We start from the raw sequence: 139047 nt of genomic DNA, 5'->3' as shown, positions 1-139047 counted from the left end.
CCACACATGGGTGCAGGTTTACAAACTGAAAATCCGTGGGGATTTCTGTGCGTTTCCACATGTTACTTGCAGGTTTTGTTGCGGATTTGATGTGGTTTTGCAGATATCATCCTTGAATTGCAAAGGATGAAATCCACTCCAGACATCGCACAAACTATTGACATGCTGCAGATTTCAAAATCCACACAGCAAGCGAATTTCTGCACAGAAGAAAAAAAGCAAAGATGGATTTTTATCAAAATTGGTACAAAGGAAAACTGGTTTAGTTGCCCATGGGAGCCAATCGGATTCCATCTTTCATTTTCCAGTGCCCCTTTGGAAAATGAAAGGATCAATTTGATTGGTTGCTATGAGCAACTAAACCAGTTTCCCTTGGCACCAGTTTTGATAAATCTCCTGCAAAGTTTACATGAGATTTGTCTAATCTCTTACACTTTGCTGGTACTGTATTACTCTGCAGTTTTTCTGCACAGGAAAAACGCGGGTAATCTGCAGGCAGTTGAGACATAAGGCCCCGTAGCAATGATCGAACCAGGCCCCCACACAGGATAGAAGGGTTTCCGACTAAACCCTTTTCAATGACCCTTGGGCCGTTTTTTTCCACTGCCTCATTTACAAAAAGTTGTTCCTTTTTAGATTTAGAGGGTAGAGTCCTGACCAAGTTTTTGCCTCCAGTAGAAGAGGGGATCATCCCAACTAAGACTGGGCCCCTTCTTGCCCTGGGCCCCATAACAGTTGCATGGTCTGCCACTATGGTAGTTATGCCCATGTCTGCAGGTAAGGTAGTTTTGCACTGCACAATCGTCTGGCAGATTATCAGTTACAAATGTTACTACAAACTGTCGTTCCTGATGATCTGCCCTTGTAAATGTGCTGCTGCCCACCCGATGAACATTTAAAATGCTTGTTCATCAGGTGAAATGATCTGTCATACTGGACATTAAATCATCATTTCTGGGCAGCAGATCATGCTGTGTGATGAGCACATGTCTTTTACCTGTTTGGGCAGCCATCTACCTTGACATTGAGAACTACACAACTGTGGAGGAGATGGAGGATGAAAGGTAAGAGCATGGGGACTGTCTTTCTAACAATAAGTCCTTATTCACACAGTCAGTGTTCGGTCAGTGATTTGCATCAGTGATTGTGATACAAAAGCAGGAGCAGATCTAAACACAGAACAGGTGCAGATCTTTTCCTTATACCTCACCTCTGTGTAGTCTCTTCTGGTTTTGGCTCACAATCGCTGATGGAAATCACTGTTCAAACACTGACTGTGTGAATAAGGCCTTATGCTGAACTTTGGGGTCTAAGGGTAATTGGGTGCCTTGAGCAACAAGCTTTTGCTGACCATGCAGTGACTCATGGATATCTAAGGGGTAAAAAGGCAGCCAGCTCACTGATACCTGTATATAAAAGTTTATCTCCTGACTTCAAAACTTTGGATGGCAGGTAACTCTTTATCAGCAATGGGATCCAGAAACTTATATCCACTGAAACATCATGGTTCCGTGGATATAATATTTAAGGGGTATCGCCATATTACCTTTTTTTTTCCAGACTGTAAGACGCACCTAGGATTTGGAGGAAGAAAATAAGAAAAAAAAAAAATTGCCATCAGATCTCAGAGCAGACTCCCAAATCAGATGCCCATTCTTCTTCAGATCTCAGATCAGACCCCTATTCTTCATCCGACCCCAAATCAAAGACCCAAGCTTCATCAGCCTCAAATCAGACCCCCAACCTCCATCTGCCTCAGATCAGACCCCCTCCCAACCTCCCATCAGCCTCAGATCAGATCCCCCCACCACCAACCATCATCAGCCTCAAAACAGCTCCCCATCAGACCCCTCATCCTCAGATCAGATGTTAAAAATAAATAAATAAACTTACCTGGCTTGCTCCGGATGGCGCTCGCCACACTGTTTCTGGTCCGCACTTCACTGTGATCTGACATCGCACAGCGTGCACTACGTCCTGAGGTGGTGCGCAGTCAGGACACATTGCACAGCAGGACGCGGAAGAAGACCAGGGAGGGTGAGTACAGCCAGCGCAGAGCTGCCCTCACTGCATGCCTCCCGCATGCTGATGACTGCTTCAATGATGAAAGCTGTACTTGGTAATGCAGCTTCAATAATGAGCTGTGATACCAAGCACAGCTGCTATACAATATACGGCACTGTGCTTGGTGAGCAGGGAGAAGGCAGCGGCGCTCACAGGAGCATCAGTGCCTTCTCAAACAGCTGATCAACATGGGTGTCGGATTATGTGATATTTTTATAGAGCCAGAATTTTTTTTTTTATTATTGAATATAGCTTAATGACAGGAAAGGGGCACTTGTTTTTACTTTAATCCTATTTATTTTTATGAAACACCTTTTTTTTTTTGTTGTTGTCTTGCTATGAGACCTTTTGAGAGTCAGATCCCTGTTTCAATGCAGTACAATTTGTGCTGTATTGTACTGCATTGAACTGTCAGTATTACACTAGCCTGGGGTCTCCTGGGCCTGCCCAATCAGCTCGCCTTACTATTAGGCTCCATTCACACGTCCGCAATGTGTTTTGCGGATACACGGAGACACGGATCCGCAAAACACGGAAAGCGGCAATGTGTGTTCCGCATTTTGCGGACCGCACATTGCCGACATAATAGAATATGCCTGTTCTTGTCCGCAATTGCGGACAAGAATAGGACATGTTCTATTTTTTTGCGGAAACGGAAGCACGGATGCGGAAGTGCGGATCCGCAAATGTGGATGCGGACAGCACATTCCGTCCCCATAGAGAATGAATGGGTCCGCACCCTTTCCGCAAAATTGCGGAAAGGATGTGGACACATTTTGCGGACGTGTGAATGGAGCCTTACTGCGGTTTTCTGGAAGTCACCTCCCGCTGTAAGAGTACAGTGCATGTTTAGAAGGGGTCATTCATGTGAACCACAGCTATGTGTCTATGCAAACAGGGATGAAACTAAGGAGATTACTGTCAATCATCTGGTGCTTGGTGTAGTTGCGGTATGACAGAGACAGGGGAGGCTGTGGGCGTGGCGGAGAGTCAAATGGGCAGGGGGATGGGAGACCATAGTTGCTTTTCAGGCCAATTGTCAAGTCAATGGGGAGTAGCAGAGCATAAGAGAATGAAGGTTGACGGAAAGGAGCTGGGAACAGTAGGTAACATTGGTCCGGGGTGGACCAGCAACGGGGGTGTTGAAGCAGTGCTGATGACGTTCCGTAAACCTCAGCACTGTGCATCTTACGGCCTGATGACGACTGTGCAGAAGATGTTATGGAGTGAAGCTGGCTGGTCCCTCACGTGACTACAATTCACAGAGAGCGAACGGGGCAAAATTGGAAATGCAAGTAAATTGCAATGTTGTTTGGGGGGCTACATTAAGGCTATCTTTGTTTTAGGTCTCGGATAACCCCTTAACATATACACATGACGTATAAGTTAATTGTATATCTCAGGCAGATGCCATAAAGTGGCATTTGTCACCATGTTACATTGTAAAAAAAAAAAAAATGCCTTTTAATGTATATGCTTTCTTGATACATTCTGCAGAGTGAAAAGTGTATCGTGCTATACTTTTGCATCCTATGTTTGCTCAACGTACTGTCAGGTCCATAAATATTGGGACATCGACACAATTCTAACATTTTTGGCTATATACACCACCACAAAGGATTTGAAATGAAACGAACAAGATGTGCTTTAACCACCTCAGCCCCCATAGCTTAAACACCCTTAATGACCAGGCCACTTTTTACACTTCTGCACTACACTACTTTCACGGTTTATTGCTCGGTCATACAACTTACCACCCAAATGAATTTTACCTCCTTTTCTTCTCACTAATAGAGCTTTCATTTGGTGGTATTTCATTGCTGCTGACATTTTTACTTTTTTTGTTATTAATCGAAATTTACAGATTTTTTTTTTTTTTTTTTTTTTTGTGGATCTACGGATCGGATCCGCAAAACACATACGGACGTCTGAATGGAGCCTTACAGGGGGGTGATCAGGGAGTCTATGTGGGGTGATCACCCCCCTGTCATTGATAACCCCCCTGTAAGGCTCCATTCAGACGTCCGTATGTGTTTTGCGGATCCGATCCATGGATCCGTAAAACACATACGGACGTCTGAATGGAGCCTTACAGGGGGGTGATCAATGACAGGGGGATGATCAGGGAGTCTATATGGGGTGATCAGGGGTTAATAAGGGGTTAATAAGTGACGGGGGGTAGTGTGGTGCTTGGTGCTACTTATTACAGAGCTGCCTGTGTCCTCTGGTGGTCGATCCAAGCAAAAGGGACCACCAGAGGACCAGGTAGCAGGTATATTAGACGTTGTTATCAAAACAGCGTCTAATATACCTGTTAGGGGTTAAAAAAATCGCATCTACAGCCTGCCAGCGAACGATCGCCGCTGGCAGGCTGTAGATCCACTCGTTTACCTGCAGTTCCTGTGAACGCGCGTTCACAGGAAGTCTCGCGAGATGACGCGTATATGCGTCTAGGAGGAATGAATCGACCGCCGCCAGGACGCATCCCTGCGTTAGGTGGTCGGGAAGCAGTTAACTGCAGACTGTCAGCTTTAATTTGAGGGTATTTACATCCAAATCAGGTGACCAGTGAAGGAATTACAACAGTTTGCATATGTGCCTCCCACTTGTTAAGGGACCAAAAGTAATCGGACAATTGACTTCTCAGCTGTTTCATGGCCAGGTGTGTGTTATTCCCTCATTATCCCAATTACAATGAGCAGATAAAAGGTCCAGTGTTCATTTCAAGTGTGCTGTTTGCATTTGGAATCTGTTGCTGTCAACAATCAAGATGAGATCCAAAGAGCTGTCACTATCAGTGAAGCAAGCCATCATTAGGCTGAAAAAAAACAAAACAAACCCATCAGAGAGATAGCAAAAACATTAGGCGTTGCCAAAACAACTGTTTGGAACGTTCTTAACCACTTACCGTCACACTAACGCCGAAAGGCGTCATCTCTGCGGCGCTCCCAGGTCACACTAACGCCGATTGGCGTCATCTCGCGTGAGCCGAGATTTCCTGTGAACGCGCGCACACAGGCGCGCGCGGTCACAGGATCGGAAGGTAAGCAAGTGGATCTCCAGCCTGCCAGCGGCGATCGTTCGCTGGCAGGCTGAAGATGTGATTTTTTTTTAACCCCTAACAGGTATATTAGACGCTGTTTTGATAACAGCGTCTAATTTACCTGCTACCTGGTCCTTTGGTGGTCCCTTTTGTTTGGATCGACCACCAGAGGACACAGGTAGCTCAGTAATAAGTAGCACCACACTACACTACACCCCCCCTGTCACTTATTAACCCCTGATCACCCCATATAGACTCCCTGATCACCCCCCTGTCATTGATCACCCCCCTGTAAGGCTCCATTCAGACGTCCGTATGATTTTTACGGATCCACGGATACATGGATCGGATCCGCAAAACACATACAGGCGTCTGAATGGAGCATTACAGGGGGGTGATCACCCCATATAGACTCATTGATCACCCCCTTGTAAGGCTCCATTCAGACGTCCGTATGATTTTTACGGATCCACTGATACATGGATCGGATCCGCAAAACACATACGGACGTCTGAATGGAGCCTTACAGGGGGGTGATCACCCCATATAGACTCCCTGATCACCCCCCTGTCATTGATCACCCCCCTGTCATTGATCACCCCCCTGTAAGGCTGCATTCAGATGTCCGTATGTTTTTTACGGATCCACGGATACATGGATCGGATCCGCAAAACACATACGGACATCTGGATGGAGCCTTATAGGGGGGTGATCAATGACAGGGGGGTGATCACCCCATATAGGCTCCCTGATCACCCCCCTGTAAGGCTGCATTCAGATGTCCGTATGTTTTTTACGGATACATGGATCGGATCCGCAAAAAAAACATACGGACATCTGAATGGAGCCTTATAGGGGGGTGATCAATGACAGGGGGGTGATCACCCCCCTGTCATTGATCACCCCCCTGTAAGGCTCCATTCAGACATTTTTTTTGGCCCAAGTTAGCGGAAATTATTATTTTTTTTCTTACAATGTCTCATATTCCACTAACTTGTGTCAAAAAATAAAATCTCACATGAACTCACTATACCCCTCACGGAATCCAAATGCGTAAACATTTTTAGACATTTATATTCCAGACTTCTTCTCACGCTTTAGGGCCCCTAGAATGCCAGGGCAGTATAAATACCCCACATGTGACCCCATTTCGGAAAGAAGACACCCCAAGGTTTTCGCTGAGGGGTATATTGAGTCCATGAAAGATTGAAATTTTTGTCCCAAGTTAGCGGAAAGGGAGACTTTGTGAGAAAAAAAAAAAATCAATTTCCGCTAACTTGTGCCAAAAAAAAAAAAATTCTATGAACTCGCCATGCCCCTCATTGAATACCTTGGGGTGTCTTCTTTCCAAAATGGGGTCACATGTGGGGTATTTATACTGCCCTGGCTTTTTAGGGGCCCTAAAGCGTGAGAAGAAGTCTGGGATCCAAATGTCTAAAAATGCCCTCATAAAAGGAATGTGGGCCCCTTTGCGCATCTAGGCTGCAAAAAAGTGTCACACATCTGGTATCGCCGTACTCAGGAGAAGTTGGGCAATGTGTTTTGGGGTGTCATTTTACATATAACCATGCTGGGTGAGATAAATATCTTGGTCAAATGCCAACTTTGTATAAAAAATGGGAAAAGTTGTCTTTTGCCGAGATATTTCTCTCACCCAGCATGAGTATATGTAAAAAGACACCCCAAAACACATTGCCCAACTTCTCCTGAATACGGCGATACCACATGTGTGACACTTTTTTGCAGCCTAGGTGGGCAAAGGGGCCCACATTCCAAAGAGCACCTTTCAGATTTCACAGGTCATTTACCTACTTACCACACATTAGGGCCCCTAGAATGCCAGGGCAGTATAACTACCCCACAAGTGACCCCATTTTGAAAAGAAGACACCCCAAGGTATTCCGTGAGGGGCATGGCGAGTTCCTAGAATTTTTTATCACAAGTTAGCGGAAAATGATGATTTTTTTTTTTTTCTTACAAAGTCTCATATTCCACTAACTTGTGACAAAAAATAAAAACTTCCATGAACTCACTATGCCCATCAGCGAATACCTTGGGGTGTCTTCTTTCCAAAATGGGGTCACTTGTGGGGTAGTTATACTGCCCTGGGATTCTAGGGGCCCTAATGTGTGGTAAGTAGTTTGAAATCAAAATCTGTAAAAAATGGCCGGTGAAATCTGAAAGGTGCTCTTTGGAATGTGGGCCCCTTTGCCCACCTAGGCTGCAAAAAAGTGTCACACATGTGGTATCTTCGTACTCAGTAGAAGTTGGGCAATGTGTATTGGGGTGTCATTTTACATATACCCATGCTGGGTGAGAGAAATATCTTGGCAAAAGACAACTTTTCCCATTTTTTTTATACAAAGTTGGCATTTGACCAAGATATTTATCTCACACAGCATGGGTATATGTAAAATGACACCCCAAAACACATTGCCCAACTTCTCCTGAGTACGGAGATACCACATGTGTGACACTTTTTTGCAGCCTAGGTGGGCAAAGGGGCCCACATTCCAAAGAGCACCTTTCGGATTTCACCGGCCATTTTTTACAGATTTTGATTTCAAACTACTTACCACACATTAGGGCCCCTAGAATCCCAGGGCAGTATAACTTCCCCACAAGTGACCCCATTTTGGAAAGAAGACACCCCAAGGTATTCGCTGATGGGCTTAGTGAGTTCATGGAAGTTTTTATTTTTTGTCACAAGTTAGTGGAATATGAGACTTTGTAAGAAAAAAAAAAATAATCATCATTTTCCGCTAACTTGTGACAAAAAATAAAAAGTTCTATGAACTCACTATGCCCATCAGCGAATACCTTAGGGTGTCTACTTTCCGAAATGGGGTCATTTGTGGGGTGTTTGTACTGTCTGGCCATTGTAGAACCTCAGGAAACATGACAGGTGCTCAGAAAGTCAGAGCTGCTTCAAAAAGCGGAAATTCACATTTTTGTACCATAGTTTGTAAACGCTATAACTTTTACCCAAACCATTTTTTTTTTACCAAAGACCTGTAGAACAATAAATTTAGAGAAAAATTTATATATGCAAAATTTTACAACTGAAAGTGAAAAATGTCTTTTTTGCAGAAAAATCGTTAAATTTCGATTAATAACAAAAAAAGTAAAAATGTCAGCAGCAATGAAATACCACCAAATGAAAGCTCTATTAGTGAGAAGAAAAGGAGGTAAAATTCATTTGGGTGGTAAGTTGCATGACCGAGCAATAAACCGTTAAAGTTGTGAAGTGCCGATTTGGAAAAAAGGGCCTGGTCACTGGGGGGGTATAAACCTGTGGTCCTTAAGTGGTTAAAAAGAAGGAACGCACCAGTGAGCTCAGCAACACCAAAAGATCCGGAAGACCACGGAAAACAACTGTGGTGGATGACCGAAGAATTATTTCCCTGGTGAAGAAAACACCCTATTCAACAGTTGGCCAGATCAAGAACACTCTCCAGGAGGTAGGTGTATGTGTGTCAAAGTCAACAATCAAGAGAATACTTCACCAGAGTGAATACAGAGGGTTCACCACAAGATGTAAACCATTGGTGAGCCTCAAAAACAAGGAAGGCCAGATTAGAGTTTGTCAAACGACATCTAAAAAAGCCTTCACAGTTCTGGAACAACATTCTATGGACAGATGAGACCAAGATCAACTTGTACCAGAGTGATAGGAAGAGAAGAGTATGGAGAAGGAAAGGAACTGCTCATGATCGTAAGCATACCACCTCATCAGTGAAGCATGGTGGTGGTAGTGTCATGGCGTGGGCATGTATGGCTGCCAATGGAACTGGTTCTCTTGTATTTATTGATGATGTGACTGCTGATAGCAGCAGGATGAATTCTGAAGTGTTTTGGGCAATATTTTCTGTTCATATTCAGCCAAATGCTTCAGAACTCATTGGACGCCGCTTCACAGTGCAGATGGACAATGACCCAAAGCATACTGCAAAAGCAACCAAAGAGTTTTTTAAGGGAAAGAAGTGGAATGTTATGCAATGGCCAAGTCAATCACCTGATCTGAATCCGATTGAACATGCATTTCACTTGCTGAAGACAAAACTGAAGGGAAAATGCCCCAAGAACAAGCAGGAACTGAAGACAGTTGCAGTAGAGGCCTGGCAGAGCATCACCAGGGATGAAACCCAGCGTCTGATGATGTCTATGCGTTCCAGACTCCAGGCTGTAATTGACTGCAAAGGATTTGCAACCAAGTATTAAAAAGTGAAAGTTTGATTTATGATTATTATTCTGTCCCATTACTTTTGGTCCCTTAACAAGTGGGAGGCACATATGCAAACTGTTGTAATTCCTACACCGTTCACCTGATTTGGATGTAAATACCCTCAAATTAAAGTTGACAGTCTGCAGTTAAAGCACATCTTGTTTGTTTCATTTCAAATCCATTGTGGTGGTGTATTGAGCGAAAAATGTTACAATTGTGTCAATGTCCCAATATTTATGGACCTGACTGTATATGTTAAACAGGGGACAAAAATTTTATATGAACACAGCCTAACATAACTGGTAAATAATGAGAATATTTTTATGTGAATTAAACGGTTTTAATATGTGAATTAAAAAGGTATTCCGGTTATATAAAGTTATCCCCTATCCACCGGATAGGGGATAACTATTTGATTGGTGCGGGTCCAACCGCTGGTCACAAGAATGGAAACCCCATAACTCATGGAGGGTCTTTCTGGCTTCTTTTCATAAACACAGAATGCTGTAACTCTTGACGTTTTTCCAGGCATTTTGATATCACCTTCTCTAGAAAACACCTTTAAAAAAAAACAAAAATTGCTAATGGTAAGACATTGTTTGGAAAAAAATGCCAGAAAAAAATCACCACAAAAAACATGGCAAAATCTGCAGCTGGCCAAAAAGACCATTGATATTTGTGATTTTCTTAAAAAACACCAGTGCCAAATTCAAGTGTGTAAGGACCCTAATGAAAGAAGCTTTCTGCTTCAGGCTACTCTTTTTGGTATCGCCTGTTATGAAACAAATGTCACTACGTTTCAAGGGACCATTTGAAATGTTCAGATGCAAGTGTGTCCCAGACATACGGTATATGAAACTGCATATCTAAACATTTGCATATGTTTGGCATTGACTCTGCCCTATTAAATAAAAGTATATTGTGCAGTTTTTGTCAGTTTGTGCAGACTATACAGAGAGTCATTCCCTGTACAGGCTAAGGTGGCTTATTACAACCACTGCCCGACATCTGCTCATAGTAAGACGCACCTGTGGATTCCCTGATGAGGTGAGAACCCAGGACCAGAGGTGCGCACCTCCACTTGGGGAGATGGTTCTGTCCAAGAGCATCACTTTTAGCATTTCCATAAGCTGAGCCTTCTATTTCATATTTTTAATAGGATATGGGTCCTTACAGGAGGAATATGGAAAACATGTGCAAACATTCCTTTTGGTAATGTTTTCCTTGTTCCTTCACCATGTGTTGTTCTTCTTTTTGATGGCAAAATGCGGAACAGAAATCTGACTTGTATTTTGCTTGCATAAGATCCTAATTAACCAACGCCAGCATCCCAAGAAAGCACACATACAGTTCAAGAACCACATGTGGGTTACAATGCAATTGTGTGCAGGAGTGCAATATACAGTAGAGGCATGTAATAACAATTCTGGAGCATCTATTCTTATGTCTCTATGTTGTGCCATTCCTTTATTATTTCTACTAGAAGTTATGAATGAATTGCTATTAGCCTTCAGTAAGGGTACAGAGGGGAGGTAACCAGTCGGGGTAGGGGTGTACCTGCACAGACTGACTTTATGCAATCAGTGCTGCCATTTTCAGACTGTGCAGTTACAACTCCCCCCCTTCCCCTCCCAACTGGTTACCTCCCCTCTATACCCTTACTGAAGGCCTGTAGCAATTCATTCATAACTTCTAGTGCAAATAATAAAGTAATGACACAACATAGAGACATAAGAATAGAACCCCCAGAATTGTTAGTACGTGGAGAATACATGTAGCTATTAAAACAGGCATGTCAGGAGTGGTGAAGGGTCCACTTTAACTATTGAAAAAAAATTTGGACATATTTGGTATCGCCTTGACTGTAACAACCTGCACTATAAAATTATCACATGATCTATCCCGTCAGCTGAAAGCTGTAAAAAAAAAAAAATCATAATATCCAGTTATCAAAGTCATATTTACCAGTAGAACCCACCTAACAATTTAGAGGGTGTGGTGGGAGTCTCAGACAGCACAACATATTGGGCACTGAAATGCTATATATGTGAAAAACTTGCAGTTTTCATTTTGCACGATCACCTACTCATTAATTTCTGCAAAATACCTGAGGTGTCAAAATGCTCTCTCAACCCCTTGATAAATATTTTGAGGGGCATGGTTTCCAAAATTGCCTCACTTATTGGGGGGTTTCCACTGTACAGGTACCTCAGAGTCTCTGCAAGTGAGATGTAGCCCCTAAAAAACCATTCCAGAAAATTCTGCCATTCCAAAAGCCAAATGGCACTCCTTCCCTTCTGAGCCCTTGCCATGTGCTCAAATAGCAGTTTAAGAACCCGCCTAACAATTTAAGGGGCATGGTGTGAGTGTCAGGTGTCATGAGTTGGGCACAACATATTGGGCACTGAAATGCAATCTGTTGAAAACATGCAATTTTCATTTAGCACGGTCTACTATACATTCATCTCTGCAAAGTACCTTTGGTGTCAAAATGCTCACTACACCCCTTAATAAATACATGGAGGGGCATAAAACACACTCCATGTGGAAGCATGATTTCCTGTTATGAACACTGCTCCTGTCACAGGATTCCTAATACTCTGTGTCTCTGGCTGACCTTGCATCTACTGAATTATAATGATGGTATTATGTCAGTACAGTCCAGGAGATGCAAGGTCCAGGCGTTCGTGATCACGTCAACATCCAAGACCTGGTCACTAATGGGGGCATTAATTCGGGGGGGGGGGGGGGGGGGCACTAATAGAGGCATTACTATTACCTAGGGCATTATCCATTCTGGGGGGCACTAATAAAGACATTAATATTACTGGGGGGCACTAAGGGGTGCACTATTAATACTGGGAGCCACATTATGACACAGCAACTTAACAACCCATGTTAAGCCATGCCCCCACAACCACACCCCTTTGGGGTGTGGCTTAACTTATTTCTTGTTGGGAAAGGTGGCAACCCTATAGAGGACCTATGGGGGCATTATTAATATTGGTGGTACTGTGGGGGCATTATTATTGGGGCATTATTATTGTTCTATAAGGAAAAAAATAGAACATATAAAAAACAAATAAAAGCGGCCAAACTAGAGACCGAGCGATTAATTGCCAAAGAGAGTAAAACTAACCCTAAAATGTTCTTCAATTATATAAATGTTAAAAAGTATAAATCTGAAGGGGTCGGCCCTTTACAGAATAATGAGGGGGGAGTCGCAGAGAGCGATGAGGAGGAAGCAAAGCTGTTAAATATTTTTTCTCCAATATATTCACTGAGGAAAATAAACTGTCAGATGAAATGCAGAATGTAAAAATAAATTCCCCATTAAAAGTGTCCTGTCTGACCCAGGAAGAAGTACAACAGCGACTTAAAAGATTAACCACCTCCGGACCGCCTAACGCAGGATCGCGTTCCGGAGGTGGCAGCGCTGCGCAGAGTCACGCATATACGCGTCATCTCGCGAGACGCGAGATTTCGCTCAAAGCCGGCCCGCGCATGCGCATCGCGGGCCGGCAAAAGTTAAAGAAGAAGTTCGTCACCAGCCTGCCAGCAACGATCATTGGCTGGCAGGCTGGCGATTTTTAAAAAATCCAATCACAAGCCATATAACAGATCATATTAGTAAATATGATCTGTTATATGGCTTCTCTGCTTCTCTGCTGGTCCTTTTCGTCGGTTGGATCCAGCAGAGAAGCAGACTGAACTGTGAGTAGCACCAAACACTTCACTGTAGTCCCTGATCACCCCCCTGCACCCCAATTAACCCTTTGATCACCCCTTTGATCGCCCCTGTCAATCACTAGTGAAAGACAAAAAGTGATCAGTGTAAACTGTCACTTTTTTTTTCCACTAGTATTGGCTGTTAGGTTTTAGGGATAGTTTAGGCCCCTTGGTTAGGTAGTTAGCGTCAGTTAGCGCCCACCGCACCGCACCGCAGTCACTTTTATTCGCTGATTAGCATATCGCTAATCAGCATTTGTACTTTTATAGTATCTGTAAGTGATCAAAACTAATCACGGTCAGATCTATAATAGTATTAGTGTCACTTTAGTTCGCCCTCCACTCAAAACGCAGTGTTTGCCCGATCATGCATGATCGGTCGCCCACACGTGCGTTCACCCACGCCCGCCCCACCGCAGTGACAAAAAAATATTTTTTTTTGATCACTGCACATTTACTTTACACGCACTGCGGCGATAAAAAAATCAGTTTTGATATTTTTTATCAACCGCAGCGGCCTCCGGTACTTCGCTAGCCTCCCCTTTGTAAGACAGGCTTGCTTTTTTTCTTGGGTAGTCTCAGGGAATACCCCTAAATTTAGTAGTCCAAAATGTCAAACAGGGGGTATTCTTCTGAAGAGGCCTACAGGATTCTGACCCAGTCGGATGAGGAGTGGGAACCCTCATCTGATGAATCTAGCGGGTCAGAATATGAACCTGTGGAAAGCAGTGGCTCTCTGACCCAAAGTTCGGACGAGGAGGTGGAGGTCCCTGGCAGCACCAGGCGTACCCGGCCCCGTGTCGCTAGACCACAGGTTATGCAGGATCCGCTTCAAGAGCAGCAGAGTGGGGCTGTCGCTGCCGGATCACGTGGTGAGGCATACACCAGCAGCGCAGCCCTTCCTGGACCTAGTACCAGCACTGCCGTACAACATGGTGAAGTAGCGAGCACCAGAAGGGCAGTTGAAGCTGGTACGGTGGCACGTGCAATAGTTACCCGTCGCAGCCACCGCACAGACAGGCCCGTAGAGCCCCTAGAATCCCTGAGGTGCTGGCAAACCCTGATTGGCAGTCACCAACTTCAGCCGCACCAGTAGTTCCCCCTTTCACCGCCCAGTCTGGAGTTCGGGTTGAGACGGCTCAAATCGGTTCGGCCCTGGGATTTTTTGAGCTGTTCTTGACTGCGGAGCTCTTGGACTTAGTCGTGGCAGAGACAAACCGGTATGCCACACAATTTATAACCGCAAACCCGGGAAGCTATTATGCCCAGCCTTTCCGGTGGAAACCAGTCCAAGTTTCCGAACTTAAAATTTTTCTGGGCCTTCTCCTCAACATGGGCCTGACAAAAAAGCATGAATTGCGGTCATATTGGTCCACGCACCCAATTCATCACATGCCCATGTTCTCTGCTGCTATGTCCAGGACACGATTTGAGACCATCCTGCGTTTTCTGCATTTTAGCAACAACACCACCTCCCGTCCCAGAGGCCACCCTGCTTTTGACCGGCTCCACAAAATTCGGCCCCTCATAGACCATTTCAACCAGAAATTTGCAGATTTGTATACCCCTGAGCAAAACATCTGCGTAGACGAGTCCCTAATACATTTTACCGGGCGCCTTGGCTTCAAACAATACATCCCAAGCAAGCGTGCCCGGTATGGGGTCAAATTGTATAAGCTCTGTGAAAGGGCCACAGGCTATACCCACAAATTTCGGATCTATGAGGGAAAAGATCAGACCCTGGAGCCGGTCGGTTGCCCTGACTACCTGGGGAGCAGTGGGAAGACAGTCTGGGACTTGGTGTCACCCTTATTCGGCAAGGGGTACCATCTTTATGTGGACAATTTCTACACAAGTGTGGCCCTCTTTAGGCATTTGTTTCTAGAACGGATTTGCGCCTGTGGCACCGCGCGAACTAGTCGCGTGGGCTTCCCCCAACGGCTTGTAACCACCCGTCTTGCAAGGGGGGAGAGGGCTGCCTTGTGTAACGAAGAACTGCTCGCGGTGAAATGGAGAGACAAGCGTGACGTTTACATGCTCTCCTCCATTCACGCAGACACGACAATCCAAATTGAGCGAGCAACCCGTGTCATTGAAAAGCCCCTCTGTGTCCACGACTATAATGCGCTCATGGGAGGGGTGGACTTCAATGACCAGATGTTGTCTCCGTATTTAGTTTCCCGCAGAACCAGACTCTGGTGTAAGAAGGTGTCTGTATATTTAATTCAATTGGCGCTGTATAATAGTTTTGTTCTCTACAGTAAGGCTGGGAGAACACGATCTTTCCTCAAATTCCAGGAAGAGATCATCGAGAACCTCCTTTACCCAGGAGGTTCCGTGGCCCCATCCACCAGTGTAGTTAGCCGTCTACACGAGCGACATTTCCCCAGTGTCGTTCCTGGTACCTCAACCCAACCGTCACCCCGAAAAAGATCTCGTGTCTGTAGCAGGAGTGGAATAAGGCGTGACACCCGCTATTTCTGTCCTGACTGTGCTGACCACCCTGCCCTATGCTATGGAGAGTGTTTCCGGAAGTACCACACACAGGTACACTTAGCATAGGGATTGCATCTCACAGGACAGGCACACAGGGCTATTAGGGCCCTTTTACTCTCAGCTGCTGCAAACCTCTCCTTTCACCTGGGATAAAGTGCATAACGTACTTTGCCACATCTTTGGGCGATTTGCGCTTTGCACATTGTCCCATGGGGAAGGAGAGGTTTGTTCTATAAAGGTAAAAAAAACTAAACAAAAAAAAAATTACCGGTAAGTAAAAAAGTTAAAAAAGTTTAAAAAAAAGTTAATATGTTCTGTTCTAAAGTTAATAAAGTTATTGCTTTGCGGCCTGGTTTTTTCTTTTTTGTTTTGTTTTTTTTACCTTCCAGGTGGACCAACCGATCGACTAGCTGCAGCACTGATGTGCATTCGGACAGAAGCATTGCGCTGCTGTCAGATTACACGCAAGTCGGTGTATGCGGCGCTGCAAGACGAGATTTCTCCTCTGCAGTAAAAGATACGTTTGCCGAGGCATATGAGCTGAGGAGGTGGCGGTGTTCATATACTTTGGCAAACACTTTGTATATATAAAAAAAAAAATCCCGGCAATGATTTATTCATCCACATCGATTGATGTGAATGGAGAAATCGGGTTTGCCAGGGCATACGAGCTAAGTGGGTATGGATGTTGGGCGGAGCTCCTATGTCCTGGCAGACGCCTTTCCCCTCCTTTTTCTTTTTTTGGCAGAGATTTTTTCATCCACATTGATCGATGCGAACGAAGAAATCTGTGCCGTTCATTTTTTTCTTTCAGCCCAGAGGCTGAACGGAAAAAAAAAATCTCATTACCTGTATGCTCAATATAAGGAGAATAGCAGAAACTCCTAATGCTGGGCATACATGTAATGATTGCGGAGACCCTCAAATGCCAGGGCAGTACAAACACCCCACAAATAGCACCATTTTGGAAAGAAGACACCCCAAGGTATTCGCTGAGGGGCATATTGAGTCCATGAAAGATTGAAATTTTTGTCCCAAGTTAGCGGAAAGGGAGACTTTGTGAGAACAAAATCAAAAAAATCAATTTCCGCTAACTTGTGCCAAATTTTTTTTTTTTCTATGAACTCGCCATGCCCCTCATTGAATACCTTGGGGTGTCTTCTTTCCAAAATGGGGTCACATGTGGGGTATTTATACTGCCCTGGCATTTTAGGGGCCCCAAAGCGTGAGAAGAAGTCTGGTATCCAAATGTCTAAAAATGCCCTCCTAAAAGGAATTTGGGCACCTTTGCCCACCTAGGCTGCAAAAAAGTGTCACACATGTGGTATCTCCGTATTCAGAAGAAGTTGGGGAATGTGTTTTGGGGTGTCATTTTACATATACCCATGCTGGGTGAGATAAATATCTTGGTCAAATGCCAACTTTGTATAAAAAAAATGGGAAAAGTTGTCTTTTGCCAAGATATTTCTCTCACCCAGCATGGGTATATGTAAAATGACACCACAAAACACATTCCCCAACTTCTCCTGAATACGGCGATACCACATGTGTGACACTTTTTTGCAGCCTAGGTGGGCAAAGGGGCCCACATTCCAAAGAGCACCTTTCGGATTTCACAGGTCATTTACCTACTTACCACACATTAGGGCCCCTGGAAAATGCCAGGGCAGTATAACTACCCCACAAGTGACCCCATTTTGGAAAGAAGACACCCCAAGGTATTCCGTGAGGGGCATGGCAAGTTCCTAGAATTTTTTATTTTTTGTCACAAGTTAGTGGAATATGAGACTTTGTATGAAAAAAATAAAATAAAATAAAATCATCATTTTCCACTAACTTGTGACAAAAAATAAAAATTTCTAGGAACTCGCCATGCCCCTCACGGAATACCTTGGGGTGTCTTCTTTCCAAAATGGGGTCACTTGTGGGGTAGTTATACTGCCCTGGCATTCTAGGGGCCCAAATGTGTGGTAAGGAGTTTGAAATCAAATTCTGTAAAAAATGACCTGTGAAATCCGAAAGGTGCTCTTTGGAATATGGGCCCCTTTGCCCACCTAGGCTGCAAAAAAGTGTCACACATCTGGTATCTCCGTACTCAGGAGAAGTTGGGGAATGTGTTTTGGGGTGTCATTTTACATATACCCATGCTGGGTGAGAGAAATATCTTGGCAAAAGACAACTTTTCCCATTTTTTTATACAAAGTTGGCATTTGACCAAGATATTTATCTCACCCAGCATGGGTATATGTAAAAAGACACCCCAAAACACATTCCTCAACTTCTCCTGAATACAGAGATACCAGATGTGTGACATTTTTTTGCAGCCTAGGTGGGCAAAGGGGCCCATATTCCAAAGAGCACCTTTCGGATTTCACTGGTCATTTTTTACAGAATTTGATTTCAAACTCCTTACCACACATTTGGGCCCCTAGAATGCCAGGACAGTATAACTACCCCACAAGGGACCCCATTTTGGAAAGTAGAGACCCCAAGATATTTTGTGATGGGCATAGTGAGTTCATAGAAGTTTTTATTTTTTGTCACAAGTTAGTGGAATATGAGACTTTGTAAGAAAAAAAAAATGATAAAAATCATCATTTTCCGCTAACTTGTGACAAAAAATAAAAAGTTCTATGAACTCACTATGCCCATCAGCGAATACCTTAGGGTGTGTACTTTCCGAAATGGGGTCATTTGTGGGGTGTTTGTACTGTCTGGGCATTGTAGAACCTCAGGAAACATGACAGGTGCTCAGAAAGTCAGAGCTGCTTCAAAAAGCGGAAATTCACATTTTTGTACCATAGTTTGTAAACGCTATAACTTTTACCCAAACCATTTTTTTTTTACCCAAACATTTTTTTTTTATCAAAGACATGTAGAACAATAAATTTAGAGCAAAATTTATATATGGATGTTGTTTTTTTTGCAAAATTTTACAACTGAAAGTGAAAAATGTCATTTTTTTGCAAAAAAATCGTTAAATTTCCATTAATAACAAAAAAAGTAAAAATGTCAGCAGCAATGAAATACCACCAAATGAAAGCTCTATTAGTGAGAAGAAAAGGAGGTAAAATTCATTTGGGTGGTAAGTTGCATGACCGAGCAATAAACGGTGAAAGTAGTGTAGGTCAGAAGTGTAAAAAGTGGCCTGGTCTTTCAGGGTGTTTAAGCACTGGGGGCTGAGGTGGTTAAAATAGCCAAATCGCCAGGACCGGAAGGCATACACCCCCCGTATCCTAAGGGAATTAAGTAATGTCATAGCCAGACCCTTATTTCTGTTATTTGCTGACTCTATACTGACACGGAGTGTCCCACAGGATTGGCGCATAGCAAATGTGGTGCCAATATTCATAAAGGGTCCAAAAACAGAGCCTGGAAACTATAGGCCGGTAAGTTTAACATCTGTTGTAGGTAAACTGTTTGAAGGTTTTCTGAGAGATGCTATCTTAGAGCATCTCAATGGAAATAAGCAAATAACGCCATATCAGCATGGCTTCATGAGGGATCGGTCATGCCAAACTAATTGAATCAGTTTCTATGAGGAGGTAAGTTCTAGACTTGACAGCGGCGAATCAATGGATGTCGTATATCTGGACTTCTCCAAAGCATTTGACACTGTACCACATAAAAGGTTAGTATATAAAATGAGGATGCTTGGACTGGAAGAAAATGTCTGTATGTGGGTAAGTAACTGGCTCAATGATGGAAAACAGAGGGTGGTTATTAACGGTACACACTCAGATTGGATCACTGTCACTAGTGGAGTACCTCAGGGGTCAGTATTGGGCCCTATTCTCTTCAATATATTTATTAATGATCTTGTAGAAGGCTTGCATAGTAAAATATCAATTTTTGCAGATGACACTAAACTGTGTAAAGTAATTTACACTGAAGAGGACAGTATACTACTACAGAGGGATCTGGATAGATTGGAGGCTTGGGCAGATAAGTGGCAGATGAGGTTTAACACTGACAAATGTAAGGTTATGCACATGGGAAAGAATAATACAAGTCACCTGTACATACTAAATGGTAAAACTTGGAATAGAAATTGGAGATTATCCAGCTCACCCGTATTCATCCTGTGAATCTGTGAGCGGAACAGACCAGACATCATATGTTATGTAGAAAAAGAAGGCTCCAGCACTCGTAGTAAAAGTTTTCCGGTCCCGGTCTTTATTCCACCAAACTTGTAATGTACAAACACAGTGGCACTCCTCCCCACTCCTCCCCAGATTTACGCGTTTCGAACACTTCTGTTCTTACTCATAATCTAATGTAGAACCAAAAAAGAAAGCCTCACTATTATGCTGTAGGGTAGGGCAAACGGAAAAACAACCGTATAAACCTAAAAAGTGTTGCTGAACAAACAACCATAGAATGCCCAATTTATTCAAAAATATATACTTTATTTTGTAATTAACAGATCATGATTACATAGATATAAAAGATAACACAAAAATTTTGAAAAAGTCATCAAAAAACCCGGATGCCGTAGTCCAGCGGCCGGTGTCTCGAGAGACATGATGATTCTTTTTTCTGTATCTCTTTTACATTGTTTTTATACATATATTTGTTCGTTTTTTATTATATGATTATGGATCTATGCGACCGAGTATTCATCACATCGCAGTAGCATGGAGAAATAAATAAGGGCTATATCTGTGCGACTGCATTTCTCTAAACCATGTTCCCACCATGCGATTTATCATGAATCCACATGGTAATGGTATCGTATTGGAGCAGGAAACTGAATGGAGATATACCTGCACAGGATAGCCCCTAGAATTATATTCTCATAATGCGATCTGTTATGGCATAGCATCTGCGAATTATATTATCACATGATGCAATCATGAGAGTTTTCATATGCGGATATAAATTACATGTTCTCACTTTTGATTAACATGTTTATTTCATCCTATATATTTTTATCTTTATTTTGTTTTACCATCTCTGTCATGGTGCTAACTCTCTCGCACAGAGCCATATGAATTATTTTAATTTAATTCAACTTATTTCACTTATCACGGGTGTACTTTGTACTGTGTTTGAACAGGTGTCTGACATGTTGTTAATGATGAGGTCTGGGCTCCCCTCCCCCCTTTTTCTTGGGCGGATGAGAGCACAGTCTATATAAACTCATGGAGGAACAGACACATTAGATTATGAGTAAGAACAGAAGTGTTCGAAACGCGTAAATCTGGGGGGAGTGGGGAGGAGTGCCACTGTGTTTGTACATTACAAGTTTGGTGGAATAAAGACCGGGACCGGAAAACTTTTACTACGAGTGCTGGAGCCTTCTTTTTCTACATAACATATGATGTCTGGACTGGCTTGGGTCTGTTCCGCTCACAGATTCACAGGATGAATACGGGTGAGCTGGATAATCTCCAATTTCTATTCCAAGTAACCAAGCTTCCGTGCTTACCTTTCCTGTTTGTGAATCCTTGTTATGTCTCGAGGATCTTCAGAGGGAGGGTTCTGAGTCTCCGAGAACAGCATACAAGCATGATTTTAATACAACTAATAAAAAAATGTTATCCCATAAAATTTCGCAAACCTGGTATGGATATATTCTAAGAAGTTATAGAAAAGGAAGATGTCTTCCAATTTTATATGAGGATGATACACTACGTGAAATCCTAAAAGACGGATGCCAGATGGTGTCCAGAAGACCAAATACTCTGGGCACTACGCTGTCACCATCCATGTATATTTCAGCACAAAAACAAACACCACCAACATGGCTGAAATATACAGGTTTTGCTGAATGTGGGAGTCATCCCTGTAAAACCTGTAATGTATCGTGCATGGCTAAAGACTTTCATGATTCAACACATTCAGAAATTTCTCCCATTAGAAGCTACATTAAAGGGCTTCTGGTTATTTATAATCCCTATACTGCGATTTATGCATACATACTGTAATTAATCATTTTGGTTCAGCAGATTATGTTAAAAACGTACTTTTAAAATATGCAAATTACCTTGCTACCAGCAAGTAGGGCAGCCTCTTGCTGGTAGCAGCCGCATCCTCCTATCCTAAAGACGCCCCCTCCGCATGTTGATTGACAGGGCCAGCGGACGGGATCTCTCTCTGCTGGCCCTGTTTGCATTCAAAATCTGGTGCCTGCGCTGTACCTGTCTTCAGTCAGCGCAGGCGCACTGAGAGGCGGACGCTCGCTCGGCCGCTCCATCCTCAATGCGCCTGCGCTGATGATGTCACATCTACACCCATCGCAGGCGCATTGAGAAGGGGGAAGCTCACTCTTCTTCATGCTCATCTACAGCCTGATCCAGAACTCTTCGCAGAGCACGCTCCAGAAAAAACGCATATGGGATGAGGTCGATGATGTTGCCTTGGGTTTGACTGACCAGGTTTGTCACCTCCGCAAAAGGACGCATGAGCCTACAGCCATTGTGCATGAGCGTTCAGTAACGCGGCCCAAAAATACCCAGCTCCGCAGAGGCTGTCCTCTTTTTTTTTTTTCATTAAAAAAAATCTGTGCTTACCAGTTTAATCTCTGTTTTGTCCCCTATCAGGGGCCGATGTATGGAATAGTAGGAACCGGGAGATGGAAAAAGATGCTTGGTCGGTCCTCTTACTTCCAATTTAGGGCACTGCGCATGCGCCGTGCAATGTACTGTGCCACCCTATTTGAGTGTTGTGTTAAGTAGTACTATTCTTATCAGTTTAATACCTGTTACGTCCCCTATCAGGGGACGTGTATGGAATAGATTTTAGACAACCGCAAAGAGTTGTCAATAGTTGACACACTCATGACATAAATTTTATTCCTCTATGCGTCAATCTTGGTGTAGTGATGACTGTGCTCGTGCGCACGTTTGGGAGATTGCAGGCGATGGCGGTTTTTCAAAGCCTATGGTCGTGCTGAGGTAGTTCAGTGACAGTTAAGTGACCCAGAAAACAATGATTCTGCAGTGTGGGCCCATTGTTGGCCTAGTAGGCTTTAATGATCACCTTAGATGATCACAAAGAAAAAAAAAAAAAAATTCTATGCAAAATTATCCAGCCGATCGCTTTTGGTCTGTTCACAATGAAGCAACGACCTTATCATCTGGGGTGTGCCAACATTGCCATTGCCAACACACTCATAGAGGTGATCGCTTCATTGTGATACGCAAGCCCCTTCACCACAACAAGGTAACGATCACGAAGGGGAATTGACACATGTATGTGCCTTTTTTTTTGTTTTGTTTTTGCAGCCACAGTGCAGCACCAGAGACCCGAAAAATTTGGCATGTACACATGCCTGAAAAAGTAGGCATTGTTGCAAATTGATGTTTTCCAGGCAGAAAGTGCACTAAAACATTGCGGCTTGAACCCTAGTTGGTGGCGGAGAAGTCACGCAAGTCATCCGGCATGCAGAGATTAAATACAGCAGCGTGGGGACCATTTTTAGCCCAAGGCATCTCATCAGGCCTTTTTTAGTGAAATGCATCCCCCACTGTCAGTCCCTTCGGGATCCATGCCTCATTCAACTTAATAAAGGTGAGGTAATCTAGACATTTTTGACCTAGGCGACTTCTCTTCTCTGCTGCGCTGAAGGTCCTTTCTGACAGGACACTTGAAGCGGGGCAGGCCAGAAGTTCTATCGCAAATTGGGATAGCTCAGGCCACAGGTCAAGCCTGCACACCCAGTAGTCAGGGGGTTCATCGCTCCTTAGTGTCGATATCTGCAGTTAAGGCGAGGTAGTCTGCTACCTGTCGGTCGAGTTGTTCTCTGAGGGTGGACCCCGAAGGGCTGTGGCAATGCGTAGGACTTAAAAAGCTCTGCATGTCCTCCATCAACAACACGTCTGTAAAGCGTCCTGTCCTTGCCGGCATGGTCGTGGTAGGAGGGGGATTACTTTCACCTCTTCCCCCGTTAGATTCCCGTTGTGCTGTGACATCACCCTTATACGCTGTGTAAAGCATACTTTTTAACTTGTTTTGGAACTGCTGCATCCTTTCCGACTTCCGGTAATTCGGTAACATTTCAGCCACTTTCTGCTTATACCGGGGGTGTAGTAGCGTGGCCACCCAGTACAGGTCGTTATCCTTCAGCCTTTTTATACGAGGGTCCCTCAACAGGCATGACAGCATGAAAGACCCCATTTGCACAAGGTTAGATGCCGAGCTACTCATGTCCCGTTCCTCGTCCTCACTGATCTAATTGAAGGTCTGTTCTTCCCCCCAGCCACGTACATCACCACGTGTACCAGATAGGTGACAACGAGCACCCTGGGATGCCTGCTGTGGTTGGTCTTCCTCCTCCTCAAAGCCACATTCCTCCTCTGACTCCTCTTCCTAAGACTCCTCTTCCAGCGTTGCCGCAGGTCCAGCAAGCGATGCTGATAAGGCTTATTCTGGTGGTGATGGTGACCACAACTTTTCCTCTTCACGCTCATCTACGGCCTGATCCAGCACTCTTCGCAGGGCACGCTCCAGGAAGAAAACAAATGGGATGATATCGCTGCCTTTGGTGCGACTGACTAGGTTTGTCACCTACTCAAAAGGACTCAAAAGGACGCATGAGCCTACAGGCATTGCGCATAAGCGTCCAGTAACGTGGCAAAAAAATACCCAGCTCTGCAGAGGCTGTCCTAGCACCCCGGTCATACAAATACTCGTTGACGGCTTTTTCTTGTTGGAGCAGGCGGTCGAACATTAGAGTCATATATAGAGATATAGTAGACTGAGTGTGCTGGTGCAGCTGTCATGTGTATTAGATGTAGCAGAGCTGGGTGTGCTGGGGAAGCTATCATATATATAGAGATATAGCAGGGCTGAGTGTGCTGGGACAGCTGTCATATAGAGATATAGCAGTGCTGGGTGTGTTAGGGCAGTCATGTGTATAGATGTACACTTAGCCAGCTATAACAGTAGAAGTTTTATATTTTTTCAGTCAGTGGCAATGCAGCTCTTATGGCTGTGTGGGTAAGTGCTTTGCCTCTAATACGGAAGATCGTGGGTTCGAATCCCAGCAGAAACTTTTCTGAAATACAGGCTAAATTAGAATACACAAGCACTGACTCCATATATGGACCTACAGGGTGGGACACAGGAAGAGGCTGCATCGCATCGCTGATATGGAGGTAAGTATAAGTTTATTTTTATTTTTATTAATACCCGACTGTTACTGCCATTGGGGGAGCGGGAGGCACTTGATACTGGCACATGGGGGGAGGGGGGTTGGCACCTGATACTGGCACATGGTGGGGGGGAGGGGGGTTGGCACCTGGAACTGGCACATGGGGGGGTTGGCACTATGATACTGGCACATGGGGAGGCACCTGATACTGGCACATGGGGTTGGCACTATGATACTGGCACATGGGGGGAAGGAGAGAGGCACTTGATACTGGCACATGGGGGGGGGGGGGGATAGAGGCACTTGATACTGGCACTTTTGGGGGGAGATGGCACTATGATACTGGGACATGGGGGGGGAGAGAGGCACTTGATACTGGCACTTTTTGGGGGGAAGATGGCACTATGATACTGGGACATGGGGGGGGAGAGGCTCTTGATACTGGCTCTTTTTTTTTGTTGGGGGGGGGGGGGGGTGGCACTATGATACTGGGACATGGGGGGGGAGAGAGGCACTTGATACTGGCACATGGGTGGGTTTGGCACTATGATACTGGCACATGGGGGGGAGAGGCACTTAATACTGGCACTTTTTTTGGGGAGGGGGGGGGAGATGGCACTATGATACTGGGACATGGGTGGGAGAGGGAGGCACTTGATACTGGCACATGGGGGGGTTTGGCACTATGATACTGGCACATGGGGGTGGGAAGGAGAGAGGCACTTTATACTGGCACATTGGGGGGGAGATGGCACTATGATACTGGGACATGGGGGGGGGGAGAGAGGCACTTGATACTGGCACTTTTTGGGGGGAAGATGGCACTATGATACTGGGACATGACGGGGAGAGGCTCTTGATACTGGCACTTTTTTTTGGGGGGGGGGGGGGGGGAGATGGCACTATGATACTGGGACATGGGGGGGAGGAGAGAGGCACTTGATACTGGCACATGGGTGGGTTTGGCACTATGATACTGGCACATAGGGGGGAGAGGCACTTGATACTGGCACTTTTTGGGGAGGGAGATGGCACTATGATACTGGGACATGGGTGGGAGAGAGAGGCACTTGATACTGGCACATGGGGGGGGGAAGGAGAGAGGCACTTGATACTGGCACATTGGGGGGGAGATGGCACTATGATACTGGGACATGTGGAGGGGAGGAGAGAGGCACTTGATACTGGCACATGGGGGGGGCGACATCTATGGGGACACTTACTGGCACATTATTGGGGGGCATTATGGGGGACACTAGGCCGGCAGCCTATCAGAGGCCGGACACTGAGGGCATCTACTGGGGCACTATATATGGGGCATTTTATACTGGTACATTATGGGGGGCACTAGCAGGAAGGGGGGAGAGGAGCACTATGGGGGAATTTACTGGGGGCACTATATAGGGGTATTTTATACTGGGACATTATGGGGCACTATGGGGACATTAGCTCAACTGGGGGCATTACAAGGGGGTATTTTTTACACTGTCACATTATAAGGAGAATTATTTCTACTGGGGGGGGGGGGGGGTGGAATTATGGTGGGCTTTATTACTCCCCTATGGTATGACCCCCTAGTAGCAGCACCAGCCTCTCCCTGCTCTGCTATCCCTCTGCCCCTTCTCCAAATCCTTATTATGAAATCTTTCTCATTAGGATAAAACACATCAGCTCCGCCGAGCCCCCGGCCAAATTGTGGAAGTGGTGTCCGAGATCCCCAAGGGCCAAGTAATTGTAAGTTTTCATGTGGAATATGTTTATGTTATACACATATAGCCTACACTGTGCCACACAATATACAGTATACCGCTACACTGTGCCACACAATATACAGTATACTGCTACACTGTGTCACACAATATACAGTATACCGCTACACTGTGCCACACAATATACAGTATACCGCTACACTGTGCCACACAATATACAGTATACCGCTACACTGTGCCACACAATATACAGTATACCTCTACACTGTGCCACACAATATACAATATACCTCTACACTGTGCCACACAATATACAGTATACCGCTACACTGTGTAGTCTGTTCTATAAGCACCATTGTTTTGTGGCGGCGGACAGAAAATAATCTGGAAGTGCCCCTCCCGAGACCAGGCTCTGACTGCTGGGGGGGGGGGGGTCTGCTGAGCTAACGGATGCCCCCTATGGCAGTAGCACCACCATAGCCCCCATATATGGCTAAAAAATTATTGCTTCGGGAAGGGGTGTCTATGGGGGGGGGAGGGGGTGACAGCATTTTCTACCGCACCGGGTGACACCAGCCCTAGCAACGCCACTGACGCCAGCCATCCATGCGGGGACCAGAAGTGCGGTGGGACCAATGCAGTCCAGAACCAAGCAGCAGGGTGCAGGAAGTCTGATTCACTTCATAGGTCGCATTGGGGGGGGGGGGGTGGAAAAGGAACATTTCTGAACAATCCCTTTAAGGCTGGGTTTACGCAGGACATTTTTGCTGCATTTTTAACCTGTTGGAAAAAACGCATCAGAAAAACGCATGCCAACTGACAAGATATAAGCATTATCACCATCGACACAGAAATGTGTGGTTTTATTGATTTTCACAATGCAACAAAACCACGGGAAAAAACCGTAGCCAGTCCTGGAACTGTCCCTCATGTCACCTCTCTGTCTGTGCGGACCGGCTGGAAGTATACTGAGGAGGAGCCATAGTGACTGACACGGTGTCCTCCTCCTCACATAGAGCGGGACCCTCTTACATCATGGTGGGGGGAGCAGGTCGTGCCTATTAGCTGGCGGCCAGCTCCTCCCCTCCATTCTCGGCTCGTCTGCATCCTGACAGGGATAGTGGCCGTCCTCATGATGGAGACCTGATCACACATAGCTTCCTGCCCGCCGGGCGTCACATTTGGGACAGTCAGGGGCCGCCGCCTGCCTGGTGAGTGCTGGCAGTCATGTCCTCTGTAACGGCTGTCTCGTCCTCTCTCACTGCTGTCTCTGCCGGTCCTCTCATGGCTGTCATGTCCTCTCTCATGGCTGTCTCTGCCGGTCCTCTCACGGCTGTCATGTCCTCTCTCACGGCTGTCTCGTCCTCTCTCACTGCTGTCTCTGCTCATGGCTGCGTCTTGTTTACTGTGACCACGCAGTTGCCATGCGGCCTCTGTTGTCTGGGTGGTCACCAGCTATCACTGGTGGGTTACCAAGGCGATGCCAGGCTCCTGCCCTGTCAGATGAGAGGTGCACTTCTGTAATCTTCCCTCATATTGTATGAGAAGGGTGGGCAGCTGGCAGTGCCAGGTCTGTGCAGTGTGTATAGGATCACCAATCGGAGTAAGCAGGTGGTAAGGGTATGTTCACATTACACACGTTTTTCCCCGTGCAGTTTATTACAGTACCAGCAAAGTGAAGGAGATTTTCCAGACCTCTTGTACACGTAGGCTCGCTCCGTGTAGTCCGATCTCAATAAATAGCGCAGATGTACGTGCGTTTTTCCGATGGTTTCCGGCAGGTTTCTTACATATAACATTAGGCTCACTGTTCATTTTTTTTTTTTTTTTTGTGCTGTAAAAACCTGATGTGGAATCTGCTTCAAAATGCGGATTTTGATCCTGGGAACTTTGGATTTGAATTTGCAGCAAGAAGGAGCACGCCGTGTTTTTTTAAAAACCTGTGGGCGGTAAAAAAAATTCCATATAAATTACCATGCGCTTTTCTCCGTGACAGCATTGAGCGGTGGATTACATGCATTGTCTGCGCGGATTTTAGGTGCAGAATCTGTCAGGAAAACCCAGTGTGAACTCAGCCTTAGGGCTCATGCCCACGAACGTAAGGGCTCCGTGCTGCGGACAGCATATGGCGGTTCCGCAATACATGGGTCACTTGAATGGGCCCGCAAATCCGGAGATTTCGCAAAAAAAAACAAAACGGAACAGACACGGAAAGAAAATACGGCCGTGTGCATGAGGCATTAGGCTGCTTTCACACAGTCCGTGTTTGGTCAGTGATTTCCATCAGTGATAGGCTACATGCACACGACCGTATATGTTTTGCGGTCCACAAATTGCAGATCCACAAAAAAAAAATGGATGACATCCTTATGCCATCTGTTTTTTTTTTGTTTTTTGCGGATCCATTGTAACAATGCCTAAAACGGACAAGAATAGGACATGTTCTATTTTTTTTTTTTTTGCGGGGCTACGGAACGGACATACTGATGCAAACACATTGAAATGAATGGGTCCGCATCCTATCCGCAAAAAAAACGGAACGGACACTGAAACAAACAACGTTCGTGTGCATGTAGCCATAGAGCATCAAAACCAGGTGTGGGCCAAAACCACGGAACAGGTGCAGATCTTTAGCTGCATTTAGGGCTCTTTCACACTTGCGTTGTTCTGTTCCGGCATAGAGTTCCGTCGTCGGGGCTCTATGCCGGAAGAATCCTGATCAGGATTATCCCCATGCATTCTGAATGGAGAGAAATCCGTTCAGGATGTCTTCAGTCCCGGACCGGAACGTTTTTTGGCCGGAGAAAATACCGCAGCATGCTGCGCTTTTTGCTCCGGTCAAAAATCCTGAACACTTGCCGCAAGGCCGGATCCGGAATTAATGCCCATTGGAAGGCATTAATCCGGATCCGGCCTTAAAGAGGACCTTTCACCTATTATTACACTGTGAACTAACTATACATACATGGAGAGCGGCGCCCGGGGATCTCACTGCACTTACTGTTATCCCCGGGCGCCGCTCCGTTCTCCCGCTATGCCCTCCGGTATCTCCGCTCACTAAGTTATGGTAGGCGGAGATTCCAGTCACTAAGTTATGGTAGGCGGAGTCTGCCCTTGTTCTGCTCTAGCGCTGGCCAATCGCAGCGCAGCGCTCACAGCCTGGGAGGTTATTTTCTGCAATTACGTACCTACTCGCGCGGGTTTGCCGCAGTGCACCGGGACGCATCTGGACCTAATCCGGACACGCTCGTGTGAAAGAGGCCTAAGGAGCTAAACTATCAGTGTTGCGTGAAGTTTTTCTTCCAGCGCTGGCCCACACCTCTAACTCCTACCAATGTCTATCTGTACATGTGCCAACCCTGCTTAGTCTCCATTGTGCCCCACACACAGTACATAGCTATGCCAGATCTGGGATAGCTGGGAGGTATGCATACACAGTCTATATAGACACTACACTCACATAATCACATATACAATATACACCATACAGTATATAAATGACCCCAGGCTACACTTACAGTAGATTTACCTACACCATATACATTTTATACCAGGGCTTGACAAATTTCCTTGGAATCTAGGAGCCAGCTAAAAAAGTTAGGAGCCAGGCGGAGCCGCATCATAAAGCCCCTAGTAGGTGCCCCCATAGTGCCCCCCCCCCCACTTCTCCATAGAGCCCCCCCAATAATGCTGTATACCATGTTACATATACTGCCGCTCCATCCCCGGACCCTATTGACTATAATGGGGACGGGGGTGCAGCTCCGGCGCAGCATGGCAGTTCGCGGTGAGAGGCCGCCGGACTAAAAAGTTGGACATGCAGGACTTTTAGTCCGGCGGCCTTTAACCATGCACTGCCGTGCTGCGCCAGAGCTCTGCCTCCATTATAGTCAATGGGGACAGAGCTGCGGTCCGGCGAAACATCGGAAGGACGGATCCGACAGGGTGAACAGCCTGCCGGATCCATCCTGCCGCAAGTGTGAAAGTACCCTTAGTTCTATAGCTACTGAATGAGACAGAAGAAGGGATGCCTTTAACATATAGATCTCCTTGAGAAGCCAATTTGATCCTAAAGGGTTAATTCAAACTGTAATCTAAACTGTGTCCTGTCACTTCTCTAATCTCTCTGCTCCTGTCCCTAATCTTATCACTACTGCAAAAGCATCAGCGACAGCCTCAGTGTAAGGGCTCTTTCACATCTGCGTTGTTGTGTTCCGGCATAGAGTTCCGTCATCGGGGCTCTATGCCGGAAGAATCCTGATCAGGATTATCCTAATGCATTCTGAATGGAGAGAAATCCGTTCAGGATGCATCAGGATGTCTTCAGTTCCGGAACGGAACGTTTTTTGGCCGGAGAAAATACCGCAGCATGCTGCGCTTTTTGCTCCGGCCAAAAATCCGGAACACTTGCCGCAAGGCCGGATCCGGAATTAATGCCCATTGAAAGGCATTGATCCGGATCCGGCCTTAAGCTAAACGTCGTTTCGGCGCATTGCCGCATCCGACATTTAGCTTTTTCAGAGTGGTTACCATGGCTGCCGGGACGCTAAAGTCCTGGCAGCCATGGTAAAGTGTAGCGGGGAGCGGGGGAGCAGTGTACTTACCGTCCGTGCGGCTCCCCGGGCGCTCCAGAGTGACGTCAGGGCGCCCCAAGCGCATGGATCATGTGATCACATGGATCACGTCATCCATGCGCATGGGGCGCTCTGACGTCATTCTGGAGCGCCCCGGGAGCCGCACGGACTGTAAGTATACTGCTCCCCCGCTCCCCACTACTACTATGGCAACCAGGACTTTAATAGCGTCCTGGGTGCCATAGTAACACTGAACGCATTTGGAAGACGGTTCCGTCTTCAAATGCTTTCAGTACACTTGCGTTTTTCCGGATCCGGAGTGTAATTCCGGCAAGTGGAGTACACGCCGGATCCGGACAACGCAAGTGTGAAAGAGGCCTAACCTGTTCTAGAGTCTGACTGACTGTTCTTTTAACTCAAAGAATCGAATGAGTCACTAACTGATCGGATCTTTAGATTCTTTTAACCTGTGACTCATTCGATTCTTTCTTACTTAGACTCCCTCCTGTACTTGTGTCAGTGACTCGGGCTCAGAGCTGCTAGTGCTTGCCTTGCCTCAGCTCTGATTGGTTGGTGGTCGGGGAAGGGAGGGGCTGGCAGAAGCAGCTTCCACTCTAGGATCAGATTACACTCCTCGAGCCCCTCCCCTCCCTGCTGCCAGCGTCTCTGCTATTGTGTGCTGTGACTGAGCTGTTTCACACGGTGCTGCCTCCGGACAGAACGGCAGCTCCGCACCCATCGCCCGGGCACCTTTGAAAACGGGCTGACAAATACCCAAGCGCCAGGACTAAATTCCTGGTCGCCATGGCGACCTGGCGCCTGGGATTTGTCGAGCCCTGTTTTATACACATTTGTACCTAGCAATAAAGACATATTTGCATACATATTATATTCTGTGCTATCCAGTAGATGCCCCCATAGTGTCCACATGTGCCAACATGTGCCAGCAATGTCCCCAGTAGATGCACCCATAGTGTCCACATGTGCCAAGATGTGCCAGCAATGCCCCCAGTAGATGCTCCCATAGTGTCCCCCATATGCCAGCAAAGCCCCCAGTAGATACCCCCATGTGTTAGCCATGCAGCCAGTAGATGCCCCCATAGTGTCCCCATGTGCCAGCAATGCCCCCATAGTGTCCACATGTGCCAGCAATGTCCCCAGTAGATGCCCCCATAGTGTCCCCTTTGTGCCAGCCATGCCCACAGTAGATGCTCCCATAGTGTCCCCCATATGCCAGCAATGCCAGATACACCCATGTGTTAGCCATGCAGCCAGTAGATACCCCCATAGTGTTGCAAAAACACTTACCTCCACCCTGTCAGGGCCTGTGTCCCGCGCTGTACGGCTCAGGCGGCGCGCGGCCTCTGATAGGCTGCTGGCCTTATGCCAGCAGCCTATCAGAGGAACAGGGAAGGGAGACGCCTCTCCCTTGCCCTGCTGCAGTGTTCATCTGCATCGCCATCCTGAGGACGGTGATACAGATGAATGTAGGGAGATGAGCGCTTCCACAATGCAAGCGCTCATCTCCCGCCGCACCGCATCGGGATTCAGCCGGTTCTCCGATCCGGCTGTAATTTTAACAACCGGATCTGTAGAACCGGAGCGAACCGGCTGAATCCCATGCCTGAGTGGAGGTGAAGCCCTACAGTTATGTGCAACGATCTCCTTCATAGTATGAGAGATGCTATTGCCATCCCCCATCCTCATAAAGCGGCACTCATTTATCAGGTGATCGGCGGCAACTTTAGATGGGCAGATTGGCGGGAACGGGCGTTTGCAGAAATGTTTCTCCCCGATAATCTGCCTGAGTATTGGGCCGTAAATCTTATTTCTGTGGAGGCTCCACTCGTGGCTTTCACCGGCCCCACACTGACCTCAGCCCTTGTTCACATTTCCATATCCGTGAAGGATCAGTGTTTGCTCAGTGTGTCTGTTTTTTGCCCTCTGTGTCATCCATGCTCCACAGACACTGCTCAGCTGAAAATGAAGTTCTATCCCAGGGATCAGCAACTCCAGCTGCTATGAAACTACAACTCCCAGCATGCACACGTACTTGGCTGTTCTTGTAACTCCTATAGAAGTGAAAGGAGGATTCTGAGAGTGCCGGAGGTTGCTGATTCCCGTTCTAGATCATCTCCTAACAAGTAGTCAGTGAAAAACAGGCCTAACAAGCATCCCTATTGTCAGTGTTTTTTCACGGATCCTTAGACTTCAAAGGACCGTTTAGCCAGCATCACGGACCAAAGTAGTTCATGTCTCCTGGATTTTTCCATTGACCCATGGTAAGTAGAAAACCACTGATGTGTGAACAAACACCTAAAAATCTATGGGTATGTGTGCTGGAAAATCCAGATAGCACACGTCCATAGAAAACAGAAATATGAACGAGGCATTCGAACAGGGATCAGTAACCTCCGACACTCCAGCTGTTCAGAAACTACAACTCCCAGAATCCTCATCTCACTTTTATGGGAGTTACAAGAACAGCCAAGTAAATGTTCATGCTGGGAGTTGTAGTTTCACAGCAGCTGGAGGTTGCTGATCCCCGCCTTAGGCCTCGTTCACATTTCTGTTTCTCCCCTTTTTCTGCAGACCGCACACGTACCTATTGATTTTAATGTGTCTATTCACACATCAGTGGAGACATGCACTGCTTTGGTCTGTGAAACGGACAAAAAGCGGCCATTCTAGTCTATGGGTCCGCGAAAAAACACAGAGGCATCCGTGTTTGGTCCACTGATAAGAGATGCTCTGGAAATGAATTTTCAGCTGAACAGCATCCATGGAATACGGATGACACATGGAAGGCAAAAAACGGACACAGGGACATCTTCACAGATGGAACATGGACTGATTTATTTATTTTTTTTCACAGACGACTAATGGCCACAGAAATGTTAACGGCGTCTTAGGGTCCATTCACACGTCCGTAAGTGTTCTGTGGATCCGCAAAAGACGGACACTGGCAATGTGCATTTTGCAATTTGTGGACCGCACATCGCAGGCACTGCCTAATCTTGTCCGCAATTGCGCACAAGAATAGGACATGTTCTATTTTTTTGCGGAAACGGAAGCACGGATGCGGAAGTGCGGATCCGCAAATGCGGATGCAGAAGCACATTCAGGCCCCATTGAAAAAGAATAGGTCTGCACCCGTTCCTCAAAATTGCGGACCCATTTAGCGGACGTGTGAATGGACCCTTAGAGCGTGTTCACATGCAGATTTGTGTCAGAAATTTCAGCAATTCTGCCATTTATTGACCGGGGCTTGAGGATATTCAGAAACAGTCCCATTCAGATGCAGAAATATCTGCTGTGTGTGAGTGTACCCTGAAGAGGTAGACGGGCTGGGCAGCAGAGAAGTAGTCAGTGTGTTCTTGGTACCTGGTACATGGTGGGCTCCTGTGCCAGTGCTTCTGATATTAAGGGCTTTTTTCTTTTTTTACCACCTCCCCTCGCTTCGTCATTTTACTTTTCAGTTGGACGTTCCCTTTAATTCTTATTTGCGTAGTTCTGAAGTACAAACAGTGCTTACCTGTGTCTACACGTTTATCTCTGAACCCAACCCATTGCACTGGATGCCTAGTATGTAAATGGTCTGTGACACGATAGCTTCCAGATTTGTGGAGTTATTTCAGTGCACAATGAGCTTTTTCCTTGTGACTATAGAACATTTACTTCTTAAAGGGGTTTTCCAGGATTATCCTCAGGATATTATAACCTCAGGACAGGATCCTGAGGGAAGGTCATCAGTATTAAAACCCCAGAAACCCCCTTTAAATTACCAGGGTTATGTCATGATTGATGGAAAAGATCACAAAGACGGGCGCTCCGTAGTGGAAGCCACCACTAACAAAAGGGAGCAGTGTTCTATGAAATGCGCTCACCAGATGAAAGGTCACCTAAAGCCAGATGATAAGGCCGAGAATGATTCACTTCTCAAAATGATCAGTTAGTCAATACCCATAGGGGATGGTTCGTCACCTTCGCTGGGCTCCTTTATGGAGGGCTGTGATCGGTGACTACATAGTGTGAGGTAGGGGGGGGGGGGATAATTTGTGATTGGTACAATGTTATATATGTCCTGCTAGGATCTAAGAGGGATTACATTTTTAGGGAGACTCCAGAAATACCAAGGAGGGTTGGCAAATAGGCAATAGATTGTCCCAGATATAGGGACAGCCATTTTGCCCCCATTTGGTCTCATGAAAACAACTCTATAGCAACATCTTAACATTATTTAGACCTATGTATTACATATATGAATTACATGCTCCTCCTCAAACATGGTATACGGAGTATTTTTAATCTTCTGGAAAAAATGTAGTGCGACCTCTGATAGCATGGCATGCTTACTAAAGGGAATCTGTCACCGGCAACCTCCCTATTCGTAACCACATCGCCGTAGTTCACCTTCAGTTTTTTTTTTTTTTATCTCATACTTTTTCTTAATATGCGAACTATGCCCTTGGTGCAATAAGGGCTTCACCATTGCTCCTGTTGCAGCCAGGCCCTTGCTGCTTGGATTGACAGGGCCAGGGCGGGTCTGGCCACAGAAAGGAGAAGATCCAACCAGTCCATATAGCCTTTTCTCTGGTAAAACACCTGTACTGGCTACCTAGTAGCTCTTCTTTACAGTACAATGAGGTAGGCCATGCCCTGTACTGCCCTCTGTCTGTGCCAGGATGAGCTCCTCCTTTAGAGGTCAGGTGAGGGTGGCACCATTTTATTTACTTTCCAGAACCCTGAAGAAGCTCCTGTTCTCATCATAGAAAGTTTCTCTTAAATCATCATTTTCTCTAATGACGTTTTGTGGCTTTGGAACCAATTCCATAGAGTTATGGACTCGAGTTACAATGGTTGTCCCAGAACCAACTAATATTGTAACTTTAGGACCACTGTATCAGGTAATTGCCACACGTACGCTGAGTAAGGGCTCATACACACAACCGTTGTGTTTTTTTGCGCTCCATAAAACACGGATACCAGCCGTGTGCGTTCTACATTTTGTGGAATGGAAAGTCCTTCCCTCTGTAGAACTGTCCTATCCTTGTCTGTAAAACAGACAGGAATAGGACATGTTCTATTTTTTTTGCAGGGGCCCGGAACGGACATATGGTGCGGACAGCACAGGGTTCGGGTGCTGTCTGCATCTTTTGCGTCCCCATTTAAGTGAATGGGTCCACATCCGACCCACAAAAAAATGCGGATTGGATGCAGACCAAAACTACTTTCGTGTGCATGAGCCCTAAAGCCCTAAGAAGTGATCCTGGAGAATGGCTTTAACAGGATTTTCCGGACGTAAACATTGATGACATCTCCTCATGATAGGACATCAGTGTCAGATCGGTGGGGGTCCAACACCAGCAGCCCTCTTCGAATAACCGCTGTGCTTGGCATTGCAGTTCAGTCCCGATCAAGCTGCCGAAAGGGCATGTGACTAATGGACGTGACGGCACAGGCTGAGGAATAGGCAGGGCGTATCGCCCCCTTCCAACAACTGATCGGTGGGTTTGTTGGGAGTTGGACCTCCACCGATCAGATACGGATGATCTATCCTGAGCATAGGACACCTTAATGGTGGCCAAAACCCATCTGCTGCAGGAGGAAAAGTCACTATTGTCCTTACTCCCTCCTTCCTTCTCCAGCTGGGTATCAAAATGGACTTTGAAGTCTTGTGTGAATTTATGCATGCACCCGTGGGTGTCTAGAATGTAGGTTTTAGTGTAAGCTGTACTCACCATGGATGGCTTTCTGTCTCTTCTTTTTTTATGGGTATGTCTTTAGGGTGCATTGTAACCACAATGTTTTATTGAGGTTGATGTCATTTTTACAGACTTTATCGATCTCATCTGGTTCCTGGAGATGGAGGAACAGTGCAATGAAATTAAGACAACAGGCCAAGACAAAGACCCTGCATCTGAAGGTCGGCCATGTACAAACTCCAATGCTGCAGAACAGCAGAATAAGGTAGCTATGGGCCATCACCGTTCTCGGTAGTCCAGGAGGATTGGTGTTGGTTGTGGAAGAGGAGTAGATATATTCATAGACTTGCGATACCCTCAGTCTGCATTGTACTGGTTGTGCATCTTCAGTTCTGCTCATTTCAAATTCATATATACAAAAAAATTGAATTCACCACAATTAAATGGACCTGAAATTGTGGTCAGTGTATTGATGGTCACAACTTCTTTTTTATTTGTCTTATTTCATAACTTATTATTTTAATTTCATAAAACTCATAAAACTATATATTTTACATATTTTATATATTAACACATCACAATACTTCTTCTATTTTTGGAAAGTGGGGGAATGGTGATGAATTACAAAGGTAATTATATGGCAACAGTATTTTCACATTTTAGAATAATTATGTGTATGTCGTGGTGGCAAACGGGTTAATGTCATGAGCATAAAGGGGTTGTATGGAGCGGGCTCACATGCTGAGCTTGCTTCATACGAGCCCGGTGCTGGCAGTATAATACAGAAGACACAGATCGGCAGTGAGCGGGATTAGAGATGACTGTGAACCCAGTCATTTAACCCCTCAGGCGTCATCTGTGGCCTTCAACAGAGGGAGGGGCCCCCCCTGCCTTCCGTTCTGTGCAAAATTGCAAGGCTCCAATTGGTTGCTATGACAGGCCTGTCATAGCAAGCTGCCTGTGAAGCTGGGCTCAAGGTACGGCTTGACAGGAAGCCTTTCAGAATCTCACACAGGACACATATAAGTAGTAATAATGCCTACTTTTATGCCCCTACTTATTTATCATCCCCATTTAGGCCCCAGTCCCACCCAGTAGTAATTTGCAATTTAGGCCCGCCCTCCCAGTAGTGCCTTCTTTACATATAATGCCCCCAGTAGTGTCCTCTTTATATATAATGTCCCCGTAGTGTCCTCTTTTTATGTATAATGTCCCCGGTAGTGCCCTCTTTACATATAATGTCCCCGGTAATGCCCTCTTTATATATAATGACCCCCAGTAGTGCCCTCTTCACGTATAATGACCCCCAGTAGTGCCCTCTTCACGTATAATGACCCCCAGTAGTGCCCTCTTCACGTATAATGACCCCCAGTAGTGCCCTCTTCACGTATAATGACCCCCAGTAGTGCCCTCTTCACGTATAATGACCCCCAGTAGTGCCCTCTTCACGTATAATGACCCCCAGTAGTGCCCTCTTCACGTATAATGACCCCCAGTAGTGCCCTCTTCACGTATAATGACCCCCAGTAGTGCCCTCTTCATGTATAATGACCCCCAGTAGTGCCTTGTTTCTGAGAATGTAATGAAGGGGAGGGGCATATTCATTATCACAAAGTCTAATAACGCATGAGCTGTGCAACGTGATGGAAAAGCTTAAATGTATATTAGAAGTGCCAGGAATACAAAGTTGTATCCCTGGTTCTATAGCTCCCTCTGCCTCCTTTATAATAAAATGGTCCTTTTATTCCAGTCTGCAGTCAGTGTGCAGCACTGCCCTAGGAAGTACCTCTAGCTGCCATAGGAGTGGTCACTGGATGTATTCCTAGGCAGTAATGGAAACACTGGACTTTCTCTGAAAACACAGGGTTTACTGCAAAAAGCTTGAAGGGGCTGATTATACTGACCAGAACTAATATAATAAGCTGTAGTTGTACTGGACCTGGTGACTATAGTGTGCCTTTAATGTAAACATTATTCAATGCACCACATTAGTCATGCACCCATGATACTACCTGGCATCCTCTGGGCAGTACTGTCTATGGTCATCCTTCACCAGCACCCTGACTGCCACCTGCTTGGCCTGGCTCTCATGGCACTTCACTGCCTGCTGCTTGGCTATCAGTGACTCACCCCACACCTAACACTCAGGGTCAGGGACTGATAGCCAAGCAGGTGGCAGTCAGGGTGCTTGTGAAGGATGAATTGACCATACAGTACTGCCCAGAGGATGCCATATCTGCTGTCCATATAATACCAGGCAGGATTGCCCCTTCATTCTTCATATACAGCCTGGTCACCTCACACCTAACACTCAGGGAGTACTGTGACACTGACTGGTCTGTGACCCTGACTGTCACTCACTGTGTTAGTGTCGCTCTCGCTCATTCATTCAGGCTGCCTGTGGTTGTGGAGTCCTGAAGTGGCCGGCACACTGCGGGCGGCTCTTCTTCTTGCTCCGGCTCCCCAATGTCTTTCCCGCCCGGAAGGTGGGCGGAGCTTCGTACTGCCGTGCGCGCCCGGCCCTGGTGATTCATCAGATACCTCTCCTCACTCTGCGGCACTGCGCAGTGCAGCAGCTGCAGAGCAGAGGCAGAACTCAGTTCAGTGGCGTAGCGTGGGTTGCCAGCACCCGGGACTCGCCCCTTTTTACAGATAATGTAGTAAATGTCACCTGCAGTCCTATGTAACACCAAAGATAACTCAGTGATAACTCTCTGAGTACAGATAATGTAGTAGATGGGTGTGAGGCCCCAGAATTCAGAACACGCACAGTGTGACCTGAAGTCTGGGGCCAGGATGCGGCAGGGTGGGCCAAATTCTCTATCCCCCCCCTCCCTTAACCCTACCGTAAAACAGATATGTGGATGGACATAAAATACATTGCTATGAAATATACAGTAGAATACAGCACCACATACCTTATCCATCCAGTGACATCTCCTGTGATGTAGACTTTTCTCAGCATCTTCATTCGGAGATAAGACCGCCATGACACCTTCTTTCAGCTGCGTTTCTGCAGAGTTTCACAGAAAGCATTTTTTAGATTCCTCACTTTACTATCATCCTCCCCTCCTTGTACCTCAACACTGTTATCCTGCTGCCCCCCAATACTGTGGTAGAGCCAGACAGATAGGAGGACCAGAGTTGAGGCACACTCCTATATACTAATATTACAGAGGGGCCATTATATATTATAATAATACACAGGGGGCTATTATATATTGTAATAATACACAGGGGGCTATTATATATTGTAATAATACACAGGGGGCTATTATATATTATAATAATACAGAGGGGGCTATTATATAGTATAATAATACACAGGGGGCTATTATATAGTATAATAATACAGAGGGGGCTATTATATAGTATAATAATACACAGGGGGCTATTATATAGTATAATAATACAGAGGGGGCTATTATATAGTATAATAATACAGAGGGGGCTATTATATAATATAATAATACAGAGGGGTCATTATATATTATAATAATACAGAGGGGGCTATTTTATATAGTATAATAATACAGAGGGGGCCATTATATAGTATAATAATACAGAGGGGCCATTATATATTATAATAATACAGAGGGGCCATTATATAGTATAATAATACAGAGGGGCCATTATATAGTATAATAATACAGAGGGGCCATTATATAGTATAATAATACAGAGGGGGCTATTATATAGTATAATAATACAGAGGGGCCATTATATAGTATAATAATACAGAGGGGCCATTATATAGTATAATAATACAGAGGGGGCTATTATATAATATAATAATACAGAGGGGTCATTATATATTATAATAATACAGAGGGGGCTATTATATAGTATAATAATACAGAGGGGCCATTATATATTATAATAATACAGAGGGGGCTATTATATAGTATAATAATACAGAGGGGCCATTATATAGTATAATAATACAGAGGGGGCTATTATATAGTATAATAATACAGAGGGGGCTATTATATAGTATAATAATACAGAGGGGGCTATTATATAGTATAATAATACACAGGGAGCTATTATATAGTATAATAATACAGAGGGGGCTATTATATAGTATAATAATACAGAGGGGGCTATTATATAATATAATAATACAGAGGGGTCATTATATATTATAATAATACAGAGGGGGCTATTTTATATAGTATAATAATACAGAGAGGGGTTTAAATATAGTATAATAATACAGAGGGGCCATTATATAGTATAATAATACAGAGGGGCCATTATATAGTATAATAATACAGAGGGGCCATTATATAGTATAATAATACAGAGGGGGCTATTATATAGTATAATAATACAGAGGGGGCTATTATATAGTATAATAATACAGAGGGGCCATTATATAGTATAATAATACAGAGGGGGCCATTATATAGTATAATAATACAGAGGGGGCTATTATATAGTATAATAATACAGAGGGGGCTATTATATAGTATAATAATACAGAGGGGGCTATTATATAGTATAATAATACAGAGGGGGCTATTATATATTCTAATCCGTGTGGAGGGGGCACAGAGGAGGCAAAACCACTGTGTAGGGATGAGCGAATTTCATGTTATAAAATTTGTTTGTGCTTCGTTTGGTGGTAAAAGCAGAATTGCGTTATGGATTCCGTTACCACGGACCATAACGCAATTCTATAACGTAGAATGCATAACGGAATGCCTTTAGAGCCTTCCGTCACTTGCGGACGCCCATGGCTATGGTGACCGGGTATTGTGGATGTGCTAGCGGTCATCTAGCAACCCATGTCCTCAGCTCTATACACAAAATCCCAGTGACAGGTTCCCTTTAAATTCTCTGTGGAACATAGGACAGGCAGGTTACAGGGAAATGCAGATGCCCTGTCCTGGGTACACTGTCTGGTGTGTGTTCACCCCCTCAGGGTTGAACAAAGGGGGGAGGTATGTAGGAGGGCGCAAGGGGCCGTCATTGATGGAAGGTACGTGTCACCGAGGTTCCTGGCCTCGGTGAGATAAGAACCGGTAATTTTGTGTGTCAGCGGCAGCTAGTGCTCGCTGACACTGTTGTACTTAGTATGGCTGTAAAGCCGATCCGGGCCGGTTCTTATTGGGAGCAGCCAAAGAGCAGGGTGGGTGCCTGTTCCCCACTTCCAGGCCAGGTTTTGGGCTGGGGTTTAAAAACCCAGCCAGGAGCTCAGCTGGGTGTGGAATGTTCCTCCAAGTGAGAGTGGAGCTGTGAAAGCTCTGTGTTTTTGGGAGCTGCATGAGAGCCGCCTGCTGGGAGTCAGGTGCCCTAAAGCCTGCTGTGGTCTGCCAGGTGATTTATGTTATTTTTGGGAGCTCTTGCTGTGTGAACGAACACCAGGACTCTGTAAAGCATTGTCTTTTCTTTTCTGCCTTTTCTGTGTGAATAAACACTGGACTTTTGTTTTTTCAACCGTGGTCTTGCCTCTGTATTGCCTACCAGAGCAAATCCCTACAATACATATAGACACACACCGTAATACAGTAACAACACTATAAAACCTGACTACACTAACCCAATCTACAATTGCACCCCACAAACTATCTAAACATCAACAATTATATACACACGTAAACGTACCACCCACCCACCTGGCTCTGTATAGAGCTGAGGACATGGGCTGCTAGATGGCCGCTAGCACATCTGCAATACCCAGTCCCCATAGCTCTGTGTGCTTTTATTGTGTGAAAAAAACGATTTGATGCATATGCAAATTAACCTGAGATGAGTCCTGTCCCTGAGATGAGTCAGGTTCAGGACTCATCTCAGGTTAATTTGCATATGTATGACATAAAAGCACACAGAGCTATGGGGACTGGATTTTGCGGATGTGCTAGCGGCCATCTAGCAACCCATGTCCTCAGCTCTATACACAAAATCCTCATATATATAATCTCATTATATGGAACATTAAAGATGTATTCTGGTTTTAATTAATTGATTTCTTTACACAATAAGATGTTGCACAATTTCCTATTTAAAATTTTGCTGGCAGATCTTTATTATATCTGTGGATTTGCCTTTCCCTATAGAATAAAAATGGTTTAGTCCATTTTATTCCTGTAAAATGCATCCGTAGGAGAGCTAGATAGTTCACATGACTGACGCCATGTTTAGTCTTATCCTGTTACTTTCAAAAGTATCATGTGACCTGGCTGTCAATTAACTGCCCAGGTATCTAACAGGTGAATGGTGGTGTATTGAAGAGCAGAACATGTACAGTATATACATGTGCAGCAGCACCGCATGTCTGTCAGTGAAGAAGCAGATCTGTGTGTGCTGTTTTTAAAAAAAAAAATTATTCTAAACTTTAACAACATGACAACATCACTTAGATACAGGCAGCCATTTTACAAATCGGTACAGGCAGGCACAAAATGATGTAGTTACTTTAATAACCACAATAAAATAATGATTCCACCACTACTCCTTGTTATTTATCACATGGATGTGTCCTGTGTGTTGACCCCATGTAACCCTGCTTACTGAATGTCAGGGTGTAAAGGGTGTCACACAACTGATGCCACGTGATATGACAACTCTCAGTTGAGAGGTGGCTAATTTTGCATAGTGATGACGTTGTTTCTGTTTTTCCCCCCTAGGGGGAGCTGCTAGATGCACCAAAGACAGCTGATGGAACCCTCCCTAATGAAGAAAGTGCATTATTAAACAGCGACAATCATCTGCAGAAGGGACATAAAGCCTCGGCATGTCTAAAGATAAAGATGCTTTGTGCTTGTCCGCCACAGGGGCTTCTTTCTGTTACAATTACTAATGGTACATAAGTATCTTCATTGACAGTTATCAATATATTGTAAAATTTTCAATTTTTGTGACAGATGATGAAAAACTGTATTTCCGTTTTCTCTTTGCAGTTATCATGATATTTTTAATCTGGGCAGTCGTATGGTCGATCACAGGTCCCCAGTGTTTGCCTGGGGGAAATTTGTTTGGGATCTTCGCTCTGCTTCTCTGTGCTTTCATTGGTGGCAAACTTGTTGGACTGATTAGGATACGCAGTCTACCCCCACTACCTCCATTACTAGGTATAGTATGCAAACGATGACCATTTCTGCTTCTGAAATACCATTTTCATTTTTTGCCCATTTTTGAGGATTCTCCTTACATAAACTTATGCATTAAGGGATTGCCAAAATAAAAACTGGGGCAGCAGCAGTAAATTTTATAAAATGTCAAAAAAGTCATCCTTTTCTCCTCTGCTGCTTCCATCCTCCTGGCTGCAGCAGAATTGTTCTGTGCATACTAGGTCACCGTACAGCCAATCGCTGGCCATTGCAGTATATGTGATGTGACTCAGAGGCCAGTGATTGGCTGCAGTGGAGAAGTGGTGTATATGGGACGTCTCCATTGGAGCCTGGAAAACAAACGTCAGCAGGAAAGACCCTAGTGTGAAGCAGGGGAGAAAATGGAGTATGACTTTATTTTATCACATTTACTGCTGCTGCCCCAGTTTGTGTTCATCTTGGACAACCCCTTTAACTCCCCTTTAGGCCTTATGCACATGGCCGTATGTATTTTGCAGAGCCACAAAATACGCATATGGTCTATGTTTTCAAGTATCGGACTTGTCCTATATTTTTGCGGAAAGCACACGGATCATCCTCTTGCTTTCCATATCCGTATGTCCCACATCCGTATGTTTGCTCTGCAAAAAGCCTTTAAAGACAATGGGCCTGCAAAAAATTGCGGATGGCACGTGGACCACATCCGTATTTTGCAGATCCATGGTTTGCCGATCATAAAATATACATGGTCGTGAAATTGTGTGTGGGGTGGGGGTCACATATACAGTCATCAACATCTGACCATAGTTATGGGATTTTCTGAGACTGATGACCTATCCGACACACAGGAACCCCGCCGATCAGCTGTTTGAGAAGGCAGCGGCACTCGCATTAGCACCGCGGCCTTCTCTCAGAAGATAGGTCATCAGTTAAAGAGTCTTGGAAAACCCTTTTAGCTGCTTATACGGCAGGTGATTATATAGTAGATTCATCTCACAGATGCATGCTCAGCAGGGAGCTCCTAGTTCTCTAGATTTCCTCAAATTGCTGAGATTCCAAAGACTGTCTTGTACTTCTTATTACATATATAGCACAATGTACAGTTCTCTACATGTCTATATAGATCCAATGTCAAGCAGATGGCAGCCAAATACAATGCTCCAGCTAACCTGTCTAAATGCAAAACTCATCATCCTTAGCACAGGTGGGCTATAACAACAGACCACCAGTTTGAGTGCCACCATTGGGTTATGTTCCAAGGGTTTGATGTGTCTTTTTATTGGTCAAGATCTTTTCAGATGGAAAACAGGATGAGGAACCCATCATCTCTGGGGAGTAAAGAAACTGGTGTAAAGTAGAAATGGCTTAGTTGCCCATAGCAACCAATCAGATTCCACCTTTCAGGGCTCCTTTGGAAAATGAAAGGTGGAATCTGATTGGTTGCTATAGGCCTTTCCATCAATTTTGATAAATCTCCCCCAATGGTTTCCTTCAGCACTTCTGGTGTGTGAAGGCTTTGAGGACCGTCTTCTGTTGGTGTTGGAGAGATTGCAGGTTTTGCAGAGGAGTCCTTAGTTGCCTGTGTCAGTCCCTTGCTAGGCTTGGATAAATAAGGGTACTTTTCACACCAGCGTTTTTGCTGGATCCGTCATCAGTAAAAACGCTTTTATCCGTCATGATAATACAACCACCTGCATCCGTTATGAACGGATCCGGTTGTATTATCTTTAAAATAGCCAAGGCGGATCTGTCATGAACTCTATTGAAAGTCAATGGGGACGGATCCATTTTATTAGGTTTCAAACAGAAAAACACTGCTTGCAGCGTTATTCTGTCCGCGATGGGGACGCAGCCAAACAGAACGGAATGCATTCTGGTGCATTCCGTTTTGTTCAGTTCAGTTTTGTCCCCATTGACCATAAATGGGGACAAAACGGAAGTGTTTTCCCCCGCTATTGAGATCCTATGAAAGGGAAAACGCAGATGTGAAAGTAGCCTTAGCCATTTGAGGTTGGCCATGTTTGCAGTCAACATTACAATTCTTCCTAACTGGGGTTAAAGGCATAGTTTATACGGGCTGAAATAGACAGGCCCACAAATTATAAGGGGAATGTCCACACATTTCCCATTTAGTAATCGCCAGTTCAAGTCAATATGACAAACTAAGAGCTGGCCGGCGACTTAGGAGGCACTTAGAGCCACGGTCTGGAGATGGCTATCTTCCTACTTTAAATGTTTGTAATGTTTTTTTCCATAGGTATGTTACTTGCTGGCTTCCTTATACGAAATATTCCGTTTGTCACGGATCAAGTCCAAATCAGTTACAAGTGGTCTGCCGCCTTGAGAAATATTGCTTTAGCAATCATATTGACGCGTGCCGGGCTTGGGCTGGATCCAAAGGTAAAAAAATCAGAATTGTGTAAATAGCTGCATTGTGGCTGACGTGTACATGAAATGGGCGATAGCTGAAGCAGAATAATTTTTTTCGAACTTGCTTATATAACCACATCTTCAATTCTATCTATTTTAGGCCTTGAGAAAATTGAAGGCAGTGTGTTTACGGCTTTCTCTTGGTCCCTGTGCCATTGAGTCTTGTTCCGCCGCGCTGTTTTCTTACCTTCTGATGGGACTGCCGATTACATGGGGATTTATGTTGGGGTAACACATTCATTTATTGGTCTACCCTTTATATTTCAGGATGGATTTAGTGCAATAGGTGCGGACTGGTCTAGGCCTTGTTTGCTTCAGCATTGACAGCCAAGTAGCCAGCTAATTGTTTGCATTTCTTTTGTATATGGACACCAGGCACATAGGGGGTAATTTATTAAGACCAGTGTTTTAGACGCCGGTCTTAATAAAGCCTTATAGCTGGCGGTGAATCCGCTGGAGTTATGAAGAGGCGCCGGCCTCTCTATTACTTGGGCGCATCCAGCGCCAGTTTTAAATGTAAAGAAGGCTTCCGAGCTGTCTTACATTTAGACCATTTTCTACCCCTACAACCAGACGTAGAAAATGGTAAATGAGAAGGGCCTGCTGGCCTGTCCTCTTCCATGCCACGCCCACAATTTTAGACCTGGCGTGAGCGGGGAAAGTCGCATCTGCACCCGAAATACGCCTAATAAAGTATAATAAATTATAGGATAGGTCATCAATATCTGATTGGTTGGGGTCCGACTTCTGGCACCTCTGCTGATTAGCTGTTAGAGTCCGCAGTGTTCAAGTGCGCTCTGTGGCCTCCTCATAACTTGCCAAGCACAGTGCCGTACAGTGGATGGCGGCTGTGCTTGGTATTGCACCTTAAAGGGGTTCTTCCATTAGTTATAATGGCTCGTTTTGTCTGGGGAACAATCATTAGGAGTAATAAAATGGCCGCCATCCTACTAGTCCACACAAAACCTGTCCTAATTACACAGGAGGACAAGTTAAAAAGCTGCGCCATCTTCCTCTCTTACTTGTTAAGGATTATGATCCTGTATACAGATGATAAGATCTTCAGAGGAATCTCTGTAGGAATGGAGTTCATTAGGAGACATGAAGTACAGAGAGGAGGTGGGGGTGGGGGTGGGGATAATAAGCAGAAGCACTTGTTTGCAGTCTCCATTACCCCAGCCCCACGTTACCACAGTCTGTCCTGTCCATCCTCTCTGTCTTCATGTCTCCCCATGAACTCCATTCCTACAGAGATTCAGCTGAAGATCTTATCAGCTATATTCAGGATTGTAATCCCAGACAAGCAGAGATGAGATGAGCAGTTCTTTACCTCAGTGTTGTAAAGTAACTTGTCCTGCTGTATGATTAGGACAGGTTTTGTGTGTAAGCATAGGGCGGCGGCCATTTTATTTCTCCTAATGATTGCTCCCCAGACAAAATTTATCATTATAGCTAATGAAATGTATTTGGGAATATATTTATACTAAAGTAATATTTAAGTATTTTCATTTTCTTAATTCCCGGAGAACCACTTTAAGCCCATTCACTTAAATGGGACAGAGCTGCTTAGGCCATGTGACTGATGAATGTGATGTTATTGGCCTAGGGAGACGCCACAACACTCACCAGAGCGCCCCACCGAAAATATATTGATGACCTATCCTGGGGCTAGGCCATCAATATCAAAATCTCAGACAACCCCTGATAATTTATGTATATTGCAAAGTATGTGTACTTGAAGTACAGCAATGATGTACATTGAGCACATTCCTAGTAAACCAGAGGTTAACCCCTTCTTGACGCAGCAATTTTCTGTTTTTGCGTTTTTTTTCGTTTTTTGCTCCATGCCTTCCCGGAGCCATAACTTTTTTATTTTGCTGTTTACATAGCCCTATGAGGGCCTGCTTTTTGCAGGACAAGTTGTATTTTTTTTAATGCCACCATTTAATATTGTATGCAATGTAGTGGAAAGCGGGACAAAAAATTCCAGATGGGGTGAAATAAAAAAAATAAAAAAAATTCCGCCACAGTTTTACAGGTTTTGTTTTTACGGTGTTCACTGTGCGGTAAAACTGACTTGTGCTCTTCATTCTTCAGGTCAGTACGATTACAGTGATACAACATAGGTATAGTTTTTCATTTTTTTTTTAAATACTTTCATCGCTGTATTCTGACCCCCGTAACTTTTTTTTTTTTATAGTTATGTCTACAGAGATGTGTAGGGGCTAATTTTTTGCGGGACGATCTGTAGTTTTTGCTAATGCCATGGGGTGTTTATGACTTTTTGATCATTTTTAATTTACTTATTTTTAATATTTTTTTTTCCTTTTTGTTAGGTCCCCAATTGGACTCCAAACTTGCAATCATCAGATTAATTTTTTTTATAGAAGAATGGAATGTGCTCCATTTTTCTATGCAAAAAACACTATTACAGTTCAGTGCTGCCACCGGCTGGCTTGAACTATAATCTATAAATAATCAGCCTGGAAGATGCTTCTGGGTTTTAGCCCTCTCAGACGCCGTGGTCACATTTGACCACGGCATCTGAGGATTTAAATGTCCGTGGTCAGAATTACCACTGATTCCGGACATTAGCCGTGGGTGTCTGCTGTATGAAACAGCAGGCACTGGCGGCTATGGCGGTCGCTCCGCTCCAGAGCTGGCGCCATTTTTAAAGACCCGACATCCGTCATACATGTACGGCGGATGTTGGGAAGGGGTTAACGTGAGTAAAACACTACTAAATGATAGGTCTGCATTTTTTTTAATTTTTTTTACTGGTAAGTAAAAGATTTTTTTGCTGCCATACTGGTAGGCTGTCTTAGTTATTAGCTCTTTCTGTCCCATATGGAACTGTATAAGGAGCCCAGACAATTCCTAATGTTGCCTTTGACTAGTTTTGTTTTAGGTGCTGTATCCCCTGCTGTTGTAGTACCTTCTATGCTACTTCTACAGAAAGAAGGATATGGGGTAGATAAGGGGATACCAACACTGCTTATGGCGGCTGGAAGTTTTGATGATGTTTTCGCAATAACTGGCTTCAACACATGTTTTGGCATGGCCTTCTCACCAGGTAAAGAAATACGTCACTCCACACTGCTCTCTATTTCGTATAACATTGTGAAAATGCAGAAATGTTGTCATAGGGAGCCATTAATAGTCGGCTGTGGTCAAACCTGAAAGATCTTTTTTTCTTACTATAATGCAACACAACACTGTACTATAAAATCTGTGCTATGTAGAAAAAGGTCCATCGCTTGGGATCAGATAAAGGTGGGTGAGGTAGGACAGGGTTATCACACAACTCGTGAATAGTGAAGCCTCCTGAGCTGATGCATGAGGACCAATAGCTCAATCTGAGCACTGCAACTAATAAAGTGTAAACTTCTCCTAACCTACAAATATACACCATGCAAAAATCTGTGTCTGTCACTGCCTAGTGCAACCTCACAGGGCAAACATATTTTGGGTGGAGGAGGCAGTGTAATATACCAGCACTAGGTAGCGTGTAACATACAGTACAATTTTAATGGGCAGTGGTGTTTATAGGAACTATACACCTACCAGATGAAATATGTTTTTATAATAGCTTTATAGTGTGCTGGCCGGGCCCGTGCTGCAGACCGCAATGCACGGGCACCAACCGTGGGGCAGCCGCATGCGGATTGCAGACCCAATCACTTGAATGGGGTCCGCCATCCGTCCGTTCCGCAAAAAGATAGAACAAGTTCTATTTTATTTTGCGGAACGGAACCCCACGGAAGCATTCCGTAGGGTTCCGTTTTGTGCTTCCATTCCGTGATGCGGAATGCACATGGCTGGTCCCCCATGTACTGTGGACCCACCGTATGCGGTCCGCAATACGGCCACGGCGGGGCAACGGCCGTGTGCAAGAGGCCTAATTCAGTAAACATTTTGTCAGATGAATACATACAAGAGTGCATGTACAGAATGTGCTATACTGTATTGCCGTCGTCTTTCTACTTTGTTTTATAGGCTCCACATTTAACAGCATCATCCGGGGAGTGTTGGAAGTTGTTGTTGGCATTGCCGCAGGAATTCTCTTGGGATTCTTCCTTCACTACTTTCCAAGCAAAGATCAAGTAACAACCTTTTTATAGCATCATTGGATGGAATTTATCACTAGCACTTCTAGCGCCAGTTATAATCTACTTAGTGGTGGGGTGAGAAGCACCAATTTTATTAGGAGGCACACACCTCTTAATTATTATTGTGCTTCTGAGTAGATCAATGTGCCAGAACCTTGTATCTACACCCGCTAGGAGCCGAAGTAGATTTCAGGTGTAACTTGCACAAGTTATATTAAATGTGTCAGGCTGCATAGGCCCGTCCCCTCCCTCCTGCTTTATACAAAAGTGGCATAAAAGGCCAAAAAGTTACCTTTTTGTTTGTGCAAAACAAGGTTTGCACAAACATTCACCGTTTTTTGTTTGTTTGTTTTTTGCACCAAAATTCAGGTGAAGAGGGCTTGATAAATCTCCCCCATAGTCTTCATCTTCTTAGGGCTCTTTCACACCTGCGTTCTTTTCTTCCGGCATAGAGTTCCGTCGTCGGGGCTCTATGCCGGAAGAATCCTGATCAGTTTTATCCTAATGCATTCTGAATTGAGAGAAATCCGTTCAGGATGCATCAGGATGTCTTCAGTTCCGGAACGGAACGTTTTTTGGCCGGAGAAAATACCGCAGCATGCTGCGCTTTTTGCTCCGGCCAAAAATCCGGAACACTTGCAGCAAGGCCGGATCCGGAATTAATGCCCATTGAAAGGCATTGATCCGGATCCGGCCTTAAGCTAAACGTCGTTTCGGCGCATTGCCGGACCCGACATTTAGCTTTTTCAGAGTGGTTACCATGGCTGCCAAGACGCTAAAGTCCTGGCAGCCATGGTAAAGTGTAGTGGGGAGCGGGGGAGCAGTATACTTACCGTCCGTGCGGCTCCCCGGGCGCTCCAGAGTGACGTCAGGGCGCCCCAAGCGCATGGATCACGTGATCACATGGATCACGTCATCCATGCGCATGGGGCGCTCTGACGTCATTCTGGAGCGCCCCGGGAGCCGCACGGACTGTAAGTATACCGCTCCCCCGCTCCTACTATGGCAACCAGGACTTTAATAGCGTCCTGGGTGCCATAGTAACACTGAAAGCATTTTGAAGACGGCTCCGTCTTCAAATGCTTTCAGTACACTTGCGTTTTTCCGGATCCGGCGGGCACCTCCGGCAACGGAAGTGCACGCCGGATCCCAACAACGCAAGTGTGAAAGAGGCTTTACAGTACTGTGTAGTAAAGTTTAGTTTGTCATTTCTTTCTCCTATCTGATCATACACTAAATGTGGAGTGACACAGATGGCATGCTGGAATAGGAACTGAGCACAATACTGCCTCGGCGACTGTACAGCCCAGCATGCTACCTGTGTCTTTCCACTCCCAGTGTGTGGTTGGGTGGGAGAGTCATGCCACTTTAAAGGGAACCTGTCACCGGGATTTTGTGTATACAGCTGAGGACATGGGTTGCGAGATGGCCGCTAGCACATCCGCATACCCAGTCCCCATAGCTCTGTGTGCTTTTATTGTGTCAAAAAAAAGATTTTATAAATATGCAAATTAACCTGAGATGAGTCCTGTCCCTGACTCATCTCACGTACAGGACTCATCTCGGGTTAATTTGCATATGTATCAAATCGTTTTTTTTTTACACAATAAAGCGCACAGAGCTATGGGGACTGGGTATTGCGGATGTGCTAGCGGCCATCTAGCAACCCATGTCTTCAGCTCTATACACAAAATCCCGGTGACAGGTTCCCTTTAAATACATAGCATCACATCACTTGATTGGCTTGCTATGACCAGGTCACATTAGCTGTAGCTGTCACTACATGCTTCTGTTTTACTGTGGAGAGACTGCTCTGACAAGAGCACCGCTCACTCAACGCTGATTGAATAAGGGCCTAACAGCAATATAATAATGTACATCCATTGGATAATGGGACTAGAGATGAGCGAATTTCATATTTTGAAATTCGTTCACGCTTTGTTTACTGGTAAAAGCAGAATTGCGTTATGGATTCCGTTACCACGGACCATAACGCAATTCTATGACTGAATGCCTTTAGAGGCATTCTGTTATTCATTCCGTCATAATAGAAGTCTATTTGCCTGCATAGCGGATTCGTCCCGTTTACGTTATGCAGGGGAGTCCTCTCCTGCATAACGGAAACGGAACGGATCCGTTTTGCAGCCCATAGGTTTCTATTATGACGGAATGCCTCTAAAGGCTTTCCGTCATAAAATTGTGTTATGGTCCGTGGTAACGGAATCCATAACGCAATTCTGCTTTTACCAGTAAACGAGGCGTTAACGAATTTCTTAACCTGAAATTTGCTCATCTCTAAATGGGACATATAATAAATATGGGCCTAACTGCCAAATAATATACGCAAGCCATCTTTGATGGGGGCACTCTTGTCAGTGCAGTCACTCCACAGTCAGGTAGGGGGATCACAGGGAGCGTGTAGGGACAGCTATAGCTAATGATTCCTATAGTATTAATTATCAAGCCATACCATGGCAATCAAGTGATCTCTCTGGGCAGGAGGTTTCCCTGCCACTAAAGGATCCCCAACAAATAATAGTATATCCACTATATAGAAAATATTTCTAAACTTCTGTGTATGAATTATCTGATTATTTCTGCGGTTTAAGAGCAGGTTTCTCTCGCTGGTATCATTGGGGGACACAGGACCGTGGGTATAGCTTGCTGCTGCCACTAGGAGGTGACACTAGGCTGAAAAAAGACTTAGCTCCTCCCCTGCAGGATATACCCCCTCCAGCCTGGAGAGACCATGTCAGTTTTTAGCTAAGTGTTGTAGGAGGCAGACCTCCCTGCTTTATGCAGGGCGCTTTCTTAGTTGATTCTTTTTTTTATTTTATATTTTTCCTTTTAGGTTTGGGAAACAGAGTCGCCCAGCCTCTCTGTTATCCCAGGGAGCAAGACCGGTGAGAAAATCCACCGCTTACCTCCCCACAGAAGCAAAAGGAGGACCAGGGCAGCCCAGCTCCCCTGCTTTCCGCCAGCCAAGGGGTCACCTAGGTCCACCAAAGAAGAAGACCCTCCCGCCATATCAGACTCCCGCTCCGGTGCCAGCTGCTGAGGAGGTGACCCTGCTGGAAAAGGTAACCTTGCCGGTCCACTTAGGGAGGGTGAAGAGAAGAGGAGGAAGATGGGGTGAGTACACGGGACTAAGTAGGTTTAACCCTCTCCCTGCCTCCCTCCCTCTTTGGACAAGTACTGGGCTCCCTCTTCCCCCTTCCTCTCTCTCTTCGGCCAGACACCGGGCTCCCCTCTTCCCCCTTCCTCTCTCTCTTTGGCAGACACCGGGCTCCAATTTTTGTGCCCAGGACTTCTGAGGGCATCCCTCCACTACCCCTTACGGCACATAGGGGGTTAATGGCCACGTCACACAGACACTGTACGGACACAGCGGGCGCTGCTGCGGTCCGGGCCTCACTGCTAGCAGTCATGCAGGGAGGGGAGCGGAGGAGGCTTCCCGCTCCCCAGCGCTATTATCCACCCTTCTAGGCAGCAGGCGCCATGGGCGCTGCTCCGGAATGGTTAAAGCCCGCATGGACGACTGGGCCCTGGCTTTACTTGAGCCTACCTCCGTTCTCTTTCCGGTCCCAGCCGCTCCAAGTCGCCCGGTGCTCCGGCCGACCGGCAGTGACATCCCGGTCGGCCGTGTTCCACAACTTTAGGCCCCAGCTTCACGGCCTACTAGGCCGCAGCTCTCTTCTGGTGGGGAGGGGGGGGGGGGATCGGTCTGTCCGAGGGGCGGGGGATCACTGATTCGGACTCTGTCATGAACCCGGCGCAATCTTCCAAGTTGCTGTTCAGACAGCAGTATTTGTCGTATGCATTACCCCCTTCCTTAGGCAGAGTATTTGCACTATTACTGGATACAGTACTTGCCTTAGAAATTACCTCCTTCCATAGGTGGACTAACGGCACTAGCACTGGCTTCAGCACCGGCGGTAGGTGTTCCCCCTTCTGTAGGTGGCGGAATTGCATTTCCACGGGTACAATACTTACCATATGCATTAGCCTCTTCCATAGGTGGCGTTATGGCACAGTGTTTCCCGTATGCATTACCCCTCTCTTAGGTGGAGTAATTGCACTCTTACCGGGTATAGGACTTGCGATATGCATTACCCCTTTCCTTAAGTGCCATAATTTGTCTGCCATTGGATTCAGTTCCTGCCGTATACATCACCCCTTTCCTTAGGTGGGGTGCTTGCACTTCCTCGGGATACAGTTCTTGCCGTATTCGTTGTTCCCCCTTTGGGGCGGAGTGGTTTCACTACCACTGAGGCAGTGCTGGACATAGGCATTGTCAAACTCCATTGGTGGGGTACTTCCAGTACAGTTGGAAACGGTTCTGACTGTTGCGCTACCCCCTTCCTTAAGCAGAGTATTGCACTACCACTGGAGGTTATTTCTTCGGTCACATTGACATCTCCATGCTTACTGTTATATTATCCTTTCGTTAGTGATCGCTAACTGGTGGATAACTAGGTATCTTGGGATGCTGCACCTCCACTGTGCCAGGGCTCTAGATGCCTTAGCTTCTTTTGGTGCCCTGTACTCTTCACTTAGTGACTATGGATGCCTCCAGTGGATATCGTGGCTATTTCCCCGTTGTAGCCTCTTTTCTTGCCGGTGCTGGTTTGGGGCATGAATATGTCACCCTCTGTCCTCTGAGGGAGTTACCCGGCAACACTTGTCCTAGAGACCCACATCTCAGTTGGTCATGGTATTTGTCCCCAACAATGTGGAGTGCGTACACCATTGCACATCATATTGTGATTCCGCTCCAGCGAGTCAAGGATTGCACTACTCCTCCTTATCTGGGCAAGTGGTTATGCTGACACTCTGGTTTAGTTTCTACAGTGTGTTCTCCTCCGCATGTGGAGCTTTTACGCTGGTGCTAAGGGTCGTAGTGGTTGCAGTGGGGCATCCCCCTCAGGTAGGGGTTCTTCCCTGACGCTAGCTTGGCGGTTGCTCCTGTTTGGCACCCTTGCCTGGTGGGGTGTTTAAGGTTAGCTCTACTTAAATGGGGCAGTAGGGTTCCATGACTTCTACTGCAAGTCCTCAGGCCTCCCCCTCAGCTTTGACGAGGCATGATGTGACTACGATGGTACGAGGGGTCTTTGCGTTGTCACAACATACTATGGTTCCTCCTCCACAGCTCCTTCGTTTGGTGGCGGATTCTTCTAGCGCCGCATTCGGTGGCCTCTGCCATGTGGCCCTCTCCTCAGCTGGAATATGATGCTAGCAATAGACTTGTGGCTCCCCTTGCATGGTTTCCTCCTTAGGCGGAGTATGGCACCGCCACTATCATCCTGTGGCTGCTTCTGTATAGTGCCAGTCCCAGATGGGGAATGAGCTTTTGCCCTGGCCTTTTCTCTCTTTCCATCTTTTTTCTTCTCTGGCTCCGGGTTCACGGCCACCTTGCAAGCCTTGGTGGCTCCTACGTTACTACTTTCCCCTCATCTGCATTGGCACGGGGTATTGGTTCCGGTCCCGGCTGGTGGGCTGTGACGCCTCCACACCCTCCTTTTACAGGTGAATCCTTCCTATTGGTCCTGGGTGTGCTACCTGTATCTTCAATTATCTCTCTTACGACATGAGTAATGTCTGTCATTTCAGTCCGATGGTGGTCATACTTCTTCACTGCCCATTCCGTGGGTAGACTACGAGACTCGCCACGCCAGGCGGAGCGGGGGTTCTGTCACGACTTACCACCGCTGATGGACGTTTCGTTCCTGGAACACCTTTTCTATTTCTTCTTCCTCCTCGAGCTGAATATTGCTCGTCTCTCCCTTCTGTCTACCTGACCAGTATCCATGCGTGGCACTGCTCTGGACTCCCCTCACTATTTTTTTCCTATGTGACCAGTGTTTCTCTGGTACGGGTGGGGCGTTGGACGTCGTCATCGCACTCCATCCAGCAGGAATATTTCTATTATGTTGGTCTGGTTGAAATTTCCGTCGAGCAGCGTTGCCACGCCGTCAATATATGGTCGCTGACGGAGCTCCTCACCGCCGGTTATTCTCACATCAGCTTTACTCTACCTATTTTAATGTATTGGTTCCTTGGCCTGCAGTTGGGCGTGTCTGATTCTGGCGTTTTTCTCTGTGGGTTATCAACCAGCTTCTCAGTCTCTCCGCAAGCCTCTTCGGCTCTGGGGGCATCGGTCTGCCAATTGACCGCTTCCGTGGAGCGTCTCTCTTTAGCAGAGGTGTATCCTTTGGCCTGGGATTTTGGTTCTGCTTCCAGGGTTAGGGCCAGGTACCTGGTTTCGTCCAGACGACCGATGGGTCGTTTGGTGGCGTTTCAGTGAGGAACATGACCCCTCTCTGCAAGTCTTTTTCTTTCTGGGAAGGTGGCATTCCTGGGGGCAGGCTTTTCCACCCAGCGAATTTGGGAGTTCGGAGCGCCTTTCTTGTACGTACGTTTTTCTTGTGAGGTACCCACATAAGCCAGTGCTCCGCCCATTACCTTCTTTTTTTCTGAAGGTATTCACCACCTTGTACGTCGACAATGACATTGTTTTCCCTTTTTCCTTCTCCCTCGCACTCGAGAGAGTGAGCTCTCCATCAGAATGGATTCGGGCTCGGAGGTTTGCTTGTCCATGACTAGCTCTTTTTCTGCCGTGCGGATTCTTACCTGGTCATTCCTGGAGGTCCTTGAAAGGGCTCAATGGTCTCCAAGGGGTGTTTCCAGGTGGATCCTTTGGCAGTTGCTTAGACATTCCGCTCCCGGGGCAAGGCACCATCCAGCGGAGTTCGGGACACCTGACCAGCGGTCAGCTCTTCGTGGGATACATGTTTCACCCTGCATCAGCTTCGCAGTTGTATAAGGCGGCGTCTTGGTCTTCCTGGCACACGTTCACTTAGTTTTTTTGCCAGGTGCTTCCTAGGCATCGCCAGTGCTGCTGCGGGCCGCAGGGTCTCGCAGGCAGCAGTGCATTAAGCATTCTCGAGGGTGCTATTTCCATGGGCGTGGATTTTTTTCCCTCCCCGTGGACTGCTTGAGGACGTCCCACGGTCCTGTGTCCCCCAATGATACCAGCGAGAAAACAAGATTTTTGTGAACTCACCTGTAAAATCTCTTTCTCGCGTGGTTCATTGGGGGGCACAGCACCCATCCAGTATTTATTATTATTGATGGTGATGTTTGGTTGCTGGTCGGGTGTTTAGCGGGTTCGCTTCCGCCGGTGTTTGTTGCATTCTCTTTTACTTTGCACATGTTTCTACTGATCCTACTGCTTGAGCACAAACTGACATGCTCTCTCTAGTCTGGAGGGTGTATAGCCTGCAGGGGAGGAGCTAAGTCTTTTTTTTAGCCTAGTGTCGCCTCCTAGTGGCAGCAGCAAGCTATACCTACGGTCCTGTGTCCCCCAATGAACCACGCGAGAAAGATTTTACAGGTGAGTTCACAAAAATCTTGCTTTTTCTCTTTTAGGATACATAAAATATAACTTTTATTAACAGGGGTTCTATATAAACTTCATGCAATTCTTATACTGCTCTTACTCTTTTTAAGCACTCATAATGCCACTGCAAACCCTTGCTGTCTGGTCACTCCTAGCTCTGAGGAAAATTCTAAAGAATCAACTATTTGTTTAAAAAAAGGCTGCACATTTGTAGGATACAATAATCCCCTCCACGTGGGTACTGAATATTTCTGCTGGAATCTGAAGTATGTGTAGTGTTTAACATGCCCCTAGTCTGCACAATTTAACTTTGTAGATGTAGTACTGAATTGACTGATGATATGAGCAGTCCTAAGGCCCTTTTCACACGGGCGAGAATTCCGCGCGGGTGCACTGCGTGAGGTGAACGCATTGCACCCGCACTGAATCCGGACCCATTCACTTCAATGGGGATGTTCAGATGAGCCGTGATTTTCACGCATCACTTGTGCGTTGCCTGAAAATCGCAGCATGTTCTATATTCTGCATTTTTCACGCAACGCAGGCCCCATAGAAATAAATGGGTCTGCGTGAAAATCGCAAGCAAGTGCGGATGCGGTGCTATTTTCACACATGGTTGCTAGGAGATGATAGGGATGAGCAACCCCATTAAAGTCTAATCACTGTATTATTTTCCCTTATAAGATGGTTATAAAGGAAAATAGCATTCCTAATACAGAATGCTTACTAAAATGTGGCTTGAGGGGTTAAAATTTTTTATTTTTTTTTACCTCATCCTCTTGTTCGCGCAACTGGCATCGTCTTCTTTCTTTTCTCCTTTCAGGACCTGCAAAAGGACCTTTTGACGTCACCGCGCTCACCATGTAGTGAGCGTGGTGACGTCAGCGCAGGTCCTGCTGAATGAAGATAGAAGAATCTTCTATCTTCATTCAGCAGGACCTGCTGAGCGCGATTACGTCAAAGGTCCTTTTGCAGGTCCTGAAAGAAGACGATACTGGCTGCGCGAACAAGAGTATGAGTTAATTTTATTTTTTAACCCCTCAATCCACATTTTAGTAAGCATTCTGTATTAAGAATGCTATTATTTTCCTTTAGAACCATGTTATAAGGGGAAATAATAAAATGAATAGAACACCTAACCCAAACCTGAACTTCAGTGAAGAAAGTTACACAAAGAATAAAGAATGTTTATCACATAACCACAGGATAGGTGATAAATATCTGATTAGAGGCCCCACAATCGCTAGAATGGGTGTGTTGAGTACCCCATTGTATCTCCTGTTGTTGGTCATGCACAGTGCCACACAATTCAAAGTCTTTGGGACTGGCCGAGACAAACCAAGCTCTCAGCTGTTTGTCTGCCTCCTAGGCAGGGCACATGCTTGACCACTATGACATGTAAACTCCTCCTCACTGCAGTCTGGACATTTGTGCTGGTATACAGAGGAACATTGTGCTACTTCTCATGGAGATATTAAGATACTGTAAGCCTCAAACTGTATATAAAATGACTTTCTGTGTTGGAAGTATGTGTGGAATTCACTATTTTTTTCTTTCTTAACAGGATAAGCTGAAATGGAAAAGGTCGTATCTCCTTATGGCATTGTCTCTGTTTGCAGTGTTTGGTAGTCTTTTCTTTGGCTTTCCTGGTTCTGGTGGACTGTGCACATTGGTGATGGCTTTCCTGGCAGGCATTGGTTGGGTGGGAGAAAAGGTAAACCACCGTACTGTAATCTATGACTAGTCACAGGAAAACTATGTGTACCATACAAATGCCTTGAAGTTTGTCTAGGCGCTTTATCTGGTACACTAAATCATAACATAGTCTTACAGACCGACCATTCAGGTGGACAGGCTTGACCGTCTTTCTTCTCTTTGGTGCTTCTTGACATCTTGGGTTTTGGAGAGGTATCACACTACATGGCTAGAAGTAGGCAGAGAGCTGAACAAGATCTTATTCCAAGACCACTAGATAAAACTGCACTTAAGACCACATGCACACGACCGTGTCCGTTTTGTGGTCTGCAAATCACAGGATCCGCAAAATACAGATGTGGTCCATGTCCTGGTTGTGTTTATTTGCGGACCCATTGTTTTCATCAGTTTTTGATTAGTTATTTTCGTCAGTAGTTGTGAACCAAAACCAGGTGTGGGTCAAAAACACAGAAGTTGTGAAAATCTTTGCATTATATCTTATCTCTGTGTATTGTCCACTCCTAGTTTTGGTTCGCAATGATTGATGGGTCAATAAGGCCTTAGGCCTCATGCACACGACCGTTCAGTTTTTTGCGGTCCGCAAATTGCGGATCCGCAAAACGAGAAAGCCGCCCGTATGCCTTCAGCAATTTGCGGAACGGAACAGGTGGCCCATTGTAGAAATGCCTTTTCTTGTCTGCAAAACGGAAAAGAATAGGACATGTTATATTTTTTTTGCGGGGCTACGGAACGGAGCAACGAATGTGGACAGCTTCATCGGGCAATCAGTGGCACTTTTAGACCTCCAGATAATTTCTAACGAGCGTTCCTATGAACGCTTATTAGTGATTATTTGGCGGATTCTCAGCCCGTGTAAAGGGCCCCTATCCTGTACCCAGGGGATGAGTTGTCATGTGACAAGCCCTTTAATTATCTTCCACCAACATTTGGCACTGTGCATTTGAGCAGGAAATTTCTCTTGGCCTTCCCAGTTGGTGATCTGGGTTGGTACTACTTTAGACAAAGCTTGTCATCATGCATAGTGATATCTGGCCTGTGTACAGCTCATTTAAACCAAATGACTGAAACTCCCATAGAATAGTTATTTTCTGATGTGAAGGAAAGCATTTTCATCGACAAAGTCTCTTTTTGGGGAGAGGGCATCGTGTGACTCGCATGACTCCTTCTTCTGCTCTGTGGAAATTGCAGGACTGTATGCTCCTGCTGGCAATAGGTGTAGCTGTCTGGAGCCACTTCTGAGCAGGAGAGTGCATTTGGTTGTGTCCCGTGTGGCGTTCCTGTTTTCTTTGCTGCCATGTGAGAATTCTAACCTGTACATTTCTCTTTTGCAGGCAGTGGTTGAAGACATAATTGCAGTGGGGTGGGATATTTTCCAGCCATTGCTCTTCAGCTTGATTGGAGCAGAAATATCAGTTTCTTCATTGAGGCCAGAGACTGTAGGTACGGTAACTGGAACCTATAACAGTATAAGGCTACATGCACATGACCGTATGTATTTTGCAGTCCGCCATCCGTGTTTTTTTTTTTTTTTTTTTTTTTTTGTGGATCCATTGTAACAATGAAAATAAGAAATTTGAAATCGGCTATATTAGTATGCGTCCTCAGTAACACTGGAAGAATATATAATTATATAAGAGGACCGCTAAAACAAAATAACAAATCTTTATTATAATGTTCAGATAAAATACGAGGGGTATCTACCCATACTGCAATTAGCAGCTGAATGAAACAATGTATGATCACTGATTTGTGGGACCTAGCACAACACTGACACCACTCTAAGAGTGGTATGTACGTGACAGTAGTATGATAAGTGGGTCCCATAAACCAATATCACCAACACTGAGGGGCATAACACCACCTGGTCATGTGTATAGACCAAAGTGGGGTAATAGACAACCGGATAACTGGTGCCGAGAGTGTAGCGCCAGATATACCTGTATTGGCAGTGAATGGCAGCGCGCATAACATCCACTGCGCTGAGTGACTTCAGGTGCTGGACTAGGGCATGCATGAGGGCCGCTGTGTTTAACTGGTGTGTCAACAAACACCGACTCCCCTGCCACCGTCACATATGGTATATGCTCAACGCGTTTCCGTGCAACAAGTGCACTTCATCAGGAGCAAGATGCACCGTAGCTTAAGCCCCAACAACCTCTGATGTAAGGTGTAACCTGAGGCTAACACAAAGGACAGATGTAGGGCGACCTGCCTATGACCGAAGACCTCTAGTGTGAGGCACGGCACGATCACTGGAACCTACAAGCCTGCCTAGGCTGTCCACCTCTAAACTGAGGGGCAGCGTGCTGGTGTGCAACAGAATCGGCCGTATCTGCAATCCAGCAGTGGTTTCCGGGCTTGTACACTATAGAAAAAAGCACCAGCCTATGTGCTCTCCCACGGTCCGGGCGAAAAGAGAGGTCGGCACTTTTTCCTATAGTGTACAAGCACAACCACCACTTATGGATTGCAGGATAGTCGTACCATGGAAGGAGGCTTGTATTACCTTTCTCCACATGATAAATGCTACTTGCTGAAGTGTGACAACCTCTTCAAGGAATTCATCAGCGCAGAATTGGACATATGGCCCTAAACTAGATCCCTGAGATTTGCTAAATTGAAGGAAGGTTTTTAAAAATATATGTTTTCTCTGATTACATTTAAGGATTGTGTGTTGCCACCCTTGGAATTGCATTGATCATACGAATATGCTTCACTTTCCTGATGGTTACCTGGGCAGGTTTTAATATGAAAGAAAAAATATTTATTTCTTTGGCATGGATGCCGAAAGCTACAGTTCAGGTAAGGGCAGTATTTGTAACTACTGTGTATGAGGAAAGTAATCCATCTTAAGTCTTGAAACACAATGAGATTTGCGAATATATAAAATACTATATGGCGTGACAAAAATGGGCGAGCAGAAACTATTTTCTGTCTTGCAATCAAGAAACGCTCATTGATCTTGATAACTTGTTACATAGAAACATAGAATGTGTCGGCAGATAAGAACCATTTGGCCCATCTAGTCTGCCCAATATATCTGAATCCTATGAATAGTCCCTGGCCCTATCTTATATGAAGGATAATAATGAAATCAGTATTTATTCAGTATTTATTCAGCACTACAGTTCACCCTGGTAAACCAATACACCCTATAACCAATACACCCTATATAGTGGGGCTAGGATCCATTCTTGTATTGCCATACTTATGTTTTAAGGGGTTAATAAATAGTTAATGCAGTACATACAGTACAGACCAAAAGTTTGGACACACCTTCTCATTCAAAGAGTTTTCTTTATTTTCATGACTATGAAGGCATCAAAACTATGAATTAACACATGTGGAATTATATACATAACAAACAAGTGTGAAACAACTGAAAATATGTCATATTCTAGGTTCTTCAAAGTAGCCACCTTTTGCTTTGATTACTGCTTTGCACACTCTTGGCATTCTCTTGATGAGCTTCAAGAGGTAGTCCCCTGAAATGGTCTTCCAACAGTCTTGAAGGAGTTCCCAGAGATGCTTAGCACTTGTTGGCCCTTTTGCCTTCACTCTGCGGTCCAGCTCACCCCAAACCATCTCGATTGGGTTCAGGTCCGGTGACTGTGGAGGCCAGGTCATCTGGCGCAGCACCCCATCACTCTCCTTCATGGTCAAATAGCCCTTACTTTCAAAGTTTTCCCAATTTTTCGGCTGACTGACTGACTGACCTTCATTTCTTAAAGTAATGATGGCCACTCGTTTTTCTTTACTTAGCTGCTTTTTTCTTGCCATAATACAAATTCTAACAGTCTATTCAGTAGGACTATCAGCTGTGTATCCACCTGACTTCTCCTCAACGCAACTGATGGTCCCAACCCCATTTATAAGGCAAGAAATCCCACTTATTAAACCTGACAGGGCACACCTGTGAAGTGAAAACCATTTCAGGGGACTACCTCTTGAAGCTCATCAAGAGAATGCCAAGAGTGTGCAAAGCAGTAATCAAAGAAAAAGGTGGCTACTTTGAAGAACCTAGAATATGACATATTGTCAGTTGTTTCACACTTGTTTGTTATGTATATAATTCCACATGTGTTAATTCATAGTTTTGATGCCTTCAGTGTGAATCTACAATTTTCATAGTCATGAAAATAAAGAAAACTCTTTGAATGAGAAGGTGTGTCCAAACTTTTGGTCTGTACTGTATATGGCATTGAATGTATGGAGTGAGCTCACTAGCGGCTGCCAACTGTATAATACATCAGACACCCAGCTTAATGATACAAGCTGATGCCAGTCATTTAGCCCCTCACAGTCAATAACGACAGTGGAATCTGAGTGGTCAGACAGAAGGAGCCCCCTGCAGCAGAATCGTGGGGCTCCAATCTGTTGCTATGACAGCCTGAGGCCTTTGTAAAGGCTCCTAAGCCTGTCATAGTAAGTTGCCTTCTAAGCTCTGTCTGTGGTAGGGTTTGAGAGGCAGCGTATAAAAATACAATAGGGTGTAATAATATAATACAGCAGACTCCCGTCAGCAGTGACTGGGATCAGTGATCACTCCGATCAAGGTAATTTAATTCCTCAGATGCCACTGTCGGTTGCATCAGCGGCATCTGGGCCGATGGGCATTGCCACGTTTGAAAATCCAAACTATTAACATAAAAATATTTTTTCTGTTCAGGGCCTTGAGTAAGAAATAAAAATTTGCCCATTTCTGGTCACCTTGATACCCCAAAACATTGAATAAAATGTTATCAAAAAGTCATATGTACCCCAAAATGTTACCAATAAAAATGACAGCTCCTTCTGCTAAAAAAAACAAGTCTTCACACAGCTCTGTAGATGAAAATATAAAAAAAAAAGTTATTGTTGTCAGAATATGGTGATGCAAAGATTTTTTTTTTTAAAGGTCTTTATAGTTTTAAAAGCAGTAAAACATAATAAAAAGTACATAAATGTTGTATCCCCATAATCTTACCGGCTAGCAGAATAACGTCATTGTGTCATTTTTAGTGCAATGTGAACACTGTAAAAACAAAACAATATTGTTTTTTCAATACAAGATATGGTAAATTAAATGGTGCTATTAAAAAAATAGAACTTGTCCTGCAAAAAATAAGCCCTAATATGGCTGTGAACCAAGAATGTTAAAAGCTGTGACTCTTGGAAGGTTGGGGGGAGATAAAAACAAAAATCATCCTGTAAGTACCGGGTTAATTTTTTGGTTTTGCATTTTCGTTTTTTCCTCCCCACGTTCCAATAGACATAACTTTTTTTAAATTTTCCGTCTATATTGCCATATGGGGGCTTACCGTACTTTTTGCGGGATAATTTAGTATTTTTTTAAGGGCACCATTTAATTTACCATGTCTGTTATTGGAAAGCGGGGGAAATTTATTTGTGGGGTTAAATTGAAGAAAAACGCACAATTCCACCAATTTGTGTTTTTTTTTCATCACAGCATTCACTGTGCGCTAAAAATGACATGATGTCCTTATTCTGTGGCTCAATACGAATACAGATACCAAACTTGTGTAGAGTTCTTTTCTTTTTTTTGGTTTTGTTTTGCTACTTTAAAAAAAATAATAAATTGGAAAAAATACAAATTTTCTTTGCATAACCATTTTCTGACACCAATTACTTTTTTATATTTCGGTCTAGAGAGATGTATGAGGGGTTGTTTTTTTTTGTTTTTTTTTGGGGGGGGGGCGGGAAAGGTGACAAAAAAATGGCGAATTGTGTGGTTATAATTTTTTTTTTCCATTACAGTGTCCACTGTACAAGAAGTTTTTTAAAAAAATTTTTTTTATAGTTGACTGTGACATTTTTGGACGCGGCGATACCTAATTATTTTTATTGTTAATATATTTTTCATTTTTTTCTATTTAAAATTGGGAAAGGAAGGTGATTTAAACTTAAGAGATCTATTAGGGTGAATAGGATTTTCACAGGCTTCCTGCTGAGCCGTGCTTAGCAGAGAACTCACCGTGGCAGCTCTGGGAAGCTTCAGAAACGTCCAGGCTGCCATGGTAACCGATCAGAGCCCCATGGAGCTCTGATCAGAAGGCAGAGGGAGCTTCATCCCTCTGCCTTACCTCACAGATGCCGAGATTGATGTTGAGCGGCATTGTCTAAGTGGTGAAATGACGGGGTTCGGCACGATCACCATTCCCTGTCATTGCGGCCGGATGTCTGCTGTATGATACAGCCGGCATCTGCCACATATGGAGCGGGTTCACTACAGCAGCCCGGTCTATACAAGCCCTCAACCACCGTGACGTACTCCCCGGCAGATAAATTATATGATTATCTATGTGAACCAAGCCAGTACCGGAACCTTACTTTTTACTTTGACAACTTCTTTTTATAATATTTTGGAAATGATAATTAAGAAGGGATAGAAGGTACTGAAATGGTATGGGACAAGTTTAGAACTGAGGAACATGGTGCCAAGACTCTGCACTAGACAGAGGTGTTGGCAGCCCCAGTCTCTGAAGAACCCTTAGGCTACATTCACACAACGTGAAAAAAATAAAATAAAAATTCTTTAAAAATTTCAAACCGGTATGTTTTTAACTGGCTTTTAATCACTGATGCCTTTCTGAGAAATGGACGTTAATAACTGTCGCTTCAATTGTATGGGGGCTGTCGGTCAGTGAAAACAGACAAAATAGAACATGTTCTATTTTTTGACGTCCATTATTCATTATTTTGTCAAAAAACAGACGCATAAATAACCCCATTATTCTTAGAATGGACGTGTGACAGCCATTAAAAAAAACGTGCATCACACATGGTGTGATGGTGGGTCTGACATGTGGGGCACCCACAGATTCTGCCTCAGCATTGCATCCGAATCTTAGTTTTCCCTGCACAGTAGGCTGTGCTGTACTACACAAAACCAGCACTGCAGCCCCTTCATTCGCAAGATCATTGGGGGTCTCGGGTTGGACCTGGACCAATCATAAGTGATGGGATATCCAACCAATAAACCATCATTATATAAAATGGTTATTACCCCTGTAAAAGGGTTGTTATTTCATTTACTAAAGCAGGCGTTTCCCATGCATCTTTTTAATGTTTTGCTGTTTTTGTTTTTTTTTTATTCCTTCCTAAAGGGGTTGTGTCACTTCAGCAAATGGCATTTATAATGTAGAGAATGTTAATACAAGGCTCTTACTAATGTATTTTTATTATCCATATTGCTTCCTTTGCTGGCTGGATTCATTTTTCCATCACATTATACACTGCTAGTTTCCATGGTTACAACCACCCTGTAATCCAGCAGCAGTGACTGTGCTTGCACACTATAGGAAAAAGTGCCATGGAAGAGCACATAGGTTGGTGCTTTTCCCTATAGTATGCAAGCACGGCCACTGCTGCAGGACTGCAGGGCGGTCGTAACCCCTGGAAACGAGCAGTGTATAATGTGATGGAAAAATGAATCCAGCCAGCAAAGGAGGCAATATGGACAATCACAATACATTAGTAACTGCCTTGTATTAACTTTCTCTACATAATAAATGCTATTTGCTGAACTGAGACAGCCCTTTAATATTTATAATTGAATCAACACCAGGGTGTTACAAATCTCATTATCAAAAGGGGTGTGTCCCTGCACAGTCTGACATTATAATTGCTGATTCAACCTTGTCACGCACCCCTATCTGGTAACACCCAGTTATCAATTTAATCATAAATTTCTGTGAAGAATTAGGGTCCATTCACGCGTCCGTATGAATGGGTCCGCAATTGTGCGGAACAGGTGCAGACCCATTAACTTTCAATAAGGACGGAAAAGATGCGGACAGCACACATTCGCATTTCCGGTCCGCGGCTCTGCAAAAAAAAAAAATAATATATAGAACATGTCTTATTCTTGTCCGCAGCTGCAGACAAGAATAGGCATTTCTTTTGGGGTGCCAATGCTATGTTTTGTTGATCCGCAAAACACTGCAGACGTGTGAATGGACCCTAAGGCCCCTTTCACACGAGCGAGTTTTCCGCGCGGATGCGTTGCGGGAGGTGAACGCACAACATCCGCACGGAATCCTGACCCATTCATTTCTATGGGGCTGTTCACATGAGCAGTGATTTTCACGCATCACTTGTGCGTTGCGTGAAAATCGCAGCATGCTCCTCTTTGTGCGTTTTTCACGTAACGCAAGCCCCATAGAAATGAATGGGGTTGCGTGAAAATCGCAAGCATCCGCAAGCAAGTGCGGATGCGGTGCGATTTTCACGCATGGTTGCTAGGAGACGATCGGGATGGAGACCCGATCATTATTATTTCCCCTTATAACATGGTTATAAGGGAAAATAATAGCATTGTGAATACAGAATGCATAGTAAAACATCGCTGGAGGGGTTAAAAAAAATAAATCATTTAACTCACCTTAGTCCACTTGATCGCGATGCCGGCATCTCCTTCTGTCCCATTTACTGAATAGGACCTGTGGTGAGCATTAATTATAGGTAAAGGACCTTTGATGACGTCACTCCGGTCATCACATGGTACGTCACATGATCTTTTACCATGGTAAAAGATCATGTGACGTACCATGTGATGACCGGAGTGACGTCATCAAAGGTCCTTTACCTATAATTAATGCTCACCACAGGTCCTATTCAGTAAAGGGGACAGAAGGAGATGCCGGGCCACGATCATGTGGACTAAGGTGAGTTAAATGATTTTTTTATTTTTTTTTAACCCCTCCAGCGCTGTTTTACTATGCATTCTGTATTCAGAATGCTATTATTTTCCCTTATAAACATGTTATAAGGGGAAATAATACAATCTACAGAACACCGATCCCAAGCAGTTCGGGTTTGGGTACCAAACATGTGCGATTTTTCTCACACGAGTGCAAAACGCATTACAATGTTTTGCACTCGCGGGGAAAAATCGCGGGTGTTCCCGCAACGCACCCGCACATTTTCCCGCAACGCCCGTGGGAAAGAGGCCTAACAGAGGAAGAACACAAGCCAGAGTTCTAAGAAGAAAATGCTTGTATTTACTAAAATAGGCATGTCAGGAGAGCCTTTAATGTCGTTTTAGACAAGTAAGCAGGGGACTAAATATTGTTGATTTCTGGTTTGCTATCATTTTGAAATACGTTTGTATTGTTTTTATTCAGGCTGCCATTGGCTCTGTAGCCCTGGATATGGCAAGAAACACTGGAAACAAACAGTTTGAAGACTATGGCATGGATGTGCTGACCGTCGCTTTCCTATCTATTTTAATCACGGCACCAATAGGGGCATTAATCATTGGTATGACGGGGCCAAAAATGCTCCAGAAATCAAACCTATGTATGGACCCAGAAGAATCTGAGTTGGCAGACAACAGAGGAGAAGCCTGTGGCCCGGTCTGACATACACTCTCCTCCAAGCTGAACACTAGCACAGTTCTGAAGGGAAACCGCTTCTTTTTAGAAATAATTTTTTCCTTGATTTCTATGAAATGTATTTATTAAACACAATCAATTGAAAAATAAATGCCGGGTTCATATGTATAGTTTTGAGGTGTCAAATATATTGACATGAATGGCTCAGAGAGACATGATAGAATTATATTTTTTAGGGTGGGTTTGCACTAGCGTTATGCCCTTCCGTTATAGGTTCCGGTTATAACTGAATATAACGGAATGCCAAACGGAAGCCTTTAAGAGGCATTCCATTTTGATCCGTCCTAATAGAAGTCTATGAGGAAGTATACCAGATCTATCTGGTTTCCTGTCAACAGGACTTTTTTTTCCGTCCTGCATAACGGAAACCAGACGGATCCGTTATGCTTGCCCATAGACTTCTATTAGGACGGATCAAAATGGAATGCCTCTTAAAGGCTTCCTTTTTGCATTACGTCTTGCCACTCCGTTATATTCAGTTATAAACGGAACCTCTAACGGAATGGTGTAACGCAGCTGCGAGCCCACCCTTACTTACAGCAGATTACATGATGGTGTATTTAATTCACCTTTTATTATGATTAGTTTGTGCAATGACGGTCGTGACTTTGAATTTACGGTAAGGGTCCATTCACACGTCTGCAAAATGGGTCCGCATCCGTTCCGCAATTTTACGGAACAGGGGCGGACCCATTTATTTTCAATGGGGCCGGAACGTGCTTTCCACATCTGCATTTGCAGATCCACACTTCCATTTGGTACCTTTTAATAATTACCTCCCCAGCATGTGCTACCTACTGAAAGAATCATACTCACCTGCTCCGTGCCACCCTGGATCTTGCGGTGTCCTGCTTGTTTACTATGGGCAAGGGTATAGTTGGAGTCATATGCACCGCTGTAGCCAATGGTGTCCCCAATCGACATGTGGCCCAGTAGTGGCAAGCTACTTGGGGATATGTCACTACTGAGGCCAGTCATTGGCTGCAGCAACACACGTAACCCCCGTCCATACTTCAGCTGTAAGTAAACTGTCCTGGGAACAGAAGATTGACAAACACAGCAAGAGCATAGGATTCTTTCATTAGAGAACACATTCCACCAAATCCCGGAAAACCCCTTTAAGAGAACCATACCAGTTTTACCACAGGTTGTGATAGAAAACTATAGCAGTCTGTGATATGAATGATCTAATAATCGCATGTTCATTTCCCCTATTGGGGCTAAAAATCAAAGTAAAAAAGGGGGAAAAAGACTTATTAAAAAATGAAACCTTCAAATCATCCCATTCACCATTTTACAAATAAAAATAATCACCATTACTATCACCACATCTGAAAATGCCCAAACTATTAAAATGTAGAAGTATTTATCCCATACAGTGAAAGGTCTAATAAAATCAAAATGGCAAAATTGAATAAAAAGTGATTGAAAAGCCTAGATTAGTGACAATAAACCTACTGTTTGCCCAGCAGAAAGAAAAAAAAAAAGAGCTCTTTCAAAGCTTGCTAGGCGGAAATATAAAAAAAGTTATGGGGGTCAGAATTTGGAGATGCAAAGAAATGTTTTATTCAAATGTTTTTATTTTGTTAAAGTAGTAGAGCATAAAAAACTACAGTGCCTTGAAAAAGTATTCATACCCCTTGAACTTTTCCACATTTTTTTTCACGTTACACCCCCAAACTTAACTGTATTTTATTGGGATTTTATGTGATAAACCAATACAAAGTAGCAAGCATGTGTAAAGTGAAAAGAAAAAAATGATACGTTTTAAAAAAAAAAATTATAACTAAAAGTCTGAAACGTGTAGTGTGCATTTGTATTCAGCCCCCTGTACTCTGACCAATTGTGTGACCAATTGCATTTAGACGTCACCTAATTAGTAAATAGAGTCCACCTGTGTGTAATTTATTTTCAGTATAAGGGCTCGTTCACACGAACGTGTAAAGCCCGTGCCCGTGGACCGCAAATTGTGGTCCGCATTGCACAGGCACCGTCCATGGGGCAGCCGCATGGGGATCGTGGACCCATTCACTTGAATGGGTCCGCGATCCCTCCATTCCGAAAAAAGATAGCGCATCTTCTATCTTTTTGCGGTGCAGAGGCACGGAAGGTAGTGCTTCCGTAGTGTTCTGTGCATCCGTTCCGCATCTCCGCATTTGCGGACCCATTGAAGTGAATGGGTCCTCATCCGTGATGCCCGTGTATTGCAGATTCGCAAATGCGGTCCGCAATATGGCTACGGGCAGCACACGTTCGTTTGAACGAGCCCTAACTGCTGTGAGGGCCTCAGAGATTTGTTAGAGAACATTAGTGATCAAACAGCTTCATGAAAACCAAGGAACACACCAGACAGGCCACGGATAAAGTTGTGGAGAACTATAAAGAAGGGTTAGGTTGGAAAAAAAATATCCCAAGCTCTGTATATCTCACGGAGCACTGTGCAATCCATCATCAGAAAATGGAAAGAGTATGGTAGAACTGTAAATCTACCAAGACACGGCCATCCACCTAAACTGACAGCCCAGGCAAAGAGAGCACTAATTAGAGAAGCAGCCAAGAGACCCATGGTAATTCTGGAGGAGATGCAGAGAGCCACACCTCAGGTAGGAGAATCTGTCCACAGGACAACTATTAGTCGTGTACTCCACAGATCTAGTCTTTGTGGAACAGTGGAAAGAAGAAAGCCATTTTTTTATGTAAGCTTGTTTGAAGTTTTCCATAAGCCATGTAGGGGACACAGCAAACGTGGAAGACAGTACTCTGGTCAGCTGAGACCAAAGTCAAACTTTTTGGCCTAAAGGCAAAATGCTATTTGTGGCAGAAAACGAACACTGCAAATCACCCAGAACACACCATCCCCACTGTGAAACGTGGTGGAGGCATCATGCTGTGAGGATTCTTTTCTTCACCAGGGACAGGGAAGCTGGTCCGAGCTGATGAGAAGAAGGATGGAGCTAAATATAGGTCAATCCTGAAGGAAAACCTGGTAGAGGCTGCAAAAGACTTGATATTGGGGAGGAGGTTCACCTTCCAGCGGGACAACAACCCTAAACATATAGCCAGAGCTACAATGGAATGGTTTATCAGGCATGCTCAACCTGCGGCCCTCCAGCTGTTGTAAAACTACAACTCCCACAATGCCCTGCTGTAGGCTGATACCTGTAGGCTGTTCGGGCATGCTGGGAGTTGTAGTTTTGCAACAGCTGGAGGGCTGCAGGTTGGTTTAGATCATAGCATATTCATGTGTTAGAATGGTCCAGTCAAAGTCCAGACCTAAATCCCATTGAGAATCTGTGGCAAGACATGAAAATTGATAGAGAAAAAGACAGGCACTCACCATCTGGAACCAATTGAAAATATACAGGAATACTTTATTAGACTTGATACGAATATTTAAAAAACGATAAATACCTAAAACTAGCACTGACTATAATTGTCTATAATATATCAAGGTGGTACTATCAGATTTGAGTGTAAACCTCATTACCTCACAAATAGTGCATACATAAATTGGTGTGATAAATACATATACTAGAATACAAATTAATAGGAATAAATAAATGATAAAAAAGTAAAAATGGCTTAAAATGAGAAAAAAGATGTGTACAAAGGAGTGTATCTTGATTCCACTGACATTTCTAGGAATTAAATCATAAACAAATATCACAAATGTAAGAATCTTCAAATGTGTTACCCCGTGTGGTCACTCAGGGTTAGTGGACAAGGTTAAAGTTAGTATATAGATCTTGAGCAAAAGTCAATTGCAGATATATTATCCCGTGTTTTCATACAGGGTTAGTGAAAAAAGGTTAGAATTGGTGTATAAATCTTGAGCATAAGTCAATTGTTACTTGTATCCACCTGATGGGAGTTACAATTGATGGGTAGAATAGCAAAATAGTTGTTGTGCTGAACGTATTGGTATCGAACGTCTCTACTCACAAGAGACTCTTGTGTTTTTCGGCTGGAGTCGGGGCGTTCCACCCGCTACACAGCCATTCACCCGTCCTGGTGTGTCTGCGCCGGCACTGTGTCTTTCCGTCTGGTAGTTTCGTGTAGCTGGCCTCGCACACAAACGGCGTCTCACGTGATTTGGGGTCGCTCACGTGATGACACGATAAGTCACGTGTTACTCCCTTATTCGCGAGATGCCAATTTTCTGTTGTACTTGCAAAGGAGTATTATTCGGATTGTTTGTAAATTACACAGTTTCCGACTTTAAGGATAGGTGAAATGGGCACTTAGTTTTATTAAACGGGTCCCATCCAATACCACCAGGCGCGTTTCGAGGTGTACCACCTCTTCCTCAGTGGCCATGAATAGGACCCGGGTCATTTCTGCTTTTATATGACCATGCTCTGGATTTGCCATAAAATGTGGGACGGATTGGTTATAAAATGTGAGATGGATTAATTCTAAAATAATTGCTATACAAATTAATAATTGGTATCTTGTATTCCCATTAATAATGTTTCTTTGCCATATATTTAAGAAGTAAGAAGCATTTTAAAGAAAGAACTCTAAAATATTATAACATATTGCATGCGTTTGTATTGTGTTTTTGATGCAGTTTTTTTCAGTATGATGCGTTTTTTTGCTATTGTTTGCTAAATAGTCTGAAAAGTATTCTAGATGGAAAATAATTTGTTATTGAAACCCTCATCCTTGTTTAATCCCATTTTTCTTTTTTCTCAAAATCTTTCAAGGTAAAAAGCATTGCTATGTTGATGGATAAACACTCTTGTTCTAACTTGTATTAGTAGTTTTCTTGAGGCTCTAATGCAATCTGTTTTGATGGATATTACTACAGTTTTCATATATGCTTTACGTATGTAATATTCTATCATTTATAATCATTATTTTTGTGACGGGGTGAGTCACACAATACAGAGCACCCTCACCAAGTTTGAAAAAGAGGGAGAGCCACTACAAATTGTATTTACATTAAGACATGTTCACAGACTGTTCTCCATCCAATCTGACTTACCTTGAGCTATTTTGCTAAAATTTCAGCGTCTAGGTGTGCAAAGCTGGTAGAGACATACCCCAAAAGACTTGCAGCGAAAGGTGGTCCTACAACATATTGACTCAGGGGAGCTGAATACAAATGCATGCCACACTTTCCAGATTTGTATTTATTAAGACTTTTATAATTTATTCATGTATAATTTTATTTTCACTTCACACATACTTGCTACTTTGTGTTGGTCGATCACGTAAAATCCAAATAAAATACATTTAAGTTTGTGGGTGTAATGTGAAAAAATTTACTGTATATAAGGATCCATTCACACCTCCGCGGTATATTGCGGATTCGCAATACACCCGGCCAGCACCCCTATAGAACCGCAATTGGGGACAAGAATAGGACATGTTCTATCTTTATCCGGAGCTGCAGACCGGAAGATCGGGGCCGCGCTCCGGAAATGCGGATGCGGAGAGCACAATACAAAGTGCCTTATGCTTTCATTGTATCATTAGTGACTTGACAGGCTGCATTCTTGTGAATATTACATCTACTAAGTGGATACCTGCACTATATGCATGTAAATCTTGCTGGGAAATGTTGCTCTGGCATTTCTCTGCATACAGCAGATACTGAATATTCACTGAGGTTCATCGTGGAAGGAAACGGATCACAGTTAAGAAAAGACTGCGGGTAGAATTTATCATGAGGGAAATATTTGAAGTCAGTTTTCCTTTACTCTGTGTTGGCATACTTTGAGCAATGTGGTGCATCTTTAACCCCTTACTCCATATGGGCGTAACTACGTCCAGATTACATGTAATTTTGCGCAATCCAGCATATAGTTACTTTCCGGCTTTATGTTGTCACTGCGTCACCAGACAAGGTGACAGTGAAGCAATTGCAACTGCTCCTGACAGTTACCGGGCCTAGCTCATCGGCATAGGAGCAATCACATTGGGCCCATGTAGGCAATTGCTGTGATTGGCCAGCCAGCAAACGGCGGCTGGATGTGCCGGCATCTCCTGCTCTGACAAGCTCAGTTCTGTGACAAAAGCAGAACCTGGGAAAAGGCCCTGTATGAAAGGAAAATTATTAAAAACAGACTCCCCCCTTCCCGATCTGCCCCCTCACCACCCCACTGGGATCTGTGATTTCTGATTAGGATCACAGACCTAGTACGCCATTACCTGACGCGATGCCGTTTACCCACAGTCTGACGCCACAGGTCTGATGTTGATAGCAGGCATTTGTCAGCTGAGGAGGCATAATCAATGCTATGATCTGACACACACCACCAGTGAAGGTGAAATACAGTTTATGCTTTCATCTAAGTCAAACAACTACCCCCTGTCAGCAATGAAGAATTGTAAGTCCTGCTGGGCATGAGCTGACATGGGTAGCTGTGGACAATTATAGCTCCCAAGTGCCTGTTTTACTTCCTTCCCAGGCCTTAACCCCTTAGTTACCACCAACACGCCTTTTTACAATGTGTGTAAAGGCTTGCTGGGGCCTGGTATAGGCCCCAAGACAGCCTTGTGTGTTTTCCAGTAGGCTGTGCCTCTCTGGCGCAGCCTGCTGGTTAATTTCAGTATAGCACTGACATTAAAATGCAATGCACTAAGGGAAGTGTGTGTGTGTGTGTGTATGTATATACAGTACAGACCAAAAGTTTGGACACACCTTCTCATTCAAAGAGTTTTCTTTATTTTCATGACTATGAAGGCATCAAAACTATGAATTAACACATGTGGAATTATATACATAACAAACAAGTGTGAAACAACTGAAAATATGTCATATTCTAGGTTCTTCAAAGTAGCCACCTTTTGCTTTGATTACTGCTTTGCACACTCTTGGCATTCTCTTGATGAGCTTCAAGAGGTAGTCCCCTGAAATGGTCTTCCAACAGTCTTGAAGGAGTTCCCAGAGATGCTTAGCACTTGTTGGCCCTTTTGCCTTCACTCTGCGGTCCAGCTCACCCCAAACCATCTCGATTGGGTTCAGGTCCGGTGACTGTGGAGGCCAGGTCATCTGGCGCAGCACCCCATCACTCTCCTTCATGGTCAAATAGCCCTTACTTTCAAAGTTTTCCCAATTTTTCGGCTGACTGACTGACTGACCTTCATTTCTTAAAGTAATGATGGCCACTCGTTTTTCTTTACTTAGCTGCTTTTTTCTTGCCATAATACAAATTCTAACAGTCTATTCAGTAGGACTATCAGCTGTGTATCCACCTGACTTCTCCTCAACGCAACTGATGGTCCCAACCCCATTTATAAGGTAAGAAATCCCACTTATTAAACCTGACAGGGCACACCTGTGAAGTGAAAACCATTTCAGGGGACTACCTCTTGAAGCTCATCAAGAGAATGCCAAGAGTGTGCAAAGCAGTATTCAAAGCAAAAGGTGGCTACTTTGAAGAACCTAGAATATGACATATTTTCAGTTGTTTCACACTTGTTTGTTATGTATATTATTCCACATGTGTTAATTCATAGTTTTGATGCCTTCAGTGTGAATCTACAATTTTCATAGTCATGAAAATAAAGAAAACTCTTTGAATGAGAAGGTGTGTCCAAACTTTTGGTCTGTACACTGCTCAAAAAAATAAAGGGAACACAAAAATAACACATCCTAGATCTGAATTAATATTCTTCTGAAATACTTTGTTCTTTACATAGTTGAATGTGCTGACAACAAAATCACACAAAAATAAAAAAATGGAAATCAAATTTTTCAACCCATGGAGGTCTGGATTTGGAGTCACACTCAAAATTAAAGTGACCAAAACATCAGCCAGGAAGCATAGGAACTGAGAAGTGGTCTGTGATCACCACCTGCAGAACCACTCCTTTATTGGGGGTGTCTTGCTAATTGCCTATAATTTACACCTGTTGTCTATCCCATTTGCACAACAGCATGTGAAATTGATTGTCACTCAGTGTTGCTTCCTAAGTGGACGGTTTGATTTCACAGAAGTGTGATTGACTTGGAGTTACATTGTGTTGTTTAAGTGTTCCCTTTATTTTTTTGAGCAGTGTATATACATATATATATATATATATATATATATATATATATATATATATATATATATACAGTCGTGGCCAAAAGTTTTGAGAATTACATAAATATTGGAAATTGGAAAAGTTGCTGCTTACGTTTTTAAAATAGCAATTTGCATATACTCCAGAATGTTATGAAGAGTGATCAGATGAATTGCATAGTCCTTCTTTGCTATGAAAATTAACTTAATCCCAAAAAAACCTTTCCACTGCATTTCATTGCTGTCATTAAAGGACCTGCTGAGATCATTTCAGTAATCGTCTTGTTAACTCAGGTGAGAATGTTGACGAGCACAAGGCTGGAGATTATTATGTCAGGCTGATTGGGTTAAAATGGCAGACTTGACATGTTATGGTTCAATTTGTTTTTATTGAAAATCATATATATTTGGATATATGTAATATGAGAAAGTTACAGAATTATATATCAAATCAGCGTACAGAAATAAAATCAACAATCATCAATACCAGATGAAAGGAGAAAGGAGGGGAAGACAAGACAAAGGATCAGGGGGGAAGGGGGGGGAGGGGGGTTGGACTAGCAGACCAGACAAGATTTAATTGCAACCGGACTAGGCAAAATATATTAAGTAGTAGAACCTGAGGACAACCAACCTGAGAAACCTGCTGATGTACGAAACTGATACCAGGCCTCCCATTGTTTAGAGTGAGCAACTCCAGAACCCTGGTCTTCTGCACCTAGCTCTTCCAGGCGTGCCAGAGAATCCAAAGCTCCAACCCAAGTGACTCTAAGGGGGCTATCTGTTGAGCGCCAGGCTCGAGGGATTATTTGACGCATTGCTATGACAAAGAATCTAAGGATGCCCTTCCTGACTATCTTAATTGTGCCCGGAAAAACTGAAAGAAGAGCTAACTGGGGCGACATGGGAATATGGATTTTGTATAGATATTCATATAACTTGAAAATGTCGCTCCATAGCGCTGCTACTCCTGCACACTCCCACCAAATGTGCAACATAGTGCCCCTAGATTTCGAACACCTCCAGCACGTATCTGGCACCGAAGGATAGAACTGGTTAAGCTTAACTGGGGTCCTATACCACCTAGACCAGATCTTGTAATTGAGTTCCTGAATCTTACAGGAAATCGAGGACTTATGCGTGAAAAGGAGAGATCTCTTCCATTGATCAGGTGTAAGGGGGTATCCCAACTCAGATTCCCATAATTGCATAATTTTCTTAGTCTGGGCAGGGAACTCTTCTGTGTCATCCCCGATCTCTCCCGAGTTCAGAATGGCATATATAAGAGATATAGAATGCCCAGGAGCCGAAGTAGCTAGGCATAGTTTCTCAAAATCAGATAAGGAGGATTGAAGTTGCGTGCCGGGTGCCAGAGATCCAGTGAAACTGCGTAATTGTAAGTAGTGGAACCATCGTCCTGGTGAGTCAGGGATAATATGACCTAAATCTTTAAGATCCTTAATCCCTTTGACAGAATATATGTCTTTAACCCTGATCTGGGGCCTGGAGTGTAACCCGAGGGCTGGTAGAGCTGACAGTGTGGCTGGCATCAACGGATGACCAGATATGTTTGTGAGAGGGCCAGGGATCGTGGCCAGTCGGGCCGTGGAGGCGAACCTGGTCCATATATCTACTAGAGAAGATAGAAAAGGTGATAGCTTTTGGATAGGCATTTGGCTCAGGGTGCTTGTCGGGAACCAGAAAACGCCTGGGATAAGACCAGGGGCTAGGGCGTGCTCTAATTCAACCCATAGCTTTCTCTCAAGATTGTGAGTGAGATCAATCACGCAATTGGCAACCGCTGCTCTGTAGTATGCTAGGAAGTCAGGCAAACCCGTGCCCCCATGTTCCCTGGGCCTGATCATAAGATTGTAGCTCAATCTGGCCTTGAATCTACCCCATATAAAACGGGAAGCAAGTTTCCTTAGACGTGCAAAATAAGAGGCTGGGATCCGACAGGGGATTGTCTGGAATAGGTAAAGAAGTCTGGGCAGAACATCCATTTTTAAGGTGTTTATTCTACCAAACCAGGAAACATTTAAAGCTGACCAAGTATGTAGGTTATTTTCAATGGTGTGAAGTATAGGGAGGTAATTGAGCTTGAACAAGTGGGAAGTGTCAGAAGAGATGTAAGTTCCCAGGTGTTTAAGCTTACTTGAGGCCCATTTAAAGGAGAATGAGTCCTTGAGTGCGGTAACATCTCGAGAAGGGAGAGTGATATTTAAAAGTTCTGATTTTTGGATAGACTTGACATGTTAAAAGGAGGGTGATGCTTGAAATCATTGTTCTTCCATTGTTAACCATGGTTACCTGCAAAGAAACGCGTGCAGCCATCATTGCGTTGCATAAAAATGGCTTCACAGGCAAGGATATTGTGGCTACTAAGATTGCATCTCAATCAACAATTTATAGGATCATCAAGAACTTCAAGGAAAGAGGTTCAATTCTTGTTAAGAAGGCTTCAGGGCATCCAAGAAAGTCCAGCAAGCGCCAGGATCGTCTCCTAAAGAGGATTTAGCTGCGGGATCGGAGTGCCACCAGTGCAGAGCTTGCTCAGGAATGGCAGCAGGTAGGTGTGAGCGCATCTTCACGCACAGTGAGGCGAAGACTTTTGGAAGATGGCCTGGTGTCAAGAAGGGCAGCAAAGAAGCCACTTCTCTCTAAAAAAAACATCAGGGACAGATTGATCTTCTGCAGAAAGTATGGTGAATGGACTGCTGAGGTCTGGGGCAAAGTCATATTCTCCGATGAAGCCTCTTTCCGATTGTTTGGGGCATCTGGAAAAAGGCTTGTCCGGAGAAGAAAAGGTGAGCCATCAGTGCTGTGTCATGCCAACAGTAAATCATCCTGAGACCATTCATGTGTGGGGTTGCTTCTTATCCAAGGGAGTGGGCTCACTCACAATTTTGCCCAAAAACACAGCCATGAATAAAGAATGAAACCAAAACACCCTCCAACAGCAACTTCTTCCAACAATCCAACAACAGTTTGGTGAAGAACAATGCATTTTCCAGCACGATGGAGCACCGTGCCATAAGGCAAAAGTGATAACTAAGTGGCTCGGGACCAAAACGTTGACATTTTGGGTCCATGGCCTGGAAACTCCCCAGATCTTAATCCCATTGAGAACTTGTGGTCAATCCTCAAGAGGCGGGTGGACAAACAAAAACCCACTAATTCTGACAAACTCCAAGAAGTGATTATGAAAGAATGGGTTGCTATCAGTCAGGAATTGGCCCAGAAGTTGATTGAGAGCATGCCCAGTCGAATAGCAGAGGTCCTGAAAAAGAAGGGCCAACACTGCAAATACTGACTCTTTGCATAAATGTCATGTAATTGTCGATAAAAGCCTTTGAAACGTATGAAGTGCGTGTAATTATATTTCACTACATCACAGAAACAACTGAAACAAAGATCTAAAAGCAGTTTAGCAGCAAACTTTGTGAAAACAAATATTTTTGTCATTCTCAAAACCTTTGGCCACGACTGTACACACATACAGTCCGGTCCATAAATATTGGGACATCAACACAATTGTAACATTTTTGGCTCTATACACCGCCACAATGGATTTGAAATGAAACAAACAAGACGTGCTTTAACTGCAGACTGTCAGCTTTAATTTGAGGGTATTTACGTCCAAATCAGGTGAACGGTGTAGGAATTACAACAGTTTGCATATGTGCCTCCCACTTGTTAAGGAACCAAAAGTAATGGGACAGAATAATAATCATAAATCAAACTTTCACTTTTTAATACTTGGTTGCAAATCCTTTGCAGTCAATTACAGCCTGAAGTCTGGAACATATAGACATCACCAGATGCTGGGTTTCATCCCTGGTGATGCTCTGCCAGGCCTCTACTGCAACTGTCTTCAGTTCCTGCTTGTTCTTGGGGCATTTTCCCTTCAGTTTTGCACTTCAGCAAGTGAAATGCATGCTCAATCGGATTCAGGTCAGGTGATTGACTTGGCCACTGCATAACATTCCACTTCTTTCCCTTAAAAAACTCTTTGGTTGCTTTTGCAGTATGCTTTGAGTCATTGTCCATCTGCACTGTGAAACGCCGTCCAATGAGTTCTGAAGCATTTGGCTGAATATGAGCAGATAATATTGCCAGAAACACTTCAGAATTCATTCTGCTGTATTCATCAATAAATACAAGAGAACCAGTTCCATTGGCAGCCATACATGCCCACGCCATGACACTACCACCACCATGCTTCACTGATGAGGTGGTATGCTTAGGATCATGAGCAGTTCCTTTCCTTCTCCATACTCTTCTCTCCCTATCACTCTGGTACAAGTTGATCTTGGTCTCATCTGTCCATAGGATGTTGTTCCAGAACTGTGAAGACTTTTTTAGATGTCGTTTGGCAAACTATAATCTGGCCTTCCTGTTTTTGAGCCTCACCAATGGTTTACATCTTGTGGTGAACCCTCTGTATTCACTCTAAAGTCTTCTCTTGATTGTTTACTTTGACACACATACACCTACCTCCTGGAGAGTGTTCTTGATCTGGCCAACTGTTGTGAAGGGTGTTTTCTTCACCAGGGAAAGAATTCTTCGGTCATCCACTACAGTTGTTTTCTGTGGTCTTCCGGGTCTTTTGGTGTTGCTGATCTCACCAGTGCGTTCCTTCTTTTTAAGAATGTTCCAAACAGTTGTTTTGGCCACGCCTAATGTTTTTGCTATCTCCCTGATGTGTTTGTTTAGTTTTTTCAGCCTAATGATGGCTTGCTTCCCTGATAGTGACAGCTCTTTGGATCTCATCTTGAGAGTTGACAGCAACATATTCCAAATGCAAATAGCACACTTGAAATGAACTCTGGACCTTTTATCTGCTCATTGTAATTGGGATAATGAGGGAATAACACACACCTGGCCATGGAACAGCTGAGAAGCCAATTGTCCCAATACTTTTGGTTCCTTAACAAGTGGGAGGCACATATGCAAACTGTTGTAATTCCTACACCGTTCACCTGATTTGGATGACAGTCTGCAGTTAAAGCACATCTTGTTTGTTTAATTTCAAATCCATTGTGGTGGTGTATAGAGCCAAAAATGTTGGAATTGTGTGGATGTCCCAATATTTATGGACCGGACTGTATACACACAGTACATAGTACTGCTGTAAAAGACTATACACTGTTATATACCACTACACACTTATATACTGCAGCATGGTGCTATACATTGTTATATACTGCTATACACTGTTATATACTACCATACAGGGAGTGCAGAATTATTAGGCAAATGAGTATTTTGACCACATCATCCTCTTTATGGATGTTGTCTTACTCCAAGCTGTATAGGCTCGAAAGCCTACTACCAATTAAGCATATTAGGTGATGTGCATCTCTGTAATGAGAAGGGGTGTGGTCTAATGACATCAACACCCTATATTAGGTGTGCATAATTATTAGGCAACTTCCTTTCCTTTGGCAAAATGGGTCAAAAGAAGGACTTGACAGGCTCAGAAAAGTCAAAAATAGTGAGATATCTTGCAGAGGGATGCAGCACTCTTAAAATTGCAAAGCTTCTGAAGCGTGATCATCGAACAATCAAGCGTTTCATTCAAAATAGTCAACAGGGTCGCAAGAAGCGTGTGGAAAAACCAAGGCGCAAAATAACTGCCCATGAACTGAGAAAAGTCAAGCGTGCAGCTGCCAAGATGCCACTTGCCACCAGTTTGGCCATATTTCAGAGCTGCAACATCACTGGAGTGCCCAAAAGCACAAGGTGTGCAATACTCAGAGACATGGCCAAGGTAAGAAAGGCTGAAAGACGACCACCACTGAACAAGACACACAAGCTGAAACGTCAAGACTGGGCCAAGAAATATCTCAAGACTGATTTTTCTAAGGTTTTATGGACTGATGAAATGAGAGTGAGTCTTGATGGGCCCGTGGCTGGATTGGTAAAGGGCAGAGAGCTCCAGTCCGACTCAGACGCCAGCAAGGTGGAGGTGGAGTACTGGTTTGGGCTGGTATCATCAAAGATGAGCTTGTGGGGCCTTTTCGGGTTGAGGATGGAGTCAAGCTCAACTCCCAGTCCTACTGCCAGTTTCTGGAAGACACCTTCTTCAAGCAGTGGTACAGGAAGAAGTCTGCATCCTTCAAGAAAAACATGATTTTCATGCAGGACAATGCTCCATCACACGCGTCCAAGTACTCCACAGCGTGGCTGGCAAGAAAGGGTATAAAAGAAGAAAATCCAATGACATGGCCTCCTTGTTCACCTGATCTGAACCCCATTAAGAACCTGTGGTCCATCATCAAATGTGAGATTTACAAGGAGGGAAAACAGTACACCTCTCTGAACAGTGTCTGGGAGGCTGTGATTGCTGCTGCACGCAATGTTGATGGTGAACAGATCAAAACACTGACAGAATCCATGGATGGCAGGCTTTTGAGTGTCCTTGCAAAGAAAGGTGGCTATATTGGTCACTGATTTGTTTTGGTTTTGAATGTCAGAAATGTATATTTGTGAATGTTGAGATGTTATATTGGTTTCACTGGTAAAAATAAATAATTGAAATGGGTATATATTTGTTTTTTGTTAAGTTGCCTAATAATTATGCACAGTAATAGTCACCTGCACACACAGATATCCCCCTAAAATAGCTAAAACTAAAAACAAACTAAAAACTACTTCCAAAAATATTCAGCTTTGATATTAATCAGTTTTTTGGGTTCATTGAGAACATGGTTGTTGTTCAATAATAAAATTAATCCTCAAAAATACAACTTGCCTAATAATTCTGCACTCCCTGTACAGTGCTGTACACTGTTAAGCCTCATTCGCACATCAGTCTTTTGGTCTGCGATTTTGAATCAGTCATTGTGAGCTAAAACCAGGAGTGTAGGCTACACAGATATAAGGTATAAGGGAAAGATCTGCATCTGTTCTGTATTTAGAGCCGTGCCTGGTTTTGGCTCACCATTAGGGTCAAGCAAACCCAACGTTTTGAGGTTCGGCGTTCGAGCTGTGGAGAAATTCCGTTATGGATACCGTTAGCACGGAATATAACGGAATTCTATGACCGAAGGCAAAACGGAAGCCTTTAAGAGGCATTCCGCTTTGCATTCCGTCATAATAGAAGTCTATAGGCAGAAGAACGGATCCGTCTGGTTTCTGTTATGCAGAACAGGACTTTGTTTTCTGTCCTGCATAACAGAAACATTATCAGAATCCATAATGCATTCCCTCCAATGCCCGAATGCTGAACCATTACTGCTATACACTGTTGTAACAGACCGTTTCAGCAGACAAGGGGTTAAAATCCGTTTAGGCGATAAGCCCCTTTCTGAGAGACAGGCACAGCTACTGCAGAACACCAATGTCCTGAACTAGATACAAAGTAGCACTCCAAACTGGAACCTCACGAATAGCTGCTAGCAGACGAACAGGGATCAGCTTACACTTCTGGCAATCGGTCCTCTAACAGCATACAGTGAATCCCCCCAATAACGAGACAAGGCTCCGTGTTGAGGGTCAAGCAGTGGTCTGACTGTACTTCACGTACAGCCTCTTTTATTCATAAACCCCAAACATAGTACTGCCCACAGGGGTTTGAAATACAACCAATCAGTAATTTACAACACATACAATGTAACTACAGCAACCAATCGTTCACACCCCCAGAGGACCAGAATGAAGACTGTGACATAGGACAAATACAACATATCCCCACAATGCATCATGGTCTCCTCCTCTCTGTCCCGGAGACAACCTGAGGGGCAATCCAATTATCTCTGAGGACAAAGGGAGATCGCCAATACACATGTGAGGACAACAGAACAGACATCACCATTTAAACACACAATGGGACAATGGCACAATAGAAACACACCCAGCATTTTCCTCCCAAGCTGACAAGTTACACTTATTATAAATTGTTACAACTTTGTGAGTTTACATTGGCCATACATATAACTTACATCAATTTAAACAGTATAACTTGGGGACAAACCTATCCAAAATTCACTTGAATAGGTTCAGGGGTTTAAAAGTTAGTATATGGCCCATAATCCTGGGGCAAGAGGCGGATAAACAGGCCTCTCCAAAACACCGTGGCGAGGTTGGTTTCGCCACAACTGTTATATAGTATATACATTGTGGGGATTCACTCTGGTGGACAGGACAAGCGGGTGCAGTATAGAGGCAAAGACACGTTTGTAACTCAAAAACTGCAGTGTTTATTCACACTAGTTGCAGGTTCACAGTATGACAGTCCATTTTCAGTATTGGTGTTAGTTCACACCCAAAACAGTTCATACAGAAAAACATTTACCTTTGATCCTGGGTGTTTAATCCACACCCGGCGGAATGCTTAGCCTCAGAAAGTCCACCTGCAGGCTATAGGCGGCCTGCTCGCCCGACACACTGTCTTTAGCTTTCAGCCCACACACAGGCCTCAGATCTCAGCAGAGTTTTACACAGCTCCAGTGTCAGAGAGGAGTAATCCACCCACCTGACACTGCTGACTATTTTTTATAGGCCTGTCAAAACCCGGCCTGGACCGTGGGGAGTAGTCACCCACCCAGCACTTTGACTACTCCCAGTAAGAGCCGTCCCAGATCAGCTATTTACAGCCATACTAGATAGCAAGGTGTCACACAGCAACTGCTGCTGACACATGAAAACTGGCTCTTACTCCACCAAGGCCAGGAACCTCGGTGACACATACCTATCATCCACAATGATTCCTTGTACCTTCTTACAATATATACACACACACATATGCATGTGTGTGTCAGGTTGGGGTAACTATTATATTCTTGAAGGGAGGCATTCTTATTGTTTGGGACAGTGTACATAAATGATTTCAAGCATTGGGCATTGTTTTAGAGGCTATTCCAGGCAAGATAGTGCATGATATTATCTATATGGGGTACAGTGCATTGTATAGTGGTAGTGTACACCCGCCCCATACTGAAAAAGTTATTGTCCACTAGTCCCCAAGGGCTCATGCACCAATGTGATTAAGGACAGCACAATTTGCTACAGTGTGCACCTCTGTATTTTGTGATTTGGAAGGGGGAAGGAGGGAGTGATACTGTATGTGGGCTAGTGGAGTGTGACAGGGCTGCATTTCAGCACCAGTCCGGCCTTGGTTGAGTGTCCTATGTGTGCACCGCCGTCACAGTCCTCACATTGCTCAATCTGCAGCCCTGACTACCTACTGCCTGCCTGCAGTCCACTTTTAGCCTACTGGAGGGTACATTTCTGCCTGTTGTTGGTCACCATAGTTCAGCTGTCTCTTAAAGTTCCAAAATTTACCACTTAGGCTACTTTCACACTAGCGTTTTAGTTTTCCGGTATTGAGATCCGTCATAGGGGCTCAACACCGGAAAAAAAGGATAATACAACCGGATCCGTTCATAACAGATGCAGGCGGTTGTATCATCAGTAATGGAAGAGTTTTTGCTGAACCCTGCCGGATGCAGTAAAAACGCTAGTGTGAAAGTAGCCTAACATGAGGTGCGATAAGTAAGAGCGTTCCAAAGTTATTACCAAATAAAGTGGCACATGTCCAAACTGGGATCTCCTGGAAGGGTTAAACATAATACTTTTGTCTAGAAATGCTGCTAGAAGTTTTCTACACCACCCCCTTACTGGAGTGATTTTGCAATTATCAATAGCCTTTACACCAACTTTTCAAACCTAGAGTGAGAGGTGTAAGAATGCAAATGTTGCTAAATGTTTGCACAAAGCCCCTATCTGTGACTTTTGGAAGTCTTATGAAGAATTATGGAATGCAGGGTTTGATAAATTCCCCCCAAATTTCTATGGATTAAAAATACAGGAGGACATTTATCATTTGCAGTGGTTTTGGTGTCCGTTTTTTCATCTTTGCTTTGTGATATTGCACCACATATATGAAACGGTACACAGTAATGATATATTTGGAGAAAGTGCAATTTGGTATATGCTGCCAACGTCTGTAAAAGTACTCCAGGGGTTGCCTGATGTGGAGATGCAACTTTTTTTGTGACTTTTTAAAAAGTTGCATATGATAAACAAGACATAAATAAGAGTGTTCTAATCTGTAATCCTGACTACTTTTCACTCTGCTTCTGAATGTGGCAAGGCGTACCAAATGTCCCAAAATTTGACCAAATGTTGCACTTGGGAATCACTTGCGACATTTTTTGAACCACAAAACCTGCAGAACAGATTTGATAAATGTCCCTTACTGTCCGCAATGATAACTTGGTAAGCATAGAGCCAGTTTTTTTTTTGCTGCTTATAAGTTCTAGTTTTGGATCCGGATACAAGGATAAGACCGCCATGAACCAGAGGCAAATTACTGAGTAGAAAATTAGACTGCACACAAAGGGCCTCGTGACAGTCATGAATTCAAATGTTTGTAGGTAACTTCCTGTTTAATGGTTATCACAGATGAAAATATGCCACGTTTCCTGCTGTGCCAACCTTTACGCCACTGGTAACAGGCGATCTTCATGGCAATGCTTGTCTAACCTAGAAGCAGGGTGTAATTCTAACTTCTTTCACGTCAAACACAGATTCACAGTTTCCTAAGTGACTGGACAAAAATGCTGGATTCATATACTAAAGCTGACTTGCAGAGATTTCATCAAAATACAGCTCAGGTTAAGAATCCTATGTCTTGCCCTTCTTATCGTACATGCTGCCATCTATATTCATTTCTATGGAAATCCAAGTCAGGCTTGTTACTTTACAAGGGTTGTGCAGTAGCAAAATATTGATGACCTATTCTCAGGATAAGACCTCATGCATACAACTGTATGTTCAGTCCACATCCTATCTTGGATGCAGACTTATTCATTTCAGTGGGGCCACAAAAATTGCTGTCCGCATGCGTGCTGCTAATGATGGAACTCGTCCTATTCTTATCCGTTTTACAGACAATAGGCCGCATTTTTTTGTGTATTGGATGCAGACCCATTCATTTCAGTAGGGATGCAAAAAATGTGATAGCATGCACTATGTGCATGTACATATACTTGGGAGTCGCTGCACTATGTGCATGTACTTATACTTGGGAGTCGCTGCACTATGTGCATGTACTTATACTTGGGAGTCGCTGCACAATGTGCATGCACATATACTTGGGAGTCGCTGCACTATGTGCATGTACATATACTTGGGAGTCGCTGCACTGTGTGCATGTACATATATTTAGGAGTCGCTGCACTGTGTGCATATCCATGTACTTAGGAGTCGCTGCACTGTGTGCATGTACATATACTTGGGAGTCGCTGCACAATGTGCATGTACATATACTTGGGAGTCGCTGCACAATGTGCATGTACATATACTTGGGAGTCGCTGCACAATGTGCATGTACATATATTTGGGAGTCGCTGCACTATGTGCATGTACATATATTTGGGAGTCGCTGCACAATGTGCATGTACATATATTTGGGAGTCGCTGCACAATGTGCATGTACATATATTTGGGAGTCGCTGCACAATGTGCATGTACATATATTTGGGAGTCGCTGCACAATGTGCATGTACATATATTTGGGAGTCGCTGCACAATGTGCATGTACATATATTTGGGAGTCGCTGCACTATGTGCATGTACTTATACTTGGGAGTCGCTGCACTATGTGCATGTACATATACTTGGGAGTCGCTGCACTGTGTGCATGTACATATATTTGCGAGTCGCTGCACTGTGTGCATGTACATATATTTGCGAGTCGCTGCACTGTGTGCATGTACATATATTTGGGAGTCGCTGCACTATGTGCATGTACTTATACTTGGGAGTCGCTGCACTATGTGCATATCCATGTACTTGGGAGTCGCTGCACTGTGTGCATGTACATATATTTGGGAGTCGCTGCACTGTGTGCATGTACATATATTTGGGAGTCGCTGCACTGTGTGCATGTACATATATTTGGGAGTCGCTGCACTGTGTGCATGTACATATATTTGGGAGTCGCTGCACTATGTGCATATCCATGTACTTGGAAGTCGCTGCACTGTGTGCATGTACTTATACTTGGGAGTTGCTGCACTGTGTGCATGTACATATATTTGGGGGTCGCTGCACTATGTGCATGTACTTATACTTGGGGGTCGCTGCACTGTGTGCATGTACTTATACTTGGGGGTCGCTGCACTGTGTGCATGTACTTATACTTGGGGGTCGCTGCAGAAGTTCGGGCTTGGGATCGGTGTTCTGTAGATTGTATTATTTTCCCTTATAACATGGTTATAAGGGAAAATAATAGCATTCTGAATACAGAATGCATAGTAAAATAGGGCTTGAGGGGTTAAAAAAATAAAATAATTAAACTCACCTTAGTCCACTTGATCGCACAGCCCGGCTTCTCGTCTGTCTCCTTCTTTGCTGATTGCAGGAAAAGGACCTGTGGTGACGTCACTCCGGTCATTACATGGTCCATCACATGATCCATCACCATGTTAAAAGATCATGTGATGACCGGAGTGACGTCACCACAGGTCCTTTTCCTGCAATCAGCAAAGAAGGAGACAGAAGAGAAGCCGGGCTGCGCGAGCAAGTGGCTTAAGGTGAGTTTAATATATATTTTTTTAACCCCTCCAACCCTAATTTACTATGCATTCTGTATTCAGAATGCTATTATTTTCCCTTATAACCATGTTATAAGGGAAAATAATAATGATCGGGTCTCCATCCTGATCGTCTCCTAGCAACCGTGCGGGAAAATCGCACCGCATTCGCACGTGCTTGCGATTTTCACGCAGCCCCATTCACTTCTATGGGGCCTGCGTTGCGTGAAAAACGCAGAATATAGAACATGCTGCGATTTTCACGCAACGCACAAGTGATGCGTGAAAATCACCGCTCATGTGCACAGCCCCATAGAAATGAATGGGTCAGGATTCAGTGCGGGTGCAATGCGTTCAACTCACGCATCGCATCCGCGTGGAATACTCGCCCGTGTGAAAGGGGCCTTACGGTGGCACAGAGAGCTCTGCAGGGTCAGGTTGGCACAGTATGAGGCTATGTAGGCTTAGGGTAGCACAGGGCTCTGCAGGGTCAGGGTGGTAGGGTTAGGGTAGCACAGTGTGATAATGTACTGTATGTAGTGCACATAGTGGGATGTAGTGTGATTGTGTACTGTTATACTATTATAGTGTACATAGCGTGATAATGTACTGTATATACTGTTATAGTGTACATAGTGATACAGGATACGGTATATAGTGTGATAGTGTCATGGACTATAGTGCACATTGTTTAATAGTGTACGGTATATAGTTGGACAGTGATGCTTTTCCTTGGTCACTACTGTCTGTGTGTGAACCCGACCCTGGCGCTCATGCAGCCTCCTGTTCCATGGTGCTTGCAGCCTCCTTTCTTCTCCCCTGTTATCTCCAGGATTTGCATTGGCAATGAGAGTAGTGGTATCTGTAAGTCAGTCATGCTGTGACATCTGTGTATCAGCCAGGAGGCTTGTGCTGGGCCCCGCACCGGGTACACAGGCACATCACAGTCTGCTGCAGCTATTTTTATGGCTATGGGACAATAGAATGACCTGCCCTGAGGGTCTCCCTCCCGTGTCCTCGCTGTCTTGCAGCTGGCGGTCAGACCCAAGTCTGAGGTTGGTGTTGCTTGCTGCTGGTCTCCTGTTGGCGTGTCTAGCGCTGAGACCCTCGCTGACTTCTATAAGCAGGAGTCTGAAGGGCTCAGCCACTTTTCCTCACTGCTGAGCGCGGTAGTGAAGACGGTCCCCTAGACCTTCTATTGAGTCTGTCTTCAGTACCGCACTCAGCAGGGAGGAGAGACGGCGCTCGGCTGAGCGCTGCAGACTCATCACTATAGGGAAAAACCAGGTGCTCAGATCTGGGACCCCCACTAAATTTCACTACACAGCAAGGCCACTTACCCCGCTAGCGAATATCGTGCGCCTGCTTCCTTACTTCAGAGCAGTGTGGCATAAGCTCCGGCAGCCCGCTCAAACTGACCAATCACTAAGCTCCTTACTGTAAGGAGCTTTGTTATTGGTGGTTTCAAGCAGCAGCAGCATTGATGCGCTGCCCTTGCCGTTCACAGCGGTCACTGCGCTGATGAATGGCAGAGAAAAGTCTAAAGTGTATTGGTACGCCTTAGACTTTTTCCAGGGAGAAAAATGGCCCGAACAGGCGTCTATGACGCTTGTACAGGCGTTATTGCGACCTCTGGATGAGACAACCCCTTCTTGCACCACAAAAAAAACGTTGTAGTGTGGAGGTAGCACTGTCACAGAAGGTACATCAGCTGCAGCGAGGTACAATGTGTAGCTGACACACTGCTCTAATGGGTAAGACAGAACTGCTCAGCCACTTGGACACTGCAACAGCAACCTCTGCAGCCAACTGGTTTTACAGAGAGAGTTCCCTCTGAAAGCCCCTTGGCGTCCCTGCAACATGATCTCAGGGTGCCGACTGGTTTCATGTAAGCTAGCGCTCCTGGGCTGCATTATATGTGAGCCTATCAGGGTGCCACCTGTTACTGTGCTATAGAGTAGTATTGCAATGCATTATAAAAGCGCTCAAAATCCAGGCGGGATGTTGAGCGCTTCAGGAAAATCGGCAGGGTAACTGGCAGAATTTCACAGCAGCAAAGTCCGCACCAAATGAGATCAATTTTTTTTGTGAAATAGCATAAATATTGTGGGTTTTACTAATGTCACCTTAAACCCACAAGGAAAATCTGCCAAATAAAATTGACATAAATACTTATTTGTATATAAGTGTCCATTTTAAAGAAAACACAGGAAACCCAGAAGATTTTCAGTGTTGGTGCCAACTTTATTTTACCTTCCAATTCTGTAATATAAAAAGGATGACAATTCTATTTACATATTACAAACCTCAAACTACATATTAACGCATGATAACAGAACTTAACCCCTATTTACTGATGCTGTACTATCACAAAGGCCGGTCCGGGAAAACCTCTAAAATAGAGAAGTTGGATCCACTGGACCATTGTGAATGGATGTCCCCTCTATACCACAATGACAAAAAAAATAAAAATTCTCATTACACACGTACACAAAGAAGATTCAGAAAACTGAACTGCAAAGCAAAGTGTAAAATAGCAGAAAATTCAGGGGCTGGTAGACATGGGTATAGAAATACCTGATGAGAGTGGTAGTTCGGCGCTGTAGGGTGTATTATCAATAAATCTATTAACTGCAGCAGTTCTGTCTCTGTAACCCAGGGGTGCCCAACTTTTTTGGTCTGGGGCCGCAGTCATTTTGTTCTATTTAAGGGGCCACACAATTTTTGCCAATTACACAGGCCAGTGAATGGGGGAGGAATGATCGTCACTGAAGTTTTGCTGATTATTGGTAGTACATGACTGATTACACATGGAGATGTAGATGTGCTGCAGATAATTGTGCATCTTTCATCAATCTTGTTTATTGGCTGATCGGCGGCAATCTTATATGGACGCTTGTTCCTGTTAATTGGACGAATACAGCGAGGTGTAATGGGGCCTTAATGAGGTTATGAGGGAATACCCCTTCCCCTGAGGATTGTACTTACCTGCAACCCGTTGTTCTGATCCTCCGCACTGGCTTCCACATCGCCATCTCAAAGAGACAAGTCACCACTTAAGCCAGCAATTGACAAAAGAGCATCAGGTGACAATGCCAGGGAGGAAGAAAACAAACCAAGGACGCGAAGATGGAGATGTGGGAGCCAGCGAGAAGGACTGGGGCTGCAGGGAGCATGGAAGGATTATCCTACTATGATCCTTTCAGTAAGGGGTCAGGCTGACAGCACTGCTTTCCTTCCCTGTCATTCTACACCGTATTCATAAATGAGCGCTTTCCTTCACCGCAGAGGAAGACCCTCACTGGTTATAACTGCCTCCTGTCCCTCAGTTATAGGTTATATCTGTGTGACTGATGCTCTGCAATAACCAGTAAGCAATTTCATTACTAGCAGGGAAAGCACTCATTGGTTAACCCTTTAATGAGCAGGCCTGAAAAGACCTTAAAGGGGTTATCCGAAACCTGAAACCCCCCCCCCCCCCCCCCCCCCCCCCCCCCCCCCCCCCCCCCATATGCCCGGGCCCCTCACACACACACACACACACTTCGTTCCCCCGGCACCCGCGTTGCTTCTAAATCCTGCACGGTCGCCGCAGCATCTCCTTGTTGCGCGGATTAAAACATCCGGCGCTGGGAGGCGGCCAATAGCAGGCCGCGTCTGTAACGAGCCTCCCTATTGTCACCCGCGATGCTAGGGAGGCTCGTCCACATCACCGCTTGCTATTGGCTGGGTTCCCTATTTTGTGTTGTCGTTTTGATATATAATATATATAAATTTGCATGAATAGGGAGATAATACAAGGTTTTTGATTGGCGTGGTGTTTTTTTTCTTTTAGTTGTATTTTATTTTACGCACAAAATCCCCCCCAAGAACTTATGGGGGACACATTTGTTTACTGTAACTGGGGCATGCAAAGGTGAAAACAGCCCCCTGTGGGAGCACTGAAAACTAGCAAGCTGATCAGGGTCCGCTAAGACCCAGCGGCTCTGCTTTTCCATGTGGTCGCCGAGTCCAATAGAGGAAGCAATACATTTCTATCTTCTCCGCTGGGTTACTGTCAGCTGGGGACCAGACCTAGACTGCAGGAGCATTAATCCAGGTCAGAAACACAGCAGATGATCAGCTGTCTTCTTGTCTAGTTGGATGTGGGCTACAAGCACCCATGCTGTAAACTATCTCCACCAGCACCTGAATTTCCCATTTTACTCATTTCTTTGCAATCCGGACATGACTCCCACGACTCGGAGCAGGGTGGAGCAGTGGTGGTGCAACAGATTTTCCAATAAGCAGTATTGATCAGGTGAGCAAATTACCAATTATTTTACACACACACACGGGAAGATTTATCAAACTGGTGTAAAGTAGAACTGGCTGTTGCCCATAGCAACCAGATTTCACCTTTTATATTCTAAAGGAGCTGTGAAAAACTAAAAGGTGGAATCTGACTGGTTGCTATGGGCAACTAAGCCAGTCCTACTTTACACTAGTTTGATAAATCTCCCCCACTGTTTCTAGACAACACAGTGCACGCTATGAAGCACAGATTGCGATACAGAAAACTGGCTGCCATTTTGTGAAGCTCGATCACTATAACCATGGTCCACTTTATAATAGTAATATGTTACCTGCCTGAAAGGCTCAAATTTCATACCTGCACTAATAATGCTGCTGTAAACTACACGCATAAAAAGCCTCTGTTTCTGTAAGACAAGCCCCAGGCAGAACTGAAAGCAGAAAGTGCTGCACGCTACGGAGAACAGCCACATCCTTTACAGTGTTCAGCCATGAAAGAACTAGTTCCCTTGTTCTTCTCAGAAGGCGGACACCAGAGGCATCAGGTTTATGCCAGGGATCCGCACCCCCTCTGTTCACATTACATTAGACACAATTGTATGGGAACAAAGACTGAGTATAAGTTCTCTGTTGGAATAAGATTTTACTGTGAAGTACTTACAAAAAAAATACAATTATAATAATCATCTGGTCACCGCCTGCACCACAGACAGTCCCGATTCTTCTATGAGATTTCCACTTATGCCTTTTAGGCAAAGCACGGTCAGTTTTGAGTGGGGCAAACACTTTCCCATGTACAGTCCATCAAATAAGGAGTCAAGGACATTAACAGAACTCACAAAAGCCTTAAAATTAAGACTCTATATACTGGACAAGGTCAGTACGGTAATTCCTATAATTCCTAAATAGTGGCAGAATTTGACATTTATTATACTTCTTTCTTTTTGAGAATAAGTGGGCCCACGTTGTCACCAGTTAACTCATTGTGCTTGTTATGGGAGCCATCACAGACCGGAAACTGTAGAAGAAAAAAAAGTATTCAGAAACTGTTCATCAGTCAAGTAAACAATCAGTGTAAATATAATATAATATATCTATATCTATATATATCAGCACAGACAAAAAAAAATAAAACAACCTCACTTTTTCACTCATATCTTGGAGTGCTGCTCTATTTTGTACAAGGAGAGATTATATATATATATATATATATATATATATATATATATATATATATATATATATATATATATATATATATATATATATACACACACACACACACACTAGCTGAATATATATATGCGCAATAGCAGTGGTAGACAATCTAGGCTAGGAGGCATCACAATCTAAGGCCTCATACACAAGACGGTATCCGTACTTCGGTCCGCAATCCACAGATCTGCAATATACGAATGCGTTCTGTGTGCATTCCACAATTTTCTCTCTCCCATCAATAGAAATGGCTATTCTAGTCCGCAATGCAGACCACAATAGGACGTGTTCTATAATTAGTGAAAGGAACACGTGTGCTCTTTTTTGCGGACCCACAGAAATTAATGGGTCCGTGTGCCACCCAAAACATTTGGTCGTGTGCGTGAGGCCTACTTAGAAGAGGTACAACCATTTACTCCATAGAGAAATTCAAGGGGTTGTCCAGGATTACCATGGTTTTTTAAAATACCACCCTCTCCCCCCAGACCTGTGAAGGAAAGCATACTTACATGCATTACACTGCTCAATTCCACCTGTCAGTCCCCACATGTAAACTTCTGGGGGGTGTTCACATGCACCACTGCAGTCCTTAGCAGTGACGTGTTCCCAAGAGGCACATCACTAGAGAGAGGCCACATTGGCTGTAGCCGCTCACATGAACACAGGATGTCTACATGCAGGGACTGGAGCAAAGTCAAATAACATGTCAATCCTGAACAACCCCTTTAAAACCTATTCACTGAGAGTAGATTTAAAGAGGTTTTTCGAGATTTTGATACTGATGACCTATCTGATGGGTGGGGGTCTGACACCCAGGACCCCTGCTGATCAGCCGCTTTGAGAAGGCAGCAGCGCTCCTGTGAGTGCCACAGCCTTCTTGAAGCTTACCCAGCGCAGCACAGTACATTGCACTTCAATGGGATTACTAATCCTGTGAAACATTTAGACAGTCTAAATATTTGCCAAATTGATCACACTGGCTCAAGCTGGGGGATAAATTTGGAGCATACCCTTTTGTATCTTTACACCACCGTCTGGTTGGCTTACTTTGCAGCAGCATTTTGCAATAACATTTTGCTGCACATTGGAATATCTTAAGCCATGCCCCATTCTCTACACCCCTAAGCCATGGCACCTGTCGAGCGAGGCACGAAAGGGGTCACTTATGAATAAATCGGATATGTCAGTATTGAGTAGAGTCTCAAAAAAGTAGCAAACCTCTGGTGTACTTTTACACCTAAAAGGTATAAACCGCATTGCACTCACACCATATAAATTATTAACACACTTAAAACTGACACAAACTTAAATGATAAATGACCCCCAAAGTGTCTAAAATGCAAAAATGTGCTGCAAATGCAAAGCATGTATGCCAGTTTAATTTGGATCAAATAAGACAATAATTCTCCCCAATGCCCAAAGGAAAGCAAAGCTTTAATTATGAAAGGTTTCTAGTGACAATGGTGAAATCAGCATACCTTTCACTACACTACGCTGCCCTCTGAGAAGGACCTAAAAGATGTGTCTTAGGCTACATGCACTGTGTTTTGCGATCCGCAAATTGCGGATCCTGGCAGTGTCCCATAATCTGCGGAAAGGAATGGATCGCCCATTATAGCAATGCCGCAAAACGGACAAGAATAAAACATTTTTTTTTTTGCGGGGCCACAGAACGGAGCAACAGATGCGGACAGCACACGGAGTGATGTCCGCATCTTCTACAGCCCCATTGAAGTAAATAGGTCCGCATCCGAGCCGCAGTAAATTCAGTACGGATGCGGACCTAAATAACGGTCATGTGTATGAGGCCTTAAAGAGGTCCTGTCATCATGTATTGCGGTACAATCTGCAAGCATCATGTTATAGAGCAGGAGGAGATGAGCATATATTTCTGTAGAAAAGATTCCGTAATACTTGACATTTCTCTCTGAAGACTATCCTAGTGAACAGCTCTCAGTACATGAGGGAGGTATTATCAGTGCTTGATAGCATTCTCTGTATAAGAGTGTATACAGACTGCTGTTAGTCACTGATAACATATCCCCCTTGTACTGAGAGCTGTTCACAGGGGTGGTCATGGTATTCCGGTCAGAGGTCGCACTAGGTTTTTTCCAGAAGCGTAAAAATACTCCTCTGACCATTTGTACGAAAGGTGCAGTAATACGAATAGATAATACGTAGGCCTGCGCTTGTTCACATCTGCATTGGAGGCTGCGTTTGGGGCCTCTGTTGCAGATTCTGTCAAAAGACCATACAAAAAAGCCTCACATGCTGCATTAAGGTTAATGAACGGAAACTGAACAGACTCCTTCATAGTCGGCAGAGTCTGTTCAGCACTGTCAGGCTGGGCTCACATCACATTTTTGTCATACATTTAATATACACAAAAAACGTATATATGTCATCAGACGCCTCAGACAGATGCCATACTGTTGCATACGTCACCACAAAGTTCCATTGTAAAAAAAAAAAAAAAAAAAATGTATACATTAGCCTTCATGTACAATGGAACTTCATGGTGACGGATGCCACAGTATGGCATCTGTCTGAGGTGTCCGTTAATGTGTACGGTTTTTGTGCATGTTGAAAGTATGACAAAAACCCACCCTTTCGTGCCCGATCCAGCACTTCTGTTATTTTTGTTGCTCTGCTCATCTAACGGAGCAAAACAACAGAAATAAATAGTGGTGGTGTGAACGTGGCCTAAGAGGCGAGTATTTATGCAGAGGACCATTACTAAATACCATCAGGCAATTATAGCCAAGTGATAAAGTCCAGTCCAATATAGCAGAATTAACCCTGTACTTTATCAGTTGGCTATAATAGCCTTCCTGCATTCACTACACACATCAGTGTGCGATGTATACATGAGAGTGATCATCACACACTGCTGTCACCTAGATGTCCGGGGCTGTATGTCACCTCTGGGGAGTCCTCTTCAGCTACTCCGCCGCCATGTTTCCCAGGGTCCTTGTACAGCGAACCCCGGTCTCCTCACTGTAGATACTCCCGGGAGCCGGCCCCTACACCTTTCAGCTCCCGCCTGCTTCAGGGCGCTGCATTGCTCCGGCGCCCACCCAAACCATCCAATAGTAAAAGCTCCTTACCTTATGGAGCTTTGCTATTGGTCAATTCAGGCACAGGCAGCATCGCTACGCTGCCAGTGCCGTTCCGTGTGCTGCTGAATGTAGGGGAAAAGTCTAAGGTGTATTGGTACGCCTTAGACTTTTTCCAGGGAGCAAAATGGCCTGAACAGGCGTCAATGACGCTTGTACAGGCGTTATTGCTACCTCAGATTCCGATTATATTAAGTCATCTCCTATCCATAGGATAGTGGATTACTATTACATCGGTGAGGGTCCCACCCCAAACAGTCAGGTGCCAGATGCATTGTCTACCTGGTTCTAAGGATCTGTCCATTCTGGGTCAAACCCCTTCATATGAACACACTGTGTGGGTTCTGTTTTTGACATTGTAATAAATATAACTTTTTTATAAATCTACAAAGATGTATTAAACATGCACTTTTTTTGGACAAATTCTGGGTTACATAGTGTATTATGTACAATTTCAGACACAGACACAAAAGAAAAATGTATTTCAGAATTACACAACCATATTTTTCATCCATGTGCTATCCACACTTTTATGCAGATAGCACAGACACCCATTCATTTCTAAGGGGCCATGCACACAGTTGTATTTTTTGCGGAGCTGCTGTATGGCGAACAAGAATGGCCCTTCCTACTGACACAAGTAAGAATTCGTGGAATGCACATGAAAGGTATTCATATTTTGCAGATCTGTTTGCGGACCAAAATACAGACATGGCTATTTGCATGAAGCCTTAAAGGGGTTGTCCAGGGTTTTTAAACGATGGCCTATCTGATCTGCAGGAGTCCAGCATCCTGTAGCCCCACCAATCAGCTGCTCTGTGTACCTCCTTTGACGGAAGTCAGCACTGGTACTACACCATCGACAATGTAGCAGCAGTGGAAACTCACTGCTACAATGCTGCTGGCGCTGCGTAGCTCCGATGTTAACTTTATTCCAGAGAGCTACACAGACCAGCTGATCGGTGGGAGTGAGGGGTGCTGGACCCTCATCGATCAGCTAGTGATGGCTTACCCTGAAAAGAGGATTAATTCACAGATAATGGGTCGCACTACTGTATGGAAAAACCCGGATGGGTGCTCACAGCCCGCAGATTCACCCAATCTAACAAGCAAAAAATTATACAAAAGAAAAGGGCTGGGCACTCACTATATCTAGTAGCCGTGGTGCTTTATTAATTAAAATCAATTATTATAATATAATTAAAAACACATATTCTAACACACATTCATACACATCAATAATAGTATCTAAAATATAAATATAATCACTGTAACACAATGGTAAAAGGACCTATTTGATATATATAAGAGTCAGATATGATCAGTAATTCGCATATGACCAATAGTCCGCATATATGGAGGACGAAAACAGTCCAAAACTATCCGAATGTTCAGTCCAATATCAGAAGTGTGCCATATACAAAAAGGACGGATGAAATAGTTGATCCGATATCCTAAGATCTTTTTCAGAGACGAATAGTCCTGAATTCAAATATTCGCACAGTTCAAAATAACAGCGTTAATTTCCAAATGGATAATGTGTCAGTTGTATTATAGTCTACTCACATAATAAATGTACTTAGGCGGCTCAGATCAACAATCCGCGGCGTCCCGCGTAATAGTCAAAGTATGATCTCCGCTTGTACGTGTGAGCCACAACTTCACAATGGAATAGTCTTTGATAACTCCTAGTAGGTTTCACAGAGAGTTTTCAACAAGCTGTTTTTCAATTGAACAATCAAAGTTCCTCACTTACTGGCGCCAGTAGTATCTTTGTATTCCACAGCTCTGCAGATATGCGTTCCACCTTCAATTTATTTTCTCCAAGAAGGGGCGAAGCTGCAAAGGTTGGTGGTCCTTAGGTCCAGTCGGGGGGTCCAGTACCAGACGCGTTTCGGGGCTCTTAGTGGCCCCTTCCTCAGTGGTTGACCTCCCCTCCCTAATGTCTCTCCTTTTATAGAGGACTTCAGTAATTAATCCAACTGGGAAATGAGCCAAGTATTCCTCAAATTCTGAAATGGATCGGGTTCTCCTCAAAATCTGTGGTGGATCTCAATATTGGGATCTCTTCGAATGAATCAATATTAGATACACCAAAATATCCTCCATACTCCTTTCCATAATTTTCATTGGATATGTATAGATCTGGATTGTATATATCAAAGATACACCAAATATAAAGTAACCGCTTATGCGGTATTGATGCGTCTTTGTTGCATTTTTTTGTTGCATTTATATTCAAAACGATCCAGATTTCATAACTGTGTAGATCCCACATATACATATCTATAAAAATATATAAATATCAAATAGGTCACCATCGTGTCAGGCTATGTTATATAGCCTTATTACAATAAGCTGGAGATTTTGAAGGAAAAAAAAAAAAAAAAAAAAAAAAAAAACGCATGGTCTCCAAAAAACGCATATGCGGTTTTGATGCGTTTTCAATGCGTTTTTTCTAAAAAACAGTAAAAGATGTTATATAATGCATAAATAACATCAAATTCCCAAAAAATACACGCAAATATCCCATAAAAACATGTAAAATATATAATAGTGAATGTATGAAGATTGGTATTTCCTTACTCATGTTTAAGGAAAAACTGGTTAACTAAAACCATTTAATATAAAAAAGTTATAAAAAGCATTTATAAAAAATATTTATAAAAAACCTCCATGTCCATGTTACCCTGAAAAGAACATCATTTAAATCAAAACAGGAGGTCATAGAAAAATGATCAGATATTGATAAAAAAAAAAAAATTTTTACCTTTATAAGGGTATTTTCACACTAGCGTTTTTTGATTTGGCAAGCAGTGTACAAACGGAAAGCTTTTTTTCCGGATCCGTCCGGAATAACGGATCCAGTATTTTAATTTTGTCAAAGATCATAAGCAAAAATAGCTCCTCCTATGTCCTGGCGCATGTGCAGACCAGAAAACCGGATCTGGCAACGCGGCAATTTCTAGAACACTTGGTACCGTATACGGCATTAATACATCTCAATGGAAATTAATGCCGGATCTGACAAGTGCGGTAGTGTTCCAGGATTTTGGCGGGAAAAAAAAATACTACAGCATGCTGCTGTATTTTGTCTGGTCAAATACCGTACAAGGGATGGAACGGAAGACATCCTAATGCATACTGAACGGATTGCTTTCCATTCAGAATGCATTAGGACCAAACTGATGCGTTTTTTTCCGGTATTGAGACCCTTAACCGGATTTTAATAACGCTAGTGGGAAAGTACCCTAATAAAATGATTTATGTCAAACATTTTTTAATTAAAAAAAAATACAAATAACTTCTCTGCCACCCGTGTTACAAAGCGAATATGTTTTTTAAATCCCTACTAGCAGAAGGAGCCGGCTTCGCATGGGTATAATTTCATCTAATGTTTGTGTGTGTATCGTTAAAAGATAATCGACAGTATCCCCCATAACAGTGAACTCCTCAGTCCCGCACCCCTTAACACTGATCCCCCACAGTGCCCCACCACTTTAAAAAAGGGACCTCCACAGCAGCCTATCCCCCTAACTTTGAGGTTCACAGCGAGTATTACACCACCTCACTCCCTTGACAGTGACCTCCTCAGGGGCCCGCCCCCTTAACAGTGACCTCACAGTACCCAGCTGCCTTAACAGTGACCTCCACAGCAGTTGCCCTTTTAATAGTGGCCCCTGCCCCCTTAACAGTGACCTCCACAGTGCTCTGCCCCTCTAATGCTAGGGCTACACGACAACATTTTGTATAATGATAGGCTATGGTGTCGCACAAGATGGATTTTTCTGAGACTGTCGCGTCGCAGCATGTCACAGTGCAACACCATAGACTATGTTGCACGACACATGTAGCAGTGTAGTTGTGCCCTATGTGTCATGCGACTTATTGTCGTTGTGTAGCCCTAGCCTAAAGCTGACCTACAGCAGTGAAAAGGAATATAATATATATATATATATATATATATATATATATATATATATATATATATATATATATATATATATATATATAAGCAAAAAACGGAACAGCACCTCCTGAGACAAATCGCAGGTGCAAGCTACCCGGCAATAATAAGGCAAACAAATAAAGTAGCAGCAAAAAAAGTAGATTGGTGGTTGGCTCACACCCAGGTGGGGTGGTTATGGGCAGGTGCTACTAACTCACAACTTGGGTGCCCGAACCCAAAGAAATTTGTGAATAATAGAAAAGAAAAGGAGTCAGCAATATATCATTCACATCAACACTCAAATACAATAAAACTTCATAAAATAGTGGTTGGTACCAACATAAAATAAAATGACAGTGAAGAATGGTAATTGTGCAATCCTTGCGTAATTGATATTCAAAATTAGCACTTTATACCGCGTAGAGTTATATAATAGAAAAACCACTCTTAGTAGTGGTAATACCGCAGTCGGCAGTTCTAATATCCTGGGGAGAAGTCCATATGACTCCAAGATGGTATTCAAGTGTCCTCGTGCGTATAAATATATCTTTCAGTAGAACAGTCTCTCCACAATTGATTAGATATAGCCGCCCAGGACTATAGGTTACACGCCACTTAGTATACAGTTCAGGTTCCTACCTTATTCCAAATTGTTCCACGCTGAGCCGTCCTACCACGAGGAGCGAGTGATGCCGGCTGCTACGGCGTCTCACGTCGCAAATCTGGGGTTGCTGACGTCACTATCGCGGGATCACGAAATTCTACACCCCTTCCTCAGTGGTACAACATCGTATTAGTATGGTGTTCCTAATAATAGTGTGTGTGTGTGTGTCGAGCCCGCCTACCAGACGACAATGTAGCTTCTTATCAGGTGGGACCTACTCTAACATGGAGGGTCCAGCTCCATTGTTACTCTGATTAAAAACACCAAGGGGTGGGGGATGGGTGGGGCGTGCCAAGTTCCAAAGAGGATGCGTTGGTGTTTTTAATCAGAGTAACAATGGAGCTGGACCCTCCATGTTAGAGTAGGTCCCACCTGATAAGAAGCTACATTGTCGTCTGGTAGGCGGGCTCGACATATTTTTGATCAATAATATGCGCTAAGAGCTTCTTCACTGCTTTGCAGTAAATAGTGGCGTCATGTATTTGACCCTGTTCACATATTCACCTGTTCACTCAGTCTTAGTGCATTTAGTGGTGTGCTGCTACTTTATTTGTTTGAATAATATATATATATATATATATATATATATATATATATATATATATATGTATTTATTATACACACACACACACCTAAATAATTATTAGGAACACCATACTAATACGGTGTTGGACCCCCTTTTGCCTTCAGAACTGCCTTAATTCTACGTGGCATTGATTCCACAAGGTGCTGATAGCATTCTTTAGAAATGTTGGCCCATATTGATAGGATAGCATCTTGCAGTTGATGGAGATTTGAGGGATGCACATCCAGGGCACGAAGCTCCCGTTCCACCACATCCCAAATATGCTCTATTGGGTTGAGATCTGGTGACTGTGGGGGCCATTTTAGTACAGTGAACTCATTGTCATGTTCAAGAAACCAATTTGAAATGATTCGAGCTTTGTGACATGGTGCATTATCCTGCTGGAAGTAGCCAGCAGAGGATGGATACATGTTCTCATTCTGTTTACGCCACATTTGGACTCTACCATTTGAATGTCTCAACAGAAATCGAGACTCATCAGACCAGGCAACATTTTTCCAGTCTTCAACAGTCCAATTTTGGTGAGCTCATGCAAATTGTAGCCTCTTTTTCCTATTTGTAGTGGAGATGAGTGGTACTCGGTGGGGTCTTCTGCTGTTGTAGCCCATCCGCCTCAAGGTTGTGCGTGTTGTGGCTTCACAAATGCTTTGCTGCATACCTCGGTTGTAACGAGTGGTTATTTCAGTCAACGTTGCTCTTCTAATCAGCTTGAATCAGTCGGCCCATTCTCCTCTGACCTCTAGCATCCACAAGGCATTTTTGCCCACAGGACGGCTGCATACTGGATGTTTTTCCTTTTTCACACCATTCTTTGTAAACCCTAGAAATGGTTGTGCGTGAAAATCCCAGTAACTGAGCAGATTGTGAAATACTCAGACTGGCCCGTCTGGCACCAACAACCATGCCACGCTCAAAATTGCTTAAATCACCTTTCTTTCCCATTCTGACATTCAGTTTGGCGTTCAGGAGATTGTCTTGACCAGGACCACACCCCTAAATGCATTGAAGCAACTGACATGTGATTGGTTGACTAGATAATTGCATTAATGAGAAATAGAACAGGTGTTCCTAATAATTCTTTAGGTGAGTATAATTATATATATATATATATATATATATATATATATATATATATATATATATATACACACACACACATATACACACTGCTCAAAAAAATAAAGGGAACACTTAAACAACACAATGTAACTCCAAGTCAATCACACTTCTGTGAAATCAAACTGTCCACTTAGGAAGCAACACTGAGTGACAATCAATTTCACATGCTGTTGTGCAAATGGGATAGACAACAGGTGGAAATTATAGGCAATTAGCAAGACACCCCCAATAAAGGAGTGGTTCTGCAGGTGGTGACCACAGACCACTTCTCAGTTCCTATGCTTCCTGGCTGATGTTTTGGTCACTTTTGAATGCTGGCGGTGCTTTCACTCTAGTGGTAGCATGAGACGGAGTCTACAACCCACACAAGTGGCTCAGGTAGTGCAGCTTATCCAGGATGGCACATCAATGCGAGCTGTGGCAAGAAGGTTTGCTGTGTCTGTCAGCGTAGTGTCCAGAGCATGGAGGCGCTACCAGTAGACAGGCCAGTACATCAGGAGACGTGGAGGAGGCCGTAGGAGGGCAACAACCCAGCAGCAGGACCGCTACCTCCGCCTTTGTGCAAGGAGGAACAGGAGGAGCACTGCCAGAGCCCTGCAAAATGACCTCCAGCAGGCCACAAATGTGCATGTGTCTGCTCAAACGGTCAGAAACAGTCTCCATGAGGGTGATATGAGGGCCCGACGTCCACAGGTGGGGGTTGTGCTTACAGCCCAACACCGTGCAGGACGTTTGGCATTTGCCAGAGAACACCAAAATTGGCAAATTCGCCACTGGCGCCCTGTGCTCTTCACAGATGAAAGCAGGTTCACACTGAGCACATGTGACAGACGTGACAGAGTCTGGAGACGCCGTGGAGAACGTTCTGCTGCCTGCAACATCCTCCAGCATGACCGCTCTATCCACAACAGACTGTCCAGGAGTTGGCAGATGCTTTAGTCCAGGTCTGGGAGGAGATGCCTCACGAGACCGTCCGCCACCTCATCAGGAGGTCATACAGGCACGTGGAGGCCACAGACACTACTGAGCCTCATTTTGACTTGTTTTAAGGACATTACATCAAAGTTGGATCAGCCTGTAGTGTGTTTTCCCACTTTAATTTTGAGTGTGACTCCAAATCCAGACCTCCATGGGTTGAAAAATTTGATTTCCATTTTTTTATTTGTGTGTGATTTTGTTGTCAGCACATTCAACCATGTAAAGAACAAAGTATTTCAGAAGAATATTTAATTAATTCAGATCTAGGATGTGTTATTTTTGTGTTCCCTATATTTTTTTTGAGCAGTGTATATAGATGGTAGACACAGCATACAAAAACTCCAGAAAGTGGCCAAACATTTTCTGTAGCTCAACATGGTACCAATAATAACGTAGTTAGAGAGGTTGGGAGGAAAAAAAAAAAAAAAAAAAAAAAAGAAAAAGACACTGGCCCATCAAATTCAATGTCTCAGATCAGTTATAAATTATTAACTGATAGGTTAATTATAACCATCAATGTAATTTGCCATTGGACAAGCATCTAGCCCATTTCAAATGCTACCATTTCTACCTCTTGGGGTAGGGCTTTCAAAAGCTAATGAATGCCCCTCACATAGCTCCGTCGATGACAAAATAAAGTTATGGCTTTAAGAATATGGCGAGACAAATACAATTTAAAAAAAAAATTCTTGTTGTTCCCGTAATTGTATTGACCCAGAGAAACAAACTATTGCAAAAAGAAAAAAACTGCTGAAAACAGAACTGAAAAAATACTGGTGAGTTTTTTTTCAGTACATTATATCTAATCTAAAAATTGTGCCATTGAAAAATAAATCTCCTCTTGCAAAAAACAAGCCCTCATGCTGCGACGTGGATGGAAAAATTAAAACGTTATGGCTCTTGGAACAGTGTGACACAAAAATGTAAAAAAAAAAACACAACAATGCCATTTTGTTAAGGGGTTAATGGCATTAGTGCATTCTGATACTGTGGTCATGATGACGCTGCAATATTATGCAGGCTCAATGGTATGCTGCTGTTATTTGAGGAAGTTAAACTACTCCGGTTTTCCTTCTTCCAATACAGCAGTGTAAAGCACCGATACCATCTATTCCCTATTGATGGTGTCACCTATTAGAACAGCATCATGCTCGGTTTTTGGGTCATCAGCTGTCTTAGGAGCAGTTTCTATTCTCTTTCTCCCCAAGAAAGGGCTCAGATTTGCTTGGTGAAGTTGGTGAGAAGAAGAGGTACGGAAAAGAGAACTACTTATTGGGGTGAGAAGCGGCAAGGAACTAATGAGCACTTGGAGGCAGACAGAATTAGGTTATGCCAGGAGATGGTGATCCCTTCTGACTATAGAAAAAAATACACCCAGGAGATTCCACAAGGAGGGGGGGGGGAAGGGGGTCACCGTTTAATCACGTGACCCAATGGATAGGGAGAAAACTTGGAATTTATTCCAGGATAGGGAAGGGGGGAGGGGGGGGGGGGAGAAAAAAAAAAGATGATACAATGACCAATAGATGTCCAATGATTAAAAAAAGGACCAGAGTACTTCTAAAATTTTTGAATTAGAACTTTCTGCACAAAAAAAAAAAACTGTTTGCAGAATTCAGAGAGGAGAGAATGTGACCTCCAGTATCACTGGCCACACACGGATTGCTTTTAACCCCACAAGAAATAGGTGTATCATGATGAAGTACCAGAATATGTGGGGGGTGCCATGAAAGCACTGCCCATGCTTTCAACTTGTTCTTTACATTAAAGAGATCGTCTAGCGGAAAAATATTAGGTAAAAAAAAAAAAAAAAAAAGAATCAATACCCTCACAGATCCCCTCCACTCCCACTCCAATGTTAACTGGTTCCCCACTGGTCGCTTTACAACATACCTGAGAAGCCAGAACAGGAGCCCACACTGCTCTAAAGATTTTCCGCCGTAGACAATCCAGTTAACGTAGGTGTCATCTCTTTGGAAATATACAATAGCATTTCATTTATGCTAATTTTTTGGTTTTAGGGAACACAGAAAAAAAAAATCTGCTAAAATGTATACATTTTTATGTTATCAATATATTGTACAGCTTGCCGCAGTTGTGAGGATCCTAGATATGCGTAAAGTGCTCGATGTCAAAGTATCAAAAGAATAAAGTTAAAAAAAATGCCACTGATTACACACGTCAGGACGAAAATGGGACAGTGTCCATTTTCTTTTTTGGAACAGGCTGCGCTTCACTGACAGAATGCAGGCTGCAATAAACAGCATTCTGTAGTCTGGTGGGAAACGTCAAAATCTCTGCAGCCATCTCTACAGACTTCTCTGTCGGTTACAGGCTCTACAGTAGGGACGGGCTGCACCTTAATGGGGAGGGTGCAACTGCCCTGGGGGGGGGGGAAATGGTTAGATGGCTGGAGGAGCTATTAAACTAGGATCTGGGGGAGGGTGGGGGATCATACTAATAAGGGGGTAGATAGTATAAATAGAGAGAGGGATGTGGAAGGGGACAGTGGAGATTTAGTGGGGGCTGGGGTTAGCGAGGAAATTAGGGAGAAGACCGGGCAGAACTATACACTTATGAAAAATAGAACTGCTGGTAACAAGAACCTGTTACATACAGGTAACCCAAAAAATCCCGGATATTCGCTTTACAGGTAATAGTAATTTAAAATGTATTTTCACAAATGCCAGAAGTCTAGCAAAATGGGGGAGCTGGAGGCTATGGTACTAGAAGAACACATAGATGTAGTTGGTGTGGCTGAGACATGGCTGGACTCTTCACATGACTGGGCTGTAAATATTAAGGGTTTTAAACTATTTAGGAAAGACAAGGTCAATAGAAAAGGCGGTGGCGTGTGCCAGTATGTGAGGAGTGATCTGAAGTCAAGTGTGAAAGAGGCAATTGTGGGTGCGGATAGTGAGGATGTGGAAAACTTATGGGTGGAAGTTCAAAGGGATATAAACACTGAAAAAATAATACTTGGTGTAATCTATAGACCCCCTAACATCACAGAGGAGATATAAACGCAACTGTATAACCAAATAGAGCGGGCTGCACAGGCTGGTACAGTGGTCATAATGGGAGATTTTAACTTCCCAGACATTGACTGGGGTCATGATTCTGCCTCAACCGCAAAGGGGAGAAGATTCCTCAACTTGTTGCAGGATCACTTTATGGGCCAGTTTGAAGAAGCTCCCACTAGGGGCGATGCTCTGTTGGATCTGGTAATTTCTAATGATGCAGAGCTTGTTAGAAATGTTACTGTTCGAGAAACACTAAGTAATAGTGACCACAATATAATTATATTCCCCCTAAACTATAAAAAGAAAACTCTGTCAGGCAGAGCAAAGACACAGAATTTGAAAAAGGCCAATTTCTCTGGGTTGAGGGCAGCATTTCAGGGCATAGACTGGGAGCAGCTACTGTCGCATAATAATACTGAGGATAAATGGGAGAGCTTTAAATCCACATTGAAGAATTGCACAAAATTTTTTATTCCTCTAGGTAACTATAAACGGCTAAAATTAAACCTCCCATGGCTTACAGCAACTGTAAAAAGGGCAATAAAAGACAAAAAAAGGGCATTTAAAAATACAAATCTGAGGGGTCAGCTGTAGCGTTTGAAGTTTACAAAGGGCTTAATAAAATCTGATAAAATTTGCAAAAATACAAAACGAACAGCAGGTGGCAGAAGAGAGCAAAACAAATCCCAAAAATTCTTTAAATATATAAATGCTAAAAAACCAAGGTCTGAGCAGGTAGATCCCCTAAATAATGGTAAATGAGGGTAAGCACTGAAGATAAGGAAAAGGCAGAGTTACTAAATGTTTTTTTTTTTTTTTTTAGCTCTGTAGATACAAAAGAAGAGAAAGGAGCTGATATCTGTGGTGCTGGGGCTGTTAGCCAATTGAGTATATTACTGGATGTACTAACTGTAGATATGGTCCAAGATAAGTTAAATAAGGTACCGTATTTTTCGCCCCATAAGACGCACTTTCCCCCCCCCCAAAAGTGGGGGAAAAGTGCCCTTGTGTCTTATGGGGCGAATGCTGGCAATTTACATCGCAGTCTGCGATGCTGCAGCATCGCAGACTGCGATGTATTAGTGAGGAGGGTCTGTAGTAGGCGGGGAGAGCGGCAGGGCTGTGCAGGCACTGTACTCTGGCCCGCTGCTCAGTATGTACTGTATACGTAGTGTTAATAATCATATCTAAACTGTGCTTCCCCATGTGTACCGTACTTATCAGTACACGTCACGCTCCTGTAGTAAGCACTAGCAGCTAGCAGGCAGGCCGGTTGGCCGTAACTCACGGAGGTCACGTGCCTGCTCCGCCTACTTTATGAATGAAGTAGGCGGAGCAGGCACGTGACCTCAGTGAGTTACGGCCGCCCGACCTGCCTGCTAGCTGCTAGTGCTTACTACAGGAGCGTGACGTGTACCGGTAAGTAAGGTACACATGGGGAGCGCAGTTTAGATATGATTATTAACACTACGTATATACTACATACTGAGCAGCGGGCCAGAGTCCAGTACCCGACGCTCTCCCCACCTACTACAGACCCTCCTTAGGGATCTGTGGATGGGATAATGATGGGGATAGGGGGAACAGGGGGTCTGTGGATAGCATTATGATTGGGGGGGGGGGGGGGGGGATTTGTGGATGGGACTGTTATGGGGGGGGGGGGGGGGGATCTGTGGATGACACATATAGCAGTGTCATCCACAGATCCACTACCCCATCATAATGCCATCCACAGATTTCCCCCCCCCACCATCATCATAATGCCATCCACAGCTCCCCCCCATAACAGTGCCATCCACAGCTCCCCCCATAACAGTGCCATCCACAGATCCCCCACCCCATAACAGTGCAACATCCACAGATCCCCCATAATAGTGTCATGCACAGACAGCCATTAGTTCAAACCCACCAAAAGCACACCTTTTGGTTAAAAATATTTTTTTTCTTATTTTCCTCCTCAAAAACTTAGGTGTGTCTTATGGGCCGATGCGTCTCTAGGGCGTAAAATATGGTAAATGAACAAAGCTCCGGGTCCAGATGAATTAGGCTGGGTTCACACGGGCGAGATTTCCGAGCGGGTGCAATGCGTGAGGTGAACGCATTGCACCCGCACTGAATCCGGACCCATTCACTTCTATGGGGCTGTGCACGTGAGCGGTGATTTTCACGCATCACATCAAGCAAGTGCGGATGCGGTGCGATTTTCACGCATGGTTGCTAAGATGACAGTCTATTCACTGTATTATTTTCCCTTATAAACATGGTTATAAGGGAAAATAATAGCATTCTTTAATACAGAATGCTTAGAAGGTCAATTGAGGGTTAATAAAAATTGAAAAAAATTAACTCACCTCCTCCTCTTGATCGCGTAGTTGCCGATCTCTTCTTACTTCTTTAATCATGAGCTGCCGGCTAAAGGACCTATGGTGACGTCACATCACATGGTCCATCACCGTGTTGATGGACCATGTGATTCGACCATGTGATGAGCTCAGTGACGTCACCACAGGTCCTTTGACAGTCCTGAAGAAAGAACAGGAGACCGGCAGCTACGCGATTAATTGGAGGAGGCGAGTTAATTAATTTTTTAACCCTCAATTGACCTTGTACTAAGCATTCTATATTAAAGAATGCTATTATTTTCCCTTATAACAGTTATAAGGGAAAATAGCATTCTTTAATATTGCGGTCCCCAATGCACGGAACAGCCGCACGACGGCTGTGTGCATGAGGCCACCAGGATATTGTCATGCATTAAATGAGGCATGGACTCGTGAGGCAGGGATGTAATATCATCTGGAATATGCAGTTCAGTTCTGGGCACCAGTCCATAAAAAGGACGCACTACAGCTGGAAAAAGTCTATGGGTCTATGAAAAAAAGATCAAAATAATTGAATTTATTTAGTCTTAAAGGGAACCTGTCATGTGGATATTTGATTATAATCTAACTAATTATATACAATCATTACAGGGCTCCAGACAAAAAAAAATCTCAAGGAGCCATTGGCTCCTAATCTGAAAAATTTAGGAGCCAAATGAATTTTTTAGTCGCCAAATGTAAAATACATATAATTATAATAAAAAATAAAAGACTTGTCTGGCTACAGTGCGGGGAAAGCGGACTGGGGTGACGTTATGCAGTCCGGCATGCTGCCCAGGTGTGGCATGGCACAGTAGGGCCCATCCCTTGCAGCTCTTCAGCGTACGGGGCCCCAGTGAACACTGAACAGACGCGTCCACTCTGGGGTTCACCTGAACCCCTACTACTTTGGTGTAAGTGCGGCTCAGCCCCAGCTCCGGCCCCAGCTGGCTGAGCAAGGCCTACAGCTGAGCCCATATCCGGTAGTTATCCAGGCAGTTAAAGAGAAGGGCAGACTTCATGGGCCCCCTTGTAGGGAGGCTTCCAGTAGGGCCCCTTGGGTTTGTAGTAGGGGGGCTGTAGCCGGTAAGTGGGCCCATAGTTTGGGAAGGGCGGGTGCATGATCAGAGTCCTGCAAGGAGCAGGTGGGCTGCGCGGCTGCCCCTTATATCAGCCTAACGTTACTTTAACGACCGGCAGCCTTAACACCTTCACTGCCAGCCACACCTGAGCCTCCCCAGCGTGGTGGCATCTCCGCATCGTAGGCTGTACAAATGGCAGAGTGCTCCCTCATACCGCTGCACGTGCGCCAACTGATGGAACTGGTCACAATCACACTTATCAGGCTCACACCAGAAAAGGTTCCCCCCCACTTTAGCATAAAATAGGAGATGTGCAGAGAAAGTTAGGTAGGCAGGGGGAATACTGGGCAGCAGCAGCCATTAGCAAGTGGTGAGGTGATCATCAGTCATCTCACCACTTGCTAATGTTAAGTATGTAAAGGGTTAATAGGAGCCCCGCGCTGGTCAAGACACTAAAAAGCCAGTGAACCATATCTCTTTCAAAAGTCTTAGGAGGAGGAGATAACCTCCAGGAGATAACCTCTCCTCCTACTAAGCATGGACTATTGAAAGAGATATGGTTCACTGGCTTTTTAGTGTCTTGACCAGCGGCTCCTATTAACCCTTTTATTCCCTTATTAAGAATGTTTGTGAGCCCAGGCAGGGAGCTCACACGGAGCACCAGCAGCGGCCCCCTGAGTGTTATCAGGGTTGTAAAGACGATAAGGATTAGCCTTTATCAGCGGCAGCGCAGGGGTGACTGTGACAGTCTGTGGCTTCTCAAGCTAACCTCTGTTCTATGGAGCGGCTCCCTGTCTTCATGACTCTGAAGCTGCTGCTGTGTTCAGCGCGGGAGAATGGGGGTGTGAGAGGAGCAGCCAATGGTACAGCAGCACACTGATACTGACCAATCAGCAGCCTCCTCTCTAATAACAGAGCTCTATACTGTGCGGAGCTCTGTTATTGGATTGCCGCCTGCCTGCTGTATGAAATGCCGTTCTTCTTAAAGCGGCAGAGCAGCGGAGGCTCTAGGCGCAAATGGCGACAAGACTACAAAGTCTTGTCGCCATTTTGCAATTCTAAGTCGCATTGGCGACCATTTTGGTCGCCATCTGGAGCCCTGCATTAACTACTAAAAAGTGCCTTAGATGGCACACTTACTGGTGTGACAGATGGTTACCTCATAATATACACACAAAGATGCCACATGCTAATGAGCTGATTTGAGTCCAGGGTGATGTCATTGAGTCCAGCGTTTTTTTTAATTCAGAGCTATAGCCACTCCCCTGCCCACCTGCTGCTGGTTCATATGGAAAATAACTGTCAATCAGCAGCAGGTAGGCGGGGAGAGTCAGGAGCTCATAAATATTCATGACTCATCATTATCAGCTGGAGCTTTTCAATACAAGATGTTGGCAGATTGACTGGGTCAATTAGCAAAATGCTGGGTCACTTTCTCTAAGAGAATCAGTCATTTATGTTGCCCTTAGTTAGGACACCATAAAACTGGTGACAGGTTCCCTTTAAGAAGAGACGTCTAATGGGGGACATGATTAACCTATACAAATATATAACTGGGCCATACAAAAAAATACGGTGAAACACTGTTCCATGTAAAATGCCCTCAAAAGACAAGCGGCACTGCCTCCGACTGGAGAAGAAAAAGTTCAGTCTCCAAAAGCGGCAAAGCTTCTTTACTGTAAGAACTGCGAATCTGTGGAATAGACTTCCCCAGGACGTGGTCAGAGCAGTGGACAGTTTTAAAAAGGGTTTAGATGAATTCTTAAAAGTGAACATTAAAAAGGGGTATTCCCATCACAAACAATGGGGGCATATCACTAGGATATGCCCCCACTGCCTGATAGGTGCGGGTACCACCGTTCTTGTTGTAGGTGCAGGTCCCAGATAGAGCTGCAGTAAACGATTATTTTAGCAATCGAGTATTCTACCGATTAGTTTTACGACTAATCGAGAACACTAATAAGAAAAAATGAATTAATAGACTGTTTTCCTTTATAAAAACTCATCAGACCCCCTGCCATCATTCTCCAACACCCTTCGTTCCCCCCTGTGCAATCAGCTCGTACCCCCCTGTGCAATCAGCCCCAATGCCATTAGCTCTCCCCAGCCCCCCAAGTGCCATCAGCTCTCCCCAGCCCCCCAAGTGCCATCAGCTTACCCCCGCCAAACCCCCCCCCCCAAGTGCCATCAGCTTGCCCCCCCCTAAGTGCCAGTACTTACCTTTCCTGTAGGGGCGCCGCTCCACAGCTCCTCCGTCTTCTTCTCCGCGCGCTGCTCTGCCGTCCTGACGTCACACAGCATCGGGTCATAGTGCACGCATACGCGCACTATGTCCTGACGATGTGTCAGTGCTGAAAGTGCAGCGCGGTATGGGCCAGCGGGTCACCACGGAGCGGTAAGTAATAGCAAGCGCTTCACTCCCGCTCCGTGGTCACATGACACAAACAAATCCTCGATGCAACAAATTTGCATTGAGGATTTTTTTGTGTCGAATTACTCAATTCAATCGAGTAGTCGTTTAAGCCCCATCTCCAGAGGTGGGACCCACACCTATCAGACAACGGGGGCATATCGGAGCGATATGCCCCCATTGTGTGTGATGGGAATACCCCTTTAATGCTTATGAAAATGTGTAGAAATCTTAGTTTCATTTCTTTCTGGGATTCGCATCCCCACCTATCCCTTGGTTGAACTTGATGGACTTATGTCTTTTTTTCAACCGTATCAACTATGCAACTATGTTATTATTGAAATACTACAAGGCCTTGATGAGACAGTTTTGTTAACACTATCAATACTATAAGCTGATATGAGACTGTAAGGGTCCATTCACACGTCCGTAGTGTATTGCAGATCCGCAATACACCCGGCCGGCACCCCCATAGAACTGCCTATTCTTGTCCGCTATTGCAAACAAGAATAGAACATGTTATATTTTTTTCGGGAGCCGCGGACCGGAATTTCGGGGCCACGCTCCCGAAATGCGGATGCGGACAGCACAGTGTGCTGTCCCCATCTCTTCCAGCCCCATAGAGAATGAATAGGTCCGGATTCATTACACAACGTTGCGGAACTCATCCGGACCCATTCTACAGACATGTGAATGGACCCTTAGTGCCCCACGAAATCCACACATCAAGCTCCGTCACTCAATTGCAACCGACAGGCGTCTGAATAAGTCAAATCCCATTTTATTCCTCCTACAAACCTAAGCTTCTGTCGGTCCAAGCACAACCCTTCTACTCTAGTAAGGATGTAGCAACCCTACTATATGCAGGAAGAAATATAAAACTTCATGTATACTGTGTCTACATGGGATACTGCCATCAGGTGGCAGGAATAATTTCATGACGCATACCGTTTTAGAGCGCCAGCATCGACAGTAGGCAGCTTTGGCAATATGTAGGTCCTCAATATTAATTTCATTCACCACTTTTGGGTTCTCCTTTTGGATTTTGAGGTTGATCAAGCTGTCCTTCTGCTGCTTCTTCTTCAGTAGGAATGGTCGAATTGCAAGGTAGCCTAGCAGAGCGAGAACCCCAAGGAACGGCAGTAGCCGCAGCCATTCTGAAACTGAAGACAAGATATGGATAGAAAACATGTCAATTAAGATCATCGATGCTCCAAAACGAATCTAAACCTGGAAGACGCTAGACAAGGATGTAGTACGTCTGGGCATTTCTCTAAGCTCAGTGCCAAATCTACCTCCCCAGCAGAGGCCAAGAGTACTTACTGTACGTCTCTGCCTTCTCAAACAGCTGATCGGCAGGTGTCCAGAGTGTCGGACCCCCACTGATCAAACAGAAGATAGATCAGTATAAAACTCCCGGAAAACTACTTTAAAGAGGTTATCCAATACTATAAACTGCCCCTCCATATGTCGGGCCCCTCAGAGGGAATATACTTACCTTGCTCCCAATGGCAGGCGGGACAGGGACGAGCCTCCCTAGCATTGCGGGTGATGCTAGGGAGGTTCATCCCCGTCCCCACCTGTCATTGGCTGTCCCCCCCCCCCCCCCCCCCCCGCCATCGGATGTTTTCATCGGCGCACAGGAATTGGGAGCGGGTAAGTATACTCCCTGTGAGGGGCCCGGCATATGGTGGGGGCAGTTTATAGTATCGGATAAGCCTTTTAAAGCTAGAAACTAAGGCCACGTGTGACTAGGGGAGCAGGGAGCTTCATTTACACCCCTGGTATGGTTAGGTAAACCTTTTTAACATTGCACAATCTTTTGTTTGCTGGAGAAAACCAAATTACTTACCGGTAATTCCCTTTTCATGAATCCTCCATGACGGCATAACCTGAGAGAGGACCCAACTCCAACCAGGTAGGGACAGGAAGAATAAATTTGACCCTCCTATGACTCTTCTTCGGTGTCTTTCTGGACCGACAGCCTCCAACTATCTACAATCCTTTTTTTTTGGGGGTGGGGTGATCCATACAGTCATGGAGGATTCATGAAAAGGGAATTACCGGTAAGTAATTTGGTTTTTATGACGGCATACCCTGAGATATCACAGATTTTTCTTGTTTAGGGAGGGACTATGGCCTGTAGTACCTTTCTACCAAAGGCAAGCTCCTGGCTAGCCCTAGTATCCACTCTATAATGTTTAATAAATGTGTGAGGGCTTGACCACGTTGCTGCCCTGCATATTTGTTCTAATGAAGCGCTCACCTTCTCAACCCAGGATGATGAAACAGATCTTGTAGAGTGCGCTGTAAAAGATTTTGGTGGAGATATTCCTACAGATTTGCATGATTCAGAGATGGCCATTTTTATCCAACTAGACAATGAGTTATTTGTGGCCTTATGCCCCTTATGTGCTCCACTGAACTGGACGAATAAGTAGTCCATTTTCCTGAACGTTTTTTTGTGGTTTCTAGATAGAGTAGAACAGCCCTACACACATCTAACCTGTGGAACTTCTCTTCCCCTACTGTTTTTGGGTTTGAACAAAACGATGGGACAATAATTTCCTCTTGTCTGTGGAGATTTGATACAACTTTGGGAAGAAATGAATTATCTAGTCTGAAAAACACGATACAGAAGGGTTCCACTATTTTTAGAGCTTGAATTCTGCTTACTCTACATGCTGAGGGTTTTGGCACCAAAAATAAGGTCTTTAGAGACAAATACCTCAGAAAGGCTTCTGACAAGGGTTCAAAGATAGCACCAAATTGAGGTACCAGGGAGAAACAGTAGGTCTTAACCTGTTTGCCCCTTTCAAGAAACGGATAACCCATGGGTGATCAACAATTTTTTCATCAAATACATTGCTTAACGCCGATATGTGTACCCTCAATGTATTTGGACGTAATCCCTTCTCAAATCCTGACTGCATGAATCCTAAAATTGCTTGAACCAAAAACTTCTGGGAAGAGATTCTAGCTTGAACACACCAGCTACAAGAAGCACCTCCAAACGTAAGCGTAAATTCTGGAACTCACTTCTTTCCTGCTGGCCGTCATGGTGTTTATAATGGCATTTGATAAACCCCTAGACCTCAATATCACCCTTTCAGGTGCCATGCTGCCAGATGTAACCTTTCTACTTTGGGATGACAGATAGGACCCTGTGACAATAGATTTTGTTTCCAAGGAAGAATCCATGGGCTCTGAACTGACAGGATCTTCAGCAAGGGGGAACCATGTTTTTTTCGGCCACAGAGGAGATATCAGAATAACATGGGCCTTGTCTAGCCAAATCTTTTTTAGAACCCTGGGAATTAGTTGAAGAGGGGGAAAGGCATACGCCAGTTGAAAATCCCACTTTTGTGACCTATGTTCCCATCGAAGGGGTCCAGGGAAAAAAACAAACATTTTTAATTTTGCGTTTGCTTCTGAAGCAAATAGATCCACTTGTGGAGTTCCCCATAATTCTGTGATTTGGAGAAAAAAACAGTTTTTCTAGGCTCTATTCTGTTGATTTTAGAGAAGTTCTGCGTAAAGGGTTTCTGTCACCATATTTAACCCTGTGCTCTGGTGAAATCTCACGCCGTTCAGCATTTGGCGCAGGCGCTGTGAGGGAAAGACGCTCGCAGGCTGCCAGCTTCCTCACCGCGCCTGCGCAGAATACCGAACGGCGTAAGATTTCCCCAGGGCACAGGGCTGGCAGAAGGAGGTGAACGATGCCTAGACCTGTCAATCAGAACTTGGAGGAAGGCGACAAAAGGTGGGAGAACGGAGCCTCTAGGAGCAGGAACACCCCCCCCCCCCTGCTCCTAGAGGCTAATTAGCATATTTCAAAAGTTTTTTTTCTGGTGTAACGGGGGCATAGATAAAAGTAGGAATAGGCTAATAGGCTAGTTAGGTTTAGCTGACATTAGCACATCGCTAATGTCAGCTAGCTTAATAGGGTTAAATATGGTGACAGAAACCCTTTAAGAAAACCGCCTTAGTGTTTAGGGATCCTTTTAGATGTATAGCTGACAGGGATCTTAAGTGAACTTCCGTCCAAGAAAATATTTTTTCTGTTAACTGGCTTAGAGCTAGACTTCTTGTTCCTCCTTAAAGATTTAGGTAGGCAACTACTGTTGTGTTGTCCGTCCTTACTTGAATGTCCTTTCCTTTTATGTAATGAGACAATGCCTTTATCGCTTCCCAGACAGCCATCAACTCCCTCTCATTTGAAGAGAGAGATCTCTGACTGTCGAACCATTTGCCTTGGAAAGAGAGAGGAGAGCAGTGCGCTCCCCATCCCCAAAGGCTTGCATCTGTCGTAACAATAATCAAATGTTCAGGATTCCATGGAACCCCTCTCATCAGATGTTCTGTATTTTTCCACCACTGCAGGGACTGATTTACTAGTAAGGGAATTTGAACTTTCCCCTCTAATGATTCCTGACTTCTGTCCCAACACCCTAATATCCACTGTTGCAGAATCTGAGTGTGGAACTGTGCCCATTTTACTGCTGGGATGCACTAAGTCAAAGAACCCAGTAAGCTTCATCGCCTCCCTGATTGTACATACAGATTGAGCCAATAGATTCTGAATACCCTCTTCCATTTTTTCTTGTAAGAAGACCGATCTCTGAATTGGGGTTACTCTGAAGACGTTTAAGGGAGGAGGAACACGAAAGGTAATATCGTAAACTTTTGCAATAATATTTAATACCCAAGGATTTACTGTGATGTTTTCCCATTCTTTTACGAAAAACTTCAGTCTTCCTCCCACCTGGCGTCATTGTTTGGAAGATTCTGTATTTTTGGGGGGTAAACAGGAAGCCTCTGTTTCCAGTCTTCTGATTTTTTCCTTTGGACCAATGTGTTTCCTTAGTAGATCTTTTTTCCTGAAAGGAATCCCCTTTTTAACTCTTCGAAAGGGAAATTTCCTTTTATTTGTATCCTTAGGGAAGGACTTTTTTGAGTCGGAGGCCTTCTCTAAAATAGTTTCTAAATCTTGGCCAAACATCAGTTTTCCATGAAACGGTAAACTACATAATTTCATCTTGGAACTGATATCACCAGCCCAAGATTTCAACGAGAGAGAGACAGAGAATCTGCCCCCAGGGCATTAGCTTTTTTTCGTGCCTATGAGAGGAAAGAAGTAGAAAACCCAGGGAGAGAATAAGGAATCGTGCTGTCGTGGGGTCTGGAAAATCCGATTACCGGTAAGTGTAATCATCATTTTTCCCTTCCCCCAGGACAGCACCACACAGAGAGAATTAGAGAAGAACATCCTTCCTTAGGGAGGGATCACCGCTTGTAAGACCTTTCTACCAAAAGACAGATCAGAGGAAGAGTTGAGGTCCAAACGATAGTGCCAGAAAAAGGTAAAGAGAGATGACCAAAGGTGGATACAGAACGAGTGGAATGAGCCTTCACCGAGATTGGAGGAGAAAGACCAGCCTCCAAGTAAGCCTAAGGCCTCTTTCAGACGGGCGTTGCGGTAAAATGTGCGGGTGCGTTGGTTATAAGGGAAAATAATAGCATTCTGAATACAGAATGCATGGTAAAATAGCGCTGGAGGGGTTAAAAAAAATAAAAATAAAAAATTTAACTCACCTTAGTCCACTTGATCGCGCAGCCCGGCATCAGGACCTGTGGTGATGTCACTCCGGTCATCACATGGTACATCACATGATCTTTCACCATGCTGATGGATCATGTGATGACCGGAGTGACGTCACCACAGGTCCTGTTCAGCAAAGAAGGAGACAGACGAGATTCCGGCAGTGAGAGCAAGTGGATTAAGGTGAGTTAAATTTTTTTAAAAAAAATTTTCAACCCCTCCAGCGCTATTTTACTATGCATTCTGTATTCAGAATGCTATTATTTTCCCTTATAACCATGTTATAAGGGAAAATAATAATGCTCGGGTCTCCATCCCGATCGTCTCCTAGCAACCGTGCGTGAAAATCGCACCGCATCCGCACTTGCTTGCGGAGGCTTGCGATTTTCACGCAAACCCATTCACTTCTATATGGCCTGCGTTGCGTGAAAAACGCAGAATATAGAGCTTGCTGCGATTTTCACGCAACGCACAAGTGATGCGTGAAAATGACCGCTCATGTGCACTGCCCCATAGAAATGAATGGGTCGGTATTCAGTGCGGGTGCAATGCGTTCAACTCCCGCATCGCATCCGCGCGGAATACTCGCCCGTGTGAAAGGGGCCTAAGATATACCAAGTCTGATCCATCTAGACAAGGTACCTTTGGTAGCCTTCTTACCCTTATTTGGCCCAGAGAAGAGGACAAACAAGGCTGAAGACTTTCGACAACCCCTCTGTGAATCTGAGATAATGTAACAAACATAGTCTCATCCAATGTATGAAATTCTTCTTTTGGGGTTTTAGGATTAGCACAAAACTTTAGGTATGAAGGAAGGGTCAGGTTCTATAATGACTATCCTCTAGAATAGTAGTGAAGGGAGGATTTTTAGAAATAGCATGTAACTCGCTTACTCTCCTGGCCGTGGTAAGTGCTATTAGTAAAATCATTTTATAGGTAAGATGTTTGATATTGGATGATTCAAGGGGTTTAAAAGGAGGCTGCGTCAGAGCCTCTAGGACTATATTCAGATCCCATGAGGGAACTTTCGGGGAAGAAACTGGGGCCATTCCATCTACTGCTCTAAAGAATCTAATTACCCAAGGATCAGAGGCAACATTTTCTTCAAAAAGTACCGAAAGGGCAGAAACCTGTACCTTTATTGTATTTTTAGCTAACCCCAAAGTCAGCCCTTTTTGAAGAAGAGATTGCAGCGCTCTATCTTTGTGACGTCGGGGAGTAAGAAGGAGATTTGGAGGATGCGGGGCGGTGCTGGGCTCCTTCACGCTGGACTCATCTCAGGTTAATTTGCATATGTATCAAATCGTTTTTTTGACACAATAAAAGCACACAGAGCTATGGGGATGTGCTAGCAGCCATCTAGCAACCTATGTCCTCAGCTCTATTGCAAAATTCCAGGTGACAGGTTCCCTTTAAAGAGGACCTTTCACCTTGAAAAACATTGTGAACTAAGTATACAGACATGGAGAGCGGCACCCGGGGATCTCACTGCACTTACTATTATCCCTGGGCGCCGCTCCGTTCTCCCGGTATAGGCTCCGGTACCTTTACTCACTAAGTTATAGTAGGCGGGTCTTCCCTTGTCCTGTGGGCATCTCCCCCTCCTAGGCTGTAGCGCTGGCCAATCGCATCGCACAGCTCACAGCCTGGGAGTTTTTTTTCTCTCAGGCTATGAGCTGAGCGCTGCGATTGGCCAGCGCTACAGCATGGGAGAATGAGACGCCGGCAGGTTCCCCTGGGTGGAGCCTAACTATGAAGATACCGGAGGCTATAACCGGAGAACGGAGCGGCGCCCGGGGATAACCGTAAGTGCAGGGGGATCCCTGGGCGCCGCTCTACACGTCTGTATAGTCAGTTTAGATACTTTATTCTGGTGAAAGGTCCTCTTTAACGCCTCTACCTGCCTTAGAACAGAAACGGGCTTAGAGCAAGTGCCATGAGGAATGATCCATCTCCCACCTGGCGGGACAGGAAGTCACTGAGGAAATGTATTCTTCCTGTCCCTACCTGGTTGGAGGCGGGTCCTCTCAGGGTATGCCGTCATGGAGGGTGAAAGGGAAAAAGAGGAATAAAGGACGGCACCTCATTTAATGTCAGAACAGGTGACAAGAAGATGGTGTAAAATGCGGTGCCCAAAACCCACTAAGGGGCAGTGTAAATGGCAGCTGTGCCCATACATACTTTAATAACCAAACTTCCGTTATCCCCTTTATCCACAGTACAGAGGATAAATAACTGATCAGTGGGGGTTTGACTGCTAGGACCGCCACAATCACGGGGGTCCCGTTCCCCCATCAGGATAGAGTGGCATGTCGAGCATGCGCCCTACAGCTCATTCATTCTCTATGGGACTGCACTGGACTTGGCCGGCAGAATGAATGGAGCGGCAGGGCGCATGCTTAGCCTGGACAGAGATAGGATGGGTGGGTGCCCCAGCGCTCAGACCCCCACTCATCAGTTACTTATTCCCCACCCTGTGAATAAGGCACAACCCTTTTGTGGAGTCGTCAACTCCTGCTGTAAAACACTTTCAAGATGCCGAGAACGTATTCCAAGGGACAATGGCCTAGTATTTAAAGGGGTTCTTTACCTTTTCCTTACAGATGATCTATCCTCTGGGAACCCCATCAATCATCTATTTGGGAAGGCAGCGGCGCTCGCAGCAGGTTAGTGATGTCACATGAGACTATTAGAATAAAGAAGGTTTCCTAATACATTCCTGGTATCTTGATGAGGTCATTGAGGACTCCGTGTGAACCAGGCCTAAGGCTGGGGGCTACACTGCAAGTAGGAAGTGAACTGGGTCGTACCGCAACATGACGTGACTGCGACCTGCTGGAGTTCACGGAACCGTCACGACCCAGCAATCTGTACTGGGGAGAATAATATCCAGCGACGCGAACGATCATCGCGAGTGTGCTCCGTGTGGATTACATGCCAAAATCCACACGGAAAAAAACATGTGAGCAGAAGCACATGACAAAGCATGAGCATACCCTAAATGGCTTCTCATATGCCATAAACCACCCAGGGCATTAGCTATGCCAGTATACCCGCCCACGACTTCAGTTCTGGGGGAAAACTCTGCACGCTCTGTTCTGAGGGGTAGTAAACTGATGTAGCAGAGCTGAACGTGTCATTGGGAGTACATGATGCCCGAAATAAAACTAGTTTTGTCTTCAGGCTACAGAACAGAATGCCCAATGACAAACTCAGCCCAACTACATCTACTCAGCAGTATAGTTCGCCTACCTCTAGCAGACTGAGAAGTGAATGCCTGTGTAACAGTAATGTGTGGCCGAGTCCGGCCCAGGCCCAGGGCATTGTTACCTGTTAGCCGGATGAAGCCGGCGATGCTGTCAGGCACGGGCAGCTTCTTCAGATAGGCGGGAAGCTGCACCTTGATCACCCGGGCTATGATCTCCAGCACCATGTCGTCTGCAGGAGAGCTGAGGACTGATCTCTTCCTGCCAGAGTGTCCCTCCTTCTCCCCGCCCCACGCTGCGCCCTCTAGGGGCTCGGTGCAGTAATACCGTCCTGGCGCCGACTCCTACACGTAAAAGTCGCAGAAAATAGAACTCCCTATTCATTCAGTGTCGGCCAACATGGCGCCCTGTGACGACCCGTCAGCCATGTACGTAGTGTCAGTGCCTCCTCTAGAATGTACAGAAATGGCCGAAAATTCCAAAACTAGAAAGTTTTGTAAATGGTTTTTAGAGACTGGGGACATGGCTAAGAGGAGATGTGAATGCGCCAGTTTTTGGGCACAGCAATTTTAGTTTAACCCCTTCCTGACGCGGTGATTTTCCGTTTTGGCATCCCCATGCCTTCCCCAGAGTCATACATTTTATTTATTTATTTTCCATTCACACATAAAGGGCTTGTTTTTTGCGGGCCAAGTTGTACTTTCTAATGACATCATGGGATGTAGTGGGAAGATGGGAAAAAATAATAATTCCAAATGTGGTGAAATGGGTAAAAAAATCTTTTACGGGTTTTGTCTCTATAGTGTTCACTACGCCGTAAAACTCACCTGTGCCCTTCATTCTCTGGGTCAGTATGATTACGCCTATACAGAGGCGGATTGCCCATAGATCTTCCAGGGACATTTCCCAGGGGGCCGCCGGAGCCCTCCTCACAGCCGGCCAGTGGATTTTTTTGGGATGTATTTGGCTCTGTTGGGGTGGTATAATGTGCCACCATATGGTATTACTGGGCCTGGCCCTGCCTTCCATCAGTTTGGACCCAACTACAAAACGGTCACATTAGTATTTTTTCCAGGGCCACTTTAAGTTCCCAGTCCGCCCCTGCACCTCTACCACATTTATATAGTTTTTATTTTGTTTTAATGGTGAAAAAAAACATTATATTATATAAAATATTTTTTTCTTTTCATCGCCATATTCTCACCTACATACATTTTTTTTTTATAGTGGAGCTGTTTGAGGGCTCATTTTTGGTATTTGTATTTTGGTCTATAAAAATATCACATAATGTAAAAAGATTTCAGCTCACCCACCGTCCTCCTTCACCACGCACAGACCCCGGACCGGGAAGTAATCAAAATAGTACTCCAGCAACTGGCTCGGGATAAAATCCAATTCCCTTATTACTTCTTCGTAAAATCCATAGGCTGATCAGACAGGTAAAGGTCTGCGCGTTTCAACTGACCGTCTTAATCATGACGTGTGTTGTGTTGTCATATTCCTTGGTTCAAAAACCGTTTCTTGCCAAAAACGCGCTCCTAATCAGGTGCCGAATAATGATCAGCTCTGGGTCAGTGCCGCCTCCGATGACTCCATTAAAATACACACACAATACTAACCAAACACAACAGAAAAAACAGGAAAAAGTCAATCTTCATAAATCAGATCGTATCTATTATTCATACCTTCCGGATTCCTAGTACTCAGTGAAAAAAATCCAAAATGGTTCCCTATTCAGGAGTAATCTATTGATATCACCACCACGCAGGGGTCTAAAAACTTTTTCTATGCCCGTTAAATCCCCATGGTGAACGTCCCTAAAATGTCGAGATAGCATAGGGATGTTCACCAATTTGAGATTGGAAACATCTGACACAGGTTTCTTTATTCTCACCTTTACTATTCTCATGCCCCGCCCTGACTATGTGCGGAGGTCGGCCAGAATAACAGCACGAGTTTAGTGTTTTGTTTTGGAGCCGTGCTGGATCCGCCTCCCATCAGGTGCACTGGGTGGGGTCATTAGTTTAAATAGCACTCCAGCCCAGTGCTCTGAGCGGATTATAGGAATCACTTTGGTCTTGGAAGGAAGGTTGTCTGTTCCAGCTCAGAAAGATAAGTGTGGTTTCAAGTTTGATTGTTTTGTGTCATCTCTCCCATCCAGGTTCTGTGTGAGCAGGCTGCTCCTATTTCCCCTCTTCACCATCTCAGGGAATTTAGGGTGTTTCAGTCCAGGCAGGAGGACACATCATACCTACCACCAAGGTCTGCATGTGGGCTGAGCAGTGCAGGAAGAGAGGTCAGGGATTAGCTAGGAGGTGACCCTTCCCCTGCCTCTCGCCTAGAGCCTGGTTGGTGGTTTATCTGTTAGTCTGAGTGCACGTCCGCCGTGACAACTATTCGATGTGCATCCCACGTATTGAATGTTGCAGGCAGCACAAGTAGCCAAATAAATACCATTACTTGTGTTACAATTAACCCCTTAAGGACCGGGCTCATTTTCACCTTAAGGACCAGGCTCATTTTCACCTTAAGGACCAGGCCATTTTTTGCAAATCTGACCAGTGTCACTTTAAGTGCTCATAACTTTAAAACGCTTTGACTTACCCAGGCCGTTCTGAGATTGTTTTTTCGTCACATATTGTACTTCATGACACTGCTAAAATTGGGTCAAAAAAGTTAATTTTTTTGCATAAAAAAATACAATTTTTACCGTAAATTTTGAAAAATTAGCAAATTTCAAATTTTCAGTTTCTCTACCTCTGTAATACATAGTAATACCCCCAAAAATTGTGATGACTTTACATTCCCCATATGTCTACTTCATGCTTGAATTGTTTTGGGAATGATATTTTATTTTTTGGGGATGTTACAAGGCTTAGAAGTTTAGAAGCAAATCTTGAAATTTTTCAGAAATTTACAAAAACTCAATTTTTAGCGACCAGTTCAGGTCTGAAGTCACTTTGCGAGGCTTACATAATAGAAACCACCCAAAAATGACCCCATCTAAGAAACTACACCCCTCAAGGTATTCAAAACTGATTTTGCATACATTGTTAACCCTTTAGGTGTTGCACAAGAGTTATTGGCAAATGGGGAGGAAATTTGAGAATTTCATATTTTTGTCAAATTTTTCATTTTAACCCATTTTTTCCACTAACAAACCAAGGGTTAACAGCCAAACAAGACTGTATCTTTATTGCCCTGACTCTGCCGTTTACAGAAACACCCAATATGTGGCCGTAAACTACTGTACGGCCACACAGCGGGGCGTAGAGTGAAAGGTGCACCATATGGTTTTTGGAAGGCTGATTTTTATGGACTGGTTTTTTGACACCATGTCCCATTTGAAGCCCCCTGATGCACCCCAAGAGGAGAAACTCCCTAAAAGTGACCCCATCTAAGAAACTACACCCCTCAAGGTATTCAAAACTGATTTTACATACGTCGTTAACCCTTTAGGTGTTGCACAAGAGTTATTGGCAAATGGGGATGAAATTTGAGAATTTCATTTTTTTGCCTAATTTTCAATTTTAACCCATTTTTTCCACTAACAAAGCAAGGGTTAACAGCCAAACAAGATTGTATCTTTATTGCCCTGACTCTGCCGTTTACAGAAACACCCCATATGTGGCCGTAAACTACTGTACGGCCACACAGCGGGGCGTAGAGTGAAAGGTGCACCATATGGTTTTTGGAAGGCTGATTTTTATGGACTGGTTTTTTGACACCATGTCCCATTTGAAGCCCCCTGATGCACCCCAAGAGGAGAAACTCCCTAAAAGTGACCCCATCTAAGAAACTACACCCCTCAAGGTATTCAAAACTGATTTTACATACGTCGTTAACCCTTTAGGTGTTGCACAAGAGTTATTGGCAAATGGGGATGAAATTTGAGAATTTCATTTTTTTGCCTAATTTTCAATTTTAACCCATTTTTTCCACTAACAAAGCAAGGGTTAACAGCCAAACAAGATTGTATCTTTATTGCCCTGACTCTGCCGTTTACAGAAACACCCCATATGTGGCCGTAAACTACTGTACGGGCACACAGTAGGGCGTAGAGTGAAAGGTGCGCGGTTTGGTTTTTGGAAGCCAGATTTTGCTGGACTGGTTTTTTGACACCATGTCCCATTTGAAGCCCCCCTGATGCACCCCTAGAGTAGAAACTCCATAAAAGTGACCCCATCTAAGAAACTACACCCCTCAAGCTATTCAAAACTGATTTTACAAACTTTGTTAACCCTTTAGGTGTTGCACAAGATTTAATGGAAAATAGAGACACAATTTCAAAATTTCACATTTTTGGCAGATTTTCCATTTTAATATTTTTTTTCCAGTTACAAAGCAAGGGTTAACAGCCAAACAAAACTCAATATTTATGGCCCTAATTCTGTAGTTTACAGAAACACCCCATATGTGGTCGTAAACCGCTGTACGGGCACACGGCAGGGCGCAGAAGGAAAGGAATTCCATACGGTTTTTGGAAGGCAGGTTTTGCTGGACTGTTTTTTTTGACACCATGTCCCATTTGAAGCCCCCCTGATGCACCCCTAGAGTAGAAACTCCAAAAAAGTGACCCCATTTTAGAAACTACGGGATAGGGTGGCAGTTTTGTTGGTACTAGTTTAGGGTACATATGATTTTTGGTTGCTCTATATTACACTTTTTGTGCAGCAAGGTAACAAGAAATAGCTTTTTTGGCACGTTTTTTTTTTTTGTTATTTACAACATTCATCTGACAGGTTAGATTATGTGGTATTTTTATAGAGCAGGTTGTCGCGGACGCGGCGATACCTAATATGTATACATTTTTTTTTATTTATGTAAGTTTTATACAATAACTTCATTTTTAAAACCAAAAAAATGTTTTAGTGTCTCCATATTCTAAGAGCCATAGTTTTTTCAGTTTTTGGGCGATTATCTTGAGTAGGGTCTCATTTTTTGCGGGATGAGATGACGGTTTGATTGGCACTATTTTGGGGTGCATATGATTTTTTGATCGCTTGCTATTACACTTTTTGTGACGTAAGATGGCAAAAAATGGCTTTTTTTACACTGTTTTTATTTTTATTTTTTTACGGTGGTCATCTGAGGGGTTAGGTCATGTGATATTTTTATAGAGCCGGTCGATACGGACGCGGCGATACCTAATATGTATACTTTTTTTTTATTTATGTAAGTTTTACAGAATGAGTTCATTTTTGAAAAAAAAAAAATCATGTTTTAGTGTCTCCATAGTCTAAGAGCCATAGTTTTTTCAGCTTTTGGGCGATTATCTTGAGTAGGGTCTCATTTTTTGCGGGATGAGATGACGGTTTGATTGGTACTATTTTGGCGTACATGCGACTTTTTTGATCACTTTTATTACTTTTTTTGGGAAGTAAGGTGGGCAAAATTTCAATTTTCTCATAGTTTTTATTTTTTTATTTTTATGGCGTTCACCGTGCGGGGAAAGTAACATGACCATTTTATAGATCAGGTCGTTACGGACGCGGCGATACCTAATATGTGTAGTTTATTTTATTTTTTTAATTTTTATTCAGTGATAAATGTTTTTTTTTTTATCTTAACTTTTTTCACTTTTTTTTACATTTTTGTGACCCAGACCCACTTGGTTCTGGAAGATCCAGTGGGTCTGGTGTCTGTATAATACAGTACAGAACAATATATATTGTTCTGTACTGTATTTTACTTACACTGAACAGATCTGTGCTTTTAGCACAGATCTGTTCAGCACCATGGACAGCAGGACGCCTGAGCAGGCGTCCTGTTGCCATGGGAACCCTCCCCGTCTGCTCAGAACTTCGCAGACGGGGAAGGGTAAGGACGGGGCTGAGGGGGGCTCTCTGGGGGCTCTCTCCCTCTCCATCGGGGGGCTGCAAAGCCACAGCAGCCCCCCGATGGAGAGGGAGGGAGCTCCCTGACCGATGACAGTTAACTTTTTCCATACAGCGGTCCGTACGGACCGCGGTATGGAAAGGGTTAAACGGCTGACATCTTCACAGATGTCAGCCGTTTATACCAGGGTGCCAGCAATGTGCTGGCACCCTGGTATACCCACTAGAAGCCAACGATCGTTCATGGGGAGGCGGGCGGGGGATCGCGATCCCGCCTGCCGCACCGCCCGCCTCCCGCAACGCCCCCACCGCCTGCGACACCCCCCCCGCACCACCCTCCGGCATAAAATCGTGCAGGGGTGCAGGGGGGGGTGAAAAATAATGATTTTAGCCACTCTAAAGTTTCTGATCCCCGCGGTCAGGGACCGTGGCGATCAGAAACTGCAAAAAGCGCAGCAAACCGCAGGTCTGAATTGACCTGCGGTTTTCTGCGATCGCCGATACGGGGGGGTCAAATGACCCCCCCCTGCATTGTTACGGGATGCCGGCTGAATGATTTCAGCCGAAATCCCGTTCCGATTAACCCCTGCGGCGCCGGAGTTCCGATTTTAAGTCAGGACGTACCGGTACGTCCTCGGTCCTTAAGGACTCGGGAAATAGGGCGTACCGGTACGTCCTAGGTCCTTAAGGACTCGGGAAATAGGGCGTACCGGTACGTCCTAGGTCCTTAAGGGGTTAATATACTTTTTGATTCTAAAAACTTCCTTTGTAACACTAGACTCAAACGTCTTACCTATTGTCATGTCCTGACAGGTTTTACAATTACTATGGCTGCACTTGGAACTGCCCACAACATTCAACCATGTCGATTTATTAGGCCTCTTTCACACAGGCGTTGTGTGTGAGGGCAGGACAAGATACGCCATTTTTCCACGCGAGTGCAAAGCATTTTAATGCGTTTTGCACACGCGTTAGAAAAATCGGCATGTTTGGTACCCAGACCCGAACCCGGACTTCTTCACAGAAGTTCGGGTTTGGGTTAGGTGTACTGTAGATTTTATTATTTTCTCTTATAACATGCTTAGTAAAATGTCCATTGCGGGGTTAAAAATAATAAACAAAATTTACTCACCCACCTTTGATGACGTCACTGTGCTCATCGCATGGTCCATCACCATGGTGATGGACCATGTGATTAGCGCAGTGACGTCACCACAGGTCCTTTTCATCAAAAAAGAAAGAAGACATGCCAGGCTGTGGAGTGTTTAAGTGGATTAAGGTGAGTTTATTAATAGCTTTTTTTATTTTTAACCCCTCCATCACTATTTTACTAAGCATTCTGTATTAAGAATGCTATTATTTTCCCTTATAACCATGTTATAAGGGAAAATAATAAAGATCGGGTCCCCTCCCGATCGTCTCCTAGCAACCGTGCGTGAAAATCGCACCGCATCCGCACTTGCTTGCGGATGCTTGCGATTTTTACGCAGCCCCATTCACTTCTATGGGGCCTGAGTTGCGTGAAAAACACACAATATAGAGCATGCTGCGATTTTCACGCAACACATATACACAGCCCCATTGAAGTGAATGGGTCCGGATTCAGTGCGGGTGCAATGCGTTCACCTCACGCATTGCACCCGCATGGAATTCTCGCCCGTGTGAAAGGGGCCTTACTGTCAATTTTCTCCAAAAACAAGCTTTTGGATAATGTAGAGGACAAGGTGGGTGCTCATCTACTCACCACTTGGAAACCCGGTTCCAAGATTCATCGCAGACTATCATCTTGAAATGTGAGTTACACCAATGTCTCATCCAGCATATAGGCAGGGTAGAGTGCGATCACATTTGCATTTTCCGTTTGTATATGTATTTCGCCATAGTGATATGCACCTACATACGGGTTGTGCTGACCCAATCCCCCACATTTTTACTATGCAGTATCTATCCATATTTTTATAGCATCTCTTTTCAGGAAACAAAATGATTGTGATTGGTTGTATCACCGCCACAACCTATTGCATATGCTAATGGTAAGAAAATCCAGGCAGGATCTGTATATATACATGTGGGCAGAGCACCACAGGGCATAATCATTTGACATTGAGGCTCTGCAAGAAAACTTATTTCAAGGTAAGAGTATCGCCTTCTTTTTTACTATTTTTAACATGCCTGTTTTAAATTCTTTATTGATGTAATATAACACGCAACATTTGACAAATTATTACGTCGGGTCGTGTCATGCATTTATCTATGTATCTATCTAGCCTATCTATGGAACTTTCCATCTACTGTATCTATCTAACACAGTCTGAAAAATGGTTGTAATATGTAATAGCTATATGGGTGTATTAACTGCTTATAATACCCGACTACTTTTATATACATGTATAATTTTGTTATTTCACAACGATTATTGCACCACTATATACCACGCATTTATTTGGACCGTATATTATTTTTGTTATTTATACAATAATTTACAATATTCAAATTGTTTTTAGATGTCAGCTTACTAAGATACTTTATGGGGCGATGATATTATCCCCGATGCTCAAATGCTTATAGCGGAGGAAGACTTTTATGAATCGTTCATCAGCGACGGCTGCCCGTGAATGATTTCAGATGACGCCGCATGCGGTCTGGCGTTAGCGCAGCAACATATTTCAATCGACGACGACTTCATGACTACGCCGCTGCAACATGCCGGTAAGCGTAACCGTTATAATCTTTTATTATATATATATAGTTTATAGCGCCGCTTGTTATATTTCTTATATGTTTATTATAGACGAGCACATTGATAACATTCTAAGAACCTTGAACGGCGTTACCGGTGGAGAAAATACAACGTATTCAAGCGCGGCGGCTAGTACCACCAACAATTCGGACGAGCTAAAGGAGACCGAACCGCCGACTATTATCGATCTATCAACACCAACGCCGGCTGCCATAAAACAGTTGCGCAAGCGCCCCAATCAGAGTAAGTATCGATCCACATTGTTGATGTATCCTTTTTTTAAACACTGTCTATATTTCTAATACACTTTTTAAAATCGCAGTGCTGAAAAGAAAAATTTATACTTTTCATGATCTAACGTATCTCACGGACGATGATTTATAACAGCGGCGCGAGCGTCCCAAACAGAGTTAGGCGTAACCCGTATTGTCGATGTATTCTAATTTTAAGCATTATCTATAATCCTAATACGCTTTTCTAAAATCGCAGCGTTGAAAAGAAAAATGGACGCTACCGGTGTTTCCAGAGCGCTGTCAAAGAAATTCGAACACGATCGGTAAGGTTCTCGGACTACCTCTGAAATAACAACGTCTATAGCTTTAAACGTGTATAAACATTAATGTTTATTCAAACCTTGTCATTTAAGTTTTTCAGACACCCTGTAGTGATGCAAATTTCACTAGAAATACTTGGGCCGCAGAAGCGCCAGAACCATGCACTAGCTCCTGCGACAGTTGGCGGAATGAAGATCCGGCGATACTGATTATCCTATGCCCTAACGCGCGTGAGTTGAGGTATCGCGGCGCACTAATATAACTTAATTACTATGTTTGAAATTCTTAATAGTTAGAGCTTAATGTTATCTCTTTAAAATTTTAGCCAGAAGAAAAGAGAGCGCAAAATGTTGTTCTATTAAAGAGAAACAACGAACAAGCTCAAAGCAGCCAGAACTGTTAACGCCGATTTCCGAAATTCTAACAACCCCACAGACGGTTCCGCAGAGTGGTGAGCCAACACGCGTAATAAATGATGTTACAGATTTTTGCGACATATCGCCGGCGTTCGACACACAAGGTGCAACGTCTTTTAAAAGGCGCATCACATTTGAGACGCCAGATTCGCCCTATGACGTACAACAGACGGACCTAGGGCAGACGCACGGCGACCAACAGGCACACGCACCTCATGCTTGTTCTTGCATTTGTTGGGACGAGAATACATACGACGCGTTGAGTTCTCTCTCAATATGCAACGACAAAATGTTACGCGGAGCGAGGTATTTAGAATGTTGCGTTAAAGACTCTTTCTCTTGAGCGTTTAACAGACCCAACAAAATTACTGCGCTGAAAATACTCGCTACGCGTGGCAAATACGGTAGACTGATTACTCACCTTGAGTAGGCACAAAAACATCTGTAAGCATTAGAGCTAGAAAGTTAAAACGGGCTATAAAAATGTACAGTACTTTGCGGTTAAATGCTCTAAAATACTTAGGTTAAAAAGACGCTGAACAAACACCACAGCAGCCTCGGGTATCGCAAGCAGCTCACATTCAGCCAAACAGCACACAAACGAACAGGCGTTCAATGACCAAACAAATCGTTCTCGAGGCAGCGACTCGCAATCTGACGAAATGCCCGGTAACACAGTCGTCACAGACGAACCCCCTGAACCCCACAACGTTAGAACCGTTTATCTAGAATGTGTATTCCATCAACAGCGCGACTTATTGAATTTTAACAGTACCATGTACACAGAACATTTTAGATTCGCTAGCCTCAAAGCCATTCGTTCATTTGTCGACGCTCTTGATGCTATACACGCGGCTATACAATCTTTGCTAGATAGAGTTTTACAGGCCGCCGAGCCGGGTGATTATATCCAACTGCACTTAGACGTTGGCGAGACGTTTGACTCCGTTTTTTCAAATAGATATTCTAGAGATTAATTTAGCGACAAATTTTTTTTGAACAGTATCGCTTTACAGAGCAACGCGGAGTGCATAGCCGGTAATTCACTTAAACTAGTCGTCATCATTGTCAGGGACCGTCGTGGTGGTGCCCGAAGGCGTTTGGGCGGCGTAGCGTATAGCCGTATTATTGAACGCAAAAAACAACATTTATACGACTTTAACAATTACAATAATAACGTTTGTCTGGCCGCTAGTGTTTACGCTATTTTGGAGGGGGCCGCTTTGAGCTACGCCGTGTTGTTAGCGAAAACCCAACAACTGCATCGCGATTTACAAATACCCGAAGGGCGTTTGGTATCTTTTAGCGAAATTGTTGAGTTTGAAAAATATTTAAACATAACAATTAAAGTTTTGTATCACAATAGAGGCCAGTGGCATTATTATCATACAGGCAACACCGCTAAAGAAAAGACGGTTTATATACTGCATCATGAAAATTATTATTACGGCATTAAAAATCTAAAATATTTATGTGTCCGGTGCTGCTCTGTATACAACAATAAACACCAACATGGCTGTATATAGTTTTGAAAAGCGTGTCAGCGGACGGATTGCGTTGATCAGGACGATAATGTACGGTGCCCGATATGCATGGTGCTTTGTCGTTCAGGGACGTGCTTTGAAACACATAGAAACCTATCACTTAGTGATAACGCGTTTTGTAAGAAAAAAACTTTTTGCGGTTTTTGTTACAGATATATAGATTGGGGCGCTGAGCACATGTTTAGCGGACTAAAATGCAGCGTCTGCGGCGGACTGGTTGTCAAATTTGACGACCAAGTCTGTTACATGCAGCCTTACAACCCCAAACAAGCGACTGACAAGTACATCTTTTATGACTTTGAGTGCATGCAAGAAACAGGCATACATATACCCAATTACATTTACGCGACTACATTATACGGCCCTAATTCCTGGCAATTTAGCGGTAAATCCTGTACGCGCGATTTTGTACGCTTTTTTATAGACGGAAAGTTTTCCGGCTACACGTTCATAGCGCATAATGCTGGTCGTTACAACGCTTATTTTGTTATACAGGAGCTGATTAACAAAAAATTTTAAATTGACATTATAAACCAAGGCGGAAGGTTAATGTGCGTTACCCTGACTGATTTAAAAACTTGATTCATAGATTCGTTTAATTTCATACCGATGAAGCTCAGTAAGATGCCCAAAGCTATGGGCTCTTTAGGCGCCAAGGGTCACTTCCCGCATTTTTTCAATACGGAAGAAAATCAAAATTACATAGGCGTCGTCCCGGGTGCGCGGTATTACGGCTGCGATTACATGATGCCCGGCGAGAAAAAAGAATTCATAGTGTGGTACGAAGAACATAAAAATGACACCTTTAATTTTCAGGAAGAGCTAAGAGCTTACTGTAAGCAGGATGTTGAGGTCTTGAGAAGGGCTTGTGAATGTTACAGGGACACGATTATGGCCATGACTGAAAAAAAAGTGACGCAATACTTTAAATGTGAAAAGAAACACAGAACAGTCACTAAATGTATCGACCCATATCAACTTATCAAGTTGGCGTCAGTATGTATGGCTATGTATCGGTTTAAATTTCTTCCCGAAAATACCATAGCGATTGTCCCTGCACATATTTACCACAAGACCCAGAAACGATTCTCATCACCCGCTATACAGTGGCTCATGTACGTTGAACACACTGAGGGTATTTCCGTACAACATGCATTAAAGGGCGGTGAAAAAAAGGGCGGTAAATACTTTTTGGACTTCTATGCGATTGTTAACGGTAAACAAACCGTTTTTGAATTCTCGGGTTGTTTTTATCACGGCTGCCCCGGGTGCTATAACAAACACGATCGCAATGATCTTACCAAATCATCCTACGGGCAGTTGTACCAATCTTTCCTAGTCAGGAAAAGCCAACTACAGAGGGATTTACGGTCCGCGTTCTGTTGGAGCACGAGTGGAACAAAATGATCACGAGTGATGAGGGGGTCAAAAACTTTCTGATTAAAATGAAATTCCCAACACCTTTGGACCCTCATGACTCGCTTTACGCCATTAAACTTTATCACAAGGTACAGCCCGGTGAGACCATGCATTATTACGATTTCACGAGTCTGTATCCTTTTGTTAATAAAACTAAGACGTACCCCGTAAGACACCCAGAAATCATTTATGAACATTTTGGGTATGTCAAAAAATACTTTGGCATTGCCAAAGTTAAAGTATACCCGCCCAGAGATAAATTTTTCCCGGTCCTGCCCATAAAACTAAATAAAAAACTAATGTTTCCGCTATGCTACACATGCGCCCTGAATTGCCAGAAAGACATTTGCGAACATACTGACAAAGAACGTTCCCTGACCGGTACATGGTGCACCGTAGAACTAATTTTAGTCATTGAAAAAGGTTATAGGATCGCCGAGATCTGGCATTTCCCGAACACAACAGACGAGCTGTTTGCGCCGTACATCAAGCTACACCTCAGAGATAAACAGGAGGCTTCAGGTTATTCCAGCTGGTGTAAAACTGATTCAGAAAAAACAGCGTACATAGAGGCTTTTTTTTAAAAAAAAGGTGTTCGCTTGCGCCCTGATAAAATAGCTGTAAATCCCGCAAAAAGGCAAATTTCAAAAATCTTCCTAAACTCTTTGTGGGGGAAGTTTGGGCAGCGTTCTAACTTGCCGCGTGCCAGTATAGTCACGGACCCTGACGAGCTTTTCAAATTAGCTTTTTTACCGTATTACGACCTCTCTGAGGTTAATTTCATCGATGAAGAGACAGCCGTGGTCAATTGGCGCTATGTAAAAGTGTGTTACACCCTCAACAAAAACACAAACATTTTTATTGCCTGTTTTACAACCGCCTATGCCAGACTCAAATTATACAATCTTCTAGACAGACTGCAAGAACGTTATCTGTACCACGACACAGACATATTCGTAAGTAGAGATGGTGATTGGACGCCTCCCCTGGGTGATTTTCTTGGCGATCTAACTAGCGAAATACCCGATGACACGTACATTACCGAGTTTGTATCCGCTGGTCCGAAGATGTACGGTAACAAACTCAACAACGGTAAAACTGTATTAAAGGTTAAGGGTATAACGCTCAACGTCGCTAACACCTGACTTGTTAATTTTGACAGTTTAAAAGACCTTGTACTGGACTACTCACGCAACTCCGATCCTGAGACGCAGAAAACAATAGGTATCGAGCAAAACTGAATTTTCAGAAACAGAAAACGTTTGATTGTAGAGACAAGACCGTTACGTAAAATGCAAAAGTGCGTCTACACAAAGAGACGTCTGACTGACGACTTTACAACGCTACCTTTCGGCTATTAAACATGGCGGCTCAATTTCAACACCCTTATTCATGTATTTTACTAATGGCATGGCTGTGATTGGCCAGAGCAGCATGTGACCCAGGCTCTATATAAGCTTGAGTCACATAGCGCTGCACGTCACTCTGCTGTTACAAGTGTAGGGAGAGGATACTGCTGGACTTGTGATTTCAGGGAGAGCATAGGAGAGAATCTAACTCAGCGATCTACAGACAAATAGTTGTGTGGGTGCAGGGCACTATCGTTTTACCCTGCCCTGAGCTCATTGACCAAAAAATACAATTTTACATTTTATGCATGCTCAGTGCACCAGCACTGCATCTGAGCTTTTGGGACATTGCAAATCACAATTTTTTGGGGGCAAACTACAACATCTGTATTAGTCAGTGTGCAATTTAAGGTAGAAATACACCCATCATTTTCTGGGGTTTGAAAAACACTTTAAAAAAAATATATATATATTTTCCATATCTGCAAGTGTTAAATTCAAGTTTAATATCTACAGCTTTCATATTCTGTTAGCAAAAAAAGACTTTTTGGGCAATCTACAACATCTGTATTAGTCAGTGTGCAATTTAAGGTAGAAATACACCCATCATTTTCTGGGGTTTGAACTATTTTTTTCAAAAAACAGTATTTTTCAGATCTGCAAGTGTTAAATTAAAATTTAACCACCTCCGGACCGCCTAAAGCAGGATTGCGTTCCGGAGGCGGTTGATTCATTCCTCCTTGACGCGCCAATGCGTCATCTCGTGAGATGCAAGATTACGCTCACAGCCGGCCCGCGCATGCGCATCGCGGGCCGGCAAAAGTTAAAGGACAAGTTCGTCATCAGCCTGCCAGCCAATGATCGTCGCTGGCAGGCTGATGATTTTCAAAAAAACGAATCACAAGCCAGTTAACACATTATATTTATAAATATAATGTGTTAAATGGCTTCTGTGCTCCTCTGCTGGTCCTTTTCGTCGGTTGGTCCCAGCAGAGGAGCACACATCACTGTGAGTACACACCAAACACTTCACTTAGACCCAGATCACCCCCCATCACCCCAATTAACCCCTTGATCACCCCTTGATCGCCCCTGTCAATCACCTAGTGAAAGGGAAAAAAGTGATCAGTGTAAACTGTCACTTTTTTTTCCCACTGGTATTGAGTGTTAGGTTTTAGGATAGTTTAGGCCCCTTTGTTAGGTAGTTAGCGTCGGTTAGCGCCCAGCCCACCGCACCGCAGTCACTGATTCGCTGATTAGCGTATCGCTAATCAGCATTTGTACTTTTATAGTATCTGTAAGTGATCAGAACTGATCATAGTCAGATCTATAATAGTGTTAGTGTCACCTTAGCTCGCCCTCCACCCAAAACGCAGTGTTTGCCCGATCAGGCCTGATCGGTCGCCCACACGTGCGTTTACCCACGCCCGCCCCGCTGCAGTGACAAAATTTTATTTTTTTTTTGATCACTGCACAATCACTTTACAAGCTCTGCGGCGATAAAAAAAATCAGTTTTGATATTTTTTATCAATCGCAGCGGCTTCCGGTACTTCGCTAGCCTCCCATTTGTAAGACAGGCTTGCTTTTTTTCTTGGGTAGTCTCAGGGAATACCCCCTAAATTTAGTTGACCAAATGGCAAACAAGGGGTATTCTTCTGAAGAGGCCTAAAGGATTCTGACCCAGTCAGATGAGGAATGGGAACCCTCATCTGACGAATCTAGCGGGTCAGAATATGAACCTGTAGAAAGCAGTGGCAGTCTGACCCAAAGTTCGGAGGTTGAGGTCCCTGATAGCAACAGGCGTACCCGGCCCCGTGTTGCTAGACCACAGGTTGCGCAGGATCCGCTTCAAGGGCAGCAGAGTGGGGCTGGCGCTGTCGGATTACGTAGTGAGGCATACACCAGCAGCGCAGCCCATCCTGGACCTAGTACCAGCACTGCTGTATAACATGGTGAAGTGGCGAGCACCACCGCTGTTGCAGCCACCGCACAGACAGGCCCGTAGAGCCCCTAGAGTCCCTGAGGTGCTGGCAGACTCTGATTGGCAGCCCCCAACTTCAGCCGCACCAATAGTTCTCCCTTTCACCGCCCCCCAGTCTGGAGTTCGGGTTGAGACAGCTCAGATCGGTTCGGCACTGGGATTTTTTGAGCTGTTCTTGACTGCGGAGCTCTTGGACTTAGTCGTGGCAGAAACAAATCGGTATGCCACTCAATTTATAGCCGCCAACCCGGGAAGCTTTTATGCCCAGTCTTTCCGGTGGAAACCCGTCCAAGTTTC

At 44.2% G+C, this 139047-nt stretch overlaps 2 protein-coding genes and 1 long non-coding RNA gene across 6 annotated transcripts; 1 reads left to right on the top strand and 2 right to left on the bottom strand.

The window, feature by feature from the left end:
* Positions 1–20778: 20778 nt before the first annotated feature.
* LOC120989860 (sodium/hydrogen exchanger 9B2-like) lies at positions 20779–68844 on the top strand. Of its 3 annotated transcripts, XM_040418225.1 has the most exons (13): positions 27479–27512; positions 27550–27574; positions 36774–36907; positions 43275–43449; positions 43548–43718; positions 45955–46097; positions 46228–46355; positions 49025–49200; positions 50124–50230; positions 59200–59349; positions 60683–60791; positions 62017–62153; positions 68477–68844. In XM_040418225.1, the coding sequence occupies exons 3-13, from the start codon at positions 36803–36805 to the stop codon at positions 68711–68713; spliced, it is 1638 nt and encodes a 545-aa protein (XP_040274159.1). In that variant the 5' UTR covers positions 27479–27512; positions 27550–27574; positions 36774–36802; the 3' UTR covers positions 68714–68844. The 3 variants fall into 3 exon arrangements, with proteins under 3 accessions (XP_040274158.1, XP_040274159.1, XP_040274160.1); XM_040418224.1 differs by lacking the exons at positions 27479–27512; positions 27550–27574 and adding an exon at positions 20779–20934; XM_040418226.1 differs by having other exon boundaries at positions 27501–27574.
* A 3034-nt stretch (positions 68845–71878) lies between these two features.
* LOC120989863 lies at positions 71879–91925 on the bottom strand. Its single transcript, XR_005776332.1, has 3 exons — positions 91789–91925; positions 80212–80227; positions 71879–71888 (listed from the first exon to the last, which is right to left on the bottom strand). It is a non-coding gene; the product is annotated as an uncharacterized LOC120989863 (long non-coding RNA).
* A 1119-nt stretch (positions 91926–93044) lies between these two features.
* On the bottom strand, positions 93045–123213 carry CISD2 (CDGSH iron sulfur domain 2). Of its 2 annotated transcripts, none has more exons than XM_040418227.1 (3): positions 122956–123213; positions 115050–115264; positions 93045–94617 (listed from the first exon to the last, which is right to left on the bottom strand). In XM_040418227.1, the coding sequence occupies exons 1-3, from the start codon at positions 123134–123136 to the stop codon at positions 94528–94530; spliced, it is 486 nt and encodes a 161-aa protein (XP_040274161.1). In that variant the 5' UTR covers positions 123137–123213; the 3' UTR covers positions 93045–94527. The 2 variants fall into 2 exon arrangements, with proteins under 2 accessions (XP_040274161.1, XP_040274162.1); XM_040418228.1 differs by having other exon boundaries at positions 123034–123203.
* Between the last annotated feature and the right edge of the window lie 15834 nt (positions 123214–139047).

Source organism: Bufo bufo, chromosome 2, assembly GCF_905171765.1.
Source record: "Bufo bufo chromosome 2, aBufBuf1.1, whole genome shotgun sequence".
Lineage (NCBI taxonomy): Eukaryota > Metazoa > Chordata > Amphibia > Anura > Bufonidae > Bufo > Bufo bufo.
Note: the sequence above shows the minus strand (reverse complement) of the source record. Positions and strands in the feature narration are given on the sequence as shown.

Excerpts from the sequence above, each read along its gene's own strand:
- LOC120989860 (XM_040418224.1), top strand. Across the intron at positions 43,450-43,547 it reads TTCTGTTACAATTACTAATG|TTATCATGATATTTTTAATC; the intron begins GTACATAAGTAT and ends TTCTCTTTGCAG. Across the intron at positions 62,154-68,476 it reads TGCCGAAAGCTACAGTTCAG|GCTGCCATTGGCTCTGTAGC; the intron begins GTAAGGGCAGTA and ends GTTTTTATTCAG.
- CISD2 (XM_040418227.1), bottom strand. The coding sequence starts at position 123,136 with ATGGTGCTGGAGATCATAGCCCGGGTGATCAAGGTGCAGCTTCCCGCC. Across the intron at positions 115,265-122,955 it reads CACTTCTCAGTCTGCTAGAG|TTTCAGAATGGCTGCGGCTA; the intron begins GTAGGCGAACTA and ends TCTTGTCTTCAG. Across the intron at positions 94,618-115,049 it reads GATGCTGGCGCTCTAAAACG|TTTCCGGTCTGTGATGGCTC; the intron begins GTATGCGTCATG and ends TTTCTTCTACAG.